We start from the raw sequence: 138,116 nt of genomic DNA on the forward strand, positions 1-138,116 counted from the left end.
TCTCTCAGACTTGAGGAGGGCACAAGCGTGTCCCCTCATCCCGAACGCTTCTGTGATGGGGCAGCAGAGGGTCTGGGTCTGCTGCCCCTCGAGTCCCCAGCCCCATCCTAGCCCATGAGGATTCTAAATCCCTCGTCCTCTCCCCTCTCTCCTTTGTCAGCCACTCCCCTTTCCCCCTACCCCGCTCTCTTTCTATTTCTGCCTCTGATTTTTTTTCATTTTCTGCCTTTGTTCCTCTGTGTGTGTGTGTTTCCCTATGCCTCTCTGATCTCTTTGTACTTCTATTTTGATCTCTCTAAGGCTCTGATCCCTCTCTCCTCTCCCTCTTCATGTATTACTGTCCCCCTTCCTGTCTCTGTTTATCTCTCAGTCTCTCTGTGTGTGAGTCTTTTTTCCTCTCTCCCAGTCAGACTCTCTCTCTACCCCTCCCTCTCTCCCTCTCTGTCTGGGCCTCTCTCTCTTCCTCCTCCCTCCTCCCTCCCCCTTCTGCATTATCAGACCTGCTCCAACCTCCTCCCAGAGCCAGCCGAGCAGCAGAGGCAGTGGCAGCGGGAGAGGCGGGAGCAGCGGGGCAGCAGAGCTGGATTGGGGTGTTGAGTCCAGGCTGAGTGGGGGGCAGCCCACTGCTCTTGGTCCCTGTGCCTGCTGGGGGTGCCCTGCCCGGAACTCCAGGCAGCGGGGACAGGGCGAGGTGCCACCTTAGTCTGGCTGGGGAAGCGGACGATGAGGAGTGATGGGGCAGGCATGCGGCCACTCCATCCTCTGCAGGAGCCAGCAGTACCCGGCAGCGCGACCGGCTGAGCCGTGAGTATAGTGAGGGGCTGGGGTGGTAAGCGGCTGTGAGAGGTGCCACAGACAGGGTCCTGGGAGTCCCTCCAAGGAGCTGGGGTTGGCATGGAGCTGAGCCACGTGGAAGGATCGATCCTGCTCCTGGGCACCCCTCCTCCCCGCGTTGCCAGACTGCAGCCTGGGGTGGGGGCAGGTTACCTCTGAGCAGAATGAGGGTGCCTAACGTCAGCCTAGTAGGTGATGAGGCTGGGATCCCATGGAAGGGGCTGCTGGTTGGAGGAGGGGCTGATAATGAACCTGAACCGCCTCTTCAAGGGCTGAAGGTGTATGTGGGGAGGGGGAGGTCTGCCAAGGAGTTGGGAGGAGCTCTCGGGGCTGCGATAGGCTGGTTCAGGACCCTGGAGAGGGAGAGTGTCTTGGCCCACCAAGGCTGTGTGTGTGTGAAGGAAGTGGGGAGGGGGATCGATGGAGAAAATATGAATAAGAGTGGCCCTGGAGCAAGAGAGGGTTAGAGGTAACCACCGTCCATGGAATTGAGAATTGGGGTTCAGGGACACCACTTTATGAAACTTTACCCCAAAGCGTCTGTCCCAGGATAGGGTTCCACGGAGCCAGATGGAATATGGTGCCAGCCTCGTGTGTGTCCACGTGCAGGGGGGTGCATGTGCAAGTGAGTGGGGGACTCCGTGGAGACACCCCTCTACTAAGGGCTGCCAGGGTGGCAGGTAGGGTGTGTGGGTGTGTGTGCGTGTGTGTGTGTGTGTGTGTGTGTGTACATGTGGAGTGTAAGGGACATGTTGGGTGTAGAGGGGCCTGTAGAGCTCTAGGGTCCTTGGTGGTTGGATGCAAAGCAGCCTGTCAGAGTTTGTGATCATCCCTGTGTGACTGAGAGTTTATTTGTATGTGTCTGAGTGTGAGTGCAGGTTGCTCTGCATATGTAGGTAGGTGTGTCTATTAGGTTGAGTTTGTATATTATGTGAGTTGTGTCTGCAAAATAGAGTGAATCAGTGTGCATTTTTTATCTGTTCCATGTGCATTCGTGTGTGTGTATTTGTTAATGTGTGAATAATAGCATTGCTGTGTGTGGAGGTGGATGTGGCTGTGTGCGTATAAGTATTCTGGTGTGGGTGTGTGATCATGGTGCTAGTGTGTGTATCGGTGCTTCTGTGGCTGCTGTGTGTGTGTATCTATATGTGTGTATTCCTCTGAGTGTGTGTGGGTGGCTGTTTCCTTCCCCTGGCAATTGAGGATACAGCTGGGACACCATGGCCCACTGATGCAGGGCAGGGAGGGGCTGAATGTATGACCACCTCTTTGAACTCAGGACAATTCATTCTACACCCTGTGGGAGAGATGCAGAAAAGAAATAGGCAATAATGACTCTGCCCTCTGGGGCTTCCTAAGCTTCACAGACATAAAATAGCTTGAGAATAATTAAGCAGTAGAGATCAATGTCATGCTAACAGGTGGGGGTGGGGTGGGAACTGCATAAGCAAAGGCCCTGGGCTGGGCTGGGCATGTCCTGGAGCAGTGAAGACACTGTATAGAGTGGGGGGCAGGCAGGACCCACATTCTGTATAACTTTGAGATCCAGGACTCTTAGGCTTTATCCAGAGAGCCCTGGGGAGCCCAGGAAGGTTTTATATAGGGGAGAGACATGATCAGATTTGGGTTCTAGAAACCTGCCCTGGACTGGGCATGGTGGCTCATGCCTGTAATCCCATGACTTTGGGAGGCAGAGGCAGGTGGATCACTTGAGGCCAGGAGTTTGAGACGAGCCTGGCCAATATGGTGAAACCCTGTCTCTACTAGAAATACAATAAAATTAGCTGGGTGTGGTGGCACACGCCTGTAGTCCCAGCTACTTAGAAGGCTGAGGCATGAGAATATGAGAATCGCTTGAACTTGGGAGGTGGAGGTTGCAGTGAGCTGAGATTGCCTTACTGCACTTTAGCCTGGGGGTGACAGAGTGAGACTCTGTCTCAAAAAAAAAAAAAAAAAAAAGAAAAAAAACTGCCTCGGTGGCATTGTCTGGGTTGAACTGGAAGAGAGAGGTGGGGCCAGGAGGCTAGAGTGGAGGCCAAGCCAATACAGGGGTCAGTGAGTTCTGAGGCTTTTTGAGAACTTGGGAAAGACTGGATAGATGAGAATAGGGAAGGGAGTGTCTAGGTGGCTCAGGCTTGGACTGGGGTCGGGGGTGTAGCGCAGACATCTCAGTAAGTCAGGATCTCATAAGGGAAAGGGCTCATGGAAGGCTCAGGAAAGCTGGGTGTGGGTGGGCTGAGGTAGTGGGAGAGAGCTTTGAAGTGTTTCTAGCTAGGATGCAGAGGGTCAGAGATCATGGAGCCATCTCTTGCCAGACAGGGAAACTGAGACTATGGCTTCATCACCATGCTTTGGCTGCAAGGCTGGGGCTCAACCTCTTCATCAGACCTGACCCTCAATATCATTCTCCTTCAGGCCCTGCCCAGAACCTCTTGGTTGCTGAGCTTGGTCAGCTCAGTGAGGGCTAATTGTCTTTATGCTCCCTGTACCCCCACCCCCCACAGTCATTCCCCCTGCCCACCAAACAGCTCCTGACACTCTTCCTGCTTCCCACTCCAGCCTCCTGTCCCCAGGGACTGCTGATGGCTTGGCTGGGATCTAGCCAAATGGTGGGGGGTGGGGGCGGGGGGTGGGGGGAAGAGCTCCCAGCAGTCCTCTACCCCTTGGTCTTAATGGACTGGGAGTCTCACCCTCAGCCATGCTGCTGTCAGGCCAGGCCTGTGCTCCCTGGGCTTCTGCTCTTTGGGCCTATGAAATCTCCTGACTCAGCATGATTCCACTGCTGCATTCATTCATTCAACCACTCAACAGGAACTCCTCAGTAGCTGCTTGGTGCCCACTTGGCTTGTCACTGGGGACACAGAGCAGACACTGATTCCCTGTTCTCAGGGAGTGCCCAGTCTGATGAAGGAGAAAGAAGTGGAAATCTGCAAACCCACAGGGTGAGCAGTGCTGTGTAGGAGGTGGGGGGCCCACAGCAAGCCCGGGCTTCAGAGGAAAAGACGTTTGAGCCAGACCTTGAAGGCTGGGTAGGAATCGCCCAGGCAGGGAAGAGCAGAAGGAACAGTTTGTGAAGGTGGGTAGGAAGGGCACAGGGCTAGGCACCTGACTCAGTGCAGCCTCTGGGTGGGAGAAGACAGTAAGGGCGTTTGGGTCATTTTCTAGCAGTTGTTTTAGTACTCTCTACAACTTGCCCTGCAGATCTATCCAGCCTGCTGTTTGCATACCCCCAGACACAGGATGTTCATCTCTTCCCTCCTGGGCAGCCCTTCCCTTGTGGTGGTTATATCTGTCCTGGGTCTTCTCTGCAGGGCCTAGCAACTCCAGGCTACCCAGCCTGGCCTTATGTCCTTTCTCCGTCCTGTGTCACTGTCCCCTGAAGTAGGGCCAGGCTAGGGCACAATGATCCAGGAGTGGCAAGAACACATCTAGGCAGAGAGTGGGAGAAATGCGCAGCCATTATTAACAAAAATCTGAGATGGGTGCAGGCCCTGACTCCTCTCCAAAAATAATGATAAAGGAGCAGGCATGGCCAAATAAGGGAGTGAGGACAGACAGCAGGAAGAACTTCCTACCAATGCAGAAGGGCTGTGAGTCTCTTGGCTTCATGAGAGTGGGCTGTGCATGTGAAAGAGAAGGTCTCAGAGGACAAGAGGGGAAATTGGAGGCAGAGGCACTGTCAGCCTCTGACTCTCCCATAGGTGAGTGAGTGAAGTCATCCAGGGAAAGGGAACTGGGGATGGGGAGCTGAGAGAGACAGGGGAGGGGGATCAGGACTCATCATTCATTCATTCAGCAGCCGTTCACTGGCCCTACCAAACGTGACACCCCTGGGGGCAGATGGACAGAGCCAGTGACCACGTGGATGGAAGCTCCGAGTCTTTCCTACCTGTGCCAGTGTCACAGGAAGGTATTTAGGAGGAGGGGCCATTGGGGCTGGCCTTATAAGGAAGAGGCACTTCAGGCTGAGTTGAGGGACAGCACTAGGAAGACGGAACAGCATATGCAAAGGCCTGGAGGTAAGGGCGAGCAGGATTTTGTTTACTCAGCACTATAGGAGTTCAGAGTGGCCTAGGCATGAAGTTCCAGGCTGGGGCGAAGCCCTGGGCAGTAGTGGAGCAAGAGAGGAGTGGGGAATTGAGCCTAGACTGTAGGAAGCACTTTCTTCCATGAAGGTGTCTCCAACAGGCTTGATGTGTAGGCATTATTGTAAGTTTGCAACTTCTTGGTCTCTCCTGGTGCTCCTGACCAGGGCCTGCTGAGGGGCCCAGCCTTGCTTGAGAAAGGGATGTTCAGTGAACAAAAGAGACTCTGCAAATGAGAGGGTGGGGGCCATGGGCTCCCTGTCAGCACCCTCATCCTCCTGGGAAGTCGATATATTTAGTAACAGGAATGTTTTCACACATTTATCTCCTATTGTTCAGCTGCTTGCTCCCTGGGGAAGGCCAGGTCCCCAGTGACGTGACCCACTTCTTGAAGTCCCTGAAGTCACCCTTCTCACTGCTCCCCCCACCCCAAAAAACAGGAGGCAACTGGGGCTTGGTGCAGCAGAACAGATTTGAGTCAAATATCTAGGAGGACTTCCCAACTGTGTAGTTGCTGAGATGTGTGGACCCTGGATTTCTGGGCTTTCATTCTTTGGATGGTTGTCTCGGGCGCGGAGGAGGCTTTGAAGATAGAGCAGAGAAGGTGGCAGACAGGCTTATGCTCAAATTTCAGCATACTCAAAGATGTACTGTTATTCTGTAGCTGTGTGGTCCTGGGCAAGTTACTTAACTTCTCTGAACCTTGTGTGAATAGTGGGGTGGAGATAATTATCCTTTCTTGGCAGGATGATTGTGAAGAATCTGGAAGTGCAGAGCTTAGCCCCTGGCATGCAGCAGGTGCTCACAAAGGTTAGCTACTGTCATTATGAACCACCCACGATCAGCCACACTTTCAGAAAGATTTAGTGGGGCCTGGAGAGGGAGAGACAAGAGTTGGGAGCCCAGGGCTGTCATCGTGTGGGAGGGACCAGGAGGCCTGAAACAGAGCTGTGGTTGTGGCTATGGTGAGAAGCACAAAGCTCTGTGGGAGGGACCGAGGTTTCTCAGAGAAGTGTGGCCACCTCATTAAGTTGTTCCGACTGGTCTGAGACCAATCCCCAGAAAATACAATGGAAGAAAGGGCTTGGTGAAGAAGGGGTTAAGTCTGTGGCCACGCCCATGCAGTCTGTGAGCCATTCTGGGAGCTGTAGTCTGTTGTGAATTTGCAGTAAGCATAGTTTGTACTGCCTCTTTTGATCCAAATCCACACCCTGCTGCCAAGGCTGGCTGAGGACCGGCCCTGGTGGGTGCTGGGCTGTGTGGGGCCCAAAGGTGAAGCAGCATCGACCTCTTCCCTCAGGGACCCCCTGGCTTGCTATGTGTTGGGGGGTGCAGTAGGAGCAGGGATAAAAGTATTAAGCCATAATTACGACTTCTCACATGTTCACACAGAAGTTTACAGCTTCCTGAGCACTGTTTCCACATCTGTGATCTCATTTAATCCTCACCACAAACCCAAGAGACTGCTGTTTTCTGGATGAAGAAACGGAGGATCCAGGAGGGGAAATCGCTTGCCCACAGGTATTCAGCCAGTGATGATGGAGCCAGACCTGGGGCACAAGTCTGTCTGCTTCCAGAGCTCCTGCTCTTTCCATACATTACTGTTCCAGATGGCAGACAGGCAAGATGTGGACAACTAAAGTTGGATGTGAGACATCTCAGCAGAGGAACAGCTGAGCAGAGAGCTGCTGATTCCAGGCTGAGAGTTTGGACTTTGTGTTGTGGCCCACCAGGATCCACCCAAGGGTTTTCTGATTAGAGCTGAGCTTTGAGAGAATTGATCTTGCAGCCTAGGCTGAACGTATTGAACTGGAGAAACCAAAGACAGACTGAGGCTTCTAAATCCCATCCTTGGTGCACCCAGCACTTTGCTCCTCTGCCTACTCCATGCTTCTCCTCAGTTTCTTCCTTCTACTCTCCTTCATCTTCTTCCCCCAGCCTTTTTTTTTTTTTTTTTTTTTTTTTTTTAATAGAGACAGTGTCTTGCTGGCTGGAGTACAGTGGTGCCATAATAGCTCACTGCAGCCTCGAATTCCTGGGCTGAAGTCCTCCTGCCTGGGGCTCCCAAAGTGCTGGGATTACAGGTGTGAGCCACTGCACCCAGCCCATCTTCCTCTTTCTCTCCTACTCCTCTGTGCCTCGGGCTGAGGAGTGATGACTTTTATACCATAGAGCTGTGCTGTAATATCACATGTCTCCAGAAGGGGGTGCTGTCACATACAGTCCATTCCAGCCTGAATCTTCCTTATGTTTGAAGGGCCAGTAGAAGTGTTGGACAAGTGGCAGAGATGAAGGGTGGAGAGAAGGATAGTCCATTATTCTCCACCTCCATTGAGCCCAGGACGTGAGAGCCCTGCTGAAATGGCTTTGGGAGGAATGAAGGCTGAGGAGAGGTTGGACCCCAGCCAGAAGGGACAGACATACTGAGTTAAGCCAGAGGAAATTTTCTCCTCATGGTTCTGGGACAGGCTAAGATTTGAAAATGCATCTAGAATGACATTGCAGTTGGGGTCTGGGTTTCTTGTGGGTCATGACTTGTTTGATACTGAGGTGTTGGGGATATTGCTTGGTTTATTCATGTTTGTGTCTCAGTGTGTGTATGTGTACCTGAATGTGAGCTTCCAGTTGTGCATGTCTGTATGCTGATCTGAGAGGGTGAGAATGTGTGGGTCAGTGTTCGTATGAAAGTGTGAACATACTCATATGTGTGAGCATGTGAGTGTCCTTTTTTTGTTTAGTTTAGTTTTGAGACAGTGTCTCACACTCTCACCCAGACTGGAGTGCAGTGGCGTGATCTCGGCTCACCACAACCTCCGCCTCCCAGGCTCAAGTGATTCTCCTGCCTCAGCCTCCCAAGTAGCTGGGACTACAGGCATGCACCACCACACCTGCATAATTTTTGTATTTTTAGTAGAGACGGGGTTTCACCATGTTGGCCAGGCTGGTCTCGAACTCCTGACCTCAAATGATCCACCCACCTCAGCCACCCAAAGTACTGGGATTACAGGCATGAGCCACTGCACCCGGCCGTGACTGTCCATTTTTATGTCTGATTTTGGTAAACAGTAATATGCATGTGAGTGTGGCTTGTGTGTGTGTACATGTATGTAGAGTGCCATATACATATGTTCTAGTCAAACCGTATGTGTGTTCCCTGTGTATACAGATGCCTGTGTCTGAATGTGAGCACAGGGATGAGGGCATGTGTGTGTGTAAAGGCCCAGACACCTGCTGTGCTAACCGTTAAGGCCACGCCTAATGTCTGGCTATTCAACACTTTTTCTCCTGGGTCCCGCTTTCCTGTAGGTAGAGACCATTGAAGGGCTGGGCTTCCTGCAGGGGACTCTGGCCCAGAGTCAGGCTTTGTGTTCAGTCTCAGGTTGGGCCAGCCAGGGTCCTAGTCTATCGGATTGAGCAGCTGGACATGGCTGGGAAATGTCTAGGTTCCATTCTCCCCAGGAACTCTTAATGGTCACAACTTAAAGAGTTTCAGGGACTCCTCTTGTACTGATGCAACTACTGAAGTCCAGAGAGGTGCAGTGATTAACCCAAGGTCACCCAGCAGGACCCAGGATGAGATGATAGGGCTTGGAGCAGAGAGGGGAGTGTCTGACCTGGAAGGCTGCCCTCCCTCCAGCCCCTAGAGCAGGCGGGGAGCTCAGAGGAGAGCCAAGTCTGTGGTGTGAAGCCACCTCCTGCACCTGGCCATTTCCATGCCTCCTGGGCCTCAGAGGCTGCCTTTGAAGTTTTTACCAGAGCTTCTGCATGCTGTGAGATTCCTCCTGGGGACATGTGAAGTGACTGTTCCGTGGAGCATGGAGACTCCATGGAGAGGAGCCCAGTGGTGAAGTAAGGCCAGGGGAGGGGCTTCCTCTGGAAGCCTCAATTTCTTCTTTGCAGTAGTTGCTTTTTTTCACGTTTTTTTTTGTTTGTTTTTTAGGTTTTCACTGTTCTAACATTCAAGGCTTTCCCTGTTATCTCTCTTTGAGCTCTTAGTACTGAGACAGTGCTGGGGTTTGGGGCAGTCCTGGAGGCCCAGCTGGGCTCAATGTGAGGGTGGCAGGGCAGTCCCTTAGGGACAGGGCTGCTCGGGAGAGAGGGATGAGCTTCCTGCCCATAGTGGGGAGGTATGAGCAGGGGCTGGACAGCCTGGTTAGCAAGGCTGTATACGAGGTACCTACCCTAGCGAAGAAGTTGGTTGCAGATTATCTTGAGTCCCTTCAAGCTGTAGCTGCCATGGGGGCCAGAGAAGAATGTGCCTCAGCTCTCTTGGGCCTGGGGAGGATTGAGTCCACTCCACAGAGTGCTCCTGGTGTCCTGGGCAGTGGAAGGTGCAGTGGAGGTTTTGTTTATTTGTCTGAGACAGAGTTTTGCTCTTGTTGCCTAGGCCGGAGTGCAATGGCACAATCTAGGCTCACTGCAACCTCCACCTCCTGGGTTCAAGCGATTCTCCTGCCTCACTGCAGGAGTGAGGCAGACTGCACACCTGGAAGCAGAGAGATCCCATTCCCTGGAGAACTGAAGGGAAATTTGTCTTCCTGGAGGTTTGGGGCTGGAGGCACGGGCTGGATGGGAGGACACTCTGGGGTGGAGTTGGGGTGGGATGGGGAGGACTGGGCAAGTCCGAGGGGGCTCTGCTGTTGAGCACCCGCAGGAAGGAGCAGGGAGGCATATCCTGAATCATGCAGGGCTCTAGGGTGGGAGGCCCATGGTTGTGGGGCTCAAACATGGGCTCTGGTTGGGGCAGAGGAGAGGCTTCCTGGGGTTGGGGTCTGGGCAGGAATTGGGGTAGGAAAGGGGAGAAGCAGCAGTTGGGTACCACCTCCTTCCCAGGTCAGGTAATTCAGAGTTGTCTTAAAACTGTCAGTGGGCCAGACATAGTGGCTCACGCCTGTAACCCAAGCACTTTGGGAGGCCAAGGTGGGTGGATCACCTGAGGTTGGGAGTTCGAGACCAGCCTGGCCAACATGGAGAAACTCTGTCTTTACTAAAAATACAGAATTAGCTGGGCATGGTGGTGGATGCCTGTAATCCCAGCTACTTGGGGGGCTGAGGCAGGAGAATCGCTTGAACCCAGGAGGTGGAGGTTGCAGTGAGCCTAGATTGTGCCATTGCACTCCAGCCTAGGCAACAAGAGCAAAACTCTGTCTCAAACAAATAAACAAAACCTCTCAGTGGGGTGGGATCTGGGGTCCAGATGGAGAGAACTAATGTTTACAGAGTGACCTTTATGTTTTAAAAATGATTATTTAAGGAGGCGATTAAACAAATCGCCTCCTTAAATAATCCTTCAAGGGAGGCCGGGTGCGGTGGCTCATGCCTGTAATCCCAGTACTTTGGGAGGCTGAGGCAGGCGGATCACGAGGTCAGGAGATCGAGACCATCCTGGCTAACACGGTGAAACCCTGTCTCTACTAAAAATACAAAAAATTAGCCGGGCGTGGTGGCGGGTGCCTGTAGTCCCAGCTACTGGGGAGGCTGAGGCAGGATAATGGCGTGAACCCGGGAGGCGGAGCTTGCAGTGAGCCAAGATTGTGCCACTGCACTCCAGCCTGAGGGACAGAGCAAGACTCCGTCTCAAAAAAAAAAAAAAAAAAAAAAAAAATCCTCCGACCCCTATTTTGTAGAGGGGAAACAGATGACAAACTTAAATGGTTTAACTGAAGACTGTTAGTGAAGCAACTATTATGGAGATGGGGAAGGCTTAAGGGAACCAGCAGGACATGGTTACTCAGGACTGGCATCCAAGGGGCCATGGGCGTTGACGGCGGGGGGGGGGGTGGGGGTCAAAGAGAGTGCCCCAGCTCCATGAGCCAGATCCCTGGAGATGGGACTGCCCTGCAGGAGCTGTGGCCGTAGCCACTGCTTGTCAAAGGAGGCAGGTGGGTGAGGGGGTGAATACCCACCATGAGCCTGCATGCTTCTCACCCTTTGCTCTCCTGCCAGCACCCTGACCCTCACTGGCAGAATTCATCTGGGTGCCAGGGGGCAAGGGAGCCCTGGATGAAGCTGCCACTTTGAAGTCGGCCTCTGGGGCACACAACCAGGCAGCAAAGGTTAGAGATTGGATGTGGAGGGACAAAGAGATGATGGGAAACTGAAGAACAGAGAGGGCATGGACTTGCCCAAGGTCACACAGCCTGTTGATATCAGAATTGGAGTCAGAAGCCAGGCTCTGCCTCTGAACACTCACTTTTTTGTTTGTTTGTTTGTTTGGTTGGTTGGTTTTTTTTTTTTGTTTTTTTTTTTTTTTTTTGAGACAGTCTTGCTCTGTCGCCCAGGCTGGAGTGCAGTGGTGCGATCTTGTCTCACTGCAACCTCCACCTCCTGGGTTCAAGTGATTCTCCTGCCTCAGCCTCCCAAGTAGCTGGGATCACAGGCACCTGCCAGCATGCCCAGCTAATTTTTGTACTTTTGGTAGAGACGGGGTTTCACCATATTGGCCAGGCTGGTCTCGAACTCCTGCTCTCAGGTGATCTGTCCGCCTCGACCTCCCAAAGTGCTGGGATTACAGGCATGAGCCACTGCACCTGGCCTGAACACTCACTTTGTCACATTCACTGAGGTCTCCTGAGTGGACTCATACGCGCGTTATCTACTCTCTGGCTGAGAGCTGCTTCCTGCCGTGACCGCTGCGCTCTGTATCTGGGCAGCACAGGGGCTGCTGAAGAATGTCATTCTCAGAATGCAGTGTGCCCTGGAGCCCCCCAAGCCACCTGCTCATTCATCCCAACTGGCCTTGAGGGTTCCCTGGTGTGCCCTGCCTATGCTTGTCACCCTGGCCATGGAAATGGACCCGAAAGCCCTTGCTCTCCACTTCATTAGAGACAGGCACACCCAGATGCAGGCAATTGATTTTGTCAGGTGAGTGCTGGGAACGCTGATGAGGACCCTTCCTGAGGAGGCGATGCTGGGTCTTAGCCTTAAAGAACAAATGAGAGTTTTCCAGGTGGAGGAGAAGAGGAAGGGTATTCCAGGCAAAAAGCCCTGTAAGAGCAAAGGTGTGAGCAGCAAGAAGTCAAGGGTGGCAGGTTCAGGGCTCCTGGGCTGGAGGAAGGGCCTGGCAGTGGAGAGGAAGGGAGTGAAGGTCCAGCTCACAAAGGGAAGCAGAGGAAAGTTTAAGCAGGGTCAGGCCATGGTTAGCTTTGGGGTTAGGAAGCTCCAAGTGATGGGTGAAGTAGGGGGGCTAGACCCAGGTGAGAGGCAGTATTGGGGTTGGCCGAGGACATGTGAGTTGCATAAATGGGCCAGAGGAGGGGTGACAGCCACTACCTCCCGGCTCACCTGCCTGAGCTAAGGCCCTAGTTCCTCAGTGTCTGCCCACCAATGCAGGTGTGTGGCAGCTCTAGACCCTCCTCTAGGGACATCCCTCCCTGCCTCATGCTGCCGGTGGCTTTCACTCTTTGGAGCACTCATCCATGGCACCCATAAGCCACCCCCTCAGACAATGGCCCCTAAAGCAAACCTGTGTCACCGCTGCCTATCTCTTGATAACACTATGACCCCTCCATTGCCAAATCTGATAAAAGACCTCCCTTTGAAGACCTTCCTCCTGGAGTTGGATCTCAGTCCTTCTTGCTATCCAGAGCCTGGGCCTTGGGCCTCCCTGGGAGGTGAGTCAGTGAGGGCAGCCCCCTTATGGTGCTGGGAGTTGAGGGACCTTGGCCCAGCCAACTCATCCCTGTTGTGTCAGCCTCTCTGGGCCTGGGCAGCCGACTCATTTTCAGTGCTAATTAGCATCTCCCCTGCAGCTTTCTGCCCCACTCTAAGTGCTTGACAATCATTAGGTGCTATTGTGTGCAACTGGATCCCAGCTCCAGCACCTCTCTGCCCCAGCTTCTCCTCCAGACCCCAGCTGCCTGAGATAAGGGACCTGGCCACAAACATGCAACACAACCGAAACCCAGACACAATCTAGGCATAGGGACTTGAACACCAACATAAATATACAAAGAGGAAAAACCCAATAACACAGAAGAACTCCCCACACCAAGAAGCAGACCATAGCACAGAGAGACCCACAGTACACACACAGCACAGACACCAACAGATGCTGAAAAGCAGACACAGGATCATTCCAAAAAGTGACCCAGAAACGAAAACAGAACAAATGGGAACACCAATGCACATGACACAGGTATACACATCTAGATATGCAACACAGGTATGATTCAGCACACGTGTGGCGCATCCCAGGGAAGCGCTTGCACTTGGCATATACACAGATGCCAAGATAGTCAGAGCGAGCTGCCTGTGGTTCCCCACCTGTGCAGTGTCTCTCACCTCTGGGCTGCCACACATGCTGTTGCCTGGAACGCCCTTTCCTAATGCCCTCCTCTTTTTACCTGGCTAATTCCTGTCATTCTTCAGATCTTCTAGGAAGACTTCTGCCTCCTTGATAGGGGGCTTTCCATACTCCCCAGCCTCGGAGTGCTTCCTGCCACATGGCATCACTGACTGTTTTCCAGTGAGTTTCTGTCAAGTTTTGGGATGAAGGATTTTGCCTGTGCTCGGTGAGGGGGTGACTGTGGGTGTGAGTGGGTGATTAGGGCCAAAAAAAACCCCAAAAAACTGAACAGAGGCAAATTTGGAGGGAAATGAGTTAGGAATAGCTGTGAGGAGCCTCCCCTACTCAGGGCCTCGGAAGATATTTATTTCTGTATTTATTTATTTATTTATTGAGACAGAGTCTTGCTCTGTCACCCAGGCTGGAGGGCAGTGGTGCTATCCTGGCTCACAGCAACCTCCACCTCCCAGGTTCAGGCGATTCTCCTGCCTCAGCCTCCCGACTAGCTGGGATTACAGGTGTGCACCACCATGCCTGGCTAATTTTTGTATATTTAGCAGAGACGGGGTTTCACCATGTTGGCCAGGCTGGTCTTGAACTCCTGAGCTCAGGTGATCCTCCTGCCTCGGCCTCCCAAAGTGCTGGGATTACAGGCGTGAGCCACTGCGCCCGACCTCAGAAGACACTGAAACCCACAGAGAGGACACAGCCAGATGCCCTCTGCCTCATTTTCTCAGACCCTGCCTGATTTCTCTTATGTTTCTTCTAGGCTTGCTGCCTGACACAGTTCCCTCCTTCCCAGAGCTGGCCTTGCCCCTTGCCACCTCTCGGACCTCGCACATACTCACTCACCTTCTCTGCTTGGCTGTGCCCTACCCCTACTTCTAAGTCTAGTGAAATCCTTGTTATTCAAGGCCTGAGGTCAGTGGGCACGTCATCCATGCCTGGCGTCCTAACCCGTGCCACTGAGTATTGTGAAGGGAGGTAGTGGAGGGACGTGCTTGGGAGCACAAGCCTTGAGGACTGTCTCTTGGTTCAGATCTCTGCTCCTCTACTTCTTAGCTGCAGGATTGTGCAAGTTCTGCCACCTTTGTTCCCTCATCTGTAGAAAGGAGAGGATAATAGAGCCCACCTCATTAGGGCAGCCATGAGGATTAAATGAGACACAGTGTGTAATGTACCTGGCTCCCTCTCCAGGTTGCGTGAGAGCAGGGAGAGAGCTAATGAGATCAAGGATGTGCAAATGCACTCAGAAGGTGCCTAGTGGGTCCTTGCTAATTGGCACTTAGTGAAACAAACACCTCCTGTGTGAGCACCTACTATGTGCCTCCGTAGTGGGCTCTGTGCCCCGCCCCTCCTTAGTTTCTGCACGGCTGCCAGTTCTGCACAGCTGTTACTGCTGTGGGGGCTCAGAAGGTGGGGGTGTGACTACTTTTTCAAAATTTATTTTTAATTTTTTACATCTGTTTTATGGAGGCATAATTTACGTACAATAAAATCACCAATTTAGAGTGTATAATGAGTTTTGATAAATATATACGGTCATAACCACCATGACAATTAAGAAAATAATATTTTTATCCTGGCAAACTTCCCTTGTGCCCTTTGTAGTCAGTCCTTTTGACGGGGACTTCTTATAGGAGTGTGAGAAGTACTGGGTTTTCCTCGGGCTGAAAACCTGGGCACATGGAGTGGGGGGTGCCTCAGACATGCTGGAAGTTGCCAGGGAACTGCTGACCCTCTCTGGGCCTTGGTTCCTGGCAGAGGCAGTGCAGCCAGGCAGGGGAAGGGATGCTCAGGCCTTGGTCTCCTGAGGGCAAGCCTTGGATGTGAGGGCTGGATCGGCTGGAAGTGGTGGCTTCAGAAACCCATAGAGTGGGTGACAGGGTAGGGAGTTGGTGTTTCCACAAACCCTCCCCTCCTTTGACCAGGTGTGCCCTGTGGTCCTGGTGGAAATGGCTATATATTGTCCAGACTGTAGCAGGGGCTGGCCAAGATGGTCCACTCCTCTCTCCATCCTCCCCCAACAAGGGGCCTAAACCCCACTCTATAGATTAACAATTCCCTGAAAAGAAGGGGGTCACTTTTGTTCCCCAGTTCTAGAACCTAATATTAAAGCAATTATGTAACTAGCAATAAATTACTTAAAGTAGTGACTCACTCAGCTTAATTAGAGCGCAAGCAGGGAGGGATTAAGGTATTTTTAGAGCACGCACCTCACTCTCTTCTGTGGGGGAGGCCTCTGTGCAAGGTGGGGGTGGAAAAAAGGCTGGGAACTCATGGGAGCACCCCAGGTGTCTGCAAGGAGATGAAAGCTGATCCTCCGCCCCACTGAGGTCCTAAGGAAGAAAGGCCGAGTCAGAGCTGCAGCAGGAGGGATTCAGATCAGACTCAAGAACACTTCCCATTGGTGCTTATTGGAGAACTGGGACGGCAACACTAGATTGTAAACTCTGTGAGGGCTGATTAGGTCTGTGACCGCCTCCTCACCCAGTGGCAGACCAAGAATGAGACTTGGGAGCCAGACACAACTGGGTGTGAATCCTGCCTTTGCGGTTGCCAGCATGTGGGCTTGGGCAGGCTCCTTTATCACCAGAAGCTTTGCCATCTCCTCCACTATAAAATGGGCACAATAACATCCACCTGCATGCATATTATAAGGATTGAGTGGGTTAAAATGTGCAAAGCAAGACTTAGTGCTCAGCTGGGCACAGCGGCTCACACCTGTAATCCCAGTACTTTGGGAGGCTGAGACAGAGTCCTTCAGCCCACTAGTTTTGAGACCAGCCTGGGAAACATAGGGAGACCCTGTCTCTTAAAAGAAAAAAAAAATTAGGAGACTCAGTGCTGACTCTGCTAGACCAAAAGCCCCACAAAGGCAGAGATTAGGTTTGGTTTGTGTTGTTCATTGTTGTATCTCAAGCTTCATTCATAGGACTGCACAAAGTAGGTGTTCAGTAAATGCTTTGTTGTGTGACTGCATGTTAATTTTGTTCCCATTCTCTTGCTCCAAAAAAAAAGTTCATTTTCCTGAGGTTGTGAGTGAAGAAAATAGGTAGTGTGGGCTGGGTGTGGTGTCTCATGCCTGTAATCCCCAGCACTTTGGGAAGCTGAGGCGGGAGGATAACTTGAGGCCAGGAGTTCAAGACCAGCCTGGGTAACTTAGCAAGACCCCATCTCTACTTCAAAAAAATTTAAAACAGAAAAAAATCTAGGGTGTGTGGCGGGGGCAGGTGGGGAGGTTGCAGGGGTGCCTCACAGGTGGGAGTCTGGCATTTCTCCTCCAGGCTGAGGAGGTGGTGACTTCCAGGGAAAGTCCTGGGAGGGATCAGAACCACAGCTCCAGCCTGCTTGGATGAGGGTGGTCTTCTGGCTGCCAGGAGGGTAGCTAGGTGGGAAGATCTGCCCTTGTTTCCTCCATAACCTGGGGTGGGAGGAGCCTAATCTGATGGGGGAGACCAGAACCCTCACCCACCATTGCTGGCAGTTCAGAGAACGCAGCGATAAGTCGGGGTGGGGCAACCTGAAAGGCTTCCCAGAGGATTGGATGGGAGGATTAGGCGGAGAAGACATCTGGCATCCGTAAAATGGAGTAATGATTCTGACCCTGCAGGTTTTCTGGGAGGATTAAATGAGTTACATTTTAAAGATGCCTGGTACATGCCTGCCAGGAGAAGGCACAACATATGAACTCCCTCCCTCTTCCCTCCACCCCTCCTCAGCTCCTGTGACATCAGGAGGGACATGCCCTGCCCTGCTCACAGAGGCTGGGTGGGAGGCTCCCATCATGGCCTTCACTGAGGCCGCCTCTGCAGTTGGACCAAGCTGGACACACAGTAGGTGCACACAATAGATGGGGGCAGGTCTGTGCTTGTTTTACCAGGGTGTTGGGAGGCTGAGGGAAGGGCACAGCTGGACTGAAGTGATGGAGTTCAATCCCTGCTCCTCCCCCAGAACCGAGATCCCAAGACGTGTATGCCCAGTGGCTGCTCTGATCAGCTCTGACCAGCTCTCCTCACACGTCGTAGGCCTTCCAGGGTTCAGGTGATGAATTAGTGATGACAGCATCCAGCATCGCTATGACAACCACGTGGCACTCTTAGCCTCCAGTCAGGGCTCAGCCGCAGAGGCCAGAGACCCCTTTGGCTCTGGGCCTTCATACTGGTGTGTGTGAGTGGGGCTGGGGCCTGAGGGAGATGGAGGAGTGGGAGGGGCAGGGGCCAGGGCATGGGGCTGCATCTGGCATGGACTGGAGTTCATTCAGATTGTTCCATCCAGAGGGACCTTGGGGACAGTTGTTTCTCTCCTTCCTTCCCCTCTTCTTTTCATTCCTCCATCCCTCCTCTTTCCCCTCCTCCCACTTCCTCTGAGCCTTGTTCCTGTTTGAGGCCCTGGGCTGCCAACCCTTTTCCCCTCCTCTGGGAATAAAGCCGGGCTCAGCCCTCACCCGGGGGAGCTGAGTGAGGTGGGGGACAGCCACCTTCTGGTCTAGGCCTCAGGGAAGCTGTGTGGGAACCACTGATGGCTTGGCGAGAGGGCCTGACCCAGCTGTGCCAGGGGTCTGTGCAAGTGGCTGCTGACCCTGATGAATCGGGAGGAGGTTTTCAGTAGAGAGGCAAGGTCAGAGATGAAGCAGCGTGGGATGGGGGAGCGACAGATGTTCAGAGTAGCCTAAGTGTGAGATGCGGAGCCGAGAACATGGGAGGAATCGAGGCTCGAGAAGGACTGGGAGGGAGTGGATGCAGTGAGGAGTTTGCAGTTTGTCCCTGGGGGAAGAGGAGCCCTGAAGATTTTTGTTGTTGCTTCTTTGATTTTTAAATGTGAGGGTTCATTTTAGAGATGGGGAAACAGGCCCAGGGTGGGAAAGTGACTTGTTCAAGCTTAAGTCACTAGAGATAGACTGAGACTACAGGCTCTGCTTGGGTCCTGCTGGACTCTAGCTGGGACCTCCTGCCCCAGACTTGCCGGCCAGGATTTTCCCAGGTAATCACTACCTCCGAGAAAGGCAAGGAGAGCCCATGGGTGACTTTGCCCTCAGTTTGAATGAAATTTGCATCAGCAAGGGCTGTGCCGATAGTCCTTTCTGCCCGTGTCTGGCCTGTTTTGGGGGTAGAGTTGGGGTGGAGGTGAGCATCCAGGGAAGGATCGGGAAGTCAGGGGCTTGGCCAGGGCCAGCAAGGCATTAGGGTCAGAGATGGATTCAAACTTTAGGGTCAAACATTAGGGTCAGAGATGGGTCTTTGGAGACCCAGCCCAGACTCTGTGCTCCATCCCCTTCCTCCCTCTCTCAGGAGCCTTTGGCTGAGTTAGGCACCTACAGGAGACAAGGGTCCCCCCGAGCCCCTCACATTCTCCTCAGGGCTCCTTCTGGCCCTGGGGCCTGATATTGGGCCTGCTGTGCTGGAACTTATCCAGGCAGAAGAAACCTTTAGCCCCATTGTCCTGATGAAGAAACTGAGGTCCCGAGGTAACAGTGACTCATTCAGGCTTACAACAAGTCAGTGGCTGGGCTGGGCCTAGCTGTCTGGCCCTCAGCTTGTCTACACAGCCCTTCCTCACGGCTCTCCCCTCGCCTCTCCCACCCTGCTGTGCAGCATGGTTGGACCTGCCAGCCTTGATGGATGGCTCTGCAGCTCAACCTCCCTCCCATTCCTCTCCGGATGCTGGGCCGTGAGCCTTCTAATCATCAGTCCTGCCTGGTGGCCGCCAAGCCATCCATCTCCCCACGCAGACTTGCCCAGCACAGGTGGTTTTGTTTGGGGAGAAGGGGGGCACAGCACGTCTTCCTCTGAGGCTGAGCTGAGAGTTTGGCTGCAGCCCCCACTCTGGGGGGCCCGAGGGTTAGGGAATAGCCTGCACTCCCTTGCTGGAGTGTCAGAAATCCCTCCTGAATCTCCCTAGGGCACGTGCACATGCACACACAGGCACACACACTCACAGTAACACTAATAAAAGCTCTCGTGTATCAAAAGAATATTGTATGGCAAGTATTGTTGCAGAGCCATATGTATCATGTCATTCATCACTCCACTGTACAGATACAGAAACTCAGGCTCAGAGAGGTTAAGTGACTTCCATAGGCTCCATATCCAGGAAATGAAGGAGCTGGGATTTTAACCCAGATCCTTATGGCTCACATCTTGCATTCACAACTCCTGCTCTACTGACTCACCTGTGCACACGCACACACACACGCACACATGCACACACATGCGCACACACACACGCACACACGCACACGCACACACTCACAAGCACTTGCATGCATGAACACGAGCCACCATTTTGGCTCTTGTACCATCCATCTACCTGGGCCAGGTTCTGGAGGAGTGAGGAGAATGCTGGGCTGCAGAGGGCATGAAGGGTCACTGCTCATTGTCCCCAGGCTGCCCCAAGCTCATTGTCCCCAGGCTGTCTCACCCTGGCTGTGGCACTGGCTGGCTGGGGAGCTGCATGGAGGCGGCAGCCTCCAGGCAGTGGAAAGGGAAGCCTGGGAGACAGTCGATCGATCATCCCTGCAGTGCCTCCTTCCAGGAACTGGGGCCCAGGGGAGTGTGGCGCCACGGGTCGATGTTCTGGGAAGCAGCACAGTCTCTGAGTGTGTACAGGTTATGTGTGGGGCGAGGCTGGTGTGCAGCTGCCCGCCTTCCCCTGGCTCCCTTCCCCTGCTCCTGCCTTCCTCCTGCCATTCACCTGCCAGCCCCACACCCTCCCGATTCCCCCACTGTCCCCAACCTGGGCACTACAGAGGCTGAGAATCCAACTCCCAGTTCCCAGGCACCTGTGTGCCTACTGCTACCATCCCGCCCTGCCCTAGAGGCAGATCTTGGGTGGGTGCTGCAAGAGTCAACCTATGGTGGTTGGGGATAGGTGGGTAGGGGGACCAGGGGCTGGAGCTGTGGAGAAGTGAGCTCCCAGGGCTGGCTGGCAGGTGCAGCTAACAGTGTTAGCAATCCCAAGGACAGATAGCTTGGGGCAGAGGAGAGCATGCTGTCACCCATCCTGATGAGGGAGGGGAGAGATGTCTGGTGCTAGGAGCAGTGGTGGCTGGAGGAGGGCTGGGGACTCTCCCCAGGCCACCCCACACTCTCCCTCTGGCAGGGGCTCCTGAGCAGCCTGGTCACCTTGTTTCTTGGCTGCTTCTTCCCCGGCGAAGGAGCCTCCCCCAGGCTCTCCCACCTGCACTGGCCTCAAGAGAGCTGGGACTGAGCCCCAGTTCAGGCACCTGCTGGCTGGCGGAGGTTAGGGCAAATCACTTTCCTCAGCCCTCTCATCCGTGACAGGCTCTGGTGAGGGTTAAATGAGATGTTGCCTGTCAAGTGCCTGCCACTTCCCTGACGCCGAGCAGCTAGGCTGCTCTGGGTTCTCCAGCACCTGCTTCCCCTGGTCCCAGCGCTGGGTGGGTGGCTGTGTTCTACCGGTCACTGGTGGGTCCCCAGGGCCCCAACACAGGGCCTGCTATTGAGAAAGAGGGAAGTAAGCATCCCAGGGCTGGAGCTCTGCCCCCTATGGAGGTGTTCCATCTTAGGCTCTGTAATCTCCTCATTCACTCTGGTATGGGGACAAATGTGCCTCTCTGCACTAACTGAGCCCCCATGGGCAACTAGGAGTGGTGTCACTTGGGGTGGGGGTGGGCAAGGATCTCTGGACTGGGATTTCCAAGCCCTGACTTCCTGTTATTTCAGGCACTGCCTCATTGTTCCATCTTGGGCAAGACCTGTCCTCTTGAGGGTAAGAGAAACATGTGACCTCTGACCTCCAGAGTCTCTCTTCTGAGCTTCTGTGCCCAGATGATTCTGTGTTCTAGGGGACAGGCGAGGCTGGGGGGTGATCCCCATGCCACTGATGGGCAGACTAAGGAGGAGGGGCCCAGGATTGGGGCCAGCTCAGGACTCTGGTGGCCTCGCTGCCCTTGCCCCGGTATTGCTGCCGTTTTGCCCCACTGCCGTCTGTCTTCCCATCCGAGTCACCTGCCTGTCCCTCTCCAGTCCTCTCCTCTCTTCCTTTATTACTATCTCTATATTGCCTCCTGCCTCAGGCTTATCTCCTCCTGTCATGCCTCTATCCATCTCTATCACTCCCCTGCGACTCTGCCCCACTCCCTGGCACACCCTCTCCCTCCCTGGGAGTCGGGAGCGGAGCCTCACTGGGAATCAAGACCCCCCTGCCTCTGGTCTCTATCTAAGCAGTCTCTGCGATTCTGGCCAGCTCTTATCTTTTTCCACCTTCCCGAATCTCTCTTGCTGTCTGATGGTGTCTCTGCCTTTCACTGTCTCTGAACTCCCTTTGTTTTTCTCTTTATGCTTCTCTCTGCTCTTATCTCTGGGCCTCTGTCTCTCAGGGCCTGACTGGTCTTGACCTCTTTGCCTCCTTCTTCCCCTTAAGAGCCCAGCCAGGCAGCAGGTCCAGCCCTCCAGCCCGGAGAACAGATGGAGTCCACCCTCCCTCTCTCTCGCTGGTTGCCTCGGAAGCCCCCAACAATGGCCTCCGCCCTGCACCGTGCCTTGTTGCTAGGCCTTGGGCTGGCAGCACCTGGCTTCCATAGCGACGGGTGCTTAGAAACAGAATGCCACATCTCCCAGTCCCACCACAGGAGCCTTTGCCGATCGAGCGAGTGCCTTTTGATCAATCAGGAAGTGTGGCCAGGCTAGGTTGCCTCCAACTTGAGGAGGCAAGAGAGAAGGGGACCGTGGTCTCTGCCTTCTGGAGCTGGGAGGACTGCTGGGCTGGGAGGAGTTGCTCAAGTATGGCCCTGAAGCCGAGGAAGGACTGGGGGAGGCCCTGGGCTCTTTTCCCCAAGTCAGCCTGCTGCAAGAGGCACAAGCTTGGGAGCTGGAAGGGGCTGTGTTGAAATTGCTGTTCCATCATTTCTAGCTGCATGACTTTGGGCAAATGACCGCAGGTCCCAGGGCCTCAGTTTCATCAACTGTAAAACTGGGCTAATAATACCATGAAGATTAAAAAAGAGAATAGATCTGGCACTTAGTAGGTGGTCATCAATGGCCATTCTCCTCCCTTCCCCTTTAAAGTCGTTTAAAGTTTAATTGACAGAGAGGAGAAGGAGGGTTCTTCAGGCCTGTGGAATGGTGTAAGCAAGGGGGTGGAGGCTGGCATGCACCTCACATATGCTGGAGTATTTAGGGAGGACCACGGGCCATATCTGGAAATAGTTCTGCCAGAAGCAGCCAGGCCAAGCTGGGTGCCATGCCGTACACCTGTAATTCCAGCTACTAGGGAGGCTGAGGCAGGAGGATCACTTGAGCCCTGGAGTTCCAGATCAGCCTGGGCAACATAGTGAGACCCCATCTCAAAAATACAAAACACAACAGGCAGGCTGAGGGGCCCATGGAGAAGGGACTCTGTCTCCTGGGAGGTATATTCTTGTCAGGTGCAAAGGGATGGGCTTTATCAATTTCTCCTCTAGCATTTGGGGCTGCTAGGTAGGGAGCTACATTGGGGTCCCCTTGCTTATTCTCATGCTGCTCCCTACTTCTGCCCTGTCACTTGGTCCCAGGAGAGGGGCTCCCACTGGTTCCTTTTCCCTGCCAGGCCTGCCCACCAAGGCCACCGTGGCCACACAGCCTGAATCCTGGAGCCAGCAAGTGTCCATGGAAGGCCCCACTCTGTCATCGAAGAGATGAGGAAACAGGCTCAGAAGTAGGAGGGCTTCCTGGTCCTAGGGCGCAGCTCTTCCCTCTTTTCAGGCCTGTCTTCTGCACTAAGGACTTCAGGCCACCAGGGAAGGTCAGGAGGGAGGAGAGGAGATGAGATAGACTTGGGTGGGGGGCTGAGGACAGAGTCTCATGTCACTTGGGCGGCCAGGAAAGGGTTAAAGATCCCTTATCCTAAGCCATGGGCACTGGCACTGCCAGAGGATGCTGAGGCCTGCTGGGGCATAAGGACAACAAGCAACATCCTTTTCTGAATTCTGAGGAACTCGGGAGTGCCAAGCTCTCTATTAAATACTTTTAAGCCTCTTCTCATGTATTCACAGACACCTTCCAAGGAAGGCCAGTTGATCCCCAGTTTAGAAGTGAGAAAACATGGGCTCTAGGAGGCACTTGTCTAAGGTTACACAGCTGGAGAGTTGGAGATGGTGGTTAGACTGAGTCACACCCCCAGACCCTGGTCCCTCCCTGCGTGCCCCTTCCAGGACACCCATCACTCCCTTGACACCCCCTGGGAGTGGGTGTTCATTTCCCTGGGCTCTCCCAATCCCAGTCCTTGGTATCCCCAACTGCAGGCAGACACAGGTGCTTGCTGCTGTGCCCTCCCCTTTACCTGGCATCACAGAGACTCAAGCCCACTGACCATTAGGCTCTCAGGGGCATAGAAACCAGGTGCTGGAGTCTTGGAGTCCTGCAATCAGGCATCTCAGGCAGTCAGGACATTAGAATGTTAGAATCTTGGGCTTCTACATTCTCAAGACCCCAGGTTCTCGCATTCATAGAATGTAAGAAGAACAGACTCTTTGAATGATGGGGTGTTATAATAGAAGCTTTGATTTTCTAAGAACATGAAGCTCTGGGAGTTCTTGGAGCCTCGAAGCCATAGACTGGGGCCTCCCTGTGTGATGGTTTCTGAGTTAGCAGGGAGTGTTCAGAGCATGGGGCCTTGGTCCCTGTTGCTTAGACCTTCTTGCCTTGGTATCTCCGACGGGCTCAACTCTTAGTAGCCTTTGTGTGTGTGTGTGTGTGTGTGTGTGTGTGTGTGTGTGTGTGTGTGTAGCGGGGACTGGGGTCAGGGACTGACTCTAGCCTGAGGCACCCCTGGAGTGGGGCCAGCCCAGGAGTAGCAGGTAGAGGAAAGCCGGGCTGCCTCAGGGCTGCAGCTATCTGGTGGTGCAGGGCAGGGCTCTGGGTGGCTGCCTTTGGCAGAGGACCAGCTTGCCTCCTTCATCCCCTACCCAGCCTGCTACCAGGATCAGGAGGAGGCATCTCCATGGCACTCCTAGGGCTGGAGTCAGAGCAGCCCCTTCAGGTTCTGCAGCCTGGATGGCAGGAGGTGCCACCAAGGGGAGGAGATTGGGGAAGGATTGGGACCTTTATCTGCAGTGAGGTGGGGCACGAGGGATGAGAGATGGAGTGGGGGTCAGTGAAGGGTGTGGGATCAGTGAAGGGGCTGGGGATTTAGTGATGGGCTGGGGCTTAGGATGGAGCCAAGAGCTCTGTGGGTGGGAGACCTTTTGAGAGAGTGGAGACTCAGAGAGAAGGATGAGGGCTCAGCGAGGGGATGTGGCTCAGTGGAGGTTGCTGAAGAGTTTCTTGGGGTTGGCTACATGCAGTGGCTCATGCCTGTAATTCCAGCACTTTGGGAGGCCAAGGCAGGCGGATCACTTGAGGTCGGGAGTTCAAGACTAGCCTGGCCAACATGATGAAACCCTGTCTCTACCAAAAAATACAAATATTAGCCGGGCGTAATGGCAGGCACGTGTAATCTCAGCTACTCGGGAGGCTGAGGCAGGAGAATTGCTTGAACCTGAGAGGCGGAGGTTGCAGTGAGTCCAGATTGTACCACTGCACTCCAGCCTGGGCGACAGAGCAAGACTCCATCTAAAAAAAAAAAAAAAAAATGTCTCGGGGCTGTCTCTGCACTGCTCCAGGTTCCTGAGGATGGCGGTTGGGGCTGGGGGAGTCCTCTATCCCTGGGGTAGGCTGAGAAGAAAGAGCTCCTTTTCCCAACTCTGCCCAAAGCTAGAAAGGTTGTTAGAGCTGCTAAGAAAGCTGGCATCTGCCTCTCCTTTTGCTCATCTTCCTTTCTGGTTTCCATGGGAATCTGGCTCAGGATGATCAGGGGTTGACAGGATGGCGCTGTGGAAGGAGTCTGTGTCAGGCACAGCCATCCCACATGGGAAGGAGCCAGCTGGTAAGAAAGTGAGTTCCCTGTCCCTGGGAGTGTGCAAGCAGGGTAGGGGCTGAATGGCTAGAGTGACTCCAGAAAGGGGTTCAGATGGGGCAGAGGAAGCAGTCTGGAGGCCAGTTCCCTGAGACAATCATGTTTTGTGTGATTGGCTCCAGGGGCCCCGCCAGCCCCACCTTCCAGATGTCCCTGGGCCTCACAAAGGGGGTCACTGCACCCTAGGCACTGCCTCTGATCCAGCCCCAACTCCTGTGCTCTGTGCCTGGCCTATGCTGGACAGGGACATGTGGAGCTGAATGAGATTCAGTCTCTGCCTAGAGGAGCCCCAGTCTGATGGGGAAGGCACACAGGGACACAAATATAGCTGGGTAAGTCCTACAAAAGGGGGCACACCTGGCTGGGAGGCAGTTCCACCACTGATTCCTGTAGTCTGTAGATGTCTTTTTGAGCAATTCTTTTGGGTCAAGACTTGCTCTATTTGCTGGGGTAAAACAGCAGTGAGCAAAACAGAGCTGACAGCATGGTGGGAAGGTTGAGCTCTTCCAGACTGTGATGAGAAGTGTTGGTGAGTGGTGGGGAGAGTGGCCAGAGGGCAGAGTGTGGACGCAGCATGAGAGCAGGCTTTGCCCAGACTTAAGGACCTGGAAGGCCTTGAAGGGCAGGACCAGGAGTCCAACTGTCCTCCTGGCAATAGGAAGCCATATGGGTGGGGGTGAGGCAGAATCAGACTTGGGTGTGGAAAAGATGACTCCAGCCAGTGTGGGCATCGAAGAGGAGGCGCAGAAGCAGGCGTGGCCACCTGTCCCTCTGTGCAGGAGCTGTGTGAGCATGTGCTTGAGGATGTGTGTCTGTGTAGAGAACTGGGGTGTAGGCGTGATAGGAACATGGACGTGTATCTATGGAAAGACTCCAATTGTGCATAGGGGTGTATGTGTGTATGATTCTGTGGCCCAGGGCAGCCTGTGAAAAGGAAGGATCTTGGGGTCTGTGGATGATGGGGAGCAGAGACTAAGGCCTAAGGTATGCTGGGGCTTGAGCCCCCTGGACTTTAGCTCCTGTGAGTTGGCAGGTCTTAGACTAGTCCTGGACTAGAATCCTATGGGTTCCCTTCCCCCAGAGGGTCATGGGGCCAGCCATCTGCTGCAGACAAGACAAACATGCATGCAAATCACATGAAAATGGATGAGGCCTGTGGCTGACCCATGCTACAGCCCCCATCCCCTGGGCCTCAGCCTGTACCCTTCCTGACCCAGAGCTGCTGCCAGGGCTCTGGGAACAGGCCTTGCCCACCAGGAGCTGAAATCCACATTGTCCCCAGCACCTGCCCGTGGCCACATCCTCTCTCTGTGAGGGCTACATCTGGAGCCATAGCCAGTGGACACAGAGCTGGACCTGGACTGGTGGCCATGGGCAGCACCTCTGGAAGGTGCTGAGGTGGAGGAGGCAGTATCCAGGCAGGCCTTCCTGGGCAGAAGGTACCTCTCCTGAGCAGATGGGCCTACCCAGGCACCAGGCCCAAAGATATGGGCAAGGGCTAGATCCTGGTATTGGAGGACCCTCAGGAGAGGCTGTGTGTGACTTGCTCTCTCTGTGACCTGGGCTAGAGCATAAACACGTGTCACATACTTGCACACACATTCACACGTGAAAGCATGCACATGCTATTCCTGGACACTTGTGTACACATACCACTGCACACATATACCTGCATGTGTGAATATACACTCACTTCTGCACACAGACACATGCCTATCTGCATACGCACACCCGTGCCAACCCCTGTAGATACACAGACATATCTGTGTACACACATATAAGCTCAGCTATACCACTGCAGTATCACACACCCTCACAAGGATACAAACCTGTGCTCACACCCACTACCACCCTCACACACATCATGCTTACAAGCCTGTGTGCAGGCTTACACACATGCACACACGTACAGAGCGGCCTAAGGGTGGCTCACCCCTGCCTAGGTGAACACCTGTGCCCACTCCAGGGCTGGAGTGTTGAGGAAAGGGTCTGGATGGAGGCAGAACCTGCAGAGATGTCAGTTTCTTCCAGGAAGCATCTTGGATTGTCCCTTCACAGAGCCCTTGGAAGTGGGGCCCTCTTTTAGTCCGTGGGCTCTAGCCCAGGTCACAGAGAGAGCAAGTCACACACAGCCTCTCCTGAGGGTCCTCCAATACCAGGATCCAGCCCTTGCCCATATCTTTGGGCCTGGTGCCTGGGTAGGCCCATCTGCTCAGGAGAGGTACCTTCTGCTCAGGGAGGCCTGCCTGGATACTGCCTCCTCCACCTTAGCTTCCCGAGCACTCAAAGAGAAGCAGACCAAGCTGCACGGCTGCTGAGAAGTCTGAGGCCAGGGAGGGCCAAGGCCTTGCCTGAGGTCACCCAGAATGTCAGCGAAGGGCTAGGGTTTGAACCTGGGCTTCCAGGTGGGGATGTAACCATGGTCCATGGCAACAGGATAGATGCATGTCAGGCAGGAGACAGGCCCTTGGAAGCAGGACATGTGGTCGTGGGGGATAGGAAAAGACTTACAGTCTATGGAGATCTGCCAGGACCAAGTATGTGAGATGGAGAGATGGTGCTTCTTCACCAGAGCTCACTGGACATCACAGGGCTCCCAGCTTGGCTGGACCATGGGGACTCAGGGAAGAATCAGACAGGCCCTGCTCTTGAGGGAGGGCTGGGGATAGGTGAAGAAGGAAGAGGGCATTATAGACCGGGGAGATGGTGGGGGCTACTTCTCGTTGGATGGCAGTTTTCTTCCTGCATCATGAAAGATCTAACTTTCAAATTTCTTTACCCTCAAAACTTGGCATGGAGTACATTCTCAGTAAATATTTATGGCATGAATGAATGAATGAAAGTATGATATTGGCAGGCAGGTACGCCTTTGGAAGGGTATTCAAAATGGGAGGGCAACAGTTTGGGCAAAGGCAAAGAGGTGTAAGAAAAGCCAGAGGTTCAGGGTACAGCTGAGTCAGGCATGGCTGGACAGGAAGTGGTAGGAGAAGCAGCAGGAAAAAGTCACGTGGGGATGAGCCTTGCATGTTATACTGAGTCTAGATGTTGCCTTAGAGGCCATAGGGAGCCCAGTGAAGATTATGAGCAGAGGGTGAACATGGTCAGAGTGAACCTGCCCTGGTTTTTGGGGGGCCTGGGCTACATAGTAGCTGCTCATCCTTGGTGCAAAGAGCACTGGGTTTGGAGTCTATAGGCCTGGGTTCACATTCCTATAGTAACCAGCTGTGCCATCTTGGGTAAGCATCTACATTTCTCTGAGCCTCACTTTCCTTATTTGTAAAATGGGGCTAATACCGTGCCTCCTGAGGCTGTTGGATCGGGCCTGGGTGAGGAAATGCTTCGCCAGCACAAGGCCCTACCAATGAAAGGTGTCATTTTTATTAGGAACAAGGCAGGGCTGGTTCCTAGACAGGGCCTGAGGTTGAGTGGGCCCAGGACCCAGGCTGACAGCTGAGTCACCTTTTCCAGGCCAAGTGGCCTCTAAGGTGGGGAGACAAAAAGAGTTGGCTAGAGGGGCTGGGCTATGCATTCCTAAGCTGGAGCTGGGAGGAAAGCTGGGGCTGGGACTGGGCTTCCTGGTGTCCGAAATGGGCAGAGGGTACAGACACTGGGATAGTAGGACCCTCAGCCACTGCATTCTTGGGGACAAAAGAGGAGTTGGGAAATCTGATTTCCTTACCTGCCTTTGCTCAAGAAGCAAGGAATGTATTGAAGGCACAGACTGGAGTGAGATGGCCTGGGTTTGAATTTTGACTACTTACTAGCTATGTGACTGTGGGCAATTTACTTTGTGCCTGAGTTTTCCTTATCTGTGAAGTGTGACTAATAATAGATCCCACCTTATATCATTGTTGAGAAGATGAAATGTGAGGCACACAGTATGTGCTCAATACAAGCGAAAGCCTCCCAGCCCCAGATGTATACACTCGGCCAGTAGGGGCCAGCCCTGGCCCTCACCTCCATGGGACAGAGGTCAGCCAGGGAGGAGATGCATCTACTCCAGGGTTCTCTGACCTGGCAGCAAATTAGAATCACCTGGGGATATTTGCAAACATCTGGGATGGGGGTTCCAGATGTCAGCATTTAAAATGCTCCCAGGCAATTCTAACAGGAGTCAGGATGAGAACCCAGCACAGGATCACAGATTGTGGAGTTGGAGAGAGGTAGGGATCTGTGTGTGAGTGGAGGAGTCCTTGGAGTAGGGTCACTCCTAGCTATAAGAGCTCGGCAAGGCCTTTAAATGTGCCAACTCAAGGAGCCTTGGTTGCCCCCTCAGGAAGGGCGCTGGTTGGGGAATTTCAGGGATTGTGTGAAAGGGTTTTTCTGAAAGGGCTCTGCACTCTACCAAGCACTGGAAGAAAGCAGTGCACTTATTTATTGGGTCTAGTGTAATAACATTTCGCAGATGGGGAAATAGAGGCCTAGAGAGGTGCTGTGGCCTGCGCAGAATCCCACAGCAAGTCTATGGCACAGTTAGGACTCAAACCCTCTGAGGAATGCTTGGATCTGAAAGGTTGACACAGAAAGACTCTTTGAGCTGAGGGACACATAGAGCACACACCAGGGACCCCAGTCATTGAGCTGCAGTTTGAGAGATTCAAGTAAGACTTCAGAAATAACTTCTTGGCTGGGTGCAGTGGCTCACGCCTGTGATTCCCAACACTTTGGGAGGCTGAGGCGGGTGGATCATGAGGTCAAGAGATCGAGACCATCCTGGCCAACATGGCAAAATCCCATCTCTACTAAAAATATAAAAATTAGCTGGGCATGGTGGCACGCGCCTGTAGTCCCATCTACTCGGGAGGCTAGGCAAGAGAATCTCTTGAACCCGGGAGGCGGAGGTTGCAGTGAGCTGAGATCGCACCACTGAGCTCCAGTCTGGTGACAGAGTGAGACTCCATCTCAAAAAACTAAACTAAACTAAACTAAACTAAACTAAAATAAAAATAAAATAAATAAAATAAAATAACTTCTCAAGAGGTGAGTGCCATGGAGGTGGTGCCTGGAGTTGGGAGCCCAAGAGATGGGGGCGGTGCCAGGCCAGGGTCGGCTATTGACCATGGTCTGAGGTGGCCTCCCCTGAAGAACAAGTAACTCTGGCCAGTGGCTGTAACAGATACCTCCCGGGCACCTGTGTCTCACCCAGGCTTGTCCAGAGCCCAGGACTGAGCCAGTGACACATGCTCAGAATTTACCAAGAGACTTGTGCACTGAGCTCACACTCAGACCTAGTCCTTCCAAAAGCCCTTACATGGGTCATCCCCTTTTGCAGAAGAGAAAACTGAGGCCAAAAATAGGAAGGGAGGCCCTGTGGGGGCCAGAACACATCTTAGCCCAGGTAATCTTTTCTACAGTGTTAATAAGTAGGATGAATTGCCCCTGTTCGGAAGACTCAGTAAAATACATTGACTTGGCCCAGATCACTTACTCCACACCTCTCCTAAGTCCCCAGATGTGACTCCCAGGAAAGACACAAAAAAGGGCTACCCAGAGGGATAAGGCAGTAACCAGGGAAGCCCTCCCAGAGGAGGTGGGCCTTCAAATGGCTCCTAAATGACAGGCAGGAGGGAAGGATCTGGGAGGGTATTGGGGGGTAGGGTGGCATGGGCAAAGGCCTGGAGGCGAGAGTCAGTCAGTCATTGATGTGAGAAGAGCAAGAAGTAGAAATGTAAGGAATGGTGGGGAGGGGCGTCAGAGCTGGACGAACAAGTGAGGGTTCAGCTGTAGAGGGTCTGGCCCGCCAGGCTGAGGGCTGGGGCTTTATTGTGCTGGTGCTAGGGAGCCACTGAGGGTGAGTGGGGTAGAGCATGCCAGAGCATGCCTCAGAAAGAAAGGTGGGAGACATGCTGGCATGGAGGGCCACCCCCTGAGTTGGTGGGCTGGCCGGGCTCTGCCAAGGCTACGTGCCAGCTGCCTGGACTGTGTCCAGGAATGGGCACAATGACTCAACACTGAGAAAATCACTCCCCAGGGAGAAAGGGCCCTGATGAATCACCCAACTGAGGTGGGGAGGCTGGGAGGCTGGGAGGCTGGGGGCTCACTGAGTCACCCTCCAAGAGTTGGTGAGGAGGGGAGCTGCAGAGAGAGGGGCCGGCAGTGCAGTTGAGGGGGGGATTCAGGTCAGACCACAGTGAGGGCTGTCGGGGGACTCTGCCTTCCCGCCATTCCCGGGTTTGATCCTCCTGGCCGTCCTGTGAGGGAGATGAGAAAACTGAGGCCCAGGAAGTGGGGGGAGGGAATCCGAGCAAGGTCATGCGGCAAGTCGCTGGCAAAGGCCTAGCGAGACCCAAGCGCATCCTCCAGTCCAGACACGTCCTGCCGCCCCAGCCGCTTTCATGCCAAGCAGAGGCCTAAGAACCGGGTCGGTCCGGGCAGGGAGCTAGCTGACCCCGGTGACCCGCTGAATCCCCGGACGCGGCCCCTCCGGGCAGCCGGCAACTGAGGCCGGACTGCGCCGCCGCGATGGGACGGCAGGGGGCGCAGGAGCGTCGCGGCTGCCGCAGGCTCCTGAACCCAGAAGCCGCTCTGCGGAGAAACGCGCTCCCGGCGCGCGGGTCCCACCGCGGAACTGCGGTCCGTGTGGCCCTGGGGCCTGCACCCTCTCCGGCTCCGGGAACGGCGACAGAGACCTGCCCGCCCAGGCCTGGGGACCCCAGTCAGTAGCGGCCGCCGTGTGTGCGCTCGGTGTCTGTGCGCACGTGTCTCCCTCGCGGATGGGCGACTGCTCCAGGGCCTGTCCGTCTCGGAGCGACCTCCAACATTCTCCCGACTTCCCCCTGCCTCCTAGGTTGAGGGAGAGGAGCGAGTCCGAGGCTCCTGCGGTGGCCGCGGCCCCTGCCCCCCTTCCCCTTCCCTCCCCACCCCACCCCACTGCGCTGGTCTCTGCCTGGGGCTCTGGCCGGGCCCCGGACCCCAGAGTGGTGGCGGGGAAACAGGGTGCGATCAGACAGGGTGGAGGCTCTGAGAGCGGCCCCTGCGAGATGCAAGAGAAGTGGCGACGGGGCGAGGGGCAGCGAGCGCAGGCTGACAGCAGGCCAGCTGGAAGGGCCGAGGGAACCCCGGGCGAGAGAGAAGCGGGATGACAGCGGCCGGGGGTCCGGTGGGGTCGGAGGATCCGGCGGGCCGAGAGGTGCGGTCCGCGGTGGCGGGGACATAGGCGGGGCCGGGGCGGGCCGGGGGCGGGCGGGGGGCGGGCCGGGGCGGGGCCGGGGCGGACACTCGGGCGGACCCGGCGAAGCTGTCGCGGACGCGCTGACCGAGCGCAGCGGCCGGGCCGGCGGGCGGGCGGGCGGCTGCGAGCATGGTCCTGGTGCTGCACCACATCCTCATCGCTGTTGTCCAATTCCTCAGGCGGGGCCAGCAGGTCTTCCTCAAGCCGGACGAGCCGCCGCCGCCGCCGCCGCAGCCATGCGCCGACAGCCTGCAGGTAGGGGGGCCCCCGCGCTGGGCACCAGGAGAACGGGGTGTCCGGCGAGCGCCGGGCCGGGTCCGCCCGCCCCCGAGCCCCCGAACCCTTCTCAGGGGGGAGACCCCTCCTCTAGTTCTGAATTCTACTCCTGTGCTGGGACGGCAGCGCAGACCAAGAGCCCTTGAAGCCCCGGCTCTCAGTCCACACGTCACCCCAGACTCTGAACTCCTTTCGGATCCGGGGCTCTACCCCAAGCACTGAGCTTCCAGTCCACTGTGGGACCGCAGTGCACACTGAGAGCTGTGCCCAAGCCTCGAATTCCCTTTCCTTAGATTAGTGGGGACCCCTGCCCTCGCCTCGGAACCTTCACCATATATGTGGGGCTCCCGGCACACCTGGATCACCTGAACCCCCAGCTGTCCTCCAGGACCCCACCTGAGAGCCGGCCTCACCCAAAGCCCCAAACCTCCATTCCACAGCCTCGACTGGACACCCGCTCAGATTCCCACCCAAACATCTGGACTTCAGTCCTCAGCCTGGATCCTACCCCAGAGTCCAAATCTCTCCTTCCATCAGGGCTTCACTGGCCTCCTCTGTGGGACCCACTCCCTGATCCCTTCCCTCCCTCCTGTGTTGGAGATCTCCGAGTCTTTCCTCGTGGGGGGCCCCTCCTCTTGTTCCTCTCCAGGTACAGTGGTCCCACTTTATTCTCTGGGCTTCTCCGCTGGTTTCTCTTCAAGTGTTTCTGGGCTCTCTAATTTGTTCTGTTGCCCCATGTGCCCACCTCTCTTGGTCTATCTTGGTCCCTCTCCCGTTTCTCTAGGTCTCTATCTTCGTTTTGGGGTCTCTTTCTGCAGCCACCCCTTCCTCTTCTATCTACCTCTGCTTTGTGTTGAGGAGGGGGCAGGCTCAGAGAGCAGGGCTAGTGTCCCTGGGACACCCCCGCCCCCCATGTTCTCAGGCATGGCATGGTGTGGGCTCAGGTGGAAGGGCCTGAACGTGGAGTGTGCTGCCCTCAGGCGGTGCCCAGGGATCTGAGGTGGTGGGGGGATGATGTGGTGGGCACTGGCTTTTGTAACTTATAAAGCCCCTCATCCCAGCTGCCCTGGTCTTGACGGGGGCGGCTAGGGCTTGAGATAGGGAAGAGTAGACTGCAATCTGGTGTCAACCTGGGGTGGGATGTGTCCAGGCTGGGTGGTTCTATAGCGTATGTGTTTGTGTGAGTGTTCCTCTGTGTGTGTAGCACGGGCTGGGTTGCATGTGTTGGGTGTGTCTTGTGTGTAATCGTGTGTGTTGTGCCGTGTATGAATGTGTCATCAAGAGTGGAATTATTTGAGGGGAGATTATGGGAAGTGTGGGAATTGGGGGTCTATGGCATTGTGTGCTATGTGTGGCTGGGGAGGCAGTGTTGTGGCTGTGGAGTGGGAGCTGGGTGTGTGGCTGTTGTGTGTATAGAGAACTTGTGTGTATGTGGCTGTATGTCTGTCATTGTACAGTGGCGTTGTTGTAGGGACAGCTTGCCTACAGGGTTCTATATGTAGTTGTGTATGTTACTGGCTGTTGTGTGTGGCCAGGAGGGGCCACTGCAGGGGCCTGATGGTTTCCATTGGGTGTCTTGTCAGAGAGGAGTTGGGGCAGGGTGTGCTCTGTGTGCCAATGTGTTTGCAGCCTAGGTGGCTGGCTTAGAGTCACTATGGCACATCCTGGGATTGCTTGGGGAATATATCTATTAGGACCTGAGTGCTGGTGTTTGAGTGTCATCTGTCTGTGTGGTGGCTGCTCCTGCGATTCTGGACAGGAAAGGGTTGCAGGCAGGGCTGAGGGGTCTGAGGCGAGGAGCCAGTTGACAAGTGTGTGAGTGTGTGAGAGAGTGTGTGTGTGTGCGTGCATGTACACGTGCATATGGGGATGGGGGTGGGGTGGGAGGAGGCAGTGGGCCAGCAGGGCTGTCTATGCTGAGGGGCTGTGTGTGCCCACAAACGTGTGACATTAGGTGTGCACATTATCTATGCAGGTTGTGTCTGCATGTGTCTCTGTGTCTAGGTGGCGTGCGTGTTGCATTTAATTGGATGCATACGCCTGTGGTTGGGGAGGTGACAGGCGTGTGAGGTGCGTGGTGGGAGATGGTGTGAGTGTGGTGTGAAGTGAGGGTGTGTGAGCTGGGTGACTTTTTGGTGTGATGTGTGGATTATGTGATCTTTTCTCCCAGTGAGCTGTGTGTGTGTGTGGTGAGGAGTGAGTGGAGGATGGCCAGTGAGCTGGCGGTGTGTGTGTTGGGGTGTTGAGGACTGTAGAATGTGCTGCGGTGGGAGTGTGTGCATGAGGTGTGTGTGAGGAATGAGGTCTGTAACATTTGGGGCGTGTGGAATATAGTGGGTGTCCCCATAAATGTCTGTGGAGTGACGCATGCGTGCAAAAGGGCTTGGCTGCCATCCTGTTCTTGCTCCTCTCCTGATCAGGTCCCTAGAGATGCCCTGGAATGTTCTCCATGCCCCCCTAACCCCAGCTGCCCCTACCCTTTGCCCTTCACCCTCCTTGCCTTGACCAAGCCCTTTGTTTTGGGTTTCCGGTGGAGCAGGCGCTGGACAGGCAGGCGGCAGGCGATGTCGCGGTCTGGGAACCTTTGTTCTTTTCCTCTTAGTTTGACTGGTGTTTGGGGCCCCGGTTTGGAGGAGGGTGTGGAGAGGATGCACGTGGCAGCAAGGTCACTGTGTTTACTACACCTCTTCGTGCTCCGCAGAGGGGAGGCGTACGGCGCAGGCAGTGAGGCCTGGGTGGTGTCCTTGGTGGTGCCTGTTGGTGTAAGAACATCTTGGGCTGGGCTTGGAGTTTGCCAGCCGAGCAGTCTTAGTCCATAGTGGCCCAGCGCCCTTCCTGGCTCATGTCAGCGGGGCTGAGCAGCCGAGCAGCCAAGCACCCGCTTCTCCAAGTTCACCTGCCCTCGCCCCTTCTCTGTGTGGCTGCAGCCCCTGGAGATAACCAGGAAGACCTCGATTTAGTTCTATTTGTGTTCACTCCAGGTCAGATGGAGGAGAAATAGTCCCCATGCTCACAGAGACACTTATGTGAAAGGAGAGAGCTGGTCACACTTTTGGGGACCCTCTAGACTGACGCAGTCTGTAGGGGGATCGAGGTCATACCTTCCAGAGAGAGCTGTGGGAAAACCCTACTGGGCTGCCTCCCAGCAGGTGCTTGAGAGAAGAAACATCCAAGATTCCTTGAGATTGGAAGGCTCAGAGAAGTCTGAGTCAGTCAGGGAAGGGGCTGGCGTCGATGCCGCAGTGTCATATTTCAGAAGGTTCTCTGAAATGAATGGGCTTGAGCTGGACCTTGAAGGGGGTGTTGGGGCGGGCAGAGAAATGCAGCCTGGGGCTGAGGAAGGTTCTGGCCTGACTGGCAAAAGGGATCTTGCTGGCCGTTCCCCAGGTAACACTGTCTGGCTTTGGGTAGCCATCCCTGGGCCTCCAGCCTTCTCAAGCTTTCACGGTACCTTTTTTATCCCATTGTCTCTGGCTGGAATTATCATCATTGTCATTGACATTGTCATCTTCATCATCTTTTAGGCAGTTATTTCCAAATTCCAAGGTCCTTTCACAAATGTCTCATTTAGCAGGTTAACTCAGGCAATTGTCCAAAAGTCTTTATGGAACACCTGCTGTGTGCCAGGCAGGCACAGTTTTAAGTGCCGGGGTCATGGTGGTGGCCAAACTGGTCTCATGGAGCTCCTACCTTCTGTGTCCAGCCATGCTGTCAGTTGCCCACCCTTCTGTGTTTCCCCCAGTCTGGGGCGCCTGGTTCTGTGGGGCTCCGCATGTGCACCGTGGTGCTGGGGTCTGGCTCCTACTAGAATGTGAGCTCTGCAGAGGCTGGGCCCAGGTCTCTCCTCTACCCACCGTGTGTGTCCTGAGCTGGGTCTAGCAGAGTCCAGATGCTCACACCTATCATCAGATGACCGGAACTGCCATGTAGGGTTGGCAGCCCAGCTCTGTCTAGGGAAACTGGGGTCCAACGGATGAGGGGACTCTCATCTCATCAGGCAGCATCTCATCAGGCCCTTCTTTTACCAGTAGCTCCAGAGACCAAGAGGGGTCAGGTGACTGGTACAGGTCTCACAGCAGGGTGGCACGGCTGGTGTCAGAAGACAGCACTTCTTGCTGCCAGGTTGGGCTCTGGCCCCAGCACCATGCTGCTCTCTGGCTGGCCTCCATGCTGCCTGCAGCGGGTAAACGATTATTAATGACCCCCCTGGCAAGGAGACAGGAAATGTTTCCCAGCCACAGCTGGGGACCTGCTCCCTGCCAGCCCCAGCTATCCATACCCGTCCTGACCATGGCATCGGTGCTGATGTTATCTTCATTCTGCCTCAGTCTTCTTTGCTCCTTCTGCCCATCCCCCGACCTCCCTGATCTTGACATCCTAAGGGTAAATGGCGAGAAGCTACAGAGCTTTCTTTTCCATATCCCTGTCCCTCACCACTTTCTCCAACCTGACTCATCTCTACCTTCTTCCTTGTCCCATGCCAGCCAGAAGTAGCTCTTCCTCCAGGAAGGCTTCTCTGAATGCACAGCCAGCTCCTCCAGTGGCCACTACCCTGAGCCTGAGGCACTGAGTCCCCCTCATTGCAGACTCTAGTCCTCCACTGATGGTTTGCTCTGATGGTCCTAGAGCTGGCCTGGGCACTTCCTGCAGCCTGTCCCTAATTGCTGCCTTGGGACTGACATATGAAGGGTCCTCCCAGATGCTACCTCCAGGAAGTCTCCAGTTCCACTCAGCCAGGGATTCTTACCTCCTTTGAGCACACTGCCCTTCCTGTCTGAGTCACACATGTGTACTTCCAGGACTTCCTAGGTGGACATTAGTGAACACCTGCCATGTGCCCAGCAGAGAGGGTGGAAAGAGATGAGCAGGATGCAGGCCTTAAAATCCCCACACCTTCCCCCAAACCTGAGCAATGTTGCATCAGCCCCTTGGCAGGTGGCACAGACCTAGGTACTAGGGCTGGCGGAGTGGAGGCGGGGAAGCAGGGAGTGATGTTGGTAGAGTGTGTGGGGAGGGCAACGAGGGAGATAAACTCAGGGGCCATGGTGATATAAAGCAGGGACCCCTATTTCAGCCCAGAGTGGGAGGGAGGGGCATGTTGGGGAGCTTCTAGGAGGAAACAAATCTAAACTGAGAGCTAAGGCCAAGCCAGGAGAAAGTTCTGGACAGAGGGGAGAGAATGGTTACTGTGAAGGTTCGCTGGTGGCAGACAGAGGGAGGAGAGCCTGTGGCAGCACCACTCCATGGAGCAGGCCCCCTGGCTGGGTGCCAGGGGACTGGTGAAGCTGGCCCAGCCAGATGGCGCAGGACTTGTAAGCCATGTTAAGGACTGCGGACTTATTCTGGAGGGAAATTGACCCTGGGGAAGAGTTGAGAGAATGGATATGACAGATCAGATCTGCATGTTCAGGAGCTCCCTGGACCATGGCGTGGAGACTGAGGGGGAGGCTGGTGTGGTCCAGGTAAGGGGGGGTGATGAGGCCTGGACGGGGAAATGGCTGAAGAATGGAGGGGAGGGGACAGAGCGGCCAGGGCTGGTGGAGGGAGCCAGCCAGCTGTAGACATGAAGGGCAAGGGAGGAGAATGCTGCCCCACCCAGGTGTCTGGGTGGGTTTTGTGCGGTCTCTGAGAGGTATAGGAGGGAAGACAGGGGTTAGTGGCAGATGCCTGGGCCTGTGTCAGGGCCCTTTAAGGACCAAGAGGTCTCGGAAAAGCCTCAGAGGAGGTCATGAGCTTTGAGGTTAAAGGGAGGCCTGAAGCCGGCCCAGGGCTGCGACAGCCTCACCTGTAACATGGGGAACTCGGGATCTGCCCTGGGCAAAGGGTGTTCAGAATTCAATAATCAAAACAATCTGTGAAATGTAATACTTAATAAAATTCAAATCCAAAAATGTCTGAGTACATTCCAAAATGAGTAAAAATGTACATTGATGAAAATGCTAAACATACGTGATTGTTCTAATGTAAATTGTAAGCCTCAGCTGCTTCCCAAAACTTTGGATCCGGCTCCCTTGAAGCTACTGCCTCTGATGTGGCTGCCCCCTGCGGCTCCAGGACCTTCCTGTTCAGCTCCCTTGAGAGGAGCCGGCAGGGCCCTTCCTTTGCAGAGCCTGTACTCTGGCTGGTGGCTTCAGGGGGCAGGCATTCTGCCTTTCCTGTTCCCCACCCTAAGGGAGTTGGCCTTGCATGCCTCCCATCCATGGTTGCCTCTACTGGGGGCTGCCACTGGGAGACAGGAAGGGCATGGGAGTTGCGGGAGCTCAGGGTAAGAGGGGCTGAGATCTTGTGGTGTGGAGGGGGAGCAGGAAGATAGGGTGGCCGGAAGAATGGAGAGGGCCGGGAGTGAGAGCAAAGGGAGACAGGCAGAGCTGAAGAGCAGTATCACCCCAACATCAATACTGGTATTTCAGAATGGGAAAGCTGTGCCATTTCCCGAAACATCAGAATGCTGAGGTCCGGTCTTGCAGTCTCTGAGCTGGGCATTCCTTGGCCCCCATTCTCAGGTATTCTTGCACAAGACCATTTTTCTGGGCTGCATTTTCTCATTTGTAAAAGGAGGAAGTTGGGGGTCAATATCTCCAAGTGATATATGAGCTCTAGCTCTAGGAGTATAGGATTTTGAGAATCTGGAATTGTCAGTCTGTGGGGTTCTAACTGGGACAATTCTAGCATTCCTTGACTCTCAGCTCCCAGCCAGGGCTGTGTGGATGAGTGGTTGTGTGATTCCGACATTCTGAGACTTTAAGATGCTAAGGCTCTAGGAGCTAGAGATATGGACATTCTGTGAATCTAGGATTCTAGAATTTGATTGTTTGATGATTCAATGATTCTAAATGGGGCTGCTGGGAAGAGCTGCAACCACCTGCCTTGTTAATGTCAATGTTCAGTTATTAAAAACATAACAAGAAGCAATGGAGACAGATAGCTCAGAATGGTGGGCACTCCCTCCAGTCCCAGTGAGGGAGGACAGAAGAGGCCGGGCTGGCCTTAGAGGAGAATAGAGACCTTTTCAACCTGGGTCACACAGGTTGTTTCTCCTGTCACAACAGAACTGGTGTGTGTACATTCGAGAGATCTGCCACTCCCAAAGCTTGCAGGGTAAGGGGCTCATTTCCTTCAGCACTGGCCTCTATTCCTTAACCATTTCAGACTGGGCAGAGAGAGGGGTAACTACCCTTTCCTCCCAGCCCTCAAAGTCTCTGGGCAGAAATGGCAGCAGTGGAGGAAGGAGAGGTCTGCTCACCCCGGCCCCTTCCCTGACAGCCTGAGGGGGAAAACAGGACATGAATACTTCCTGGACACAGACATGGAAATGCATGAACCCCTGCCTGCGAAGGCCCCACGTCCAAAGGCTCAGACAAGGGCAGAGGCCAGGATAGCCAGTGGGGTCCCGTCAGCACCCTCTCAGTATAGGCTGAGGAGGGAAGACCCTGTTCTTGCCCCAAGGGTGACAGTGAGAAGGGGTCAAGGAAGGGAGTCCCAGGTCAGGGACTGGAAGTGCTGACAGGCCCTCCCCTGTGTGCGAGGCCACAGTCCAGCCTGGCAGAAGGCCAGCCCAGTTGTCCAGTGTTTCACTGCCTCCTGGGTCCTTCCTATGCCTCGGCACCCAGGCCAGAGTTGGGGAGGGGTCCAGGCTGCAGAGGATGGTTTCCTTCCAGCGTGCCCATCCCCGATGGATCCTTAGAAGCCCAGTACAGCTGCACAGTTCCAAGGGCTTCCGCTGCGTGGTAGGTTCACAGACCAAAGCTGGCCCTGGTCACACAGCACAAACGGGGCCTGAAATCAGGCTTCCTGATTCCCAGTCCTGGGTGTTCCTTGTTGCCCACAGCCTCTCCCACTTCCCCTGGGTCACCTGAGGGGCAGGAGTGGAGGCGGGACTCAGGTTAGGGAGCAGAGCCTCTGTCCATCATCCCTCCGTCTTCCTCTTCCCACAGTCCAGAAGCAGGTGTGGTGGTGACAGCTGCCCCCAGTCCTCCACAAGGCTCCATTGTCCCCGGCAGGGAGCCCCTCCCCAGCTGCAGGCCAGAAGTGTGCCTCCCCGGGCCCTCCTGTCATGACTCTGTCACCCGCTTCCTCCTGCTGCCCCTTCCCTCTTCTCATCTCCGCTTGCCCTCGGGCCCTCCCCATCCCTGTGAGGTCTCCGTCTCTGGCTCTCTCTGGGTTTAAGCCTCTCTCCAGTGAAAGTTAGATTTGGAAGGGCCCTGGGAGATCACCAAGTCCAACCCTTTTATTCTTCGGATAAGGAGGCCAGGTCAGAGAGGGAAGGTCCTGTCCAAAGCTGCACAGTAGGCTGAGGCAGAGCCCAGTGCCGTGCTCCCTTCAGCGCTGGGTCATGGGCGTACACTGCCCTTGGCATCAGGCGTCCAGGGTTTGAGAACTGACATTGATGGTCAGCGCTAAGCACACAGGCACCTATAGAAACGCGGTGGGGGGCTTCTTTCCTCAGCCCTTCTTCACAGCCCTGAGCTGCCCTGCCTTCCCCTTCTTTGCCCAGCTCCTCTCTCCTTCACTATCCCTGCTGTCTGCTGACTCCTGCCTCTGGCAGACACTGTCCTTGGGACACAGACTAGAGCTCAGGCCTCCATGACTGGGATGCACACCCATGCACCCAGACACAGACACATAAACATGTGCAAGTGTGTCACAGGGTCTATAAATCCCAGCTGAAAACTGGTCAGACCACCCTGGAACCCAGTGTCCTCCTCTTCCTGTCAGGCCTCACACACCTCCAGGAAGCCCCTTAGGACCCCTGAAGACCGTCTTTGTCCAACTAGCTCCTTTGTGACAACTGAACTCTGTGAGCCTAGGTTCCTCCTGTGACTCGAAGGGGAAGGCTGAGTCCCCCCTTCAGTCCTGGGGCCACTCCTTCAGTGTCTCCAGGAGGGGCTCGGCTTCCTGTTGCTGGGTGGGGAGAGCCCTGAGGTCCCCACAGGACGTGGGACAATGGGGAGGCGGTGACAGATGAGAGGCTGAGTCTTCCCTAAAGCAGACTCCACCCTCCTCTGACCTCCCTGGCTGGTTGCTTGGACACAGCCCTGGCCTATTGGCCCCTTAGGACTAGGGTCCTGGTCTGACCCCACAGTGCAGTGGTCTGGGAATCAGAAGCCCTGGTTCTCCAGCAGCAGTTCTCTAACTGGCAGCTATGGAGTCCAGGCCTCCAGGGCACTGGTAGGTTATTGGCAGGTTGGTGCAGATTCCAGTGTCCAGGAGGGGTGAGCTGGCCTGGGGGGCCTATGTACGGGAGATAGGAGGGTGATAAACACAGGCAGGGTGGGATTACAGGGAGCTGAGAATACCTAGCTGAGAATCCCCTCATCCTAGCCACTTTCCCCACACTTGAAATTGGCTGGAGGGGGAACCAGAAGTTAGGTGAGGTTGGGGAGGGACAGGAGCCAGCACCCTGCCTCCACCTCCGGGCAGCGCCTCTGCTGGGGGGCAGGAAGCTGTCCTGGGAGTGGCGGGAGGCCTGAGGGGGGAGCTGGATTCTCCAGTGAAACTGGCACTCCCTCCTCTCAGGGGAGGGGAGGGGATTGTCCCTGGCTGCTCAGCAGGTAGCCCATCTGGCTGTGGGTAGAAAAGAAGACTCAGGCTTTGTGGATAAAAGGGACGGCCCTGGGGTCAGGCACTTATCTCAACCCTCGTCATTTCCTCTGCCGGACATGGCTGGGTGAGTGGGGTCATTGCACAGAGGGAAGGAACGAACCAGGGCCAATGCATACCAGGCCCTACAGGAGAGTCAGGCACATGGGTGACCCTGCCACACCCTGGGCTGCAGTCAGCCCCTCGTAGAGGCCCAGCCACACACCACAGTCACTGCGGGAGATGGCCATACCTAGACCATCACACCACACACAGACCCAGTCTCCCCAGGTGACACTCAGGCCCAGCTGCAGGCGCAGTTAAGAGGGAGGACCCTGCAGGGCACAGGGACATGTAGGACAACCAGACACCCTGCCTTGGCCACACCACAAGCCTTCGCACACCAGGTGCAGCTCCTGTCACCCCTACGGTCAACCCAAGGAGAGCCAGAGATTCCAGCAGTCGTGGACAGGTATCCAGTGCCCAGGCGAGAAGAGGGGGACACCAGCAGGGAACCCAGAACCTCCTCCATGCCAGACTGTGCCCTCCTCCCAGCTCACAGAAGGAGTGCCTCAGGCTGTTTATTTCCTAGCAGGGACTAGCAGGGATGGGTGTCTCATCCCCCTCCCCCTCCCAGTCCCCACCACACGATTCTGAAGCTGCCAAATCAAATCAGCCCCTGCACCCGCGCCAGGCTGGCATGGCGGCCAGCAGCTGACGGGAACGAAGCCAGGCTCAGAATATCCCGCCGCCTGTCCGATGCCTGAGTAGGCTTGTTGGGTGGGGGTGGGGAGGGGCAGGAGCCTGGCAGCCAGGCCCTGGGCAGTGCCCCTCAGAGAGGCTGGGGGTTTGGAATGCTGCGGAGTGGTGGGCTTCTGGAGAAGGAGTGAGCAGGTCTCTGTTGTGTCTCCAGGCTGCCGTGGCAATGTCTCCACTGCCAGCATTCCGGGAGCTGTGGAAGTGGTGCTGGTAGGATACAGGTTGGGGGTCTGATCCCAGTTCAGATGACTGGGTGCCAGGCTGGGGTAGGGGCTCCCACATGGGCTCACGTTCATTTGAGACTCACAGCACCCAGGCTGGAAGCCCTTTGGTTGTCTGTGAGTAAAGGCCCAACTCACTGTGGAGGCCCAGTGACTGTGTGAGGTGGACATTACGGATCCCATTTTACAGATAGGGAAACTGAGGCTTAGAGAGGGCTAGTGGAGCTCCCTGGAGAGAAGCAGAAATGGAGGAGGCCTCAGAAAGAGTAAAGAGGTGGTCATTTCCACTCCTTAGGAGCCCTAGGTGGAAACAAGGAATATGGCTCTGTTCTCAGAGTCAAGGAACAGAGAATATGGCAGAGCCAGAGGTGCCCATGGGAAGCAGAGAACAAGGAGGGAGTCTCAGGAGAGAGCAGGGTGCAAGCAGGCAAGGCTCCCTGGAGGAGGGGGCCATCCATGGGCTTGCTGGGGGCTAATGGGAGGACAGTCTGGGGAGAAGGGGAGAAGGCCTGGCCGGCCTCAGCCCCTGACCTTCTTGTCTCTGCAGCCAGCCTGGACCCTCTTGCAAAGGAGCCAGGACCCCCAGGGAGTAGAGACGACCGACTGGAGGTGAGAGCTCAGTGGAGGGAGAAGTGGGTGGGCTTGAGGGGGTGGGGCGCAGACTGAAGATCAGTCTGAGTGCTGCCCTCCCCCTTGGGAGGACAGGGAGGCTGGAGTCACATCCCAGCCCAAGCCCTCCAGACTAGGACCACCCCCATATCAAGACCATCTCCCCTCACCCTATATATCCCCAGCCTGGAAGTCCTCCCATGAGGATTCCTCCTCCCAACTCACCTGGGGAGTCACTCCAGACTCCTCCCTTGTCCTCCCCACCCTCACCCAAAAATTCCCTGTTGATTCTCTGCCCTGAGTATTTCCCGAGTTCCTCTCCTCTCCATTCTGCCACCTGCTTGGGTCCAGGCCCCCTCAACTCTCCCCTGGGCCACTCACTGGCTGCTTGCTTTCAGTTTCCCCCATCCTCCATGTGGCCACCAGGAGGACCTTTCTAATGCACAGACCTGAACTGGTCACTCTCTTGCCCCAGAATCCTCCATGCTCCCTATCGCCATGCCCCCTCCACAACCCCAGCCTGGCAATCGTCCCCCTTCATCCATTCCTGCCTCCCACAAACTGCTCCTGCTGGCCTCTTCCCCCCTCAGCTTCCTAAATCCTTCGGGGATCAGCTCTAGCCTCCTCTCCTCTGGGAAGTCCTCTCTACCCCTTGACCATGGGACCAAGCTCGCTCCTGCTCCCTCCTCTGAGCTCTCCTGCCCTGGCAGTCAGATGCCAGGGTGCTCTGCTGTCTGTCGCCCACCATGCTGTGCCATGAGCACCCTGTTTTCTCCATCACGTGACTCTGTATGTGTGTGTGCCTTGTATTCTCTGCACTGTGAGCTCCTTGAGCCTGGGGACTGTGCTTTCTTCATTCCTGAACCTTCTACCACCCTTGGATGGGTACTGGTGCAGGGCTCAGCCAGAGAATTTTCTGCCCTGCGAGGGGTGCCATCCCCACCCCCCAACCATGCCTTCCTTCCCTGTGAGGGGTGCCACATAGGACTCTTCAGTGCTCAAAGGGGCCTTGACGAGCAAACAAGGTGGGCTGCTGATGTTGAAGATCAGCACAGAGGAGGGTGTGTGTGTGTGTGTGAGAGAGAGAGAGAGAGAGAGAACTGGACCCACAGCCAGAACAGCACGAGTCTGCCCAGGTCCAGCTGAGAGGGAGAGGAAGATGCTGCTTGTATCAGCCCTCTTGTGTGCCAGGAGCCTTTGACACCTCCCTTGTTTAATTCTTACAACACCCCTATGAGGTAGGGGCTGCTATTATTCCTGTTTCACATTTGGGGAAGCTGAGGCCCAGAGGGATCATTCAGCAAGTGAGTTGGGACAGAGCCAAGAGTGGAGCCTAGATGTGTCTCAGGCTCGAGGCTCACTCTTTCCCGGTCCCTGAGTAAGATGGGAAAGAAGGTGCCCACACAGGGCCTGGTGCACAGGAGGGGCTCAGTACAGGTTCCCTGCTGGGACACAGGGCCAAGACCTGAGAATGTGCCGCCAAGTGGGGCTGGGCCCTGCTGCTGGGAACTGGCAAAGGGAGCTGGGAGGGGAGGGCCTGGAAAGACACATTATTAATTTATTTACTGCCATGGCATTCCCCATGGGGGGGGGCTCCCCCCAGAGCTGGGACAGATGGTGTTCCTGGGAGCCTGCAGTGTCTCAGCAGCCTCGGCCAACCGCCAGGAAAGACTGGATTTGTCATCCACCCAGGGAGCCACTAGAGGAGGGGGCTTTGGTGAAGCTGAGACCCTCCCGGGCAACAGGGGCTGTGCCCCAAGGGAAAGAGTATGGCTCCAGGCTCCCTGCTATGCCTCTGGGGCAGCCCCCGCTGCCTAGGCCATTGGCCTGCCCTCTGCAGGTTCAAGTTCTGCTCCTTGTCCAGCTCCATCGGCCTCGTCCTTCCCATGAGGCTTCCCTGGGTCAGCCCCACCTGCTCCTATCCCTGTATTCTCTCTGCCTTTCCTCGAGCTGGGTCCTGCTGCCTCTTCCCTCTGACCGAGGATCTGGAGCCATGAGCTTCTCAGCCCTCAGCTCTGTCCTGACCCCATCCCCACACCCATCCCCAAAACAGTGTCTGTCTGGACTCTTGGCAGGGCCTGCTGGATTTCTGGGTCCTGCCAGCACCCCACCCAAGTGCCCAGGCCTATACTCAGCCCTGCTGGGAAGAGATGGGCTGCCTGAGGGGACACTGCCAACATCGAGAAGGCAAGACTGGAGCGAGTGGGGACCCGAGGGCATTGCTCAGACCACAGGGGCAGTTGGAGGGAAAAGGGACTGGGAGCCTGAGGGGCCCTCCTGTCAGGGTGGAGCTGGGAAGCCAAGATGGCCTCATATAGTGGACAAACCACGGGGTCAGATGAGCACAGGTTCAAGTCCCAACTCCCTTGCTACCTAGTTGTGTGGCCTTGTGCCTGTAACTTAACCAGCCTGAGCATCAGTCTCCTCACCTGTCAGGCAGGGATAAGAACGTCTATCACAGCCGGGATAGGTGGCTCACACCTATAATCTCAGCACTTTGGGAGGCCGAGGCAGGCGGATCACAAGGTCAGGAGATCGAGACCATTCTGGCTAACATGGTGAATCTGTCTCTACTAAAAATACAAAAAATTAGCCGGTTGTGGTGGTGGGCACCTGTAGTCCCAGCTACTTGGGAGGCTGAGGCAGGAGAATGGCGTGAACCCGGGAGGCAGAGCTTGCAGTGAGCCGAGATCGTGCCACTGCACTCCAGCCTGGGTGACAGAGCTAGACTCCATCTCAAAAAAAAGAGAACCTCTATCATTCTTGGACGTAATCACTGTTACTCGACATTACCACAATAGAGCTGTTGGGAGAAGTTACAAAGACTGTATGTGTGGGGTGCCCGGCGCAGGCCTGGCACATGGCAGATCCTTGGGGAGAGTTAGCCTCCTCCCTGTTTCCCTCAAGGATGACATCCTTAGAGCCAGGACTAGGCTGTACCCCTGTGAGACACGGTGCTCCACAGAGCACCATGTGCTGGGCGGCAGCCAAGACAGCAGAGCTGCCAGCACCCATCCCCACCCAGCAGGCGTGTGTTCAGCACACCCTCCTGGGATGGTTCCCTAGCCCCTGTGCCAGCAGCTGGCTTGGAGGAGGGGCTCTTCCAGCTCAGCCTGGCATCCCCCTTCAGGACCAGGCCTCCACATCATTACTGTCTCTCTGAAAGTCAGGGCTGGGGCAGTTCAAGTTGGTGAACTGAGCACGCTGAGTCAATGCCCTCTTTGTGATGGCTCTCAGAGCCCAGATGGGGGCTTGGGAGCCTTAGCTGGGGTGGGGGCATGGGGAGAGGCAGACGTGGATGAGGGCACTGGCATCCACAATAAGTACTGAAATGCACCGCCCAACACGGGCTCATCTATTGCTGCCCTTGGGACGAAGACCACACCTCTTGGCAGGGCATTGCTGGCCTTGCCTGCTGGGTCCCCTCATGTCCCCTCGTGTCCCCTCATGCCCTGAGACAGCCAGTGCTACAGCCACATTGTTGTGTTCACTCCCAGCACACAGCAGCTCCTCCTGCCTCCCTGCCTTTGCTCACACTGACCACCTGTCTGGAATACCTTTCCTTTTTTTCTCCACCTACTCTCTTCTCAAGACCCAGATGAAATGTCACCTCCTTTGTGACGTTCCTCAGACTGGTCCCTCTACCTCAGGCCGAGCCAGTCTCCACCCTTCCCTGGGCACTCACAGTCCCCATTTCCCTGAGCCCACAGTTGGGAAACCTGTTACCCCATGGGGTGCTGTAGGTAATGTATCCTTCCCCATGGGATTGTAAACACCCAGGAGGCAGAGGCTGAGACTGAGTCCCCTTTGTCCTTCTTGGGCCCATGTGGTGCCTGGTATAGGCCTGGTATACAGTAGGTGCTCAATAAATACTTCTTGAATGAACAAGAGTGGCCGTGAGTAGGGCTGGAGTAGTTCCAAGAAGGGGCACAGTTGGGTTGGGCGGTCTTGGAGACTTGGAGGAGGCAACCTTGGAACTTTGAAGGATGGAGAGGGTCAAGGGCACTAACCGAAGAAGCCAGAGACCAGCTAGGCAGTCAGAGAGGTCCGTGAGGTCAGCTTCTGACAGCAGCAGCTAAGGACAACCAGGACCAGAACAGGACTGGGAACAAGCAGATAAAGGAGCCTGGAGCAAGGACTCAGCCCCAGAGGGGGCTGCAGGAGGCTGGCTCATGCTCAGAACCCAGCTCCAAAACACTCTGCCCATGAGTCCTGGGCTGAGGAAGGCTTGGTGCCAGAGTCAGGGTGAGGCTGAGGCCACCAGTGAATATGTGGGCCCAGCTGCGGGGGTAGCAGTAGGCAGGGGCGGGAGCCAGGTTGGAGGGGGTATTGCCATTGCCAGTGCAGGTGGAGTAGGGCTTCGCTGGGGAAGGAGCAGCTTGTGCGAGAGTGTGGGCAGGAGTGGGAGGGGAGAAGGCTCCGAGTATAGGAGCACAGCTTACCAGCAAGGAGCCCTGGGGTGAGGCTGGAGGGGCACGCTGTAGGCAGCACTTTTCAGGCCCTTATCTAACATTCTCTAGTGAGTGCTCCTAACTTCCAGATGTGCTACTTCCTCCTGGATTCTGCACATCAGGAGCCAGTGGCCTCTACAATGCCCCATGGCCCCAAGGGAGTGGCTGCCAACAAGTTGGCCTTAGCATCTGGCATCCATGGGGGTCCTGAGGCCCTGCCATCTGTCTGTGCCCACCTGTCGGGCTGCACAGGCCCGGGGCGTGCGGGGACCTGGGACCAGGGAGGCGGTCTCAGCTGCCACTCTAGCCTGTCTCTCTGCCTGCCCATCCACTGTCCACACCCCTGGCTGACTGAGTAAAGAGAGAGATGGGCATCGCAGGTCCTGCCATCAAAGAAGCCTAGTCTGAAGGAGGACGCATCAAGCACCGGGGACTTATACCCAGAGAAGATACATGCTGAGACCAGGCCAGGCTCGCGGGCAGGCCTAGGCCCAGGGAGGGCTGGCCTCGTCGAGGGCCTGGAGTTGAGACTCAGGGAAAGGCAGGAGCTGGCTTAGAGGCGCAGGCAGGTCCGAGGCAGTGTGCAGGCCAGATGCTGCAGCCCCAGGCTGAGGTTCCTCCAGCCAGCCCCACCCCCCACCGTTCTGCCTGGCCTTTGGCTGTAAACACTGAGAGAACAAGTTCCGTTTCCCGGGAAATATTTATCTCAGGCTGTGTGAGGAGCGTGTGCACTGGCCTCCGTGTGTCCTTCCTGCAGACTGGCTGGGGCAGAAGGAGAGGGAGCTTGGCAGCGCCCTTGTTGGGGGCAGTCTGTGGGGCTAGGAGGGAAGGGCATGCCAGAGGCCCCTGCCTAGAGCCTGAGTTTGAGTGCTGGCTGAGGGAGAGATGGGGGCGGATGGGAGAGAAGCCTGTTTTCTCCAAACCCCACAAATGCCCTCCGCCTCTTTCATGTTCCTTTCTTCTTCTTGGTCCATCCTGTCTCCTTCAGGTTCCGGCCTCCAGCCTTGTGTCCCCTCCTCAGGCTGCCTTTTCCTCCTCCTCCTCCTCCTCCCTGTTTCCTGGCTCTCAGCCGCTTCATCTGGGAAGTCTTCCTCAACTTTAAACCCTCGAACCCTTGTCCTCTGCCCTCCATCTCCCACTCCTCAGGCTTTCAGCAGCTTTACGTGGAGCATTGGGCTGGTCCTGTCCACGGTTGTTCAGTTGCTCTAACAGCTTTGTGCAGGCTGCCCTGGAGCCCTGTTCTGGGAAGCACAGGCCTGGGCACCCTAGGGCTGGGGCAAGGCCCGGGGCTGATCTCCTCTATTCATCCCAGTAGAGCCGGCACCAGTGCAGACACATGGGGGATCCAGGTTGGTGGACCAGGGGAGGATGGAAAGTCCCATGGATCCAGCCAGAATGTTGGAGTGGGGAGGCAGAGGGCCTGCGTTCCTGCTGGCCAGCCTCTGGGCTTAGGGGTGTGTATCCCAGACAGGCCAGGCCTGCCGGGGGCCCTGACAACAGGAAATCCTTGAAGGAACAAGCAGAGGCTGAGGACTCTGAGCACAACAACAGGAAACAGCCGTGACATGGGGCAACGGCCCTGGCGACTGTGCCCAGTGGGGTGGGGACGAGGGGCCGAGCTTGTAGGACCCAGGGTGACGCCAAGAGGGACACTAAGACACTGTGGGACAGGGGGCATTCTGCACATGTGACACGGAGCTTATGACGTGTAATATCAAGTATGTGACCATGATCATAGGGTACTGTGTGGAGTGTGGGTGAGTCACTGAGTATGTGACACTGGGTGTGAGGCACTCCATGATAGCAGATGTGTACACAGTGGCTGTGCCACCAAGTGTGTAACACTGTGTGATATTGAGTGTGATGCTGATACCAAGTGTGTGACATTGCACATTGCTACAACGTGTGTGACACTGAAAGTGACAATGAGCACATGGAGGGTGTGACTCCATGAGAATCAAATACAGAAACAAGAGCAAATGACGCTGCAGTAGCAGGTATGGTCCTGAGTCTGTGGCTCGAGTGTCTGACACTGAATTGTGACATTGAGTGTGTCCCAAGCATATGATCTAGTAAGGCTGAGTGTGCAAACAAAGGCATGACATGGAGTGATAGCAAGTGTGTGGAAGTGGTCGTGTGATGCTGTGTGATCCTGGGCCTGACATTACATGTGTGATGCTCTGTAATGGTTGTGACAGTATGCAATGTGCACACACAATGCTGTATAGGACACTGTCATTGGAAGGCACCGATGGGTTCAGGCGGGAAAGTAACACCGTCCAAAGGATGTTTTTAAAAGATTGCTCCGGCCGGACGCAGTGGCTCACACCTATAATCCCAGCACTTTGGGAGGCCGAGCCGGGTGGATCACCTGAGGTCAGAAGTTCAAGACCAGACTGGTGAAACCCTGTCTCTACTAAAAATACAAAAATTAGCCAGGCATGGTGGCAGGTGCCTGTAATCCCAGCTACTCGGGAGGTTGAGACAGGAGAATCACTTGAACCTGGGAGGCAGAGGTTGCAGTGAGCCAAGATTGAGCCATTGTACTCCAGCCTAGGTGACAAGTGTAATTCCATCTCAAAAAAAAAGAAAGAGAAAAGATTGCTTGGGCTGCAGAATATGTATGTGGGCGAGTGTGCACGGTGCGTGGCAGGGGAGGGGAGATAAGTTGGGGGGGGGCAGAGAGGAGGTAGGCAGAGCAACTGGAGGCTCCTGCAGCTGCCCAGGCAGGAGATGGTGGTGCCTGTACTAATGGAATGGCAGAAGAGTTAGAGATACGGAGCAACTTTGGAGATATTTGAAAGTAGAAATGACAGAACTTGCTGATAAATGAGAAGATGAGCAAGAGGGAAAACCAGAGAACAATTTCCAGGGTTCTGGCTTGAAGAACCAAGCGATGGATGGTGGAGATGTTTCTGAGATGGGCAAAGGCAAGGGGGAGGGTCAGCACTAGTGGGGTGGGAGGACAAGGAGGCAGAAATCGAGTGAACTGTTTTGGACGTGTGAAGGGAAACATCCAGGTGAAGGTGTGCAGTGGGCAGCGGGGCCGGGCTGGGGATACATCTGGGAGTCGACAGGCATGGGGGGTTTGTTAAGGTCGTGGACCTGGCTGGGATAATGGAGAGAGGGAGCTTGGCAACAGAAGAGGTGGGGACTGAGGACCGAGCCTTAAACCCTGCATATTCCATTGTCTAGAGGCCGGGGAGGTGAGAAGGAGCAGCAACGAGACAGAGGAGGAGGGCCAGGGAGGCAGAGGAGACCAGGAGTGTGAAGCCAGAAGCCAAGGGAGGAAAGAGGCTCCAGTGGGAGGGAGGGACGGTGTGTGGATGGTGCTGGCCCACAGGTAAGATGGGAACCGGAAGATTGTGCTGTGCTGGGCATGTGGGTGAGTCAGGCTAATGGGAGCCATTTCAGTGATGGGCTGGAGCCAGAAGTCAGACTGGCCTGTGTAGGATGGTGAGGGAGGTGAAGACGTTAGCCTGGAGAGCCCTTTGGAGACGTTGGGCTGTGAGGGCTGCAGAGAAGGACATGGTCACTAGAAAGGGAGATTACATTTTTTTATTATGGGTGATTTTAAGCAGACACAATACCAGAGAGAAGAATATAAGAAACTGCCATATACTCATCACCCCAGTTCAACAGTTGCTGGGATTTGGCCTCATTTCTTCCTCACTTCCCACCTACCTGTTCTTTCATTTTCCTTTGCTTAAGCTTAAAATTTTTTAAGTTGCGGTAAAATATACATAACTTAAACTTTACCATCATTACCATTTCTAAGTGTACAGTTCAGTTGTGGTAGGTACATTCACACTGTTCTGCAACCAATCTCCAGAATTCTTTCATCTTCTCAAACTGAAACTCTGCATCTATTAGACAACAACCCCCATCCTCCTCTGTCTCCAGCTCCTGGCACCCACCATTCTACTTTCTGTCTCGATGACTTGGACTACTCTAGATACCTCAAGTAATTGGAATAATGTAGTATTTGTCTTTTTGTGACTGGCTTTTAAGTTTGCTTAGCATAACGTCCTCAAGTTTTACCCATGTTGCAGCATGCGACAGGATTTCCTTCCTTTTTATGGCCACATAATATTCCAGTGTATGGACAGACCACATCCATCCAACACCGGACGCTTGGGTTGCTTTCACATTTTAGCTATTGTGAATAATGCTGCTATGAACGTAAGTGTACAAATATCTCTTCAAGATCCTGCTTCCAATTCTTTCAGTTGTATACCTAGAAGTACACCTCCTGGATCATACAGTCATTCTATTTTTTGCTTTTTGAGAAACTGCCATACTGTTTTCTGTATCTTTTTACATTCCCACGGACAGTGTACAGGGGTTTCAGTTTCTCCACATCCTTGCCAACATGTGTTATTTTCTGTTCTTTTTATTTTTTTTATTTTTTAATGGTAGCCATCCTAATGGGTGTGAGGTGACATTTCACTGTGGTTTTGATTTGCATTTCCCTAATGATTAGTGAAGTTGAGCATCTTTTCATGTGCTGGTTGGCCACTTTTATATCTTCTTTGGGAAAATGTTGATTCAAGTCCTTTGCCCATTTAAAACATTGGGTTGTTTCCTTTTTTGTTGTTATTGAATTGTAGGGGTTCTTTATATATTCCAGATATTACCTCTTTATCAGATAAAAGATTTGCAAATATTTTTCTCCCATTTCATAGGTTGCTTTGCTGAAATATGTTAAAGCAAATCCCAGACATGATGTCATTTCACCAAAGGTAGACTTTTTTTTGGTGGGGGGAGCTTTCCGGTGAAGACTGAAAAACCTGCTAGACAAATTCTAAAATAGATGTAATGTTGGATTTTTGTTTTTTAAGGCTAGGAGGTCCTGGATGATGCTGAAATGTAACAGTGACACAGAGCCAGTGTGGAACTGTGTCTGATGCTGTGTGAGGGTGACATGGTGGCTTTGGGAACATGGGTGCAACACTGAAGATATAGGAGACTCCGAGTGAGGGTGACAGTGAGAGATCACTCTGTGTGTGGCCCTGTGACACCCAGTGACGTGGAACAGTAGGACGCTGTGGACCCTGAAATGACTGTGTGTCACCGAGCAGGTGGGACCTGCTGTGTGAAGGCCACAGGGGTCATGTCTCCTTGTGTCATCCTGGTTGATGAATGTGACACAGTGCAGGACTCTGCATGGGAGTGAGAGGGACTGAAGCTGTGCTATAGGTGACCGGGCTGCATGTGATTCAAGTGGGCTCAGCCCCAACCTCAGCTGCTGAGCATGGGAGGGAGCATGGACATTGTAGGGTAGATGAGGAGAAACATTGAATGGGGACAGAAATGGTGTCTGTGCCCAGATGCGAGCTCCTCCCTTCTCTGAATACCCAGGAAGGCTTCCTGGAGGCAGGATGTGGGCACTTCAGCAGGATGTCATAGGTGCTGATGAAGAGCAGGGCCTGTGGTGTCAGACAGCCCTGTCTAGGCTCTGACATTCAGCAAGTCATTTTATCTCTTGAGCCTCAATTTCCTCAAGTATAAAATGGGAGCTCTTGGGAGGATTGCATGAAGCAGTGCTCCAATGCATGCAGTCTCTGGCACTTGGTAAATGCTCTATGGTCTCTTGGGGAGCAGCAACCTCAACACCTGCACCCCAGGCCCCCAAATAACAGGAGCACCAGTAGGAGCACAGTGAGGGTGCGCTGAGTGAGGTGTCCTCTTACACCCACAGCCCTCCTCTCTCCCTCTCCCCCAACTTCTGTCTCCTGCTCGGGTGTTGTCAGCGATACCCCCTCCCGCCCACTCACTCCTGCCCCCTCCTCTCCCCTGCCGTCCTTACCACCGTCAGCCTCCAGCCCAGGTTCCTGCAGCCTCATTCAATTAGGCCGATGCAATTTGCTCAAGAAAAAGCCCCATAATTTGGTTAATCACACCAGTAGGGGATCTGGTCCCAGTCGGGAGGGTGGGGGTGGATAGGAGTCCATACCCACAGCTGAGGCACAGGTGTCAAAGTGCCTGTCTTTTGGGACCTTTACCCACTTCCTTGGGCTCCTTTCAGGAGCCAACAGAGTCCAAAGCTTGGGTCTTCTCAAACCCAGCTACAGAGGCCTTGAAACAGAAGCCTGGACTTCCTGGGTTCACTTGTATTCCTAGGAGGGTCCCTGCTGCTCTCTGGGCCTCAGTCTCCCTTTCCAAAACTGGGAGTGGAATTGGGGGGTCTCAGAGGCCCCAGTTGGCCTAGCTCTGCATCCCAGCTCTGGTCAGTCCCCCTTGTGGCTTCTGAGGGGCCTTCTCCTGGGCCTTGGAGAGGGAGCGCTGAGGGGTAGGTGGAGAGCACAGGGCCCCAGGGAAGTGAGGAGGGGTAAGTGACCTCTGAGTCTCATCCTCTCACCCCAGTCCTATAATCAGAGACCCTCTAGTTCCAGGCTGCACACCTGAAGGTGGGGCAGGAAGAAAAGAAGCTGCCCTTTCTTGGTCACCTGCAAGGCCAAAGCCTCTTAACCGTGCAGGCTATACCTTGCACAGGAGCTCCAGCAGAGGTGGGGTGGCACTGAAACTGAGCCCACTCTCCCTCACCAAGCCTTTCCCCTCAGGCCCACATCTGCCCAGAGAATTGGGGTCCCTCCTTTCTAATGTGCACACAGGTGGCCCCAGCCCCCTGCTGGGAGTCAGCTTAAGCAAGGTTTGACGGCTCAGCTTAATCTTCTCAGCAGCTCTGGGAGAGGAGACCATTTTACGGATGAGGAACTGAGCCCAGGAAGGTCCAAAGACTTGTCCAGTACATGTGGTGTGTGGCAGGGCAGGCAGTTGAGCCCACATCTGAGGGAGGCGATGGGAGAAGTGACAGGGGTGCACAGAGGAGGAGAATTAGACCCTCTCAGATTCCACCACTCTCAGCCACACGTTCACTCACTCATTTGGAGACAAGACTAACCAGCAGCGCATTCACAGCCCCCCAGACAGCCACACACTCACTATACCACTGTCACATGGACATCAACGACCTGAATCACATATGCATAGATGCAGGCCCACATGGTCACTCCCACGTGCAGATGGCCAGTGCACACACATAGACACGGGGTACTCACACATGTTTACACTCTCACAACCCATGTGGGTTACAGATTCCCACAGAAACACAGACCTACATACTTTCACATGGACATTCTCCCAGTGACCCAGGGAACATAGTCTGCCATGATCATGTGATGGTCCGTAGGGACTCGCCACTATGGACCATTAATGGGCAGGCTGCACACGTGCTTAGGTCACCAGCAAAGCGGGAGTTCTGCACAGAGTGAGAGGAGAGGTCAGTTTTGATGAGTGTATCCAGAATTTTGTAATCAGAAAAACCACACAAAAACTATTTTAATTTTCATTTCCAAGATAAAATTTAGTTTGAATTGTATAGAGGGTCCGAGGGTCTGGTGGGAGGGCATCATCCTCTTTTCAAGGCTTTGGGGTTCCAAGGGACCCACAGATTCACAACAGTCCCACAAGATATCCCAGGCTGACATATTTACCCAGCCCAGTGTGTGCGCGCGTGTGTGTGTGTGCGCACGCTGTGTGCATGCTCATGCTGGCTCCCAGATCCTCGGGATGTGAGGAAGGAAAGTAGGAGAGATTCCAGAGACTCCGGATGTTTGTTCTCTGGCTTCCTGGGCCCTCCAAAGGAAAATAACTCTGGATGCCAGCCTGCCTGCCTGGCGGGCTGGGTGGGGAGGTGGGCTATGTTGGGAGGTGGGCTGTGTGACAGCCTGCCTCAGCCCCTGTGGCCCCACTGACCGGGACCCTGTGTAATGAGGCAGAGTGACCAAGGCCCATGGCCAGCGTCCTGTGGGCTCATAGGCCCATCGCCTCCCCTCTCTGGGGCTTGGCTCTGTCATCTGAAAAATGGAGGTGGGAAGGAGATGACACTGGATGGGCTTTCCCCTGGAGACTGATTAGAGAGACAGAGACTCAGGCCCGGAGTCCAGAAAAGACAACCAAGGCTGGGGAGGGCACATGAAGGAGGCAAAGAAGGTCTAGGTTCAGGGGAGTGTGTGGGGCCCCAGAGCCTGCCATGTCTCCGCCAACTCTCTCCCTCACTGGAGGAGGGCTCTGTGCCTTGGTGCCCCATCTGCCCAGGGTGCTGTGGCTCAGCCCCTTGCTTGTTCTGTGAGGGGGACGGGAGAAGGATGAGAGTCCCAGTGATAGGTGGAGGACAAGACCAGGGGAGAGGGCTGGGGGTTTCTGGAGGGCCAGAGCAGGAAGAACAGGAGAGAAGAGAAGACACCACAGTGCAGGAAATGGAGGAGCAAAGGCTGGGAGTGGGGAGGCTGGAGGGCTGCAGGGAATCAGACTGGGGCGCTGCGAAGAGGCCTGAGGCCAGAGCAGGCAGAGCCTGGATGGAGGGAGTGGGCAGCCCCTCACCCTCAGCCCCTTGATGAGGTAACGTGACCGCGAGCCCTGCTCCAGGCTGTGTGCTGAGCACTTTGCTCGGAGCCTGTCACTCTGGAGGAGGGGAGGGGGTGTTCCCAGGAGCTATGACAGTCTTGTGCAAGGGAGGGACAGGGTCACATTTATGTTTAACAAACCACTGCACTGGGAGAGAGGAGCTGAGAGACCCCCGCCCTGGGGAGCATGGTGGCTGGGACCTCAGAGGTCAGGCATGCCCCAGACGGACCCCACTCAGAAGATTGCTTATCCCAACCCCCCAAAAAGAAGGGCTATTTTTAGGAACAATAAAAGTGCTCACACATTCCTGCAGGGGCAGAGAGAGGGAAAGGGGGCAGGAGTCAGTGCAGAGGAAGAGGGTGGACCCCGCTCTTCTCCCAACTCTGCCTTGGTCTTCAGGGGCTTCCCCTCAGGGGCTTCCCCAGCCAGCCCTGCCTCTCCAGCCCCCGCCTGTCCCTGGGGTTCCCTACCGGCTCTTATGTCTGTCCCTCTGCTTCTGAATTGGTACTTGTTCTGTCCCTGTCTCTCTTTCTCATACTTCCACTTTCCCCCTCCCCCCGGGGTTTGGGGAACAGCTGGGATGGGCCAAGCTCTGACGAGAGAGCCAAATACAGTCATAGGACAAAGCAGCGGGAGGCTGTGGGATACACACATGCCGCAGAGCACAGACAGAGAGAGGTGGCCAGGCACAGACAGAGAGAGGCGGCCATGCGCCCAGGGAGGCTGAGAGGCAGGGAGAAAACACGCTGGGACAGTCAGGGGGAGCCCCAGGGCAGGCATCACTGAGTAGCCAGCCGCTGTGCCCTGCTTTCTGTCTTGTCCCTAAGAAGAGCAGCATGACTGGGCTTGCCCCCCGCCGTCCACCCCTACCAGCCCACCCCAGGCAGGCCCTTCCTCCCCACCCTCTGCAGGCCCACACTAACCCTAGGCCAGGCCTCCTCCTTCAGCATTTACCTCCCACACACAATGGGCACAGTGAGGAGATAAGAGACCCAGTCTCTGGCCTGGAGGCAGACACTCAGCCCTACCCGACATCTGAGAGGGCTCAGCCCATCCCCTGGCCAAGGCAGGTATTAGAGGGGCCCCAGAAACAAGCAGGACTCTAGGACAAGGTGTCCTAGTGTGGCCCAAAGGGCTGGGCTGAAGCATGGGTCTCCTGGCTCCAGATGAGAGCCTGGGCGAATCCTTCCCTGCCTCCTCTGGCCTTAGTCTACCCCATCAAGCTGGGGATTGGACTCCATGAGACCTGAGGCCCTGTAAACCCTGGTCCCTGGGAATTCTCAGAAGGCCTGGGAGGGGGACAAGTGACCACCCAGGAAGGCTTCCTGGAGGAGGTGACCTCACTCATGAAAGAAGGTGATGGTGACAGTGCTCCTCTTGGGGAAGAGCCCTCCCTCCTGACCTGCTGCCCCCACCCGGTCTGCACTTGGAGATGATCCTGAAGCACAAAGGGCCTCCCGGTCTGCAGCGGTGCCTGGGAGAGGTTGCCAAAGGCTCTCGGTAGGAGACACCCCATTCCTCAGGCTCCTTCTCTAAGACCGTAACTATGCCAGACTGGGGAGGCTTTGGGAGGTCTCAGCTATCTCCCCTGCCTGGATCCTTCCTCCACATCCCTCTTCTCCCTGATGGCATGTAGCCCTCACGGTCTAGTAGTCCTGGGCACACAGGAGTTTACCCAGTCATTTACAGCTCGGCAAACATCTACCAATACCTATGAGGGGCTGGGGAATGCTGGAGACCCGGAGAGGGGCAGGACACAATCTCTGCCCTCCAAAAGCTCCCAGTCTGTTGTGGGAGCTAGATGGGAAAGGGTGGCACTGCATTGATGCACACAGTGCATGCCATGGTGGGGGAATGAGGGGCTGTGGGAGCCCCAGTTGGGAGGGTCAGACTTGCCTGGAGAGAGAACAACAGACTCTCCCTGGAGGGGATCCAGAGAAGGGAGATCACTTCATTCATTCATTCATCATTCATCCATCTACCCATCCAATTATTCCTTTGGCCATCATTTCCTGAGGGATGTAAACTCTTCTGACACTGGCCCAGTGGGACACTCAGCTGGGTGAGTGTCCAGAGGACGCTGAGTCCTCTCCTGCTTGAGCCACCATGCCTGCCTCTTGGAGGTTCCTGGACTTGCTTTGCTCAGCTCCCAACCCACCCTGAGGGGGTGAGGCTGAGGAGGGTGTACAGACATTCAGGGTCACCAAACTCAGAGCTGGAGACCTGCCACCTCACCAGGGGGCTTTCTCGGGGCACAGGCTCCCTGGTGGCAGGGACTTGGTCCTTGCTTGCACACCCTTGGGGACTGGGAACCCTCTCATCCATCCTGCTCAGGCTCTGTTTTGTGGCGCGACTCTGATTCACAGTGTGCCCGCATCTGCCTCCTTGTGACTGCCGCGAGCTGCCTCATAGGCCCCAGGCCAGAGGACAAGGATAGCTAGAATGCCAGGTGACCAGGATGACTGTGATGGCATGGAGAGGGGGATGCTGTGATGTGTTTGGGAGGAAGTTTGTGGCATCCAGGAGAATGTGGGCAGCAGAAATGGGACCACTCTCGGTTCTTCCCTGTAGATGAAGCAGCTGAAGGTGGGAGGGGGTGGGAGGAGACCTGAGCTGGCTCTGCCCCGCTTGATCTGATGTCTGCCTCACAGGGCCATCCTCCCCCTCCCCACACTCAGGTCCTGCCTCCCTCCCTCTACCCACTCTGGCTGTTCCCTCCTTTCCTGAATCCAGATTCTGGGTGAGGGACTGAGGGGATTCCAGTGAGTCAGGCCCTCGGGGAACTGATCGTGCAGGCAACTCTTGCCTTCCTTCTCCTGCTCTTTCCCTCTTTCCATTCCTTCACCCACCCCCAAACCTAGCTCCTGATGGATCCAAGGGTGCGAGGGACAACCGGGAGGTCATTTTGGAGGAGGCAGGAGCTGGAGTAGAAGCTGGGACTGGCTTGGGAAGGGCGAGAGGCCAGGGTGGAGCTGGTTGTGGACGCTGTAAGGGAGGAGCCAACAGTGTGGGGTCAGGCTCCTGTGGACGGGAGCACCCTTGGGAGGCGCCGGGACTGGCTCAGGTGTATTCTACAGTGCACGTGTCTCCAGTGTGGCTCGGAGGCTGGAGACGCGGCCCTGTTGGAGTAACAACTGAAGCCGGAGTCTGCGAAGGGTGGGCAGGAGGGTGGAGGGATGGGGGCATGGAAGGGTAAGTAAAGGAGGGAGGGGAGGAAGAGAAAGAGCGGGGAGGAGGAAGAGAAAGAGCGGGGAGGAGGAAAGCTCTCTGGCAGGTCCCTCCTTTAAGACTGGGCTCCTGCGCTGTGAGTGGCCCCGTCCATACTACCTTGTTATCCGTGTCTCCCCACCACTAGTCTCACTCTCTCCTTCCACCCCCAGCTTCTCCCCTCCATTGGGACCTTCCCTGGGGCGTCCCCTCATTGGCTGTTCTCACCTGAGCAACGCCCCTCCCCTCCAGTCCTTAGCCTCTTTACCTGTACAATGGGATGACCCAAACAGGCACCTCTTGGGCTTGTAGGAGGATCCAAGATAGTGTCAGTGGGTCTCGAGGTGTGGTCCCCCGACCAGCAGCATCAGTGTCATCTAGGAATGTTTGGAAACGCAAGTTCTTGGACCTTGTCCCAGACCTACTGTATCAGAAACCCTGGGGGTGGGGCCAGCAATCTGCACTTTAACAAGCACTCTGGGTGGTTCTGGTGCACATGAAAATTGGGGAACGCCTGGTGGAAACCTCTAGTCACAGGAGGTGCTTGGGAAAGGTACCTTCCCCTCCCCAAAGCCTGATGCCTCACTCAAGCATGGCACTGACAGTTGGGCTAGTTCAGCTGCGTTGTGGGTCTCTGTCCTGCCTCCTCCTTCAGACTAAGCCTCCCAAGGGTTGCCAAGCCTCTTTCCTCTATTCTCCTGACCCTGGTCCAGCTCAGCCTCATTGAGAGAGGTCTGGGGCTGCAAGATCTTCGCACTCACAGGCAGTTCCTCTTTGCGCATCCGAGGCACCAGTGTCTTTGAGAGGCGGCTCCTTGGCCAGGTGGCAGGTGTGGGCGTGTGGGGAGGAAGGAGGAGGAAACGCCTTGTTCTGCTTTCTTGTCTCTGACTCTGCAGGCTGGGGGTGCTGTGAGGCTGCGAGGAGGCATAGAGTCAGCTTGGGTGCTGGGCTGAGGCTAGGGGCTGAGGCTCAGCTGAAGTGGGCTTCTCTGGTCTGAGCCTACAGGAGGACACCTTTGGGGCAGTTCTGCCAGTCACCCTGACTGGACGGCTGTGCTTGCTAGTGCCAGACCCGTGCTAGGCACAGAGGTCGATAAGTTCTCCTGTGCCCTTGAAGGGCCCCGTCCTCTGGGAAGATAAGAGGCTGTGTATATTGCCCACCGGAACAAGAGGCAGGAAGCAAAAGAGGCGTAGATGACACTTGCCTGGCACCCCCTGTTTCCCCTTTAGCTGCCTTCCTGGGTTTCCCATTCTGTGGGCGCTTCTCTTGAGTTAGGTGCTTTCTCCCAGTGTTCTCAAGGTGACTATTTGGAGGTTTGTGGGAGGAGTGGGCTGGAGACACAGGAGTAGGTGGGGGCAGGAAGTATGCAGGAGAGAGATGGAGAGTGGGAGGAGAAGCTATGAGAGGAAGAGAGGACGCGGAGGTGGGAAAAGACGTCAAGACTCCTGGAGAGGAACAGGAGTGCAGCCTGGGACAGAGGTGGACGTCGGCCGAGGGAGGCAGGGAGGGAGGCAGGGAGGTCCACCCGAAAGGAAGGGAAGGGATGATGGACAGAGAGTGAGAGGGCTCCGAGGTCCTGGGGGATCTAGAAGGACCCATCCCTTTAGAGAAGGGGACATCAAGGCCCAGAGAGAGAGGAGGGCCTCACAGAGGACCTAACACAAGCAGGGTTGCATGAATCAGTGTGAACGGACAGTCCCAAGAGCACAGCCGGACCTTGGGAGGTACTTGACTCTTGAGTTTGATGTTATTGCCTTCCTGTAGGCCAGTGTGGGGGGAACTGTGAGGCTTCCTTCCAGAGAAGGAGGCATGGAGCCGGTACCAGGCAGTGGGGTGAGCCGTAGGAGGACCTGTGGAGATGGGGAAAGGCATAGAGACTCATGGAGATGAAACAGGAGAGATCTTATGGCAGCGACCCCAACCCTCAGGAACGGCGTTGGTCTTGCACTTGTGGCTCCAGAGGGGGTAAGACCAAGGTCTCTGGTTTCATAGAATCTTAGGCTTTAAGAAGGAGTTAGAAGTAATTTAGTCCAGACCCTCTCCTCTCCCCAGATAAGTGCAGAAGTGCAGCTCTAGCCCAAGGCTGAGCCCCAACCCTGGCTTCAGAGGAGGCCTGACTCAGAACAGGCTCCCCTTTCTTGGTACCTGGGGTGAATGAAAGATAAGTCCTTGGTAATTAGTGCTGTCTGTGGTGCTGACTGACCCTACCTTGGACTACAGAGCTGCAGGTGGAGCTGGGGAGAGCATAAAGGCTCCATCTATCCGTCTACCCACCCACCCAGCCACCCATCTACCTATCCACCCACCATCCACCCACCCATCTACCTATCCACCCACCATCCACCCACCCATCCATCCACCATCCCTCTATCTACCCCCAACCCATCCTGCACCCATTCATCTATCCACCCACCCACTCATCCATCCAGCCTCATTGAATTAAACCACAAAACCATAGAACTATGTGCTGCAGAGCTAGAAAGATCCATTTTTTAGTAATGAGAAAACTGAGGCTCAGAAGAGGAAAGGTGTTGCTTAAGGCCACATAGAACTTCTGTAGTCAGTCTGGGACAGGATTGGAAATTGCGGCTCTTTTCTACACACCACAAGTTCTCCTCTGTGGTATGGGAAATTGCCTGGTTTTTATGCTGATATCTATACTGATATTTGTTCCAAAAAGCTGTGAAGGCAGGAAATGTGACCTCCTTCACCCCATCCCGAGCCTGAGTTCTGTGTGTGTGTTTGTGTGTGTATGTGTGGGGGGTGTGATGTGCATGTCTAAGTGCAACCTTGTTTGTGCATTGAATATGTGATTGCCTTTTGGTCTGTCTGTGTGCGTGTTTGTGTGAGAGCCTGTGCATATACGTATGAGTAGAGGCGTGTGCATGGCAATATGTATTTGTGTGGCGTGTGTAGATGGGCATGTGAGCAGGTAAAGCTGTGTCTGTATTTTTCCTTGCCTCTTCCTTTTAAGATTGAAGCCCCCTGACTTGAGCCTTGCTCCCCATCTGTGCCTCCAATTCAGGAATCTCCCTGCTTCCCATTATCAGCTGCTCCCCACTGATTCTCTCCTTCCTTCACTGAAGCAGCAACTCTTCCCTCTGAGCCCACACCTCATGGGCTTTGCAATTTGAGCTGTTTCCTCCCCGAGTTGGTGCAATGGGGGTGAAGTTGCTTTGAGATCTGAGGAAGATTCATGGAGGAGATGGCATTTGAGCAAGCCTTGAAGGCCCCTTTGAGTGCCAGATCTGAAGTGGCCCTTCCCAGCTGCAGCTCCTGCACCCAACACCCTCCACTTCTGGGGCATGCTGGGCAGGACCAGGAAGTGGATTGACAGAAGGATGCCCACAAAGAGCCTTGGGCTTCATCAGTCACATTGCCATCCAGTCCACTCTGGCACGGATGGGAAGCCATTCCCTGCTGCTGCCCCAACTCTCCCCAACTTTCCTTTCCTGCTGTCCTTATTGCTATTATCCTGCCCTTGGCCTGAAAAGTCACAGAAAACTGAACAATCAGAGCAAAGGTCAGGTAGGCACCCACCAATTCCAGTAAAGGACAGTTGAGGGCATTCCCCAATTGAAGCAAAGGGCAGGTTGAGGAGTCCACCAATCAGAATAAAGGACAGACTGTTGTTTCTGAGCCCCCTAGGGTGGGAGCTGGGGATCGGGTGCTGAGCAGGAACCAGACAGGGTCTAGAGATCCAGAGGTTTGGGTTCTGGACCTGGCTCTGCTCCGACTGGCTGGCAACCACAGGTTGATCATTGCTTCTCATTGAACCTCAGCTTCCTCATCGGTCAAATGGGGAGACTTAGCTCTGAAGGCTGTGGCTTTGAAGAATTTCTCCCCCTGTATCAGGCTCACTCTGTCACCTGGATCTCTATTCCCCAAGTCCACATCACATACCTCAGACTCCACCAAGGGCAGGGCCTCTCAGGAGTCAGCTTGTTGGCTCCTCTGCCTCCAGGAAGGAATAGACACAAACCAACACCACCTACTGTTGCTGTCCTTAGAGCCCCAGTCTGGGGAGCGTGCATCTGGAAGACTTTATCTTGGGAGTATTGGGGGCATCAGCTCTTCTTCCCCTTTTTAGTCTTCAGAATTGACCTTGGAAGGCCATAATAGCCTGCGTGTATTGTGCACAGGTATCACTCGAGCTCTTGCGCTGTGAATCTGTAAGGAACTGTACCAGTGAGAACGTGTGTGTGTGTGCGCACATGGATGGTGTCTGAAGGCCTGCTGGGATGTCTGCAAGGATGTGGGATCTGTGGCTGTGTGGTGCTGAAGTTGTCTGTGCTGTGATGAGGAGTGCCTAAGGGTCAAAGGACAAGTGATCCAATTTGGGTATTGTGTTGTCCGGAATCAGTAGCTTCTGATGTCTGAGGGCAGACATCTTCCCATGACCAAGATATGTGTCTTCATCCTTGAGCAGTGGGAGGGACCAAGGAAGCCTGGGTGTTGGGGAAAGCGATGCTGAGTAAGCATCTGGGGAGAAGGCCCACTACTGCCCTCTTCCTGGGAACACAGGATTGGGTGGGGGGTAGGGAAGGAAACTGCAGCCAAGAAGACCCAGGAGTGAAATTTGGAGCTGAAGCCTGGACGCAAGGCATCATTTAGAGCCCAGCGTGGAACTTTCTGGGAAATAGGCATTCAGCCCACTCTTGTGCACCCTTGAGGATGGCAAGCTTACTTCCTCCCTCTCTCCTGGTGACCTGTAGCATGCCTTTGTAGCATGGCCCTACTTGGAAGAAGGTCCTTCATCCCACTAGACCAAGGCCAGCCTCCTGTGAAATCCTATGGGTCCCCAGGCTGTCCTTGGGGCCACAGAGTTCAGATCCCCCATCTAGGAGGGTCTGAGAGATTGGAGTTGGAGACTGATAACCCTGGGTCTCCTCTGCTTTAGATGAGGCATCCCTGGGTTATCCAGTCTTAGTCACATGCAAAACTTGATTTCCAATTCCCTCCTTTCATAGATCGCCTCCTCTGGATGAGTGTCATCTTGTCAGCCCCTGGAACACAATGAACAGGGGATGGTCTAACTAGACTATAAAAGTGGGGGAACTGTCATCTTCCCAATTGGGTTAACAGACCTTTATTAATATGGCCTGCAGTTTGAGCATTTTTATTTCTTGCCAGTCATGCTTACACTGTGGGCTCATGCTGATCTGTGGTCTTTTAAGACCCTCAACCTCATATCATGTTCACATGAATGGGGACCCAGCCATGTCTCCTTCATCTTGCAGTTAATCACTTTGCTTTCTGAACACAGACCCAGCCTTCCATTGGGAAGACATCTGAAAGGACTTCCAAGGGCTTGCGGGAGGGCATGGCTGGTGGCTGGTGTGAGTCACGATCTTGCCTTGGCCCTCGTTTCCTTTGTTCTGTTACCTTTCTCTTTGATCCCCATGGCTCTGGCCAAGTTAATAGAGCGAGAAGCAGGGACTTTTGTCTCCGTTCCGGCTCTGCAAGGACGAGTTCTGTTCCTGGGATGGGAAGGCTGTAAGGCAGTCAAGGCTGACGTCTCCTTCTCCTCCTATAGTTGCCAGGGGTGGCCCAACTGTTCTCCCACTTTATGGGTCATGCACCCCATAGGCTCTTGCTACTCTCAACGCAGCCCCTCACTAGGCTGGAAAATGAGACTAGGTGGGACCACCTTCCTTCTGGGGAAAGTGAGCGGGACCCAGCTTCAACGAATATTCAGCTGAACATCTACTCTGTGTTGCGCATTCTGTGAGGCACTTTTAGGGCTCTGATTCACTTTTATTTTCATTTTTAAGGGCTCAATTTCATTTTGTCTTCATGTCAGCCTGTAGGGGGCAATAGCCCCAGCTGCTTCCAACTTACAGATAGGAGACTGAGGCTCAGTGACTCAACCAAGACACTCACTGCTCATACACAGTGGAGCTAGGATTCAAATTTGGGTGTTTTTTTGTTTGCTTGTTTTGTTTTAATTTGGAGCCTTGTGGTTTCCCTACTATGCCAGAATTGTCCTCGACTAGAGAACAAGAGACCTGGGGTCTAGGCCAGGCTTGACCTGTTGACTCACTATGAGGCCTTTGCTAAGTCCTTGGCCCTTCTCTGAGCCTCAGTTTCCCCACCTGTAAGATGAGGGTACTTGGACATTCTGTGGCCTTAAGACTGATTTTGAGATCCTAAGATCCTGGGATTCATGTGCCTGAAAGCCTCGGGCTCTGGACTAAGCTGAGGGGTTTTGCTCACAGTCCTTTGGGCAGATGGGGCTGCCCTGGCCTGCCTGGCAAAGCCCCTCACTGCCCTCTCCTCTCTTCCAGGACGCTTTGCTGAGTCTGGGCTCTGTCATCGACATTTCGGGCCTGCAACGTGCTGTCAAGGAGGCCCTGTCAGCTGTGCTCCCCCGAGTGGTAGGTGACCGCCCTTGCCCCACACTTCCCACCCCACCCCCCAAGCCTTTGACCAGCTCTACGATGTACCTCACTCAGGGCCGAGGAGGAAGGAAGAGGCAGGGTCCCTGCCCAGAGGACTTTCATGGGGAAGTGAAGGGTCTGGATGGGTGTTCTGAGACAGCTTTCTGGAGGAGGAAGCCTGAAACTAAGCACCAAGGAATGAACTTGCATAGGAATCTTGTAATGGCTGAGCTAGAAGGGGACTTAGAGGTTAAGTGGAAAAGCTGTGTCTCAGATAATGAAAGGGATTCACCTAGGATAACAGGACGTGGTGGAGCCAGTTGGGTTTTGGAATACATGCAGCAGGAGAAGTTGAGGGTAGACATGTAGAAGAACTTCCTGGAAGCCAGGTCTGGGAGGTACTAGAATAGGGCTCAGCTTTGATGAATAGACATGCATTGGGTTAAAGTGCCCTGCCTGGAGATGGGAGGCTGGAAAAATGGCCTCTAGCAGCCTTTTAGCAGCTTTCTTTCTGTCCCATCCCAATACCATGGATGAGTTGCAGGTTTGGGGCAGGTTTGGGGTGATCATGGTTGCCTGAGCCCAGAGGGCCTTACTGGGGAGATTGTGCCCCTCATCATCTGCTCCAGGCCACTCCCCTACCTGGCTTCAATGGCCACTGTTCATCCCTTAGGCAGGAGAATGGGTAAACCGGCCCTTGAGGCCCAGAGTAGCAGGGTGTTAGTTGCGCCAGATAGAGGGAAGCAGGGGACTTTTGAAGCTTGGAGAAGGGAGTCTGATCCAGCCTAAGGGGCATGGAAGACTTCCTGGAGGAGGAGGTGCCCTAACTGAGTCCCGATAGCCTTGAATGTCCTCTTCCCTACTCTAAACCCGGCGGCCAAGGGCAGCCCCTGCTCCAGGAAATATGGCCAACTCAGAATGTGACCTTCCCACCCCTCCAGAGCCCATTGTCCCTGAATCTGCTTGATGGATGAACCACCGGAGGCCCAGAGAGAGAGGGCACTTGTCCCAAGGTCACACAGCATGACAGGGATAAATGGGACTTGGTATCTAAGCACCCCCATTCCCTCTCCTCAGCTCTGTCTTCCCCAAACCTCCTACAAGTTCAGAGCCCAGGAGGAGGGCTAATGAGTGAGCTTTATTGAGTGTGAAATTGGTAGGAAGTGGGTGGTGTGTTGGCGCCCAAAAATAAATCCTCCCGAAGAAGGATGGGACTAAGGCAACATCTGGCCTGGGGTGGAGGCACATCTGGAAAGGGAGGGTGGTGGAAGCTGGCAGGTCGGTTTCCGCAGGGCTGCTCCGAGAGCCTCTGTGGCCACTGAGGCTGCCCTAGGGCGGGAGGAGGAATTGACTGGCTCTGTTTTGCAGGCAGGGTGCCCTGGTGGCTGTGCCAGCCTAGATGCTCTGCAACAGATTAATTGTCTCCCCAAAGCTGGGGGCTGGGATGACAGCTGTGGTCCAGGTTCCTGGGACAGTGGGAAATATCAGCCCTGGCCCACCCAAGAGCCCTATAGGAGGTAGGGAAGCCCTGACTTTTGGGAGTCCTGGCTTGATTGCACGGAGGGGCTCAGCCCCCAGTGAGGTAAGGGAGCTGAGGTCTGCTCTGCTGCCCCCAGGGAGGGAAGCAGAGATGGGGAGGGGACCCCCGCCCAGGGAGGAGAGCTGCTGGCACCTGGCTTCCTCATCAGCACCCATTGTGGCAGGCAGCCCCGAATGCAGATGGTGCTGATGTGTCTGAAATGGTTCCCTCCTTCTCTCCAATAGACTCAGCTAATTTTAACCCAGAGGGCTGAGAGTAAGGGGGTGGGAGACATACGGACATGCGGAAGTGAAGCGAGAATCTGTCCCCCTCTGCCCCCATGGATTACCCACCCCTCCCTCTGCCTGGGCAGGACTTTCTGTGTGACCCCGGCTGGTCTCTTAACCTCTTTGGGCCAAATAACTCAGGCCCCTCCCAGGCTGCTGGAAGAGATGGATGACAAGGAGGCTAGATATAGCCGAAGAGTGGGCGGCCTCCTTCCCACTGAATTCTTTATCCCTGAACATCCCACTTAGGTTTCCTTCCAGCCAAACAAGAGGGTGTCTGCCCCTCTCACTCCCTTCAGGCCTTATCATTCCCACCCCATGCCACACGCACCACTGAACCCGGCTCAGTGTCTCTGGTAGTAGTGGCCGGGCATCTCCTGGGGATTGGGAGGGAGTGGGGGCTGGCTGGCGACAGCCGATGACAACAAGAGTGGCTGGCAGGATTGTGGACACTCTCAGAGTCATGGAAGGCAACTGCTTCTTCTGGGAAGGATTCCACACTTACTGAGGGTGGGCCTTCAACACGTAGCTCCACTGTCAGCTCCTCCCGAAGCCCTCCAGGATACCCTCGGCTGGGAGGCAAGCCCTTCTCCACCCTCCTGCGGAGAAAACAGCAGAGTTGTGGACAAGGCTGCGTTGCATGGGGTTGGTCAGGGATCCCGAAGGGTTGCCAGTTCTGCTTGGAAGGAATGTGGATTTTCGCCTGTAGGTCAGTGAGGGCAACTACTTCTGCCAAGACATGGCTTGGAACTGAGGCCAGAGCTGCTCTGGGCCCTTGGGGAGGGAGGATTAAAGAGCAAGAGCTTTGATCTCCCTCTGAGGAGTGATCGGTCCAAAATACAAATCTGCTCACGTCTCCCTGCGCACGTCCTGCCCTGCCCCAGTTCTGTTGGTAAGTCCATCCCCCCTCAGCCCTACTGACCTCGGGCCCAGCCCCTGTGCCCCTTCCCTCACTGTCTGTTCCTAAATGCTCCATGCTTTATACACCTCTGGACCTACCTGTGTACCTGCTACAAGGCCTCGGAGCCCGTTCTGCACCCTGCCCACTCCCTGAATGTGTCTAATTACCACTCAGTGACAGCTGAAAAGTCACTTCCTCCAGGAAGCCCTCTCCAGCCCCCATGGAGGATGGTGCAGTGCCCTGCTCTGTGCTCCTCCCCTGGCCGGGGTTATGGGTGTGTGGTTTCTTGTAGAGTTGAAGGAGGGATGCTTCATAGAGCATTCTGAGCCCCATCCCTGGTACAGCTCAGAGTGGATGCCCAGTTATTGTTTGCTGAATGCCCGAGGCTGGAGTTAGGCAGGGAAATATCCCAGGTGGGAGGTGATTTGTCTGCACCCTCAGTCCTTCAAACTCTTTACCTGGCACGTTGGGTTTTGGGTGGTAAAGAAAGTCGCAGGTTTATGAATCATTGCCTGCTTAGAATTCCTTCTAAGAGGAGAGGATGAGGCGCTTAGTTCACCAGGTGTTTTGCTGCGCTGGCTGCATCTTAGAATCACCTGGAGAGAAAAACAAACAGATCATTGCTAGAGCTCCACTCCCACAGGTTCCACGACCTTGCCCCGCAGACCCCTGTCTGCAGGCTGGGACTGGGCAGCTGGGAGGGCCTCTCCGCAGGGTCTCATAAGTGCCTTCTGTCCTAGGAAACTGTCTACACCTACCTGCTGGATGGGGAGTCCCGGCTGGTGTGTGAGGATCCGCTACATGAGCTGCCCCAGGAGGGGAAAGTCCGGTGAGCCATTCTCTGCACCCCCATTGCCCTCTTGCCTGGCCAAGGATTCTCAGGGCTGAGGCACCATCCAAGGTCATCTGGTCTGACCCTCCCCTTCCAACCTTGATCCCGGCCTCCCTGCCAGGTGGGATTCCTTGGCCAGGTTGCTGAGCCCAGCACAGAAGGGCAGAAGCAATGTCTTCTCTTTGTTGGGGAAATGGATAGGCACAGAGAAAGTACCAAGCGATGGCAAATTTTCTCCTTCTAACTGCTTCTAAATGGCTGCAGCCTCCTCAGAGCAGAGTCTCAGAACATCGGGGCTATGGGGTCTATCAGTTAGAACACCAGCATGCTGTGAGAACTATTGTGAGGCTGGACTTGGAATCCCAGCATGCTGGGCCTGCAGGAGCTCACAGTGCCAACTCCTTGCAGCTGAGAACAGGGAGATCAGAGGCAGAGTCCTGCTGAGGGTTCTGGAGCCCCACTGCCTGGGTTCAAATCTCAGCTCCCTGTTTACTAGCTGTGTAACCTTGGGCAAATGACACAGCCTCTCTATGCCTCAGTTTTGTTTGTGAAATGGTGATAATAATGGTACTTATAGGATTGTGGGGAGGATTAAATGTGTGTCACACATGTAAAGCATTTAAATCAGGCCTGATCCATGGTGAGGGCTGTCTGTTGGGGATTACCATTGTGAGAGAATGCTGGAATCACTGACTTCAGGATCATGCGATCAGTGCACTTAGCCCCCTGATACCTTGATGCCCATTTAATTCAGCCTCCTCATTTTCCAGATGGGCGGATATCATGAGACATGACCAAGGCCACATGCCAGGTATGAGGCAGAGCCAGGCCTAGGACTCAGGTCTTCTGACTCCTGGCTGTTTAGGGGACAGTGAGAGGAAGTGGAACTTATCAGATGAGAAAATGTTGGGGACAGGCATGCTGCTGGGAGGAGGCAGGCTGTGAAGGATGTGGCCATTGCCTGCTAAGCACTGAATGCGGGGCCATTGTGGGGCCCAGGGAGCACTGGGCAGGAGCTGAGGGCAGAGTGGGCGCCAGTGGGGGTGTCCCAAAAAGGCAGCTCTCTACACCTGTGAGGAGGGCTTTTCCAGCAGGCCAAGTGGTCCAGGGATGTGGCTTTTTCAGGTAGCAGCTGAGCCTGGCAAGCCACTCACCTTTCACAGGGACCATGGAAAGAATTCCTGTTTGAGGATGCTGGACTCATGGTCCTGAGGCCCCTCCTTGTGCTGGAAACCCTGGTTTCTAGGATGCTGGTCTCTCCCCAGCCCTTTCCCGTGGAAGGAGTTGGTTCTGCTCTGATAGCCACCTTCCCACTTCCTATTCTCCCACTGAGCTCCTGTCACCTTCCCCTAACAACTTCTCCGTCAAGGAGCGTGGGAACAAAGCCATTACCACCTCTCTCTAGCCTTCGTGTCCCATCTATAAGAGGATGGTCTGAAAGGTCTTTAGAATCTTAAGGGGAAAAAGGTGGTCATGTCCCCTTTTCTCCTCTAATTCCAAAGAACTTCGCTCTCCTCCAGCAGCCCCCACCTCTAATTCTAAAGAACTTTGCTTCATATAAGCTCCACTCCTCCAGGAAGGCTCCTCAGAGCAGCCTGGGAGCCTTCCTGGGAGGGATGTAGGAAAGCAGGCTCAGGAGGCAGCAGGGAGCAGCCTGCAGGTTTGCTTCGCCCCCTAGGACCCACAGCTGTCTGGGCATGTGGAGTAGTTGCGTATCTGCGGTCCAGGCATCTTTGAGAGGGCTCAGATCCTTGGCATCAGCTGCCCTTTCAGCACCCTCCCTCCAACCACTTCAGACTCAGTAAGGCCTTTGGAAAAAATACAAAAAAAAGCAATTAAAAGTGAATATTCAAATCCAATTATTCCAGAGCTCAGTGGAGATGGGGAGGTGAGTGCCTACTGGGAGACAGGGGTTGCAGATTCCAGGAGGAGGGCCAGGGGATGAGAAGGCAAGACAGTGAGGGCAGCAAGGAGCTCCCAGGGGACACACCCATCATCGGGACACACCCGTCATCATCCCCAAACAGGAATTCTTTCCATGGCCCCTGTGAAAGGTGAGTGGCTTGCCAGGCTCAGCTGCTACCTGAAAAAGGATTGGGGTGAAGGCCCAGGCCCAGTGCTCTCTCTGGTTTCTGAGCTCTGCTTGCCCACCTTTGTGCCTGGTGCCTGGTGTCTGGTGGTGAGCCCATCTCCACAGTTAGGGCAGAGAGGCCCCAGGGTTGGCTGGGCCCTGCTCTCAGGAGCTCCCAGCAGGATAGGGACCTGAGACCCAGGTGTATGGACGAGGGAAGAGCACTGGAATGGGATTCAGACAGGTCTGGATTGTAGCTCAGCCTCCTCCCTGTGTCTCTGCTTTCCTACCTGAGGCCCGGTCTATTGGCTTAATGGGGTAACAGGTGCCAAGTGCTTGGCACAGTGCCCAGCACACAGTAGGAGCTCAGTGATTACTACTTGCACTCCCAAGTCCCAACCAATGATTAGCCTTGAGTGACCTTGAGAAAATGACTTCCCTTCTGGCTTCTTTTTCTGTGAAATGGGTGGGGTTGGGTACAGGGTCCTTCCATTGGTGACCTCTGTGGCTCTGGTCCCCCCAGGAGGGTGAGGGACTGACCTGCAGGCTGCCGTGGAGCCTGAAGCTCTAGCAGTGCCCGAGGAGGTGGGGGTGTGGGGAGGGTGCTCCTCCAGGAAACGCTGGACTGCGGGCAAACAGCACCAGGTGTGGCGTGGAGGCTGGATCATAAAGACAGATAAGGAGGCCCGAGGCAACGGGCAGGGAATGGGATCAGGGCAGTGTGGGGAGAGGCAGGGTGGAAAAAGGTCAAGGCAGGAGCGAGGAGGCCCCCGCCAGCTCCCAGCCCCACCTGCCCCTGTTCCTGCCGCTCTGTGGGCTCTCAGATGCCCAGCTGCATCCCCCCAGTGTGTTTGGCTTTCCTGTCTTCTTGTACTTGCAAGGGCTGTTCGCTCCCTTGCAAAGACCGTCCCTGCTCCACTTTCATCTCAGCCAATCCCATTTTACTTATCTTTCATGGCCTGACCAGAAGCTCTCTTGGGGAAGCCTGCTCCACAGTTCCCTGACACTGAGAAGGAACCAAGTTTCAGAAAAGGGGTCTGGGCCATATTGGCCTCCCTTAGGGTTCTTCCACGGGAAGAACTTTGGGCTGGGAGTCAGAGACCTGGGATCCAGGACAACATGGCTGCAATCACAATCCGATGCCCTCTCCCTGGGCCTCCATATGCCCTTCTGTAAAATGATAGGCTGAACATTCTGATGTTGAGGGCTGGTGAGGCTCTGAATTGTAAGGGCTGCAAAGGGCCTCAGGGCTGGAGAGGAGAGAATCCTGGAAGGCTGCCTGGGCCAGGGTCTTCCTGAAAGGAGGCTTCACTTCCCTGTTGTTGGTGCCCCACCTCCATCTCCCAAACTGTTTCAGGCCCCAGCTCTGCCGCCTTCCTCTTCTTGTGTCTCCTGCTATCTTAAAGCCGCTGATTACCTGATGCTGAGTGCAGCAAAAATCTCAGGCCTTTCAGCTGCAACTGAAGCACCCACCGCCCACCTCGGCCCAGGCTGGCTGTCTCCCTCTGCTACCATTTGGGGGTCCCCAGGGCCCATCCCTAAGAAATTTCTTCCCCTAAGCTGACCAGGTCTTCTTTCATTGCAGAAACTGACCATCCCTAGGGTTTGTCTCAGAGGACACCGGGAACGGTCTGCTCCCATCTCGGGATCCTCACATGCTGGGGGAAGGAGGGCAAGAAGAGGGTCCAGGTCCTGGGGACTCAGTGAGAGTGGGGGGCTTAGGGAGGGGATGGGAGCCCAGTGACAGTGGGCAGCCTCAGTGAGGGGATGGGGGCCCAGTGAGAGTGAGGGGTTCTGTGAGGGGGTAGGGACTTAAGTGAGGGGATGGAGGCTGAGTGAGAGTGTGGCAGCCCATTGAGAGGGTGGGGGCTCAGCGGGGAATGGGGGTTCAGTGAGGGGATGGGGGCTCAGTGAGAGGATGGGGGCTCAGTGAGGGGATGGGGGCTCAGTGAGGAGATGGGGGCTTAGTGAAGGGATGGGGGCTCAATGAGGGGATGGGGGCTCAGTGAGGGGATGGGGGCTGAGTGAGAGGATGGGGACTGAGTGAGGGGTGGGGACTCAGTGGGAGATGAGGGCTCAATGAGGGGATGGGGGCTGAGTGAGAGGATGGGGGGCTGAGTGAGGGGATCGGGGCTGGGTGAGGGGATGGGGGCTCAGTGAAGGATGAGGGCTCAGTGAGAGGATGGGGGCTGAGTGAGAAGATGGGGGCTGAGTGAGAGGATGGGGGCTGCATGAGGGGATGGGGGCTCTGGGGGATGAGGGTTCCGTGAGAGGATGGGGGCTCAGCAAGGGGATGAGGGCTAAGTAAGAGGATGAGGGCTTAGTGAGGGGATGGGGGCTCAGTGAGGGGATGGGGGCTCAGTGAGAGGAAGAGGGCTAAGAGGATGAGGGCACAGTGAGGGGATGGGGGCTGAGTGAGGGGATGGGGCTCAGTGAGAGGATGAGGGCTAGGTGAGAGGATGAGGGTTTGGTGAGGGGATGGGGGTTAGTGAGGGGATAGGGGTTCAGTGAGAGGATGGGGGCTCAGTGAGGTGATGGGGGCTCAGTGGGGGATTAGGGCTCAGTGAGAGGATGAGGGTCAGTGAGGGGATGGGGGCTCATTGAGAGGATGGGAGCTCAGTGAGAGGATGGAGGCTTAGTGAGGGGATGAGGCCGAGTGAGGGGTTGTGGCTCAGTGAGGGGATGGGGACTTAGTGAGAGGATAGGGGCTCAGTGAGGGAATGGGGGCTCAGTGAGAAGATGGGGGCTCAGTGTGGGATTGGGTCTCAGTGAGAAGGTGGGGGCTCAGTGTGGGATTGGGTCTCAGTGAGAAGGTGGGGGCTCAGTGAGAGGGTGAGGGCTTAGTGAGGGGATTGGGGCTCAGTGAGGGGGTGGGGGCTCAGTGAGAGGATGAGGCTTGGTGAGGAGATGGGGGCTCAGTGGCGGATGGGGGCTGAGTGAGGGGATGGGGGCTCAGTGAGAGGATGAGACCCCAGTGAGGGGATGGGGGCTCAGTGGGGGATGAGGGCTAAGTGGTAGATGGGGGCTGAGTGGGGGATGGGGGCTCAGTGACAGGGTGGGGGCTCAGTGACAGGATGGGGGCTCAGTGAGGTGATGGGGCTCAGTGAGAGGGTGAGGGCTTAGTGAGGGGATTGGGGCTCAGTGGGGGATGGGGCTCAGTGGGGGATGGGGGCTGAGTGAGGGGATGTGGGCTCAGTGGGGGATGGGGGCTGAGTGGGGGGATGGGGGCTCAGTGAGAGAGTGAGGGCTTAGGGGATTGGGGCTCAGTGAGGGGGTGGGGACTCAGTGGGGGATGGGGGCTAAGTGGGGGATGGGAGCTCAGTGGGGGATGGAGGGTCAGTGGGGGATGGGGGCTCAGTGAGGAGATGGGGGCTCAGTGGGGGATGGAGAGTCAATGGGGGATGGGAGCTCAGTGAGAAGATGGGAGCTTAGTGGAGGATGGAGGGTCAGTGGGGGATGGGGGCTCAGTGAGGAGATGGGGGCTCAGTGGGGGATGGGGGCTCAGTGGGGGGATGGGGGCCAGTGGTGGATGGGGGCTGAATGGGGGGATGGGGGCTCAGTGAGAGGATGGGGGCTCAGTGAGGGGATGGGGCTCAGTGAGAGGGTGAGGGCTTAGTGAGGGGATTGGGGCTCAGTGGTAGATGGGGGCTGAGTGGGGGGATTGGGGCTCAGTGAGGGGGCAGAGACTTAGAGTTGGGGGGCTCAGTGAGGGTGGGGGTTCCCTGGGGGGATGGGGCTCCATAGGAGGATGGGCTCAGCAACAGTCTTGGCTGCTCACTGATGCCTGGGACCTAGTGGGTGTTGGAGGAAGGGGCTTCTCCAAAGTAGAGGATGCGAGAAGGACACACACAGGGGCTCAGAGAAGCTGGTAGGGCTCCCTACCAGCAGAGAACCTTTCCCTCGATTCTTTTTCCATTAAGCAAATAGTTGTTAAAGGGACGGAACTGCCATAAAGTCCACGCCTGTTCCTCTCTCCACTCTGTGCCCATCTGTCTTTATCTTCAGTGGGGCAGGCCATGACCACCCAGGCACCCAGTGCTGTCATTAGCCTTCTCCTGGGCAGCTGGCCCTGGGGTGTGGAGTTCCCCACAACCCCCAGCATGAGCCTGGAAGGCAGGGTGGGGGTGGGGGAGTAGTAAGGGAGGAACTGGAGAGGAGCAGGGAGCAGCTCTGAGTTGAGCAAGGAGCTGTCGGGGGTCTGAGCAGTGGACGAAGCTCCCGCTCCCATGTGGGTGGGGGAGACTCAGCCTCGGCACATTCCCCCTCGCAGTCTGTGGGCATCTTTGGAGCCTTCAGGAGGACAGCACTTCTGGGAGGGCTATGGCAGAGGAAAGGGGCTCACATGGGGGTAGGTTGAGGTGAGTGTGGGCTGTGGGGTCCTGCAAAGCTGGGGGAGGGCAGGCTACAGAGCAAGGTGCCAAGGCTGCCTAAGAATTGAGGGTCCTTGGAAGCCCCAGTGCTTGGGGGCATCTCGGCTTATCAAGATTGGTCTATCCCAGCTCAGCCTCTCTCTTGTCCAGGGCCACTAAGATGATAGGACCCTCACTGAGACCAGGTTTCCAGTGTCACAGTCTCCTTATGTGGAGAGTTTTACCCAGGCAGCACGATCGTTCTGAAATCATACCTGACCGTTACCGTCCCTGCTCAAATCCCTCCCAGGGTGCCCCCTGCCCTCAGACTCAAGCCCAGCTCCATAGGGCCCTGGCCCATGTCTAGCCTTGTTCTCGGCCATCCAGCCACACCAACCTCCTTGTGGCCGTACCTTTCAGCAGGCACACAATCTTCTCACCTCCAAGCCTTCGCAATTGCAATTCCCTGGACATCCTTTCCTGTCTGCCTCGATAACCTCTGCATGTCCTTTAGGACTCAACTCAGGTGTCTCCCTCTACAGGAAGCCTTCTCTGACTCCATCACACCCTGCACCTGGGCGGGCTGGGGCCTGCTCTTCCTGCATTTGGCAGAGCCCTCATCTCCCGACTCAAGCGTGGGTCTGTATGTTGATCTCTGCATGTCCTTGGCCTCCTCAGGTGAGGCATGTGTCTGACCCCTCTGCTCATCTCAGCCCTCAGCACTAAACCTGACCCAGAAGGACCCAGTGGAATGAGAGACTTTAAGTAGAATACTCCTGAAGGTTTTTCATCTGGAACACTTATTCTTGCTCTGACATGGAGGATGGATTGAAGAGACCCAGCTAGGAGGCTAGAGGCTCGGGGAGAGGCTGCTCCAGGGTTCAGGGAAAAGGTGTCTCCATGTGAGGTGGGCAGTGGCTTGGGCACAGAGAGCAGAGGACAGTTGTAAGAGACACCTGGGAGGTGACTCACTGATCGGATAGGGGAGGTGAGGAAAGAAGGCAGGTTTTCAGACAAGCCGCGAAGGACCTGGTGGATGGTTGTGCTGCTTTGCTGTGAGGTGGAGGGAGTGGACCTAATAATTCAGATGGTATGGGGGTCCCTGGGCCACTTCAGGGACGTGGTGGGGAGGCTCCAGGTGGCCTTTGGGTATCTGGGGTCTGGAGCTCATGAGTGAGGGCTGGAGAGTCATGAGGCTGTGAGCACAGAGGAGGGGTTTTGTGCAAAAGAGAAGAAAGGCTGAGGACAGATTCCTTCAATCAGGGTCCTGGGAAAGAGATGCCAAGCAGCTCCAGTCCAGGGGTGGGAGGGGAAATAGTTGGGGGTCGGCAGGATGAGGCTGCAGTGCGCACTGACCAGCAACGCAAGGACCAGTGCCACCTTGTGGCCTCCGGCTAACCAGATTGTCCGAGGCCAAGGAGCTGGGCAGGGTTTGGCGGGGGGCCACCCCCTGCTTCCGTGAAGCCTCAGCCTTCATCAGTTTAATCATCAGGAAACGTGGCTCCCGTTGCCCTCCTGCCACCCTACGTCCCTCTCCTTCCCAGGGTGACTGGCAATGTGGACAGCCAGAAACCGGAGCCCAGCACTCCAGGAACCTTAAAGGTCCCGGGTGTAGGGGCTGGAAGGTGGGAGACACCACCGGTTCCTGTAGATCCTGTATTACTTAAAGTGGCCAGGAAGGAATGGGTCTGGTTCAGAATGCTGCATGAGCTTGAACGAGATGCTCAACCTCTTTGGTCCTCGATTTGTGTAGAGTCTGTGACCTAGTGATCTCGTGACTTGCAGGCCACCCCCTCCTTTTCCTCATGTGACCTTTGCTGGGCTTCCCTTAGTGACCCTGTATGCACACAGTTCCCCAGGTTTCTCTTCTGTCCAGGCCAGGCAGTTCCTACAAGCACAATTAAGTGGAGGCAGCGTGAGGGATAAAGAACCCAGGACAAGGCCAGGCACGGTGGCTCACGCTTGTAATCCCAGCACTTTGGGAGGCCGAGGCGGGTGGATCACGAGGTCAGGAGATCGAGACCACGGTGAAACCCCGTCTCTACTAAAAATACAAAAAAATTAGCCAGGCGTGGTGGCGGGCGCCTGTAGTCCCAGCTACTCGGAGAGGCTGAGGCAGGGGAATGGTGTGAACCCAGGAGGCGGAGCTTGCAGTGAGCCGAGATTGCGCCACTGCACTCCAGCCTGGGTGACAGAGTGAGACTCCGTCTCAAAAAAAAAAAAAAAGAACCCAGGACAATTAATCATCAAGGAGTGACATTTGGTGCAAACTCAGGTGCTTAATTAAGCGGGATGAGCCAGAGGCCGGGGGGTAGAGGAGGTGGGTTGTGTGGTGGGACAGAAACTCATTCTTCCCATACCAACCTCCCCTGCCTTGGTTCCCACCACCCCTCTGCCACTGTCATACCCTGCCGCTCACACCTGTCCCCTGTTCAAAGCTCACACCTCCACAGGTATTTGGGAAGGTTCCAACATAGTGGTTAGACCTAGCCCTGGTGCCACTTACCTGGGTTCAAATCCTGGCTGTACCACTTATTCACTGTGTGACCCTGGACAAGTGAATTAGCCTATTGGTGCCATAGCTTCTCCATCTGAAAATGAAGATATCTAATTCATAGAATTGCTGGGAATTCTGAGTTCATCTATGCGAGTTGCTTGGGCTGTGCACGGGACATAGGAAATGGCCAATAAACTTTAGTTATGATGATTACCTCCTGTGCTTAGCACTAAAAGCTGATCAACAATTGTTTTCTGAGGATGGTGACGGGGAGGGTTCTTCTCTCTCCACCCTAGGTCTTCTTGGGAAGATCAGAGAGGTCAGCACACATGCCTAAGGTCAGATTGTAGCAGGCAGCCTAGCTTTGAGCCCCTGCATTCACTTCCTCTGCTCTCCCACTGCCTGGAAGATCTGCGCCGTGCCCCACCAGAGCCTTTACCAGCAAGGGGCACCAGAGGCCAAACTGTGGCTGCCTGTTTCTCCACATAGGGTCCAGGGTCCCCTACTTTTTTTACTTGTGCTGTCATCGTGTCCAACCTCAGGCAGGTCAGCTTGCCCAGATCCTTGCACATGTGCAGGGTCCAAACGGTCTTGTGTCCCCAGGCCAGGCCTTGTTCCTCCCTGAGCCGGGGGCTCTCAAGGTGGCATCATGTCCTCTTTTCAGGGAGGCTATCATCTCCCGGAAGCGGCTGGGCTGCAATGGGCTGGGCTTCTCAGACCTGCCAGGGAAGCCCTTGGCCAGGCTGGTGGCTCCACTGGCTCCTGATACCCAAGGTAAGGGCTAGGGGCTGGGCAGGGGCAGGGGCGGGGAGGGACTGTGGCCCCTGCACTCCAGGTCATGTCTGTCTTCTATCCCTCTTCATCTCTTGCTCTGTGTCTCTAGCAATCCCTCCATCTAATTCTCTCTCTATTGTGCTACTAAACTCTCTGAGCCTCAACTTCCTGACTATAAAATGGGACAATAGTATTTACCTTGAGGGGGTGTTTCAAGGAGGCGCAAGTGAGATCATGCATGTTAGGGGCCTGGCACAAGTGAGGGCTCAGTGGCCCGTGGCTGTGGTTGTGATGTGCTTGTGCCTGATGCTGGATGGGGCTGTAGTTGTTCTCACACTCTCTCTGTCACTGTCATTGGCCCTATTTCTCTTTTTCTTCCCCTCCATGCCTCCTGTCCGCCATGTCTCTCTCTGCCTCGTGTCTCAGTCTCTCTAGGTCTCTGTCCTCTGTCTCGATGTGGAAAGTGCACAAGACTGGGAGTCAGGAGACCTGACTTGCTGTGTGATCTTGGGCAAGTCACTTCCCCTTTCTAGACCTCAGTTTCCCAATCTGTAAAATAGAGGTGCTCAGCCTCACCTGCCTTCCTCCCTGCAACCCTGGGAGGATCACTTGAAGGTTGTCGAGTGAAGGGGTTTCCTTCCATGCAGAGGCTGTTGCTGTGGTTGTTTTTGTCGCTGCCTCAGGACCCGCCTCTGTGTTTCTGTGGGTTTTGGGGTCTGTGTCTCTGTCCTGGCCTCTCTTTGTCTGCGTCTTTGTCTCCCCCACCTGGGTCCCGGCTCAGTATCTCTGAGCCTCACCGGCCCTGCAGGAGCACCTCATTGCCCTCTCCCCCTCAGTGCTGGTCATGCCGCTAGCGGACAAGGAGGCCGGGGCCGTGGCAGCTGTCATCTTGGTAAGAGCCTGCCGAGGTGGTGGGATGTAGGGAGAGGAGACCACGGGAGGGAGTGGTGGATGGAGCCTGTCCGGGGCGTGTGTGTGTGTGTGTGTGTGTGTGTGTGTGTGTGTGTGTATGAGAGAGAGAGAGAGATGGGAGCCATAAGCGAGGATGGAGTGAGGGGAAGTGGGGGTGTGGGGGTGGGAGGAGTTGGGGCATCTCCCACACCCCAGCCTTCTGCCCCACCTCGAATGGGTAGGATGAGGATGAAGCCATTGGCCCAGTCAGCAGCTTTCTGAGGGGTGTGCAAGCCCCTGCTGGACTCTCAGCCCCCATAAGGTTAGAAGGCCCAGCCTTTGGTTAGCAGCACTAACCTTGGTTTCTCTTTGGGATCCTCCAGATGGGGTGGGAATAATGTCCAGGAGGGCATGAACCAAGTGAGGTGTGAAGAGAGATGCTGCGGAGGGACAGATGGACATAAGGGCCTGACCAGCAGAGATAGTGTGGAAAACTAGCCAGAGATTTGGAGTGGCTGGAGCTGGGGGCCTTGAGGAGAGAAAGGCCATGGGCAGGCCAGCCGGACCCGGGGCTGAGGCTGGCGGAAGACAGGCAGCTAGGGGGGCTTCCTGGAGTGGCTGAGGAAGGAGTGTTAGTGGGAAGTGGTGGATGCTCTGCCAGAGCCCCAGAACCCAGGCAAGGCTCCCTCTGCAGCCCCTCGAGGAGTTCCCAGGGTTTCTGCTCCGCGGAGGAGGTTGTGGAAGAGCCTGTGGGGGCGGGATTCTGCCGCTCTGACCGTTTCTTCTCCTGTATGGAGATGGGGGTTCAAACTCTTGTTCTGTCCCAGTAACCAAAGGATGAGTTCCCCAAATTGCTATTATTGGGAGTCTGCTTCTGTCGAGGGGGCTGCCATTCCAGTAAAGGGCAGGCTTGGGGGCATGGACAGATAAATGAGCAGGTGTTGGTTCCCAGGGGACTCCTCTCCAGCTCATTAAAATGGAATTAAACGCTTCCCAGGCGCCTGACCTTTCTGAGTTGCTGGCAGGAGAGGGTGGTGGGAGTCGGGGATGGCTGAGAGGGGAGGAGAGGGGAGAGGAGAGGAGGGGTACTTGGCTGAGTCTCCTCCGCACCCATCTGCCTGACTGAGGGAGCCGAGGCCACTGCTTGGTTTCTCTGCAAGCTGCTCCCCCCACCCCCAGCTTCTGGAACAGAGCTGCTGTTGCACGGAGTTCTCAGGGGGTCGCCTCCCCCTATTCTTTGCTCTTGGTCTGTCCCAGGGTTGGTCAGCTTTGAGGGGCACAGAGGTGAGGGGCTGTGTGCAGAGGTGGGGGTTGGGAGGCAGTGGCTGGGTTGCGCACCTCCTTCTCTGCTGAGGGCAAAGGGCCTGGGGTGCCAGGTGCCTGAGAAGGACTTCCTTAGGTTGAGGCTATGAGGAGTGGGTCAGGAGGGAAGTAAGGGGAAGACATTTGGAAGGTTGCTCCCCTTGTGGGCGGAATGCTTGCCGTGGCCGCTGCTCACCTTGGCTCAGGCTGGGCCAGAGGCCAATGTGTGTGTGTGTGTGTGTGTGTGTGTGTGTGTGTGTGTGTGTGTGTGTGTGTGTCTCAGGGACGCTGGTGGGATCGGATCACTTACACTTAACTCACCCAGTAGAACTCTGCTCTGGTCCTGCGGCAGGCTGGGTTCTGGAGCTGACTCTGCCTTCAGGGAGCTCTCAGTCTGGGGAAGGGCAGGGACACCCTCACCACCACAGGCCAGATGAAATACTGTTGCCAGCAGGTGCTCTGGTGGCAGAGCCTGGAGCAGCAAGTGGTACCTCACCACGGAGAAAGCATTTGTGTGGGGCCTTGGGGCACAGGTAGGAGGTCCACAGGAAGGGAAGAAGGGAAAGGGGATTCTAGGCAGAGGAGGAATGTGAGCGAGGCAGGAAGGAGGCCGGGGGAAGGGGTAGTGTGCTGAGGGGAGAGTGTGGTCCTGGGGACGCTGAAGTAGGGGTGCATGCTATTGAGCAGGTTGCTAGCCAGCTGGGCTCTGGCTGCCAGGAGTTTTCAACAACCGTCCCTTCACCTCCTCAAATACCCTGGGCAGGGAAGAACTCTTGAAAGATGTTTAGATTATTCACATCTGCCTCTCCTCCAAGCCTGCACCTTCCCACTCATGTGGAAATGCACTTCCCTAGGATGCCCCCTCCCCAAGGCATACACGTCTGACAGATGCTCCCTGGCTCGCAGGATCTCACTGCCTCCCAGAGGCAGCACAGGCAGCCCCAGACTTCCCAGCTGCTGCCAGATCCTGAGGGCAGAGGGTGCAGAAGGAAGATGGAGTGCCACAGGGTCGGTCAATCTTTTGGGAAGGCCAAGTCACCAGCTCCTTCCTTGACAAGCCCCGTTCCTCTCTCTGAGTCTCTGCTCTTAGTATTCATCCACTGATCCACCTTTCCATCCACCCATCCATCAGTTGAACAACTATTTCTTGAGTACCCACTGTATGCCAGGCATGGTGTGCTAGGTGCTGGGAACACAGAAGTGACCAAGACAGATTAGACAGGCCCTGCCTTCACAGACCATACGGTCTGGAGGGTTGGTGGTGACAAGCACTACAGTGAGCATAACCCCAGCTACTTGGGAGTATTCCTTGAGCTCAGGAGTTTGAATCTGGCCAGGAGAATAGAGTGAGACTCCATCTCTAAAGAGAATAAAAATAACAAAAATACTGCAAAACAAGTGAGCAAAATAAGGATGGGATCACACGTGATGGCAAGTGCTAGCAAGGAACCCCCTCGAGGGAGTCCTGCAAAGGAATGCTGGGGCCCGATGGGGACGCAGTCAGTGAGGGCTCTCTGAGGAATACGCTGGCCAGGTGCAGGGCTGTGTGGCTGACTTCCGGACCTTTACAGCTCACCGCTCAAGGTGGCTTGATTGCAGATTTTTTGTGTGGAAAGAGTCTTTGGCTCTGTTCTTTAATCCTGGGATCATAAGTCCCTTTGAGGAGTGGCAGCCTTTGGTCTCTGGCATTTGATGCCTGATTTGTGCCCACTCTTCCCCCAGCTGCACCAGCCACACCAGCTCCCTGCACGGGGATGGGGTGTTCATGCCATTAGCCATTTTGAACTTGGTGAGGGTGGGGACCTGGGGGCTGTGCTGGGTTTTTAACCCTCTCTTGCAGCCACAGTGCCCACTGTTGAGTGTTCCCACTGGGTCCCAGACACTTGCCCTGATTAGCAAGAGCAAGTGTGTGTTCCTGTTGGTGAACAAAAAGCCATGAGTGTGTGGGGGTGATTGTGTGTGTTTGTGTATGGGGGCGCCAGGTGCATGTGCATGACTGTTGAGTATGTGAACTAAGTTTCCTGTGTACAGGCATGAATATGCCTGTGGGGATGCTGCGGACACTGTAAGGGTGGGTGTGTGGATGTCTTTGTGTCTGTGACTGCTCCGTGTGTGTGTGTGTGTGTGTGTGTGTGTGTGTGTGTGTGTGTGTGTATCACCTCCATGGGAGAGTGAGTATAAGTGCATGTGTGTGAGGGCCTGACGTTCTTCATGAGAGTGTGGGTGTGTGTGTTTATGCACATGCTGGGTGCAGGTGGGCCGAGGCAGCCCAAGAACTGGTTGCCCCACAGCCCTAGAGGGGTCCCAGCCTTCTCTATTCCTGAGAGATGGGACCAGGTGGAGGGAACAAGAACCACGTCCTCCTCCATGTGCTAACAGTAAAATGCCAACGTATTTATATAAGCCATATGCAAATGAACCATAGCCCCAGCTTCTCCTCCCTCCAGCCCCCACTGTCCCGTAGGAGTCACAGATTGAGCCTCATCCAGAGCTTAAGTTTCAACACCATCCTTGACAGCCCAGGTCTCTTCCAGGTCTTCCTGCCTCCAATCTTCCTCCCTCGAATTCACCCTACACCCCATAGACAGTGGCCCTCAGATGCTAAAGTCTGCCATGGCTCCCCAGTACTCTCAGGCTAAAGTCTAACGTCTTAGCCTGGCACTCAAGGCCCTTCCTTCTGTGGTACCATGGACCACACCCCTACCTGGATCCTCATCTCCCCACACCACCTACCGCCAGTGTCCTGGTCTCTTCAAGGTCTACTTGTCCTCCCCATGCCAATTCAGGAAGCCTTCCAAATGTCCTCCCCTCTGAGCTACCCACCTAGTTTTCTCTCTCCTTCCTCAGGTATGAGGCTCCACACCTCCTCCCAGTCATGTCTCCCCACTCATCCCACCCCAGCCAGACTGTGAGCTTCCCGAGAACCTGCTGGTCTCCTCCTCCCCATCTGCTCCTGGCAGGAGACCCAGAGCTGAGGCAGGCATTGGCTGCTGACTGGGGAGGGAGGAGGAAGGAGGGGCCCCCAGTGCAGGCGCTGTTGGGAGCTCTGCAGGTGGTGAGCAGCTTTGAGTAGGCTCCGGAAGCTAGTGACAAGCTAGTGACGCAGGTGGGGAACCTTGCTGTCAGGGCCTGTAGTGGGTCCCTAGGCTGCCACCCTCCCTCCCCACCGTCTCTCATTTTCCTCGACAAGCACCCAAGTAGAGGTGGGGGAAGGGACTTCACAGAGTATGAAAGATGGGCTGAGTTCCCTGGTGACTGGCACAGGGAACTTAGAGAGGGAAGGGATGACGGGGGGTGGTGGAGGGAGCAGATCTAGAGGGGGGAAGGTGTGGGCAGAGAACGGTAGGGAGTGGGTGGTGCTGTCTTCACTCTGCCACTTTCTGCTGTGTGATTTTGGACAAGGCACTCCACTTTGCTGGCCATGGCTTGCCTGCCAGGTGGAGGCTTGCATCACGGTGGTGAGAATCACATGTAAGGCAAAGCACTTCACGAACCCATTTATCCATTTATTCATTCACCCATCCATCCTCACCACGGCAGGTGCATCATACTGAGCCCATTCCTTTATCCAAGACTTAGGGGCAGCTCAAACCCTAACTCAGACAGGATAGAGCTGGGAGGCTGAGGCTAATACCACCAATTCTAAAATCAGGACCTGCAGCGCTCCATAATCTGTGAGCTAAAAAGGGGTCTAAGGTCCCTCCATCCCCTGAACCATACACCTGGACTGTGCTCTTGATGAGGCAGTGATTGAAAAGGCAGAGACAAAAAAGTTTCACGTCCTTAGGTTAGTCCTAGGAGACTTCCTATGGGAGGGGATTTTCCTGGATCTGTCTGGGTGGTCAGAAAGATGGGGTTATCACTGAGGCCCACAGACTGGAGTGTGTATGTGTTGGTGGGGACCGGTGTGTGCTGCACATGGGGAGGGCATTCTGGCAGAGACAGATACTGAGAGAGGTCACAGCTAGTTCCCTTCTCCCATCCCTCCAGGTGCACTGTGGCCAGCTGAGTGACAATGAGGAATGGAGCCTGCAGGCAGTGGAGAAGCATGTGAGTGGGAGTGGGGCCATGTACAATGAGGCTGAAGACCCTTATCACAGCTGGTGGGAAGATGGCCTGGCCAGGGAGCTGGACAGACCTGGGTTTCAGCTTCGGCGTTGATGCTTTTGAGCTGTGTGACCTTGAGCAAGTCACTAAACCTCTCTGGGCCTCAGTTTCACACCTGAAAATGGGGATAGTGATAGCACCGACTTACCTAGGGCAGTGGTGAAACAAAACTGGTCAAACATCTTGTAAATACACACGGTTGCCAACTTACAATTTTCGACTTTTTGATGATTTATGGGGAAGCAACCCTATCCTAAGTCCAGGAGCATCTGTACTTAGAAAGAACCCTCCACATAATGATACTGAGGCTCTTTCATGCCTGAGACTTTATGACTTTGTGACTTTAACAAGGACTTACGACTTCCTGAGGGGGCTGGAGACAGAAATCTGACATCTTGTCTTGGAAGAATCTAGGGGCTAGGGATGGAGATAGACCCTGTACCCTCCTGTTCCTGGACCTCTGGACGCTCCAGGGGCAGTGGGAGCCCCCAGGGGAGCACTCAGGAAGGTAGAGTCCAGGGATGAGGTGTTTGGGACGGCCGGCGGGGTCCCTGGGCCCGGCAGGCAGAGGGAACGGCGGGAGCAAAGGCAGGAATCCCGCTGCAGCAAGCGCAGCGAGCTTGGGGCAAGCGGCGCGCTAACCGTTCGGCCTGCCCCAGACCCTGGTGGCCCTGCGGAGGGTGCAGGCCCTGCAGCAGCGCGGGCCCAGGGAGGCTCCCCGAGCGGTCCAGAACCCCCCGGAGGGGGCGGCGGAAGACCAGAAGGGCGGGGCGGCGTACACCGACCGCGACCGCAAGATCCTGCAACTGTGCGGTGAGGGCCTGGCCTGGGCAGGTCACGAGGGCGGGGCAGGGAAGAACTTGGAGGGGAGGTGGGCGGGTTAGGCGGTCCCGGGAGCCGGCGGCGGGCCCGGCGCGGAGCTGAGCGGCGCCCGAGGGACCCGGACACGGAGGTGGGGAGGGGCCCTCTCTCTGACCGGCGCCTGGCCCTTGCAGGGGAACTCTACGACCTGGATGCCTCTTCCCTGCAGCTCAAAGTGCTCCAATACGTGAGTCCCTGCGCCCCTCCCGGCCACCTCCCCGTCCTGTCTCCCTCCGGGGACCAACTTCCCCTTGAGCCCTCCATCTTAGTTCCAATTACGATGTCCTTCCTTCCTCTCTCCTCCACCCGCCTGAAGAGCCCTGGAGAGGGGAGCAGGTGGGGAGTGGGGTGACCTGGATCCGCGGTCACCCCCTCGCCCTGCCTGTCCCTCCCTCAGCTGCAGCAGGAGACCCGGGCATCCCGCTGCTGCCTCCTGCTGGTGTCGGAGGACAATCTCCAGCTTTCTTGCAAGGTGAGGGCCCAGGTCCACTGTAGAGCGGGGGCGGGGCTGGGCGAGGAACTCGGGTCTCCGAGGGGGAAATCCCTTGCCTTTCCTTTAACCGGCCCCCTGCGCTCCGTTCCTCAGGTCATCGGAGACAAAGTGCTCGGGGAAGAGGTCAGCTTTCCCGTGAGTCCCCCGTCTGTCTTCTCGTTGGAGTCTGCAGGGGCGGTTGAGGCCGGGTAGACACTCCTGGGATCTGCCTGGAGTATTTGGATCCTCTAGACTCTTGGAATCCGATGGAATTATCTGGATCTTGGGACTACTTAGAAATGCTGCAGGGATCACAACCTGTGATCAGCAGGCTCTATTAGGAAGAATCTCTTAGCATCTACAGAAAGGCTTACCTGGGACCTGTTCACTTCTGTTGGAGTATTTCTGGATATGGATCTGCTAGAATCTGTTGAGAATCTTTGGAGTCTGCTTATCTCTCCCGTAGTTAGGGAAGACCTTAGAGTCCTTTATAGCGAATTCTGCCAGACTCCTCTCCATCTCTGCTCATCAATGCTGACCCCGTCCACCATTTGGACTGACTGAAGGGCTCTTTGAAACTTCCAGACTTGAGGGTGGGGACAGGTTGAGATCCCCCGACCTGAGGAGTGCTGGGCCCTGACTCAGTCTCTCCTCACCCCCTAGTTGACAGGATGCCTGGGCCAGGTGGTGGAAGACAAGAAGTCCATCCAGCTGAAGGACCTCACCTCTGTAAGTCATGGCCTGGCTGACCCAGAGGAGAAAGAGGAGACCCCACTGCCAGCCCCCAGAGCCAGGGTCTCTGTTACAGAGCAGCCTAGGAATGGGGCAGATAAGACCTGGGGACTTTCTACTGTCCCATCTGTCCCATGACACAGAGCTTCCAGTCTTGCATGAGTCCCTTAGAACTGCCTGTTGCAAAATGTGATGGAGGGCTGGAGGAGGGAAGCATACTGCCCCCTGCTTCCCTGTCCTGACTTGCCTCCCCTTTGCAGGAAGATGTGCAACAGCTGCAGAGCATGTTGGGCTGTGCGTTGCAGGCCATGCTCTGTGTCCCTGTCATCAGCCGGGCCACTGACCAGGTGGTGGCCTTGGCCTGCGCCTTCAACAAGCTAGAAGGAGACTTGTGAGTCTTTGTGGGATGATGCAGATCAGGAGATGTCACTGAGAGGCTGGCTAGGGCTCCACCAGGGTAACAGTGTGGGATGGGTACTGGGCAGGGGCTACTGTCTCAGCAGCAGTGGGTTGAACAGTGTGTTAGTGCAAGAGAATGAAAGTCATGTTGAGGTCCAAGCTAGTTCCTCTTCTCTTCTCCCACTTCCTGAAGTTTGGGTAAACTGCTCTTGGGGTATTGGGCTCCCTCCCTTGCCATCCCTGTTTTTGCATTACTGCTAGAAACTGCTAGATGGAGGAGTGGGTGTGCTCTGGGTTGGATGAATCCTCTGGGACCCACAAAGCGTCATCAACACAGTGGACAGTGGCTAAAGGGAATATGCTTGGGGACTGGGAAAAGCTGTGGATCTTTTGAGCTCCTGACAGGGCAGCTATAAAAATGATACAAAAAAATCTCTTTTTTTGTGGGCAGGGCACAGTGGACAGGGAAGCAGGCTTGGAGGCTTAGTTGGGAAGCATATCTCGAGAACTGAGGACAAACCTGGGGTCTAGAAATGGTGTCATAAATAAATTTCATATCCTACACCAACTCATAAATAGGCAGTAGGTGCCTGAATTTTATTGCAAATGGATCTTAGTTCAGGGAGAAACAGTGCTGCGTCCGATGAGCCATTTCTGTCCTGGGTGCAGGTTCACACATGGGCTGGTAGGATGAGCAGTTTGTGCTGCATCACATAGGTGGGGAGAAGTAGACAGAGGAGGGGCTGAGTCCTGATGCAAAGAGATGCTGATAGGATGCTGGCCTCTGGAGTCCAAGCAAACAGGCTGGGTTTCAGGACCTGGAGCTCCTGCAGGAGGTGGACACTAGAAAGCCTGGGACTAGGTGGGTGTCAGAGTCCGGGCCTGAGGTCTGCTGGGGTAGGGTGGAGATCCAGGAGTCCTAGGTCTGAGCTGCAGAACCTACCAGCATGGAACTGTGTTGACCATTGGGTGGGCCTGGGGAAACAAAGATAGGGGCAAGGCAGAATCAGCTGAGGCGGGGAGAATGTGGGATTGGTGGCATTTGGAACTTGTGGGCATCCTAATGGTGGGAGAATTTATGCCAATCAGCAAACAAATATTGAGCACTTAATGTTGCCATCCCAGTGCTGACCAGATGGCCTTGGGAAGGCCTTTGGGGAGGGGAAGGCAGAGTGAATGGGGGTCCAGCCGGGGCCATGACCTCTCGCTGCTAGCTGTGAGATTGGGTTCTAGGATGGCCCCAGGGCTGGAGGAGAGGTGGTATCAGCAGGAAATAAAGATGGGGCCTTGGTGGCAGCCTTGAGGCCCAGGTCAGGGGCAGGGCCATCTCTGGGTCCCACGCATTTCAGGGAGTGAGTGTTGAATGACTGCATGAGCCAGGGTGGGGCTCAGCTCAGTGCAGTGACTGCAGAGAAGCTTCCTGAAACACAGCTAAGTAGCCAGAGAACAGGGGCTCCAGAAGCCCTTCGGCTGTGAGTGGGATGGGGCTGGTGGCAAGGCCAGGGATAGGATACAGTGACGACATTAGCAAAGACCTCCGAAGTGTTTCCTCTGTACCAGGCTCTGCACTGGGCATGGGTGATATAGTCATGGCCCCATTTCATAAGACTTGAAGCTCATTTTCAGGGCATAGAGGGAAGAGAGTGAGAAGGGTATTCTAGGCTGAGGGAACAGTGCAGGAAAAAAGCACAAAGGTGTGAAAGAGCCCAAGGTTTTCTCAGAATGATGAGGATCTTTGTGTGGCTGAAGCTGAGAGATGTCCTGGGTTGAGGGGTGAGAGGTGGATGGGGCTAGCTAAGGGACCACAAATATAAGGAAGGTGTGCAGACAGACCCAGGGTGGTGGGGATGGGATCTAGATCCGAATCACTGGATGGCAAGCATGAGTGGGGGATGCCCCACCAGGGCGGAGCACCAAGGCCAGCCAAAAAGTGGGAAAGAGCTTAGGCAGTGACACCTCAGGGCAGCGTGATGTGGGCTAAGGCAGGCTCTTCCCATGACGCACACCATTGGTCCACCCAGCCCCATGCAGCTCCCCAGGGACAAATCATTTGGTGGCCAGATTGAATGACCTGAGCAGGATTTGGGGCTGATCTTGTCTCACCAGAGCTAGCTCCATGAGCAGGGCAAGCAGTCCTCTCCACACCACCACCCTAAGATTTCTGGAGGCACCGAATCAGGGCCAGCAGAGTCCAGGGAGAGTGGGATAGTGACAGGAGCTGCACAAGACAGGGCAGTGCCACCGCCCCTCCCCAAGGCTGGAGGTGTGCCTGGGGAAGAGCAGAACACCAGCTTGAGCCCAGGCAGTCTCTAGTCTGAGGGAGGAGACCCAGCTTTGGGCTGGGTAAATCCCAAATCAGAGAGGGGAGGTATGGCTCTGGTTTCAAGCATCTAAGGAGGACTGGAGCCCTCCCCTTGGGGAGCCCCCAGTCTGCAGGGGCATGGGGGTGGGAAGCTGTTCCAAGGGCCTGTGCAGTGGTTGGTTATATAGTTGGCAGGTGGGTACCCCTGTGGGCTTCTGATGGAACAGAGGTAAGGAGAGTGGGGAGAGAAGCCGGTCTTCCCTTCCCTCCTGAGTGAGCCCACCCCCTCCTCCAGGTTCACCGACCAGGACGAGCATGTGATCCAGCACTGCTTCCACTACACCAGCACCGTGCTCACCAGCACCCTGGCCTTCCAGAAGGAACAGAAACTCAAGTGTGAGTGCCAGGTGAGTGACCTGCCTTCAGCCTCTCTCGGGCACCGACTCGCCCAGTTTTCAGCCCCCAAGAGCCATTCAGAAGAGAAATGCCCATGTCTTTCTGGACTGGTGGCAGCCCTTCCCCAGGTGGCTCCGTAACCTCATAATTTGAAGGCTTGCAGTTGTTCAGGACCCGCGCCACTGCCCGCAGGCACTGTATGTGATCGCCCTCTAGTGTTCAATATGGGCACTACAGCAACACCTAGGCAGCTAGAGCTGGCGTGAAGGCGGCTGAGACACTCAGGAGACTCCTCACCTGCACCGGGGCTATTCCCTCACTCTTCCACTTAGTAGCCAAATGATACAATTAGACACTGACAGTTTCTGGCTTGTCCGGTGAGCCCTAGGGAAGGAAGGAGAAGACCCGGGTGCTGTTGGAGGCAGGGGGTTAGATAGGGTGACCCCTGCACCCCGACCCCCCTATGATCTCCGTTTCCTTCATTCCAGGCTCTTCTCCAAGTGGCAAAGAATCTCTTCACCCACCTGGGTGAGTGCACTGTTCTCTCTGCCTGGGTGTGTGTGGGCATGGGGGCTGGCATTTGCAGAGGAGAGGCGAGAGGTCTTGGCAGCCTGGTCTCACCCTGCCTGGTCTTCTCCCTCCCCCAGATGACGTCTCTGTCCTGCTCCAGGAGATCATCACGGAGGCCAGAAACCTCAGCAACGCAGAGATGTGAGTGACTCTACCCAGGGGACAGGGCGAGAGAGGCTGCGGCCTTCAGTCCCATCCTCTCCTTTCCTGCCCCACCCACTTCCCCCTGCGGGACTTCATCACCTTTTGAGGGATCCTTTACTTCATGCCTGTCTCCCTCACTAGACTGTAAGCTCCAATACAGCAGGGACAGGGCTGGCTTCGGATCCTCAGCTCCTATCACAGTGCCTGGCACAAAGTAGGTGCTTCCAAAAAAAACACTTGAACGGACACGTTTCTGGAGCCAGCCAGCCCTGAGCAGAGTGTCTTACCTTGGAGCACTCCTCCCAGGCCTCGGAAATCCGGCCTTTGCCTCCTTATGAGAAGTGAGGGCGATCAGAGGGGGTTGTCAGGCCCCAGAGGACCAAACCCCTCCCTCCACAGCTGCTCTGTGTTCCTGCTGGATCAGAATGAGCTGGTGGCCAAGGTGTTCGACGGGGGCGTGGTGGATGATGAGGTGAGCGGGTGTGGAGGGAGTATGTGGCCCTAGGGGTGTCCGGGAGTCCGCCGGCGGCGCTGGGGAGCGGCCCGACGTTTAATAGTCCCCTCTGTGGCCGGGTCACTAACTTCTTCCTCTGGACTCCATCTCTGCCCCGGCAGAGCTATGAGATCCGCATCCCGGCCGATCAGGGCATCGCGGGACACGTGGCGACCACGGGCCAGATCCTGAACATCCCTGACGCATATGCCCATCCGCTTTTCTACCGCGGCGTGGACGACAGCACCGGCTTCCGCACGCGCAACATCCTCTGCTTCCCCATCAAGAACGAGAACCAGGGTGCGCGTGGCGGCCCAGGCGGAGGGGCGGGGCTGGGGCGGGGCCTGCGCCGGGCGGGGCGGGTCCGAGCGACCGGGGGGGCGGGCAACACTTCCCCACCGCCTCCGGTGTCCCGGAGCATAAGGGAGTCGGGTTCCATGCCTGGGACGTAACCTGCGGAAACTGCGAGGGCAGGTCCCGGCCGGATCCCTCCCTCCACCCGATCCCTCCCTCCACCGGTGGTTCCTTGCCCCCTCCCTCCCCCAGAGGTCATCGGTGTGGCCGAGCTGGTGAACAAGATCAATGGGCCGTGGTTCAGCAAGTTCGACGAGGACCTGGCGACGGCCTTCTCCATCTACTGCGGCATCAGCATCGCCCATGTGAGGGCGGGGGTGGGAGTGGGGTGTGGGGTGATAGGGGGCGGGGCCCACGAAGGACCCTCATTCTCCTCCTCTGACTGGCTCTCCTTGTGGGTTGATCCCTTGGTCTGGCACTCAGAGTCCCGCCGCTGGGGTGCAGCCTTCAGGACATGCTGGCCACCTCTGGGTTCTGTTTCCCATCTAAAAATTGGGGATACGATTTCCTGCCCTGTCCACTCAGCCTCCTGGGACCATGAGAAACTCCCGTTGTCAAAATCTCCTCTCTTCCCTGGAAGCAGTCTCAACCCAAGCCGAGTGCTTTTTTGGAAGTGCTGGGTCTCGGTGTCCAGGCCTGCTGGCGCTCTGGCCTGGGAATCCAGCCCCAAGGTCCCTGACATGATCCCCTCCTTGCTTCTCCTTCCCTGCCATGGGCCTTGGGCTCCATCACTGAAGCCTGGGTCAAGTGTGGGGGAGTGCAAAGGGCCAGACCAAATGCTGGGAGAACTTGATGAGGAGGAACCGGCTCGGGGGTCTGGATGAAAGTGGGGGTAGGGTCTTTACTGTGGACTGGAGCTTGAAGGTTTTGACTGGGGCCAGAATGGGACAGGAAGTGGGGTGTCTTTTTGACCCGTTCGTCCCAGTCGGGGCCATTGCTGAGTTTTCACAGCCACCTTCCTTGAGCCCCATCTTTCCCTCTTTCCCCTAGTCTCTCCTATACAAAAAAGTGAATGAGGCTCAGTATCGCAGCCACCTGGCCAACGAGATGATGATGTACCACATGAAGGTGAGGCTTGCAGAGACCTCTGGTCCTCCTCCCAGATTCCCCGGGGACCCAGGGCCAGGCAGGGCTTCCTGATCGATCTCTACTGAGGATGAGAGGATAGGCCCAGAGCCACAGCAGGCCTCCTGCCCTCCTTAGGGGCAGCTCCCACCCCTGCTTAGAGACCTCTCCTCCAAGCTGCTTCTGAGCTCAGTCCCAAGGCTGGAAGTAGCCAGGGGAACCAGCCCAGGGAATAATTGGTTCAGCCAGGTATCCCCCATGTTCAGGGAATAATTCCCATCTTGGGAATTACTGAGGGCTAGGAAGCTCACCCAGGACCTGTCCCCATGGCTTCCCTAGGTACAGTGCCCATGCAGCCCTGGGCAGTCTTAATTGCTGATAATCTATCCCATTCCCTACCCTGGGTCACAAAAGCTGGCTTAGTTCCATGTATATGATAGTCGCTGTTCATTTGGACATTTCCTCTCACCTGTGTCCAAACCAGAGAGGCCCAGACCTTGTGAGTTGGATCAAAACTGTAGTAGGAAGAGTTAAGGTTAGAGAGTAGGAAGGTCTCCACAAAAGGAGGACTGCTACAGTTACTGTGTATGAAATGCTGCCATGGTTTGGGGGTGTCATGAAGGGGTATTCTTGATCTTTGCCAAGGTTAGGCTGTTACAGATAAAGGGTGGTCACCTGCAGGGAGGCGCGCGTGGGGTGGGCTGCAGGGCTGTGAGGGGAGGGTGGTGATTTCCTGCCCAGTTACAGTCCACAGCGTGGTGGCCCAACTGTGGTACATTCTGGGTGACGGATCCCCCACCTGCCATGGGAATTTGAGGATGAAGACACCAGATGGGGTGAAGGCTGTCTTCTAATGCTCTGGCTGGCCTCCTCTAGGTCTCTGACGATGAGTATACCAAACTTCTCCATGATGGGATCCAGCCTGTGGCTGCCATTGACTGCAATTTTGCAAGTTTCACCTATACCCCTCGTTCCCTGCCTGAGGATGACACATCCATGGTGAGTTGCTCTCCTCCACTTGACTGGCCAGGCTGAAGGTATGTAGCCAGAGGCTTAAGTTAAATGTGCATCAAGAACTTCCTGGGAAGACAGAGTCATCAAGGAAGGCTGTGGAGGGTCCCTCAGAGATGGAGGGGCATGTAGTCTGCCATCATGAGGCCATGGGGCCTGCCCAGGGGCTAGAGGCTGGACTGGATGATCCCAAGGGCTGCTGTTGGACCAACCATGCCCAGGGCGTGTGACCTCAGGGTTTGCATCCCTCCCAACCCCGTTTTTCTAATATTTTGTGTGGGCTTGGTTTCAAGAGTTCTTACTTGTTAGATCTCTAAAAATGCATAGCTCCGAGATTGGTTGCTTCAACTATTTTGTGGTTCTCTAGTTTAGATGTAAGTTTCTAAGACTCCAGATTTTGAGAGTGGAGCTTGAAGAAGGGCCTAGGCGAGGGCCCCATCTTGATACTGGCAGCCCCTCTGATCCCTCCCTCTGCCCTCTCCAGGCCATCCTGAGCATGCTGCAGGACATGAATTTCATCAACAACTACAAAATTGACTGCCCGACCCTGGCCCGGTTCGTGCGCACACAGACAGCCCCAGTCTTCGCCTCCCACTTTCCTCTACTGTCACATCCGTTGCCCCCGGCATTCTGGAGAGGATCTCTCTAAGGATGACTGAGGAGACCCAGTCTTATGGGGGTGGGGAGGATCCATGAGTGAGAAGCAATTCCTAGACACTGAACTGTCAATAAAGGCAAGAAATGAGGCAAGGCAGAGCCTGGAGGCGAGGCCGAGAGTGTGTAGCCAGAGGTTTAAGTTAGATGTGCATAGGAACTTCCTGCTAAGACAGAGTCATCAAGGAAGGCTGTTGGAGGGTCCCTCAGGGATGGAGGGGACATGCAGTTTGCCATCATGGGGCCATGATGGAGGAGGAGAGGCTGAGGCCCCTCTGCTACCCTCTTCCCTTCCCCAGGTTCTGTTTGATGGTGAAGAAGGGCTACCGGGATCCCCCCTACCACAACTGGATGCACGCCTTTTCTGTTTCCCACTTCTGCTACCTGCTCTACAAGAACCTGGAGCTCACCAACTACCTCGAGTGAGTGGCTGCATCTCCCCCACATCTGGCAGCCACTGGGGTCCCCTTCCCTGGGACAGGGAAGCACCCCCTGTGTTTCGGGCACTTTTCACGCACTGCCTCATGGGATCTTCTTAGCCACAGGAGACTAGAGGGGAAGGCTGCGAGCCCCATCTTCCAGGAAGGGCTTGCTCACAGCCAAGCAGCCAGTGAAGACTGAGCCTGATTTAAACCCGGGTCTGCTGGGCTCCAAACCAGTGCTGCTTTCCAGGAAGGGAACCCAGGTGTTCCAACCTCCTGTCCCGGTGGCTCCTGGGCATGTCATCTCCTGTCTCTCCTTTTGGGGGTTTGGGGAGGAACTGTGGGCTGACCTCTTTTTTTTCTCCTTTCTGCCTCTCAACCAGGGACATCGAGATCTTTGCCTTGTTTATTTCCTGCATGTGTCATGACCTGGACCACAGAGGCACAAACAACTCTTTCCAGGTGGCCTCGGTGAGACCCTGCCCTGCTCACAGTGGGGACCTCCATGGGGTGTCTGGGAGTCTCATCTTCTCCCAGCCTGAAGATGGGTGGGAGCGAGTGAGACCAGGAGCCAGGTTTAGACACAGGAGGAGGTTCCCCCAGGGTTTGCCCCTGGCTCTGAGATGGGGAGGAGGGGAGAAAGGTGGGAAGGGCAGGACACTGCTCAGCCTAAAGCAGTGGCACTTGGATCCGGATGTGAGGAGTGACCGCAGTTTTCCTGGGCTTTTCCAGAAATCTGTGCTGGCTGCACTCTACAGCTCTGAGGGCTCCGTCATGGAGGTATCACTCTTCTGTCCCACCCCCGTCCTTCTTCCCCTTTAAGGCCAGTGACTTGCAAAGTTATGACCCAGCTCCTCCTATTCCCAAACCATGCTCTCCAGACAGGCTGCGAGAGCTGCAGCCACACCTAGGACATGTCTGGCTCATTTTCCTGGAGTGGGCTTGGAAGGGTGCAGGTGCGGATGATAGCAAGGATTTGTGTTCAGCACGTTTCCCTTTGGCTGCCTGAGAACACCCCGTTCAGCCCCCTCCTGCCAAGCTTGGGATGGGCTCCACTCCCATCACTTAGCGTCACCTTAGATTGTTTGGTTTGGGTCTGCCTACCTCCGCGTGCACAAGGTCTGAGCCATTTCTGAGTTCCCTGCACTTGGCACAGGGCTTGGCACAGAGTAGGAGACACATTTCCAAGGTCACCTTGCCTCATGCTGCTTCCCACAACACCCCTCCAGAGGCTGCCCCTGCTTGCACACCCCCAGAGACGAGGTTCTCTGTCTCTCTCCCAGGAGGCCTTGTGGCAGTGCTGGTTCTGCCCTCTGCCCCCTGGGATAAGCTGCTCCTCTTCTGAGTGACAGCCCTTCAGCATCCGGAAACAGGGGCCTTGCCCTTGCCTCATCACTGCCTCTCCTTGTCAGTAAACAAATGTGTTCTGCATGATTCAGTGTATAGGACTCCAAAGGATCATTTCAAAAATGTTCCAGCTTTCAGGGACCCCAGAGCTTACCTTGTTGGGTCCCTGCATGTGACAGCTGAGGAGTCTCAGGCTCAGAGTGGTCTAGGGACTCGCCCTGGGTCACACAGAGGGTTGAAACAGAGCTCAGAAAGGGAACTGGGGCCCCTGACTCCCCCTTTCTGACTGCTCTGCTGACCTGGGGGCTGGAGCTGGACCAGGCCCTGCTTCCTCTCTTGGGGTCAGTGGTGAGGGAGCCCATCTGCCCCAGCCGGGCCCCCATCACTCCTCTCCCCGCAGAGGCACCACTTTGCTCAGGCCATCGCCATCCTCAACACCCACGGCTGCAACATCTTTGATCATTTCTCCCGGAAGGTGATGGGGTCGGGGGTGGGGGTGGGGATTGATGGGGAGCTGGGAGCTGGCTGGAGGTGGGAGAAGGAGCCAAGGATTGGAGGCTCACTGGGACGGGCAAATGGGTGGGGGTGTCCAGTAGGAGGCCATGACACCCCTGCCCTCACCCCAGGACTATCAGCGCATGCTGGATCTGATGCGGGACATCATCTTGGCCACAGACCTGGCCCACCATCTCCGCATCTTCAAGGACCTCCAGAAGATGGCTGAGGGTGACTGCTGTTAGCCCCAGTCCTTGGGGCTGGGGAGGAACAACCAGGGGAAGGATTTGCCAGGGGAGCATTCCCAGGGTGCAGACCCATCCCCTGCAGCATCAACCCTTCTCTGGCTGCACAGCCCCCCGAGGCAGACCCAGCACTGGCCCCTTGACTCCCATCAGGAGTGCCCAATTCCCTGGACCACTCTGGGTTGGGCCCTGGGAGCCTTGTCCTCAGAAGGGCAAAGAGGCTGGGCCCCGCTCCTTGACCCCATCCTCCCCTCAACAGTGGGCTACGACCGAAACAACAAGCAGCACCACAGACTCCTCCTCTGCCTCCTCATGACCTCCTGTGACCTCTCTGACCAGACCAAGGGCTGGAAGACCACGAGAAAGATCGCGGTAGGTGCAGTCCTCCCTGGGAAAGCACAGGCTGCCCACCCTGCCCAGCTCTGGGTGCCCCCTGTGCCTGAATACCCTCTCTCTGCTCAGCTCAGCCTGGCTGTGTTCTGGGGAGACAGAAACCTAGACCATCTCAGGGTGACAAATGGAGACTCAGAGAGGGGAACAGACCTAGCAAGTCAGTGGCTGGTGGAAGGCGGGCCCCAACCCAGCCACTCCCTGCCTGGGGCCATCCCACTGCCAAGCTGGGGCTGGTGGGGATGCCTCCTGAGCTGGGACTGAATCCCTGGGCCTCAGTTTTCTCTCCTGGGAATGGGCTGTCAGAGGAGCTTGGGTGGATGTATCCTACACAGAGGATGTGATGAGAGTGTTGGCCTTTCAGGAGCTGATCTACAAAGAATTCTTCTCCCAGGGAGACCTGGTATGTGTGGAGTGACCCCAGGATGTCCAGGTTGGGGGAGGGTTCCTGGCCTGGGACAGGGAGGGCTTGAACTAGCCTGACCCTGGTACCCGATGGAGGAATGAGAGGGACAGGCCTGATGACTCGATGCCTGCAGGAGAAGGCCATGGGCAACAGGCCGATGGAGATGATGGACCGGGAGAAGGCCTATATCCCTGAGCTGCAAATCAGCTTCATGGAGCACATTGCAATGCCCATCTACAAGTGAGTGAGCTCATGGGCACAAGCTGTACCTTGCACAGAGAGGGTAGGCTGGAGTGGGGACATCACAGCAAACACAGGTGCTGAGATTGGCCTGGCCCAGCTCCAACTGATTCACCCCCTTGCCTCTGGGCACAACTGTCTCCTGCTGTGCCCCTCAATGGGTCCTTCCCTTCATCCTTGGTCCCCAGTGGAAAGGGACCATCATGCTTTCCTAGGTGTCCTCCTCTGTCTCACATTCTTGTGGAAGTTCTTGTTTGAGATGGAGTCTCACTCTGTTGCCCAGGCTGGAGTGCAATGGCACGATCTTGGCTCACTGCAATCTACCCCTCCTGGGTTCAAGCGATTCTCCTGCCTCAGCCTCCCAAGTAGCTGGGATTACAAGCATGCACCACCACGCCCAGCTAATTTTGTATTTTTAGTAGAGATGGGGTTTCACCATGTTGGTCAGGCTGGTCTTGAACTCCTGACTTCAGGTGATCCACACGCCTCGGCATCCCTGAGTGCTGGGATTACAGGTGTGAGCTACCGTGCCTGGCCCTTGTGGAAGTTCTATTTGTTGTGTAGCCCTAGTCTTTTTTGCTGCCCATGGTCTGATTTCTGGCCTCTCGCCCTCTGCCACCATGCACCCGCAGGCTGTTGCAGGACCTGTTCCCCAAAGCAGCAGAGCTGTACGAGCGCGTGGCCTCCAACCGTGAGCACTGGACCAAGGTGTCCCACAAGTTCACCATCCGCGGCCTCCCAAGTAACAACTCGCTGGACTTCCTGGATGAGGAGTATGAGGTGCCTGATCTGGATGGCACTGGGGCCCCCATCAATGGCTGCTGCAGCCTTGATGCTGAGTGATCCCCTCCAGGGACACTTCCCTGCCCAGGCCACCTCCCACAGCCCTCCACTGGTCTGGCCAGATGCACTGGGAACAGAGCCACGGGTCTTGAGTCCTAGACCAGGACTTCCTGTGTGACCCTGGACAAGTACTACCTTCCTGGGCCTCAGCTTTCTCGTCTGTATAATGGAAGCAAGACTTCCAGCCTCACGGAGACTTTGTAATTTGTTCTCTGAGAGCACAGGGGTGACCAATGAGCAGTGGGCCCTGCTCTGCGCCTCTGACGACACCTTGGCAAGTCGTTCCCAAGCCATTCTTTGAGCAGCTTGATGGTTTCTCCTTGCCCCATTCCTGCCCCACCAGATCTTTGCTCCTTTCCCTTGGAGGACTCCCACCCTTCGGGGTCTCCAGGATCCTCATGGAAGGGGAAGGTGAGACATCTGAGTGAGCAGAGTGTGGCATCTTGGAAACAGTCCTTAGTTCTGTGGGAGGACTAGAAACAGCCGCGGGGCGAAGGCCCCCTGAGGACCACCACTATACTGATGGTGGGATTGGGACCTGGGGGATACAGAGGCCCCAGGAGGAAGCTGCCGGAGGGGCAGCTCAGTGCTCTGCGGAGAGGGGCCTCGGGGAGAAGCAGGATGGGATTGATGGGCAGGAGGGATCCCCGCACTGGGAGACAGGCCTGGGTATCAATGAGCCAGCCATGCTTCCTCCTGCCTGTGTGATGCTGGGCGAGTGAGTCTCTTCCCCTGTCTGGGCCAAACGGGGAAGGGGTAAGACAATCCATGCTCTAAGATCCATTTTAGATCAATGTCTAAAATAGCTCTATCGCTCTGCAGAGTCCCAGCAGAGGCTGTGGAACGTTTCCTCCACCCTAAGGCACAGAGAGCCCAACCCTGAGTCTCTCAGAGGCCCCCTGAGTGTACCCCTTGGCCTGAGCCCCTTCCCCATTCCTGCAGCCAGTGAGAGACCTGGCCTCAGCCCTGGCAGCGCTTTCTCTTCAAGGCCATATCCACCTGTGCCCTGGGGCTTGGGAGACCCCATAGGGCTGGGACTCTTGGGTCAGCCCGGCCACTGGCTTCTCTCTTTTTCTCCGTTTCATTCTGTGTGCGTTGTGGGGTGGGGGAGGGGGTCCACCTGCCTTACCGTTCTGAGTTGCCTTTAGAGAGATGCGTTTTTCTAGGACTCTGTGCAACTGTCGTATATGGTCCCGTGGGCTGACCGCTTTGTACATGAGAATAAATCTATTTCTTTCTACCAGTCCTCCCCCATGGGGCTGTTTGCAGACTTTGTGCTTGGGGTGGGTGGACGGGGGGATTAGAACTGGGAGAGGCAAATGCCCTTTGGAACTCCATGGCTTCTAGAGTCCTCCACCCTTGGTACCTAGCCCCTCTTCTGGGGAAGTCATAGATCTGTTGGGGTACTCCCTGGGCCAGATCGTGAAGGCTAAGGGGTGGGTGGCAGATGAGAAGGCCTGGCCATGGAGCAGTGATGGGACATGTTGGCTGGCAGAGATTGTAGAATAGAGGGAAAACAGAGGTTGAGACAAGCAGGCAGGCTGCCTGGAGGAGGTAACCTGGAGCTCGTCCTAGACCCTCCCAGTGCTGGCCTGCCCTGGTCATGAGTGCCCATACGGCGACGGCCTGAGCCTCTGAACTCTGTTTCTAGCTGCAGTGATGCCTGGCTGTGTCCCAGGAAGTCCCACATCCCAGTTGCTCTGAGTCCTGCCGAAGGGGCACCCCTGAGTCAGACTCCACACCAGATCCGGCCCCGGGTTGCGTCTGAGGAGTTGTGTCTGTTCCTCTGTGTGACAGTGTTTACTTCCGCCCAGTCCAAGATGGGCAGACTCCAGGTTGGGGTCACGAGGAGGCTCTGCCTGGCACAGTCTCCAGGCCCTGTCCCCGACTTGCCTACCGCCCTCTGAGCTCCTCTCCCTGTTCTTCTCTTCCTGGTCAGTAAAGGTGGATGTGTTGAGAGGGTGGGCACTGGGGTCTCCTTTCTTGGTGGGAGCAGGAAGGAGATGGATAGGGCCATCCTGTGACCATCAGCCATTGCCAACTTTGCCTTTGGGACCACAGAGCCCATCTGCTTCCTCTGCAGCTCCGCCTGCCCCACTAGCCTGTCTGGGTTTGGAATCTGCTCCTCTGGCTGAATGGTCTCCAGGTTTCCAGCTTCCCTCAGTGTCATGGGGCTCCAGGCTCCTCCATTTCTAGCTCCTGCTGTGGGCTCCCCAAGTCTGTCTCTATCCTCTCACAGCACAAGACCCAGGCTTGGCTAGTGGGTCCCCAGGTGGGGGCGGGAGTGGTCAGTTCGTGGCCCACGGCCAATAAGAGCTGGCTATTCTAATGGTGCCTGGCTGACCCCAGGGTCACTGTGGGCTGATGTAGCTGCTCTTCTGCCTGACCCCTGACCCTGAGTGTGTGTGCGTCCTCTTCCACAACACTTCAGGCAAAGGGGACCTTGACCCTGCATCTGCTGTCTGTCCCCAGCCCAACCCTCCTTTGAGGCTTATGCTGTGACACATTCCTGTTTTTCACCAAATGGAGGGAACAACCACAGATATTTCCTCGTGCATGCAGGACCTGTGCTAGGGCCGAGGGCTTTGTCTTTGTCCTGGTCTGGAAAGTCTCACAGTTTGATTGGAGAGATAGATCTAAACTCAGATGCAGGCCATGACAACGCTGTGGGGTGCCCGGCCATGGGGCTCCAGGCAGGATCATAACCCTGAGAACAATGAGGTCTGAAAGATGAGCAGATGTTGTTTATAGGCAAAAGGGGACAGGCACTCCTGGTAGAAGAAGCCACTTTTGCAAAGGCCCCGAGAAGGGAAGGGACTGGCAGGTGGAGGAGCTGAGAGATGGAGGAGGAGGCAAGGCCCTGAAGGGCCTTAAATGCCAGGTTGTGGAGTTTGGCTTTATTCTGTGGGCAGTGGAGAACCAGAGAAAGGTTTTCAGTAGGAGAGTGACTCAGAAGTGCATTTTAGAAAGATCCCCCTGGAGAGCAGGGAAGTGACTGCAAGGGGAGAGAGTGGGCAGGGATTATTCTATGGGTGATGAGCTGTGCCCTGGGCTGGGCGAGGAGAGGAATTCAAGAGCTGCTGGGTTGGCAGAACATGGTGACCAGTGGGCCAAGGGATGCAGAGGGAGGACTTGGAGGGGCCCTGGGAGGTGGGGTCTATGCCACTCCATGAAGAGCTATGGGGGCTCTGCTCAGCATCACCCTCACCCACAACAGGTATTGGGTGGAGCCTCTGGCAGGGGTGAGCTCCCTGCAAAGGTGAGCAAAACAGCTATCTGAGGATGCCCAGGGAGGAGAGGTGGGAGGAAGGGAGAGAGGACAGATGGGAGAAGGCTCTGCACAGTGCCTGAGGACAGCCCTCACCAGGTTACAGAACACAAGGCTTGACCCCACTGGCTTCCTGTAGCTGTCCTGCCCTCTCAACTTAATGGTTTCATTTTGCATTTTATTTAAATTTCACAATGATTCTGGCAGATACTATTAGTCTATTCTGCAGCCAAGTTGTCTAAGGTTTGGAGAGGTTAAGTAATGCACCAAGGTTAGGATTTGAGCCCTACCTGTCTGATTCCCCTCCAAGGGCTGTCTGATTCCTTCCTCCTCCTCTGGGATAGAGGAGGGAGACTCAGAAGGACGGGGTCTCCACCTTCAGTCTTTGCAAGACTATTGTAGGGCATTGGGATGGTGAGCACAAAGTGGGTTGAGGCCCCAGAGAAAGAGCTGAGAGCTGGGATCAACTGTGTGTATGCATGTGTGTGTCTGTGTGTGTGTGAGTTGGAGTAGGGGGCAGGGAGAAAGGAGTGGGGTGGTGGTGGCTTGTAGTGCAGCTCGTGGCCACCAGGTGGTGTCCAGCCCTCGCTGTCCTCACCTCCCCAGAGGTCAGAGAAGGATATGGGGGTGGGGTGGGATGAGGGTGGGGGGGTGGGGGGGGGGGTGGGATGGGGGGGTGGGGTGGGATGAGGTGGGGGTGGGGTGGGATGGGGGGTGGGGTGGGATGGGGTGTGGGGGGGGGCGGGGAGGGGCGGTGGTTGGTAGTCTCACTCCTGTCCATTCACCTACAGGTTGAGTATCCCTTATCCAAAATGCTTGGGGCCAGAAGTGTCTCAGATTTAAGATTTTCTTTTTGGATTTTGGAATATTTGCATATACATAATGAGATATCTTGGGAATAAGACCCCAGCCTAAACAGGAAATTCATTTATGTTTTATATACACACAGCCCGAAGCAGTTTTATACAATATTTTAATTGACTCTCCATCAACAGAATGCTGCACCTATATGACCCTCTCACACTCACAAACACAGAGGCATTCTCACACTGACACACGCACACGCACACATGCTCATTCTTTGACACACAGGCACATTTACCTGCAGACTCCATGCAGCCTATACCCCTGTACAGTACACACCCATACAGACTCCACAGGGAAAATGGAAACTGTTTCTTGGAGGCCTCCAGACTGTATAGCTGTTCTCTGAACAGAACTGAGGCCCATCAGTTCTACTTTAGTGAGATCCCTGGAGGTGGTACCTGCCTGATGAGCGGTCTCCCTCTGCAGAATGGTCCCTGGGAAGGCAGAGCCAGCCTTGCATGTGAACAGGGATAGGCAGAAATGATGCTTCCTTCACCCCTTCTCTGTGTAGGAAATAACTACTAGAGAGCATTGCAAGGCTTGGTGCTGTGCTGGTGAGGGCGGACGGTCACGACAGGGAGTGAACCCAGGCCATGAAGGGGGCTTCCTGGAGGAGGGTGAGGTGAGGCAGGTCTTGGAGTTTGGATGAGGAGGATGGGAAAGGACTTGGGGACATTGCAGATAGACAAGGAAAGCAGGCTGGGAGGTGAGGAAGTGCAGGAGGCTGTGCTTCTCGGGGCTCAGTCTCCTTGAGACAGGGGTGGGACTGAGGGTGGATTGGCTGGGGGTGTGCTGAGGAAGGATGGTGAGTAGATGCTATTTTCATAACCTTGGTTGCAGTCTCTTGGGAGGGTGCCAGGTCCAGGGAGGTGAAGGAGTTGAAGGTCTGCTCCTAGCAGGAGCTAAGCCCTCCCCCTCTAGTCTTAGTTTTTCTATCCATAAACTGGGATGATGAACCCCGCTGGAGGTGGCGAGGGTCGGGGGCAGAGCAGAGCAGCGCAGCCATTATGCTCAAGACAGGCTCTGGACTGCACCTGGGGAGAGAAGGGAGAATCAGGGTTGGGGCGGGAATGAAGGAAGGGGGATGGGAAATCAGGGGAGGAGGCAGCACGGGTGGTGTGGGAGGATCAAGGATGTCAGGGCAGGCCTCTTACCTGACTGAGGTTTGCACTCCTGGGTTCCCTGTCCTGAAACACAAAGCAAGAGCTGTCCCCACACAGCGAATCCCTGCTCTTCAGCACTCTTTGCAATCCCTCTGGGCTTTCCTTTCTATCCTGGCAGGATGAGCATTGGGATTCCTCACTGGTCTTAGTTTTCCTGTCCATTAACTGGAAGGATGAGCCCACTGGAGGCTTTCAGGATGCAGAAGATGTTCTGAGAGGAAGGCTGCCCTGGGTCTGGGCAGCTGTGTAGGAATGAAGTCTGATAGACGGCACAGCCAGATTGTTCTCTGAGGGAATACCAAGATCAGTCCATACAGGAAACAAAGCACAACATCAAGTTTGGGGACTGGTGGGTCAGATGTGAGAATGGGAGGTGTGGCAACATCCTGCCAAGATGGCTGCCACTCTCAATCCCTAAATCACCCCTGAGAGAACTACAGAACTGATTGGGATGCATAGGATTCTAGGAAAACACAACGGTGTTATAGCCCAATGAGTTCTTCTTGCCTGCTGCCCAGAAAGACCAATGCACCGAGAACAGCAGGTGCTGCAGCAAAGAAAGAGTTTAATAATCACAGGGCCAGCCAAGAACAGGAGATGTTTCTCAAATCTGCCTTCCTGAGAATTTGGAGGCTAGGGTTTATTAAGTATAGTTTGGTGGGCAGGGGACTAGGAAATGGGGAATGCCGATTGGTTGGGTTGAAGAAGAAATCACAGGGGGTTGAAGCTGTCTTCTTGCACTGAGTCAGTTCCTGGGTGGGGGTCACAGGACTGGTTGAGTCAGTTTCCTGATGTAGGTTACTGGTCTGGGTGGTAACATCTGGTTCCTCAGAATGCAAGGTCTGAAAAATATCTCAAATACCGGTCTTAGGTTTTACAATACTGGTGTTATCTATAGGAGCAATTGGGGAGGCTACAAATCTTGTGACCTTTGGCTTCATAACTTCTAAGCCATAATTCTACACTTATGGACAATTTGTTAGTTTTATAAAGTTTCATAAAGGCAGTTTTGGTCCCCTTGCCAAAAGGGGGTTAGTTTCAGGAAGAGGCTATCATCATTTGTTGTTGTTGTTGTTGTTGTTTGAGACGGAGTCTTGCTCTGTCGCCCAGGCTGGAGTGCAGTGGCACAATCTCGGCTCACTGCAAGTTCTGTCTTCCGGGTTCACGCCATTCTCCTGCCTCAGCCTCCCGAGTAGCTGGGACCACAGGTGCCCGCTACCATGCACAGCTAATTTTTTGTATTTTTAGCAGAGACAGGGTTTCACTGTGTTAGCCAGGATGGTCTCAATCTCCTGACCTCATGATCTGCCCGCCTTGGCCTTCCAAAGTGCTGAGATTACAGGTGTCAGCCACTGCACCCGGCCTCATTTTTGTTTTAAAATTAAACTATAAACTAAATTCCTCCCATAGTTAGCTTGGCCTGTGCCCAGGAATGAGCAGACGATGTGCTTGTGAGGTTAGAAGGAAGATGCAGTCAGCTGTGACAGATTTCTCTCACTCATTCTCAGTTTCTCACTTAATTTTTACACGGCAGCCTGGGGTGCACTGGGAGCAGGGAGAGATAAAAGTGAGAACTGGATTGGAGAGGAGTGCTTGGACAGTCACTGCCTCCCGTTTCACCTGTGCACAAACTCCTGATGTGAGTTGATTCAGTGAGGAGGGGCCAGCCAGGTCCCCGTGGGCATCACCCTAGCTCTTTCTCTCCCCAGTCCCTAGGATGGGTGGCTCACAATCCAGGGAGATGCCTAGGGCTGCTTCTCTTCTAGATATTCCAGTCAGAGGAGCCTCCAGCAGAAGGGAGTGTCCAGCTGTGGCTGTGGGGTGCCTGGGCCTCACATCTTGTCCTCGCCTTGGTCAGGACCCAGCACAGATTAGGAAGCTGCCTTCAGCTCATCCTCAGCACATATTACCAGTCTGAGTCACGCTGCCCTGAGGGAAACATTGGTCCACAGGTCAAAAGAATATAACTAAAAGAAAGAAAACAGGCCAGGCGCTGTGGCTCACTCCTGTAATCCCAACACTTTGGGAGGCCGAGGTGGGCGGATCATGAGATCAGGAGATCGAGACCACCCTGGCTGACACGGTGAAACCCTGTCTCTACTAAAAATACAAAAAAAAGGGCCGGGCGCGGTGGCTCACGCCTGTAATCCCAGCACTTTGGGAGGCCGAGGTGGGTGGATCACGAGGTCAGGATCTCGAGACCACGGTGAAACCCCATCTCTACTAAAAATACAAAAAATTAGCCAGGCACAGTGGCGGGCGCCTGTAGTCCCAGCTACTCCGGAGGCAGAGGCAGGAGAATGGCGTGAACCCGGGAGGCGGAGCTTGCAGTGAGCCAAGATCGCGCCACTGCACTCCAGCCTGGGCGACAGAGCGAGACTCCATCTCAAAAAAAAAAAAAAAAAAAAAAAACAAATTAGCCAGGTGTGGTGGCGGGCGCCTGTAGTCCCAGCTACTCAGGAAGCTGAGGCGGGAGAATGGCGTGAACCCAGGAGGCGGAGCTTGCAGTGAGCAGAGATGGTGCCACTGCACTCCAGCCTAGGCGACAGAGTGAGACTCTGTCTAAAAAAAAAAAAAGAAAGAAAAAAGAAAGAAAACCAAACAACACACACAAATCAGGCAGACTTTAACAGATGGGCCCAGAATGTAAAATAAATGCTTTAAATTTCCCTAAAGAGATAAGGAAAGATATTAGCAACATGAAGTAAGAACAAGAAATCATTCAAAAAGAACTATTTGAGACCAGCCTGGGCAACATAGCAAGACCCTGTCTCTCCAAAAAAAATACCCAAATTAGCTGGGTGTGGTAGTATACACCTGTAGTCCCAGCTCCTCGGTAGGTTGAGGTGGGAGGATCGCTTGAGCCCAGGAGGTCGAGACTGCAGTGAGCCATGATTGTGCCACTGCACTCCAGCCTGGGTAACAGAACAAGAGCCTGTCTCCAAAAATACAAAACAAAAAACCAAACAAAAAAGAGCCAAGTAGAAGTATCAGGGATGAAAAGATTATAGTTGGAATAAAGAAGGGAACAGATGAGCAGGGAGGATTCAACTGAAGAGAGAAATAGTGAACTTTGAGGATCAGCTGGACAAACTCTTGATAAAGGCAGTTGGAAAGGGATCAAGAAACAGAAGGTATATGAGAAAATAAAATGTAAGAGATGTGAAGGATAGAAGTAGAAATGCCAACATCCAGGCAATAGATATCCCAGATGAAAGGATAAACAAATTGGAGGAAATATTGGTAGAAAGAGTGGACATAAATATACTATATTACAACATTGAAAGACCTAAAATTTAAAGGGATCTGAGAGTGTCAATCATGGGAGATAAGGACAAACTTCCAACCGGATGCATTATTTCATAAATTTAACACTACCAATGCAAAGAGAAAATTCCAAAACTTCCAGAGAGAAAATGCAGGTCACCTAAAAAGGAGAATGAACCAGGTTATCATCAGAGTTCCTAATAGTATTCACTGCTGGTTGGAATGGATAAAGATGGGACAGTCAAAGACTGTATATACACATCCCCTACATACAACAGAGAATATACAATTTTCTGCACATACAGAGTATTTGAAAAATTGACCATCTGTTACAGGGATCCACAACCCCCAGGCCATGGACCAGTCCTAGTCCCTGGCCTGTTAGGAACCAGGCCATACAGCAGGAGGTGAGCAGCAGGCGAGCAAGCGAAGCTTCATCTATATTTACAGCCTCTCTCCATTGCTGGCTAATATCACCGCCTGAGCTCCATCACCTGTCGGATTAACAGCAGCATTAGATTCTCATACGAACTCAAACCCTATTGTGAACTGGGCATGTGAGGGATCTAAGTTGCACACTCCTTATGAGAAGCTAATGCCTGATGATCTGCCACTGTGTCCCATCACCCTTAGATAGAACTGTCTAGTTGTAGGAAAACAAGCTCAGGGCTCCCATTGATTCTACATTCTGGCAAGTTGTATAATTATTTCATTATATATTACAATGTAGCGCCTGGCTAATTTTTTGTATTTTTAGTAGAGACGGGGTTTCACCGTGGTCTCGATCTCCTGACCTCGTGATCCACCCACCTCGGCTTCCCAAAGTGCTGGGATTACAGGTGTGAGCCACCGCGCCTGGCCCTTTTTTTTTGTATTTTTAGTAGAGACAGAGTTTCACCGTGTTAGCCAGGGTGGTCTCGATCTCCTGACCTCGTGATCCGCCCACCTCGGCCTCCCAAAGTGCTGGGATTACAGGAGTGAGCCACAGAGCCTGGCCTGTTTTCTTTCTTTTAGTTATATTCTTTTGTGCACAATAAATGTAATGTGCACAATAAATGTAATGCGCTTGAATCATCCTGAAAACATCCCCTACTCCTGGTCCGTGGAAAAATTGTCTTCCACAAAACCAACTCCTGGTGCCAAAATGGTTGGGGACTACTGATCTATGAGACCCCACAGAAGCCTGAAGACCCCAAAGGATCAACATGACATAATGTTTTCTGACCCTAATATAATAAACATAGATATTAATAGACATTAATCACAAAAGAATGGTTAAAATGTCCATATATCTGGAAGTGATGTAGTATGTTATTAAACTACTCGGGTTAAAAAGAAAACTATAAAGGAAATGATAAATACTTAGAACTAGATTGTAAAAACAAATCTCCACTACATACAGTATCAACATTTATGGAATAGCCAAAACAGTACTTGGTGAAATTTATATCTTTAAATTCATTTATTGGGAAACAGAACACCAAAAATGAACTAAGCATTCAACTTAAGAGGCTGGACAAAAGACAGCAAAAGAGCAAAAAGAGGAAAATTAAAATGGGGCAGAAATAAATAACCCAGAGAACATCAACAACAGCAGTTAGAGATTCCTCAAACCAAAAGCTGGTTCTTTTAAAAGATTAGTAAGACTGACCTCTGATAAGACTGATCATAAAAAAAGAAAGATGTAGACATACTAAGTATAGAACAAAAGACAGACAATATTTACAGATACCAGAGGGGTTAAAAACATAAAAAAAAGAGTATCATTAAAAATTACAATTTAAAAGGCCAGGCGCGGTGGCTCACGCCTGTAATCCCAGCACTTTGGGAGGCTGAGGCGGGCAGATCACAAGGTCAGGAGATCGAGACCATCTTGGCTAACACGGTGAAACCCTGTCTCTACTAAAAATACAAAAAATTAGCCGGGCGTGGTGGTGGCGCCTGTAGTCCCAACTACTCAGGAGGCTGAGGCGGGAGAATGGCGTGAACCCGGGAGGCGGAGCTTGCAGTGAGCAGAGATCTCGCCACTGCACTCCAGCCTGGGCGACAGAGCGAGACTCTATCTCAAAAAAAAAAAAAAAAAAAATTACAATTTAAAAACTTGGATGAAACGGATACATTTCTAGAAAAATATAAAATTCATGCGACATAGAATTTGAATAGGTCAATGTATGTTAAAGGAATGAAATGGCAGTTAAAAACCTCCTCTCAAAGAAACTCATTTTCCAGATAGCTTTACAGATAAGTTCACTAAACTTTAAAAGTTTGGGGAGTGTCTTGTTTATATAAGTTATTCCAGAAAACAAAGCAAAGCTCCCCAGTTCATTTCATGATGTTAACCTGTTCTTGATTTTCAAACCAGATAACGCAAAATAAGATAATGCAAGATTAGTTCAGTTTCATCTAGGAGTTTAGATGCAAAAATCCTATATGTAAAATGCTAGCTCACCAGATGCAAACGAATATTTTAAAATGCATCATAATCAGATAGAAATTTTTTTCTAAGGGATGCAAGGATGGTTTCACCTCAGAAAACCTATCCATATAATTCACAATATTAATAGACTTATGGAGGAAATTATAGGGTTATTTCAATTGATGTAGAAAAGAGTATTTGATAAAATTGATACCTATTTGTGATTTAAAATAATTCAACGAACTGGGATTATATGGGAGATTAACTTGGAAGAGGTAATATTCCAAAACTCTCCAGTTAAGATTTTAGTCAATGGAGGAGTTTTGATGTATTTCCTCTGTGAATAGAAATAAGACAGGGATGCCCATTATCACCAATCCTGTTGCACCTAGTACTAGAGGTCCTGGCCAATGCTTTAATGAAAGGAAAAGAAATAGGTGTACGTTTTGGAAGGGAACCGATTACAGTGTCTTTTTTCACAGATGGTACAATTGTCTATCCAGAAGCACATAGAATCAATAGACAAAGCATTAGAACTAATAGTAGAGTTTATCAGTATTTCCGGAAATAACATGAAAATTAATGCCATTTCTCTACAACAACCAGAACCAATTGGAAAAGGTAACTCAAAAATAGTATGCCACTCACAAAAGCAATAAAAATGATAAAGCATCTTAGAAATTAATCTAGCTAAGAATAAAAATGCTATCTTTGGGACAATATCTAGACATCTGATAAGAAAAGGAGATTATTTGAATAATGAAGGATTCCATGCTCTGGATGAAATGACTTGATATTACTACAAGTTAATTCTCTTAATGTAGCAGGACAAACTGCAGACAAAAACCCTCAGACACCGAGTTAAAGAAGGAGGGGCTTTATTCGGCCGGAAGCTTCGGCAAGACTCACGTCTCCAAAATCTGAGCTCCGTGAGTAAGCAATTCCTGTCCCTTTTAAGGGCTTACAACTCTAAGGGGGTCTGCATAAGAGGGTCGTGATCGATTGAGCAAGCAGGGGGTATGTGACTGGGGGCTGCATGCACTGGTAATCAGAATGGAACAGAACAGGACAGGGATTTTCACAGTGCTTTTCCATACAATGTCTGGAATTTATAGATAACATAACCAGTTAGTTCAGGGGTCGATCTTTAACCAGGCCTCGGGTGTGGCACCAGGGTGTCTGCCTGTGGATTTCATTTCTGCCTTTTAGTTTTTACTTCTTTCTTTGGAGGCAGAAATTGGGCGTAAGACAATATGAGGGGTGGTCTCCTCCCTTACTAAAAGCAATTTAGCTATTTAATACAATCCCTATACAAATTCCTGCTGGTTTCTTGAGCAACACAATAAACTCCTATTAAGTATATATGAAAAAATAAAAATCTGTGAATAGCAAGATAAATTTGAAAATTGAAAGTAAAGAAGAATATGATTTTTAAGTGATACTATAATTTTAAAAAAATAGAGACGAGGTCTCACTGTTGTCCAGGCTGATCTCAAACACCTGGGCTCAAGTGGTCCTCCCGCCTCGGCCTCCCGAAGTGTTGGGATTACAGGTGTGAACCACTGCACCCAGCCAAAAGTGACATTGTAATCCATCACAAGAGTAGGAAAAAAAAGTGATATTGGTGCCAGACAGACGAAAGCGTTAATGGGACAGAGTAGAGAGCTCAGAGGGGAGCATATGTACAACTAGGAACTTCACAATACTACCGAATAAAGATGGGACTCCCACTTCCAGGGGAAAGGATGGATTTTTGGGAAAACTCACTCATAATATGCAGAAATAGAAGACTGGATCCCTGCTAACTATCACACACACAGGTGGATGCCAGGCAGATTATAGACTAAACATGAAAGGTAGGAGTATCAGTTCAACAGAAGAAAACACAGAGCATCTTTGTATGCGTGGAAGACAAACCATAAGAAAAACAATTTGTGAATTCAATTAAATTGAAATTGCGGATTTCTGTTCAGTGACAGATGTCAAGGTAAGGTTAATAGAGAGCTGCTAGGAGAGATGTTATTTGCAATGTTTAAAATTGACAAGAGGCTAATATCTGGAATAGATGAGAAATCCCCACAAGCCAGCAAGAAGAGGACAGTAACCCCAATAGGAAAAGCCCAGAATAAGCTATTTATGGAAGAGCTGCTCAATCTCATTGATTATCAGAGAAGCAGAAGTGAAAACAAGAAGATATTTTACACCTGTTAGAGCGGCAGCAATCAAAGAGCCAGATGATGTCGATTGTTGACAGGGATCCGGGAAATGGACACTTTCTTTTTTTTTTTTTTTGACATGGAGTCTCGCTCTGTCACCCAGGCTGGAGTGCAGTGGCGCGATCTCGGCTCACTGCAAGCTCCACCTCCCGGGTTCACGCCAAAATGGACACTTTCACACAGTGGCCATGGGAATGTAGACTGATGCTGTGCTTCTGGACAGCAACATGGCAGTACTCAGTCAAAGTGCCCAGATTCCCTAGACCAGCAGTGCTGCTCCTGGGTATATAGCCCAGGGAAATCCTCCCACAGGCTAAAAGGGCACAGGTTCAAAGGGCACAGGAATGAGGATGCCGGCGGAATGTACAGCATGTTGATGGGCAAAATAGGGTGTATGCACACCACAGGGTATTACTTAGCAGGTAGAAATAATGTATAGACATACCTATAGCAGCATGAATCCTAAAAACATACAGCTGAGTGAAGAAAGGGAGAAAGAGAATGAGATCTATCATACACTACAATTTACCCAAACTAAAATATTGGGCTTCAGAATTAACAGCCTTCATTTTATAAGAACTCCCATTGGCAAAAGGCTCACATTAAGTACATAATTTCTTTTGAGGAGAAGAGAAGAATGGCAGGGAAGAAGGAAGATGAAAAGAAATCCATAAATAAACCATGAGCAGGACCCTGGATCGGCCAATGATAGTTCCACGCTGTGAACTCAGGAGCAGGATTAGCTCAGCCCTCTGCACCTGAGGCCTGGGGAACAACTATCATAGGAACAAGAAGCACACCTGCTCCCAGTCAGCCCCCTCTGAGTTCCTTAATTGTTCTTGTTTGAGAACGCATCTGTCTCTGGAAGCAGAGCCTTTCAGAGAGTATCTGATTCCTGGCCCGTAGAAAGCCTTGCTAAATGCTTACTTAGTGAATGAAGGAGTATGTGAATGGATGAATGGGCAGATGAATAACAGTTAAAGGAGAAACGAGCTAATGATTGAATTAGTAAGTGAATTGGTGAATGAATGGATGGGCCATTGAATGAATGAGTGCATGCCAGAATGACTGAGTGAATGAATCAAGACGTTAAAGAGTGACTGGATTGGGTGAGTCAATGCATTGGTGAGTGAATAGATGGGTGAATGAATGGAGAATGAATGAGGGAGCTGGGCTGCTTGCGCAGACCTTGGGGAGAGCTCACCTGACAGGCAGGCACAGTTGAGATGGTTGCAATTCTGCTTGGTGCTCTGAAGAGTTACTAGGCTGCACGCCTGCCCCATCACAGGAGAGGCTGGCAGCCACAAAACTTTACTGGGGGAAGTAGCACCTCTTGGGAAGCCTGACGGGGCACGGATGGAAGCTCTGAAGCAGGTCTGTAGGGAGAAAAATGCAGCATTCCCAAAACTGAGGACTATCCCCTGGAGGCAGCTGGAGGTGAACAGGCCCTGTTGGACAGAGGCCCCTATCCTCCCAAATTCAAAGTGGAGGCTGTCCATCCCCAGGAATACCGCCTCCCAGGGCCCCCACAGCAATCCCTCTGCACTGCAGCAGTGGCGGGGCTCAGGTCAGGTAGAAATGCAGGGCCTTGAAGGGGAAGTGCAAAATGTAGAGCTCTTGGGAGCCTCTGCCTGTCCACAAGGCCTGACTCAGCTCTCAGTTCAGGGCGTTGGACAAGTTGATGTCGGCCAGGACTGGGCTTGTAAGCTGGGGTGGGGCAGGGTGGATGGGATGGAATGTTGTGTGGTTGGGAGGGGAAGGGCAGAGAGGGGGATAGGTCTGGTGAGCTTCTCCGCATGAGTGCTTCCAGGCCTCCCACAGCCCACATAGGCATCATCGCAGGTGTCCTGAGCCAAGGTCATGATGGTGAAGCCTCAAGTGTGGGCAGGAGGGAGGGAGGGGGCCTCAGCCTGGGCTGAGCCAGGCTATCAGCTAAGCCTATTTTGGGTGCTTTCCTGTGTTTATTTCATTTATTACTGGCAATCTCCTTATACAGATGTGGAAAAGGAAGCTTGAAGAGCCTAGGGCCACCCAGCTAGGAAGTGGTGGAGCCTGGATTCAAACTCCAAAGTGTAGAGCTCCTAGGAGCCACCACCTATCCATCCCCAAACTCCAAAGTCCATCTTTGGCCTGAAGCCTATACCCAGTTGCTACCCTGTAACAGCTCCTGAGGCCAGGTGGAGAGGGCAGCCCTCAGTCTGGGAGGGCATGTTGAGGTGAAGGTACCTGCAGCATCTGCAGCCAGGGGCTTTCTCATCTCCTCTCGGCAGTGGCTGAAGAAAAGAACAATCTCTTAAATGGAAGCCTCTCCCAAGGACGGGCAGGAATTATTGTCCCTTTTGTAGGCAAGGTAAACTGAGGCCCAGAAGCTCAGCTGGTGAAACCTCCTTCAGAGCAAATAGAGCTTAAAGAGCATCTTCAGGGTCAGATGAGGAAACTGAGACCTAGAAGGAGTAGGAACTTCTAAGATCACTCAAAGATCAGAGGGAGAGCTGGTGCGGAGGGCTGAGCTAATCCTACTCCTGAGTTCACAGCGTGGAACAGTCATTGGTCCTTCCAAGCTCCTGCTCATGGTTTATTGATGGATTCCTTTTCATCCTCCTCCTCCCCTGCCATTCTTCTCTTCTCCTCAAAAGAAATTATGTATTTAAGCCAGGCGCGGTGACTCACGCCTGTAATCTCAGCACTTTGGGAGGCCGAGGTGGGCGGATCACGAGGTCAGGAGATGGAGACCATCCTGGCTAACACGGTGAAACCCTGTCTCTATGAAAAATACAAAAAATTAGCCAGGTGTGGTGGCGGGCGCCTGTAGTCCCAGCTACTCGGGAGGCTGAGGCAGGAGAATGGCATGAACCTGGGAGGCGGAGCTTGCAGTAAGCAGAGATCTCGCCACTGCACTCCAGCCTGGGCGACAGAGCGAGACTCCGCCTCAAAAAATAAAAAATAAAAATAAAAAAATACAAAAAAAATTAGCTGGGCGTGTTGGTGGGCACCTGTAGTCCCAGCTACTCGGGAAGCTGAGGCAGGAGAATGGCATGAACCTGGGAGGCGGAGCTTGCAGTGAGCCGAGATCACGCCACTGCACTCCAGCCTGGGTGACAGGGTAAGACTCTATCTCAAAAAAGAAAAAAATAAGAAATTATGTACTTAATGTCTAGCCTTTTGCTGATGGGAGTTCTTATAAAATGAATGCTGTACCAGCTCTCATTTCCTGGCCAAGGTTCTCTGCCCTGTCACAGGAATGGCAGTTTCTGGTCCAGCCTCAGGCCCCACGCTGGGCTCACCTTACAGACCAGCCCCTGGTTTATCTCCCATGAATCACTATGCCCCTGTACCTGCCTGGGGCAGGTTAGAGCAGCCGATCCTCTTTTCTCTTCCCACCTGCCTCTGAACCATTTATCTGGCTCTCAGCTTAGACCACCTGGGCAGCGTATGCCTGTTAGGGGCAGGTAGATTCTCTTCCCAGGTAGACTGGGAGCCCCTTAAGGACAGGAACAGATCTGCCTCAGCTCTGGTTTCCCACATCCCTACTCAAACTATGGGATATAGTAGCCAGTCCAAACAGGTGTATTCATTGACTGAAAGTGGCCGAGTCAGGATTCAAACGCACCCAGTCATCCAAACTCAACTGAAGACTGAAGGAGGCCCTATGAAAATCTCCAAATTCTCTCTCCAATTGTCTCTCTAGGCAACTTTTGCTCTCTGGCACCCTGCCCTGGGTGTTCCAGCTTAGAAGCCCTCCTCAGCCTCCTAACTCCATTGCCTCAACTCAGGGAGGCTTCTGGGCTTCCCCTGGGTTCTCCCACCTAGCCTGTGGCGTGGAAACTCTCTCCAGGCAATAAGTGGAGCATTGTGGGGCTCACCACATCTGTTTCCTACTTCTTAGGAGTCAAAGTCATTGCCTGATATGCAATGCCTTGAAAACCTTCATTTCATAGATTTTGCCCCTTTTTTTGTTTATTATTTTAGACAGAAGGGCAAATTTAGTCTTTATTAGTCTATTTTGGATGGGAGTGCATGTCTGTTTCATTAATTTGTACTGCTATAGAGTACTCCATGTTTGAATGTGAATAGACATTTGGATATGAAGCTTCTGGCTGTTGGGAACAATGTTCCTAGGAAACTCTTGTATATGTATATATGTTTTGAATATACCATTGTATGAATATATTAGAATTTATTTCTTCATTTCTATTGTGAATGCACATCTTCAAGCTTCCATCTGGGGTGATCATTCCTTTTGACCTGAAAAATACCCTTTTAGTATTTCCTTTAGTGCAGGCCTGCTGCTGGTGAATTCTGTTATTTCTGTTATTAAGTGTCTTTGCAACAGAGCCTACCTCCTGCCCTGAAGGCAAGGTCCTCTCCCCTTCCAACTGGGTGTTTTCTCAAGGGATTGGGAGAAAGAGGCAGGCATGTACCCTCTATTTTTAATTAAAATAAAAAAAATTTCTTCTTTATTCTTGAAGGATATTTTTGCTGCTACTGAATTCTAGGTTGGGAAGTATTTCTCTTAGCACTTTGAAGATAACATTCTATTCTCTTTGGACTTCTATTGTTTCTTTCTTTTTTTTTTTTTTTTTTTTTTGAGACAGAGTCTCGCTCTGTTGTCCAGGCTGGAGTGCAGTGGCGCGGCACGCTCTTGGCTCACTGCAAGCTCCGCCTCCTGGGTTCACGCCGTTCTCCTGCCTCAGCCTCCTGAGTAGCTGGGACTACGGGTGCCAACCACCATGCCTGGTTAATTTTTTTGTATTTTTAATAGAGATGGGGTTTCACTGTGTGTTAGCCAGGATGGTCTCGATCTACTGACCCCATGATCCACCTGCCTCGGCCTCCCAAAGTGCTGGGACTACAGGCATGAGCCACTGCGCCCGGCCCCTGGACTTCTATTGTTTCTGATGAAAAGTCAGCCATCAGTCTTACTATTGCTTCTTTGAAAGTAATACATGATTTCGCTGGTTGCTTTGAATAGTTCATCTTTATTTTTGGTTTGCAGAAGTTTTATCACAATGTGCTTAGATGTGGTTTTCTTTATATTTATTCTGTTTGAGATTCATAGCATGTCTTTTTCAGTGTGGTTTGCAAATAGTATTTCTTGAATCTGTGATGATTTTGCCTTTCTTCAATCTAACTTCTCCCATAATTCCCAAAGCATGGTAAGAAAGTTCTGCAAAATTCTACTAAAATCCTGGGATAACAGGAAAGAAATCATAATGTAGAGATAGGGAAAATAAATTAGCCACTATATTCTTGTCTTTAGAGTTTAAACTTAACATACTTCCTTGGAAGAGAAGGGTCCCTGGTGGAAGTCTCTTTCTCTAGCTCCTGATCTATCACCAAGAATGTGTCCCTACCTGGAGTCAGGGCATTCCACCTTCTTATCTGATGCCTGGTGAGATGGAAAACTAGTTTCCCTCTGTCTCTCTAGTTTAGCATATGCCTCTCAGTCAACACTTATATTTTAATGCCTTTAGACCTCCTTCATATCAGAATAAGATTTTTGACTTACTACTGAGTAATCAAAATGTCTCTTAAAATATTTGCACCAAATAATTGATCAACTTGCTACCAAAGGTAAATTCTGTTTCTATTTCTATATCATATATATATATAAGAAAAAAGGATATAAAGGAAAAAATCCCAGAAGCTTTAACATAGACATTATCCTTCCTCCAACTCCACTTTTAGCCAGTAATACTGGGATCCAAACACAATTGGATATTGATATTGATCATTGAAATATTTCTGTTGCTGTGTTTGGGTCAAGGCCACATTATGATAGGCTTGATGATGAGAGAGAGGGGGGCACAGAAGTTGACACTGGCAAAACAAGGAATCCACTTCACGCCAACAGTGCTGCTGTGGACCCTCCCCTCAGACCAGCAGAATAAAGGGTTGCCAGTGGGCAGCAAGGGCTCCCCTGCCCTGGTGGATTTGTTGCTGTGCTTTGACCATTTGGCTCCAAGTGCCCCGTATGAGGGCATACTTGTATCTCTACCTCTACCAGCTTATTTGCTCTCTCAGCAGTGAACCAAAGTGGCAGCACCCTTGAACCCTGGTCTGAATCGCCATTCTTACCAATCTTTGTACCCAAGCAAACTCTCTGTGATCTGGCCCAGCTCACTGGTGCATATATTTTTCCAAAATAGCAGATACAATTACCTACTTGCCCAATCCCTTCTAGACTGCCTTCCTGTTGTAGAAGCTGGAAAACTAAGATGACATTTTCTAGGCTCCTCTACAGCTTGGGTTTCATGTGTGACCTGAGTTCCATCAGGAAAGTGCCCCAGTCAGATGTGGAGGTGGAAGTACATCCTAGGCATTGATGACTGCATGCAGGTAGATAGAATCATCTGGAAAGGAGCTGTGACAGAGGTGTCTGGGTATTTCAGGGCTGTCCATGGGGGGGTTTCTAATATCCAGAACCTCACATAGGTGCAGGTAGTGTTGTTTCCACTAGAAATTCCCATGGCATAGTTGGGCGTTTTGGCTGGCTGCATTGTCCCTGGCCCTGTTGTCTTTGGCTGTGTAGCACTAAGCCTAGTTCTCTTCTCCTTCTGCTTAAACCTGTATGGCATACACAGCTAAGAACGCTGACTGGTGCAGCTTTCTTGAAGCACTGATCCCATTGGTTGTAATTGCCTGTCTTCTCTAATATAGCCTGAGTTCCTTGAGGGGAGAGACTAAATCCAGTTCATTTTTATGTCCTTAGCACCCAACACAGGACCTGAGATAGAGTATGGACTCAGCAAAAATTCACTGAAAGCTTAAATGAGATGTGAGTCATTTATTATTAAAAATCCAATCTGAGTGATTTCATCTACTCAGGAGTCCTGGGCTGGCCTGCAGAGCTTCAGTACTATCTCAGTGGTGATCACGGCCACACAAGTCACCTCATTCAACAGAAGAAAAGAGTCTGCCCAGCAAAACCATGCCTGCATGACAAATAGCCAGGCCTCCCATCAATGGAAATCATGTTCACAACGGAATCCTGCTTGCATGACTGGCTGAACATGGATCAAAACAAACTGGCTTCCAGGACACTGGCAGGTTCCAGGATGCAAAATAACATTCACTACTAGTGGGGCATATAAAAGTAGGTCAGAGAAAAAGAACCAAATTTATACTACATTGCCATCAAATAAATTCTAAAATATCACCAATGGAAAAAAATCCTCCTTAAAGAAATGTCACCCCAAACTGCCCCTAAGCATCTGTTTTTATCTCTTCATGTGACTCCTCATCCCTTGGTCTTCCTAGTGACCAAAACACAGGCCCCCAATTTTGTGTTCTCTCTTAAGCTTTCAGTTTTCTGTGTCACTTTTCTAAGTTGTGGGATGTGCTTCCCATGAACCCTCTTGACGACTGGCAGCTACCCGCCAAGGGAAGCATCTAGACAGTAGAATGCAGTGGTTCAGGGCATGATCTCTAGCATCAGGCAGACCTGCTTCAAGCCTCTGCTCTGCCATTTCCTTGCTGCATGGCTTTGTGTAAGGCTGTTAACTTCCCCAAGTCTCAGTTTCCTCATCTATAAAATGGGAATAGTAATAAGCTTTTTTTTTTCTTTTTGAGACGGAGTCTTGCTCTGTCGTCCAGGCTGGAGTACAGTGGCATGATCTCAGCTCACTGCAGCCTCCGCCTCCCGGGTTCAAGCGATTCTCCTGCCTCAGCCTCCCAAGTAGCTGGGACTATAGGTGGACGCCGCCATGCCTGGCTATTTTTTTTGTATTTTTAGTAGAGACGGGGTTTCACTATGTTGGCCAGGCAGGTCTCAAACTCCTGACCTCATGATTCGCCCACCTCGGCCTCCCAAAGTGCTGGGATTACAGGCATGAGCCACCGCGCCAGCCATAAACCTTAAGAGATAAACAAATGACCAGCAAACATCTGAAAAAATGCTCAACATCACTAATGATCAGGGAAATGCAAATCAAAATTACAATGTGATACAATCTTATTCCTGCAAAAATGACCATGATAAAAAAATAAAAAAATTATAGATGTTGGTGTGGATGTGGTGAAAAGGGAACAGTTTTACATTGTTAGTGGGAATGTAAATTAGTAAAACCATTATGGAAAACAGTGTGGAGATTCCTTGAAGAACTAAAAGTAGAACTACCATTCGATCCAGCAATCCTGGGGTATCTGCCCAGAGGAAAAGAAGTCATTATACAAAAAAGATATTTGCACACGCATGTTTATAGCAGTACAGTTTGCAATTGCAAAAATATGGAACCAGCCCAATGCTCATCAATCAATGAGTGGATAAAGAAATTGTGGTATGTATGTATGTATAGGAATGAAATGTATAGGTAGGTAGGTATGTATGTATGTATGGGAATGAAATAATGGCATTTGCAGCAACCTGGATGGAATTGGAGACCATTATTCTAAGTGAAGTAACTCAGGAATGGAAAACCAAACATCGTACGTTCTCATTCATAAGTGGGAGCTAAGCTATGAGGATGCAAAGGCATAAGAATGATACAATGGGCTTTGGGGACTTGGGGGAATGGGTGGGAGGGGGTTGAGGGATAAAAGACTACACATTGGGTACAGTGTACACTGCTCGGGTGATGGGTGCGCCAAAATCTCAGAAATTACTACTAAAGAACTTATTCATGTAACCAAACACCACCTGTTCTGCTAGTGACATTTTTAAAAAATAATAAACCTTGGCTGGGCGCGGTGGCTCACGCTTGTAATCCCAGCACTTTGGGAGGCCGAGGCGGGCGGATCACGAGGTTAGGAGATCGAGACCACGGTGAAACCCCGTCTCTACTAAAAAATACAAAAAATTAGCCGGGCGTGGTGGTGGGCACCTGTAGTCCCAGCTACTCGGAGAGGCTGAGGCAGGAGAATGGTGTGAACTCGGGAGGCGGAGCTTGCAGTGAGCCGAGATTGCACCACTGCACTCCAGCCCGGGCGACAGAGCGAGACTCCGTCTCAAAAAAAAAAAAAAATAATAATAATAATAATAATAAACCTTGTTAAGGCTGCTGTGAGGATATTTAAGGCATGAGAGGTTTCAGCCACTGTTAAAGCTGCAGCTGTCTGAAGTGCAGGGCTTCATGAAGGTGCATTTCTGGGAATGAGGGAGCTCATTCCTCATTTTGTCTTCAGACAAAGGCAGAGGGGCCAGAAAGGACTCCCAGGAAAAGGGCTTTGGCTTCAGACACAGAAGAGCAGAAGAGACTTGGGTTCAAAACAGGCAACTATAGCACTCCAGGTTGGTAGCTGTTGTGGGTTGAACTACGTCCTCCAGTCTCTAGATCTGTGCAAGTCCTCACCTCCACTATCGATGAGTGTGAAATAGGGTGTTTTTTTGAAGGTGCGATCAAGTTAAGATGGATCATATTGGACTGTGGTGAGCTGTAATCCAGCAGCTGGTGTAAGAAGACTTATGAGAAGAGGGAAATGACACAGAGACACACAGGAAGAAGGCCATGCGAAGATGGAGGCAGAGACTGCAGTTGTGCTACCACAAACCAAGGAACCAAGCTAGCAATCTCCAGAGGCTGGAAGAGGCAAGGAGAGAGCCCTAGAACCTTCCGAGAGAGCACGGCCAACGCCACTGTGATTTCAGCCGTTCAGCCTCCAGAACTGTGAGACCATACATTTCTGTTGTTTGAAGTCACCCAGTTTGTGACCGTTAGTTTCAGCAGCCCTAGGAAACCAACACAGTGAGTGGGTCAGGGAGGGACCCCTCAGGTCACAGGACACAGATGGATGGGAGGAGGGAGGAGGAGACTTAGCTGATGACCATCATTTTCCAGCTTGGCATCTTGGGTCTAGCTGGCAGGATAGCCCAATCCCCGAAGACCATCTGGGATGCACACACAAGAGGCTGGCCCCCTTGACTCAAGGGGCTGCAACTGCTCCATGCCATCTATGATTTATGCTCCAGACCCTCCTTGTCCAATCAGGCCATGGCTGCAGCCACCTTAGACCACATCCTTCTGCAGCTCTTTCACGTTTCCTGGCCTGCTTGCCTCATTCCCTGACAAGTTGTTTCTACAAGCACTCCCATCCATCAGACATGTAGTCATCTATCCCTCACAGAATGCTCATTACACACCTCCCCAGCCTGAGCCCTGCGCTCACTGCTGTGGTAGAGGGGAGAGAGCATTAAGGCAGGGGTCCTGCCCTGAGGAAGCTCACAATAACTGGAATTAAATGTTAATGGATTAATTCAACACATGTTTATTGAAAACATATTATGCGCTGTTCCTGACCAGGGATTGGAAAGGCTGCAGAGGTAAACAAAACCAGACAGCAAGCCCACAGACTAGCCGAGAAACAGACACTAATCAAATAAAACCAAAGCAAAAATAAAACTGCAACTGGGCCATTAAGGAAAAGTAGGTGATGCCACAAGAGTCTATGTGAGGGGATTTGACCTAATTATGGTGGTCAGAGGGGTCACAGTAGAGGGAGAGACACTAGAGGGAGAGACGCCTGGGCTAACACCTGAGGTATAAGAGGCAAAGAGGGGAAGAAACAGTTTGTGCAAAGATCTGGAGGCAGAATGAGGCCCAATAAGAAGGAAGAACTTAAAGAAGCTTTACTAATTTATTATAAAGGATACAACTCAGGAATAGCTGAGTGGAAGAAATGCGCAGGGCAAGGTATGTAGGAAGGGGAATGGAGCTTCCATGGTTGGGGTGGCTGTAGAGTATGAAAGAGAGAGGATTGTTGGTAAGATAAGGCAAGGGAGGCAGGCAAAGGCCAAGCTGCATTAAGGAGTTTGGGCTTTATCCCAAAAGGAGTGAACATTAAGGGTTTTAAGTAGGCAGGTGACCTGGTCAGAACCTGGTGTCTGCAGCACAGAGAAGAGTCTGGAAATAGGTTCTCTGTTATGGGAAGACCAGGCAGGAAGCTCCTGCAACAGCCCAGGCGAGAACATAATCATCCCTTGGCCTGAAGTCATGGAGGAGAGAGAGAAATGCACAGATTTGAGAGATACTGTTGGTCATGGGCTGGATATGATATGTGGAATGGAAAAAGGGGGGTTGGTGACTCTGTTTTCTGGTTTGTGTGACTGCATAGCTGTCGGTGCCATTTGCTAGGAGAAGAAGCCATGAAAGAGGACCAGATCTGGGGGAGAAAATCCTGAGTTCAGACGAAAGTTCTTTATAAACCATAATGGTTGCAGAAATGTCAGCTGTTACCATGTACTCATTTTAAAAATATTTAATGAATGCTTGCTATCTGTACCAGGTGCTGGAGATTAACAGGAAAGAAGTTAACATTGGATGCACAACTGTGGGAAGAGTGTAGAGAGATTAAGAGGGCGCCATGGTTGATGTCCTGGGCTGGTGAACACATTGAGGTGCTCGGAGGGTGGGACACTTGGAGAGGGCATGGAAGCTCCACCCCATTCCTACATATGATGCATTTCTTTCACTTGTCTATTCCTAAGTTGTATCCTTTATAATAAATTGGATAAGAAAGAAGTTACATTTATTGATCCCTCAGGAAACACATATTACAACTGGCTGTTTTGCATCGCCAAACCTCTTAAATGTACACCTGGATTATGGTTACTGCGACGGCCTGTTTTGATGAACTTCAGTGTAATTACTCAGAATATTGGCTTTTTTTTTTTTTTTTTTTTTTTTTTGACGGAAGTCTCGTTCTGTCACCCAGGCTGGAGTGCCGTGGTGTGATCTCGGCTCACTGCAACTTTTGCCTCCTGGGTTCAAGCGATTCTCCTGCCTCAGTCTCCTGAGTAGCTGAGACTACAGGCGTGCGACACCACACCTGGTTATTATTATTATTATTATTTTGTATTTGTTGTAGAGATGAGGTTTCACCATGATGGCTAGGCTGGTCTTGAACTCCTGGCCTCAAACAAGCCGCCTTCCTTGGCCTCCCAAAGTGCTGGTATTACAGGCATGGAGTCACTGCGCCCAGCCTGGAGATTACATTTGTGAGAAAAGGGACATTGGATGAGGGATGTTCGTAATTAAATGAGGTAAACTCGTCATGGTGGCAGATGATGAGATGAGGGAGTCATTCAGTTTGTGGTACTGAGTGATGGCAGCTACTTTGATGAGGTCAGCATTTTTTTTTTTTTTTTTGAGACAGGGTCTCACTCTATTGCCCAGGTTGGAGTACAGTGGCATGATCTTGGGTTACTGCAACCTCCACCTCCTGGGCTCAAGCAATTCTTCACCTCAGCCTCCCGAGTAGCTGGGACTACAAGTGCACGCCACCACGCCCAGCTAGTTGTTTTGTATTTTTTGTGGAGATGGGGTTTCATCTCATTTCCCAGGCTGGTCTAGAACTCCTGGGCTCACATGATCTGCCCACCTTGGGCTCTCAAAGTGTTGGGATTACAGGTGTGAGCCACCGCACCCAGACAGGTCATCATTAACATTAAAGGCAGCAGAACTGGCAATCAAAGAATGGCAAATATTTAAAGTGTCAGCTACTCAGACTTGTTCCGTCTCTCAGAAGATGACTTCATGGAAGCTCTGAGTACCCAGATGCCAAAGCTCTGCTGGAAGAGAAAGGGAAGCAAATCTTGATGAAAGATGGATGTGGATATAAATATTGCAGAAGCCAGAAGTGAGCCTGAAGATTTTGAAGAGGGGGCCATCCTAATGGAGGGGTCAGTAGACTCCTGAAAACAAGTTTTGCCTGGATCCTGGCTGGCTATGAGTCAATGCAGCAGAAACTGAAGCAAAGATTAACCAAAGCTGAGAAATATCTGATCCCGCTTGTTGACACAGAATGTTCAGATATTGAAGGACCTGGTATGGAAAGTGGGCCCAAGATTCCTACACAGGAGTGAAAAGCTGGTCATTAACAAGGACACATCTCTTGATCCTTTTGGTCATGTGACTAAAGGCAATTGTAATTTGGAAGAAGAAAACTCAACTAGTGAATTTTTCCATAAGGAAACTGCTTAGGCTCAGGGCACAAGGCCCACATACTCACATTCAAGGTACTATGATTAAAGAATCATATCTTGGGAAGTTTTACAATAGACAATATGCAAAGACATACACTGACTAATTTATTAATATCTGTATCTTTTTTCACATAATGCTCTTTTTATGTAATAGTCTTTATAAAAGTAAACAAGCATCCCTTGCTTTCAGGCAATTTGCCTTGTTGAGGAATAAAATATATTCAGAGTAACTGGAAATTAGCTTGTACATCATGTTGGAGAAACCATATTTAAAAGAATTAGAATGTAGGCTGGGCGCAGTGGCTCACGCCTGTAATCCCAGCACTTTGGGAGGCCAAGGTGGGCGGATCACGAGGTCAGGAGATCGAGACCATCCTGGCTAACACGGTGAAAACCCATCTCTATTAAAAATACAAAAAATTAGGCGGGCATGGTGGCGGGCGCCTGTAGTCCCAGTTACTCGGGAGGCTGAGGCAGGAGAATGGCATGAACCCGGGAGGCGGAGCTTGTAGTGAGCCGAGATTGCGCCACTGCACTCCAGCCTGGATGACAGAGCGAGACTCCATCTCAAAAAAAAAGAAAGAAAAAAAAAGAATGTAATAAATTAAGATTAGTTATTTAAAAAAGAGGGGCATCATGGCATCAGACAGACTTTGGTTTGAGACCTGGCTTGACTGCTTACTAGCTGCTTGACCTTGGGTAAATCACTTAACCTTTCTATGTCTCAGGAATATCTGTAAAATAGGATTCACATCCCTGTTCCTTAGGGTGTCGTATGGATGTAGTGACCTAACACATGTAATGCCTTTACTGCATTTGATAGTCTTAGCACAGTGCATATACTTGGTAAGTACCTAATAAAAAGATGCTATTGTGAGCTATGATCATGCTACTGCGCTCCAACATAGGCAACAGAGCAAGACCCTGTCTCAAAAAAAAAAAAAAAAGATGCTCTACCTTTGTTTCTCTATGAGGAACTATTGCATATCATTTCATCTAATCTTTATAACAACAGCATGAAGAGAGAATTTTTACAGAGAAGGCAGCCCTGTTGATTACTTACCCAATAGCCTTTGCCCCTCTTCCTCACTGTGAGAAAGTAGGTTTTGTTGGGGCATTCATCATTCCATATTCAGGAAAGCTGGCCCCCTTTCTAGCCTCAGGGTGTATTCCTGATTAGTCTAAACCAATCATGGCGATACTGTGGTTTAGACAGTCACATGGTCCATTCCAATCCAGTTACCACCACCAACTTGTCCAAACTTGCCTAGGAATGTCCCAGGTTTAGTACTAGTAATACTGCCTCCTGGAAATCCCTCAGCCCTGGGCAAACTGGGACGGTTGGTCACTGAGACCTGAGGAAAAGACTTCTATAGGGGTGTGTGGGTAGGCTGTGTGTGTGTGTGTGTGTGTGTCTGTGTGTGTGTGTGAGGTGGCATCTGGAAAACGCTTTTCTTGCTAAGAATAAATGGTAAAGACACACGTGGCAGGAAATGCCCCCTTTGACTGGATGTCTTCTGTGGGTTATTTTTGGAGCTGCTGTAGTCATTCTGTGCCATGATTGGAGACAAGCAACAGGCTAAAGATGGCAGGGTGAAGAAATGGACATCTGAGCCGGGCGCAGTGGCCCATGCCTGTAATCCCAGCACTTTGGGAGGCCGAGGCTGGTGGATCACGAGGTCAGGAGATTGAGACCATCCTGGCTAACACAGTGAGATGCCGTCTCTACTAAAAATACCAAAAATTAGCGGGGCGTGGTGGGGGGCGCCTGTAGTCCCAGCTACTTGGGAGGCTGAGGCAGGAGAATGGCGTGAACCCAGGAGGCAGAGTTTGCAGTGAGCCGAGATAGTGCAACTGCACTCCAGCCTGGACGACAGAGCGAGACTCTGTCACAAAAAATAAAAAATAAATAAAAAATAAATGGACATCTGGGCCCTTGAGGAGAATTCTGTGCTATGCTCAGGAGTTCTTGTTGTAAGAGTGTAAAACGAAATCCAAAATGGAGATGGTTATGTCAGAGGCCTCTAAAAAGGAGCCTGGAGGGCATGAGCATGAGGAGTTGGGCCCCAATCACATACACACTCAGCTGGAATTTCACCTGTTCAACTGGGCTAAGTCACCAACATTCTTAAGAAGCAGCTGCATTTGATTTGAACTCTTTGTTTGTTTGTTTTTTAATTATTATTATACTTTAAGTTTTAGGGTACATGTGCACAATGTGCAGGTTTGTTACATATGTATCCATGTGCTATGTTGTTGTGCTGCACCCATGATTTGAACTCTTTATACTAGGACTGATCATAAATCTCCTGGGGAGACAGTGGCATCAAATTCAGCTAATCGTCACCAAAGAGGCATTCTAAACTGTCAGCCAGCCACATCAACATAGACTGTGCCAAATTCTTCCCCCTGTGTAGACTTACGGTAAACTTTCATAAGCTCCTGCCCAACCTCGCCTGGACAGAACACGATTTAGCTGCTTGCTAAATTTGTGACTCCCAAATTGCAATCCTTAAGACCCTGATTAAAAAGGCTTCTCTTGTGTTTGCCACTCCACAGTGTTGGTTTTATTTCTTATTAGTTGACAAGAGTAATAAACCATAATACCTACTAATAATTGTTACTTGCAGCCAAAAGCATCCTGATGCAAAATGGTAACCAGCTGGAAAGAGGCAGAGCTGGACATGAGCCCATCTTCGTCCTAATATTCATACATTCATACTAAACACCAGGACAGGGATAAGTCTAAACTCTGGGAACAATTCTATTTGTCTAGGACAGTATTTCTCAAAGTGTGTTACTTCCATGAGATGCTGTGTCTGCACAAAGGACTTCATGGTCAAATGAGTTTGGGAAACATGACATGCTATACTCTTACCAATACATATTCATTTTGGGAGTCCTGCAGTAAGGAAATCTGTTCGCATTGGGTTAACTCAAAGTTTTTCAAAATAATTTAAGTGTGGGATTTTCAGTTTGTTTTTGTTTTTCTGAAACTCCTATTGAGGTCTCCCAGATGTTCCACAGAACACAGTTTAGGAAATAATGATCTAACATAGGGAATGGTGTCTAGAGGATGAGATGTCAGAACTGGGCGCTGGATAGGAGACCACATGTCTTGGTTTGCCTGTTGTTTGGTGTGATTATAATAGTGCCCCCTTTCGCCCTGCAGAGTGTCACAGTTTGGGATGATCAACTGCAATCAGCTCAGTTCTGGCCAAGGAGGAAGGATTCCCCAGGTAGAGGAAGAAGGAAAGGGCCCTTCTGGATGAAGAGACACAGGACTGGCCTGCAGTGTGGAGGCTGCACAGGCACCCACAGCTCATTACCCTCTCCAGGCCACTATTTTCTATGTGCCCCAGGAAGCAGGGCTGTCTGATGAGTTGCCTGGGCAACATAACACATGTGCAACCCATCAGGGAAGACAGAAACCTTGAGGAAAGAAAGAAAGCTGCCCAGTCCTGAGTTTGTTAATCCTGCCCCCTCCAGCTTCGGGGTTTTTTTGTTGTTTTTTTAATTTAACACCTGTCTCCCTCATTAGAATAGAAGCTCTTTGAGGTCAGGAACTGTGTGTGTTCTGTCCATAGGTATATTTATAGCATCTACAGCTGTTCCTCATCTGTAGTAAAGGCCTAATAAATATATTTGTTGAATGAATGAATCTGAGAAGGAGACAAACATTTTTCTAAACCACCTTGTGCGGAGGATCAGCAGGGCGTTAACACTCACCGAGCCTCTATTATGTTCTGGAGGCTCGCCAGGCAGCTTGCCTCCTTCAGCTCACCCGCCTCTCCAGGCAGAAATCACAGACGGGCTAATGACAGCTCAATACATCCCACTCGACTTCTGAAGCCCTGGTCCATCCTCTCATCCTCCAGGAAGTCTTCCCCATCGAAGGCTCTTCCCCTTTGCAAAGCCCCCGAGCTTTATGGTATCCAGCAATTAACTGTGTGCTGCTGAGTGTGTTCTTTCATCAGACCGCTTCCCACTCCACTGTCAACACTTTCAGAACAGAGACTACGTGTTTCCAGGTCTCCTCCACAGTACCAAGAGCTGAAGGGAAACAAGCCCCTATGTATTTGTTAATTGTTAAGTTTTTATTTAGCACTGTTCCAGCATGACCTTGACTGGAATACTCTTCGGGCAGCTTGTTCCTGTGGCTCCGGGTGCTCTGTCTCAGTTAGGAATGGCTTCAACAATCAGAGCACTTTAGATACCTCACATCAGGAGCGGCCTGGAGACAGGCCCCTGAGGCTGGGGCAGAGCTTCTGAAAGCCCTCAGGGACTCAGACTACCCTTAGTGTGTTTGCTTTTTGCCTCAAGGTGCAAGACAGCTGGTGAAGTTTCAGGCTTTGTATCTCTAAGGTCAGCCCCAATGTCCTTTTGATCAGAAAAGCAAAAGCTTTCCCAGGAGCCTCTAGCAAACTTCTGCTTCACCTTGTTGGCCACATGTTGTTACGTGGCCACACCTAAATGCAGGAGAGCCTGGGAAATCAACTGTGTAGGTTTTCCGCCTCTGTAGTTAAGGAGACAAAGGAAAAGTGGCTTGACAATGAATGAATGAGTGTTACATCAGTCCATCAACAGTGATCAATATACACTCTGTAGAAGGAAGACAGGAAAAAGAAACCAGACTTGATATTAACTCAGACTGGCCATTCTGAAATCTCCCCATCTCAAGTAGGACCCAGCTTAGATTTATTTGTTTCCAGGGAGACACTCTAAGTTCTTGATTATATGTAAGCACAGATGCCTAGAGATATAAAAGGCGCAGTCCTTGTCTTTCAGGCCGCCTCAGTCTGGTGGGGAAGATGGAAAGGGCTGGCAGAAATAAAGCAATCATCTCAATATTGTGTGCTATGGTGGTCTGTGCACAGAAAGATGAGGAAGGAGGTGGCTGGGCACAGTGGCTCATGCATTTTGGGAGGCCAAGGTGGGCAGATCACAAGGTCAGGAGTTCAAGATCAGCCTGGCCAAAATAATGACACCTCGTCTCTACTAAAAATACAAAAATTAGCCGGGCGCATGCCTGTAATTTGATGCATGCCTGTAGTCCCAGCTACTCGGGAGGCTGAGGCAGGAGAATTGCTTGAACCAGGGAGGTGGAGGTTGCAGTGAGCTGAGACTGCACCACTGCACTCCAGCTTGGGCAGCAGAGTGAGACTTTGTCTTAAAAAAAAAAAAAAAAAAGATGTGGAAGGAGGAGAAGCTAACTCTTGGTGGAAGGTGGTCATGGAAATCTACCCAGAGGTAGAGACATATGAGATGGAAATGGCAGTAAAATATACGAAGAAGGAACTGGGAAGAGCATTCCAGATAGAAGAAGGTGCATGGGCAATAGCGTGGTGCGGGGAAGCGGGCATAGTAAATTTTGGGAGCATCACAGAGTTCCATTTTGCTGGAGTGTAGGGTGCCTGAAGGAGGGAGATGAAGGTGGCAGGGCCAGACCACCAAAGACATGATGTGTGCTGCAAAACGCTCAGTCTCCCACTTGGCTGCTAGGGTAGATGCTGGTGACATTTTCTGAGATGGGAATACTGAACTCAGTTGGGAATGTGGAGTTTTGGAATCTCAAGCTGTTTTTACTTTACATGAGTTTCCAGGGTGGTCTCGCCCACTTCTTTGACTTCATCTTATGGCTCTGAAATCTACACTCCCTGTCCAGATTTTGCGTCTGTATTCCCAATATGCATATCCAGTGCAGTTTTTGCTGCATGGCACCATGTCTCAAATAGTAGCTTAAAACTAAAACTATTTATTTAGTCCTGAATCTGCAGGTTGGAAATTTGTTTGGGCTCAGAAATTAATGTCACCCTTAAAAACATAAAGGATGCAGGGGTGATGATGGTCCCCATGACATTTCCCATTTAACTCACCTGTATTAATATCTGCAAAATCCATGCAGATCATCCAACAGATGATGTAGCAATCACAGGATCCACGTGGTTGTCAGAAATGCTGTGCTTATGATGAATACAGTATTTTTATTGGACTAGGTCAGCACAGCCTCTGGCATCTTGGCTTTAACTCTGTTAATGTGTTCTTTTTCAATCCCCCTTAGTAATCAATTAGTAACCAAAAGCAGTTCACTTGTATATGGAAAGAGTAATAATACTCATTCACAGCCATGCCCCAAGACTATGTTAACTCTCCTCTCTGTCACAATATAATCTGCTAAGACTTTGCTTATCTTGACTTGCTGCAGAACATCACTCTGATCCACTATATTGGTGACATCATGCTAATTGGACCTGGAAGATAGGAATATGGCATTATTCTGAATGTCCTAATGAGAAACATATGTGTCAGACGATGGGCGATAAACCCTACAAAGATTCAGGGTAAAGGTTGTAGAGGGTCCAGCTCTGAGACACGCTGAGACATCCCTTCTGAGATAAAGAACAAGTTATTGCACCTTATACTCCTTATCGCTAAGCAAGACACACATGTTTGAAGGGTACTTTGGATTTTGGATGCAGCATATGCCACATTGAGAATACTATCCCAATCTATTTACCAAGTAATCAGAGGTTTAACAATTTCAAGTGGGGCCCAGAGGAAGAGAGGGCTCTGCATTAGGACCAGGTTGCATACAAGCTGGTCTGCTACTTGGCTATAGTGTCAGAGGTATCCATGGAGATAGAGTTGCTGGGTGGAGTTTCTGGCAGGTCCCAGTAGGAGATGATGACACAGACCTCTAGCTAGGCCATCCCTTCTGCATTAGAGAACTATGCATTCAAAAAGAAGCTTCTGGTGTACTTCTAGGCCCTAGTGGTCACTGACCATGGAACAGACACCAAGTGATTTCAAGAGAGGAGCTGCGTGTCATAAACTGGGTATTGTTAGATTCATCAAGTCATGATAAGATGAGGCAGCCATTGCAGCAATCCACTGTCTGATGGAAGTGGTACATCCAGGCCTGAGGAGCTCTAGAAGGCACAAATTAGTCGCACAAGCAGGTGGCTCAGAGCCGCTGTCACGTAACCTGTTGCACTGATGTCTCTCCTGCAGCTCACACTTAGGGCCTCATGGGGCTTCCCTATGACCAGATGATGGAGGAAGAAAACATCCAGGCCTGGTTTCTGTATGGGTAGGCTCACCAGTAGGCTGGTGTGAGCTGAAAATGAACTGCTGCCACACGATAGCCCTAGGCAGGGGGTCCCTAAAGGCAGTGTCAAAGGCAAATCTTCCTGGTGGGCAAAGAGCAGTGCACTTGGTTGTAAGCATTTTGTGGAATGAGAAATGGCCTAAGGTAGAGACATACACTTACTCCTGAGCAGTGGTAAATCACTGGCTGGCGGCTGAAAGATGCACCATCTGAAGACTGGGAAGAGGCACATGGATGGACCTGCAGAGGTGGACACCGAGAGTGAAGATGTCTGTGTCTCACATCAGTGTTTGCTTGGAAGCCTCTACCTCAGAAGAAGTACTCAGCAAGTCACTGGACAGTGACTTTCTTTGGTGGATGTCAGCCAGCTTCTGTCCTTAGCCACTCCTGTGCTCGAGCAATGGACCCATGAATGGAGCAGTGACAGTGGTGGGGATGGAGGCCAAGAACTGGCTCAGTGGCATGGCTCCTGTTCACCAAGGCTGCTCTAGCCACTGCCTCTGCCAATTATCTAATGGGCCAGCAAAGGAGTCCCCAGGAAAGGTCCATCTCTGGAGAAGATCAAATAAGTTGATTATATCAGACCACTTCTAACCTAGAAGGGGAAGTGATTTTTCCTTACAGAAACTTAAACTATTTCTGGGTTCGGGCCAGTTGTGCCATTCTGAGCTGCAGCCACGATTGCTGCAATAGGCTTAAATGATCCTTTGTTTGTTTGTTTGTTTGTTTCAGAGTCTCACTCCATCTCCCAGGCTGGAGTGCAATGGCATGATCTCAGCTCACTGCAACCTCTGCCTCCTGGGTTCAAGTGATTCTCCTGCCTCAGCCTCCCAAGTAGCTGGGATTACAGGCGTGCGCCACCACACCCAGCTAATTTTTTGTATTTTTAGTACAGACAGGGTTTCATTATGTTGGCCAGGCTGGTCTCGAACTCTTGACCTCCGGTGATCCACCCGCCTCCACCTCACAAAGTGCTGGGATTACAGGCGTGAGCCACCATACCCGTCCGACCCTCGCTTTTTTGTTTGTGGAAATATTGTCGTAGTCTGTCCTGTTATCTAGACGGCCTGATGTGACACATCAGGCTGTGTATTATGATATAGAAGTCTGTTAAATAGCCAGAAATAACTGCTTCCATGAACAACTTGTGGAGCAAATCTGGCTTAGTTTGTTCTTTGCTGGGGGATGTATTTTTTTAACTAGCCTTCATATGTTAATGCTATAAAAATAAGTTTTACTGCAGCCATTTGGGTTTGACTGCATTTTTTAAGAGTTGTACTGAGGTTTCTGTAAGACATGATTTAATTAAAAACCTCTATGTCCAGTGTAAAAGAAAAACATAAACGTAAACTATCTCTGGCTGTGGGTTTGCCTTCCCTGCCTACAGCAGCTCTGCCAGCACCAATGCACAGCTGCCAGTGTTTCTGATTTCCTGAGACAGAACCCTGCCTCACATTGCCTCAGCCTAAGGGCCCTCATTTTATGGTGAAGAAGGTATGACAGTGGGCACATTCCCACAGGATCCATTGGTCCTACTGTAGAATGTCACCTGGAATTACCTGGTAGGAAAGGCTTAGCAAAGGCACTAGCCTGGAGATGACATCCTGTAGGGTCAGGGCACCTGGAGGGTGTGAAATATACACAGAACCAATGGCTGTTATGTGGTGCTCTGGCTTCATTTGTTGGAATACAGAGGTTCAGGAACCAAAGGGCAGGAGGAGGAGTGGCTCCTCTTACTGTCATTTCCAGTGACCCACCTGGAGAAATTTTGCCTTGTGCTCCTACAGCTTTAGGCTCTGCTGGATAGAAGTCCTAGTTTGCAGGAAGAGGTGAGCTCTTCCATCAGGAGACACAGGAGGGTTCCACTTGACCTGAAGATACAGCCGCTACCTGGCCACTCTGGGATCAGTGGTTCAGAAAGCAAAAATGGATTTACTATGCTGGCAGAGTATAATCAACACTGATTTTCACGAAGAGGTACGGTTGCAGACACTTAACGTGGGTAAAAAGGAGAATGTCTGGAGCTCAGGGGATTCCCTAAGATGCATCTTGGTGCATCTATGTGCTGTAATAACACTGAATGGGCAATGAGGGACCCATGGCTTGACAAGGACAAGGTGGCCAAGGGCCCAGAGCCTTCAGGGACACAGGTCTGCATCACCACTTAACAAGCAGCTAGACCAGCTGAAGTGCTGGCAAAGGGCAAAGGAAGCTTGGAATGGGCAGTGGCAGTTACAGAAATGTAAATTCTAACTACACTGAGAGATTATTTCTCACTGTATAAATTTCATAGTTGGATAATAATTTCTCTTGGTGAAGATGTGGGGAAAAAGCCTGCTCACATATTCCTGAGGAAGTAAAAAATGCTACAGTCCCTGTGGAGGGGAACATGATATTATCTAGCCAAATTACATGTGCATTTACCCATTTCTAGCAATCTATCCCAAGTACACACTGCCAAAAACTGGAATTGATATTGGCACAGGTTGCTTGCTGCAGTAGTATTTGTATTAGCAAAAGCCCAGAGCGATATCATCCAGAGAGCTGCACTTCTTTGTGGCAACTAATGGGAAGGGGTTAGAATCTGGACATAGCACTGAGTGATTTGTTTCTAGCTAATATGTACTGAGTACCTGCTATGTGATTGATAGTTTACATGTCACTCTATTTAACAACCTGCACTTTCTGGAAACAAATTTGTATCAGCAGTCTTTAACACAGAAATTCTAAGAATACAGCATGAGAACACAACAAAAATGGCAACAATTCTTTATGCACAAAGATGTTTCCTGCTGTATTATTTTTTAAAAATTTTTAAATATTTTATCAAAATTATATGGGCACATGGTTTAAAAAAAAAAAAAAAGCACCAAGCAGTATAGAAGAGCTTATCATGTATAATGGTCTCAACAATCCCCAGTTCTCCGCTTCCCTGTCCCCAATCTGGTCTCCAGAGACAACCTTTCCTTTGAACCTTTCCTTTGAACCATTCCTGGTTTTATATCTTAGAGGGGTTACTTTTATATCTTTAAATAAAGTGTTTGTGTGACTCTGGATTTATAAAGTTAGATATTGGCATTAGCTTCCTGCTACTAAAACACCAGGGGTTTGGTCTAGGTCCTGTGCTCACTGTACAGAAAGCCAATGACTGAGACAGCGAGTATTGCCAAGGAAGAAAGCTTTACTTGGGTGCTGTAGCCTAGGAGATGGGAGCTCACTCTCAAATCCATCTCCCTGACCTGCTAAAACTAAGGGTTTATGTATCAGGGAAGAAATGTAACAATGCTTAAGAAAACAGGAACTAGAAAGGGGCAGGGAAGCAATCTGAGGGGTCCAGCATCTTATTGCCTTCGATGCCTGATCTGGTGAGTTTCAGTTCTTTGATACTTTTTTTTTTTTTTTTTTTTTTTGAGAGTCCTTAAGGTTTTTCCCTGAGGAAGGAACTCAGATAAAGCAAATATGTTTCAAACTTTAAGACCAGGAGGGTCAATGTTTAAAAAAAAAATCCTACGGAATTATTGGGTTGGTTTCAATAGGATCTCTTCAAGAGCAAAAACTACTTCTTTAGAGCCCCTACTACCTTTAGAGCCCCAGGACCTGGCCTTGGGACTGGCAGGGGGTGAATGTTAAAAAACTTGTTAAATAAAGTAATAACCTGAGTGGGCAAGGGAGGGGAAGGCATTCAAAGCAGAGGAAAGCAGGGATAAAAGAGCAGAGGCCCATTCTTCCTGACAAACAGGACCCTGATTTAATTCAGGGCAGCTATGTCCCCAGCTAAAATTACTCACTTCCCACAATCCCTTGGACCAAGGAGAGACCATGTGATCCTTTCCTAGCCAAAGAGATGTAAGTCAAAATTGCTGGGTGGAGCTTCAGGGAAAGAGTTTCAAAGGAAACTTGAGGCAGTTGGCACATCATTTGGTCCTTTTCATCCTTCTGCATTCTTTCTTCCTGGAAGAAGGATGTGATTTCTGGAGGCTTAGCAGCTATATTGCAACCACATTCTAAACATGGAGGAACAAAATAATAGAAGGAGCTGAATTTTTGAAGGCATTATTCAATTTTATAGCAGCCCAGAACTGCAGATCTCTAGATGGGATATTATCTGAGACTAATAGTGCGTTTATTTGTTTCAGATCATATAATTAGGCTTTCTGTTGCTTGGGGCTGCATGTCTTCTTTACTGAAGGCGATGGAAAATGAATGGCTGAAAGTTGACAGTTGTTAATTGTACAGGAGTATCTATTATACTAGTCTCTCTACTTTTGGTTATTTCTTTTTTTTTTTTTTTGGTGGGGGGACAGAGTCTCGCTTTGTCGCACAGGCTGGAGTGCAGTGGCGTGATCTCGGCTCACTGCAACCTCTGCCTCTGAGTTCAAGCAATTCTCCTGCCTCAGCCTCCTGAATAGCTGGGATTACAGGCACGTGCCACCACGCCCCGCTAATTTTTGTATTTTTAGTAGAGACGGGGTTTCACCACATGTTGGTCAGGCTGGTCTCGAACTCCCGACCTCAGGTGATCCGCCCACCTCAGCCTCCCAAAGTGCTGGGATTACAGGCGTGAGCCACTGCGCCCAGCCTACTTTTGTTTATTTCTAAAATTTTCCATAAGAAAACGTTTAAAAGAACTATGGAAATAGAAAATCCATATAAATCATCCTTGCAAATATGATTTCCAAAAAGGAGTTTTGCAACACACCTGGCTTCAGAGGTTGTTGCTATGTCTGGTGACAGTAAGCCCTAACTTCTAAAAAGTCTGTGATCTTGATTGGTTGTCTCAGTTAATAACAATTTGCACTGCTGATGACATTTAAATTGGCATCCTATTTTTTTTTTTTTTTTTTGCAGTGGGGCAGGGGGAAGTAAAAATATTTATGAATTTTCTTTTTAGCCAGGAAGGGACCATTGGCATGCATCTTCTTCCATATACACAAGGTGAAATAAAACTACTCTGCTGGATTTCTGGTTTAAACAAAGAGTTTGAGAGTTTTGTTTTATTTACATTGATAAACTAATGGGAAGTTAAGAGCAGAGCTTGGTGAACTCATGCTGAACTCAAGTATGAGACAACCAGAGGGAAGCAAAACTCACCCTTATATATTGGACGCTTCTTGTGCATCACCTCACACCCTGTCAGTCCAGTTTTGAACCCAGCCATTGCTGCAGCCACCAGATTTTTGTAGGCATAACCCAACAGCGTCATGCCTCAGCTGCAGTGTGTTTTTCTCACTTCTGTCCAGCATTTCTCTGAAACCTCAGTGGGAAATACCTGTGGGAACTCACAGGCACTCATGGATATGAGCCCTGAGTGTGGGAGGAATTAACAAGGGACAACATTTGCTAAGAGGAGATGGGAAC

General features: G+C 53.0%; 1 protein-coding gene and 1 non-coding gene across 4 annotated transcripts; one reads left to right on the top strand and one right to left on the bottom strand.

Moving 5' to 3' along the window:
• Positions 1 to 487: 487 nt before the first annotated feature.
• PDE2A (phosphodiesterase 2A) lies at positions 488 to 100,778 on the top strand. Of its 3 annotated transcripts, XM_030829093.1 has the most exons (32): positions 508 to 804; positions 32,452 to 32,527; positions 43,655 to 43,716; positions 66,071 to 66,160; positions 69,611 to 69,699; positions 79,284 to 79,393; positions 80,230 to 80,285; positions 85,577 to 85,636; positions 86,353 to 86,506; positions 86,689 to 86,741; positions 86,952 to 87,026; positions 87,141 to 87,182; positions 87,690 to 87,755; positions 88,019 to 88,149; positions 90,755 to 90,866; positions 91,344 to 91,383; positions 91,503 to 91,566; positions 91,969 to 92,041; positions 92,185 to 92,362; positions 92,609 to 92,721; positions 93,407 to 93,484; positions 94,358 to 94,480; positions 94,977 to 95,047; positions 95,446 to 95,568; positions 95,952 to 96,039; positions 96,301 to 96,348; positions 97,316 to 97,390; positions 97,542 to 97,641; positions 97,915 to 98,027; positions 98,410 to 98,448; positions 98,585 to 98,691; positions 99,324 to 99,764. In XM_030829093.1, the coding sequence occupies exons 2-32, from the start codon at positions 32,509 to 32,511 to the stop codon at positions 99,532 to 99,534; spliced, it is 2,763 nt and encodes a 920-aa protein (XP_030684953.1). In that variant the 5' UTR covers positions 508 to 804; positions 32,452 to 32,508; the 3' UTR covers positions 99,535 to 99,764. The 3 variants fall into 3 exon arrangements, with proteins under 3 accessions (XP_030684951.1, XP_030684953.1, XP_030684952.1); XM_030829091.1 differs by lacking the exon at positions 43,655 to 43,716 and having other exon boundaries at positions 488 to 804; positions 99,324 to 100,777; XM_030829092.1 differs by lacking the exon at positions 508 to 804 and having other exon boundaries at positions 32,324 to 32,527; positions 99,324 to 100,778.
• Positions 52,930 to 52,991, bottom strand: LOC115830526. The gene has a single exon (XR_004026077.1). It is a non-coding gene; the product is annotated as a U7 small nuclear RNA (small nuclear RNA).
• Positions 100,779 to 138,116: the final 37,338 nt, after the last annotated feature.

This window comes from Nomascus leucogenys, chromosome 15 (assembly GCF_006542625.1).
Source record: "Nomascus leucogenys isolate Asia chromosome 15, Asia_NLE_v1, whole genome shotgun sequence".
In the NCBI taxonomy this organism is placed as follows: Eukaryota; Metazoa; Chordata; class Mammalia; order Primates; family Hylobatidae; genus Nomascus; species Nomascus leucogenys.

Coding starts and splice junctions, on each gene's coding strand:
- PDE2A (XM_030829091.1), top strand. CDS start 734: ATGGGGCAGGCATGCGGCCACTCCATCCTCTGCAGGAGCCAGCAGTAC. Junction 805..32,451: donor GCAGCGCGACCGGCTGAGCC/GTGAGTATAGTG, acceptor CCAATTCCTCAG/GCGGGGCCAGCAGGTCTTCC. Junction 96,040..96,300: donor ACTCTTTCCAGGTGGCCTCG/GTGAGACCCTGC, acceptor GGGCTTTTCCAG/AAATCTGTGCTGGCTGCACT.